Source organism: Nyctibius grandis, chromosome 8 (genome assembly GCF_013368605.1).
Source record: "Nyctibius grandis isolate bNycGra1 chromosome 8, bNycGra1.pri, whole genome shotgun sequence".
Classification (NCBI taxonomy): Eukaryota; Metazoa; Chordata; class Aves; order Nyctibiiformes; family Nyctibiidae; genus Nyctibius; species Nyctibius grandis.
Window position 1 is genome coordinate 1,378,832 of NC_090665.1, and position 110,060 is coordinate 1,488,891.

The window sequence follows — 110,060 nt, forward strand, 5'->3', positions numbered from 1 at the left end:
GGGTGTGATGGGTGGCTTTGAGCGAGGCCAAAACTTTTTGAACTTCACAAAATGAAACGGAATTTGGATTATTGGGGTTTTGTTGTAGATTTGCAAGAAGTTTGTTTACCATTTCAGCGCAGGCTGGTCCTGCAATCCTGCACGCTGCAGCACGGGACCCTCTGTGTCGTGGTGGAGTTGCCCCTGCTTTCGTTCCCTCAGGTAAGGATGCTTAAATTAGTCTCCTAGAGACGCTGTATCAGTTAAGTTACTGATAGGTAACTTAATAGGTGCAGGGCACCTATTTCTGGGGTTGCTGCTCTCGCCCTGTACTGACTTTCTTAAAGGAGTCCTTATTCTTCTCTCTCTCTTGCTTCACCTTAGTCCAGAACTGATTTTTTTAATAGAACAAAAAGCTTTTATCTTAAAACGTTTCTACTGCATTTTGCAGTGAACTCAGCTCCAAAGAAAGGTTTGTAGCTTTGAGGTTGGCTCAGTCGCAGTGTCATTTCCATGACTCTACGTAAAGCTCAGCTCCAGTCCCTTGGGACTCTTCCTCCTCAAATTTAATTTCCCATCGAATTTCACGCATCTCATCAGAGAAGAGACGCCGAGACAAAGTGCTGTGGTTGTCCCGAGGATAACGGCTTCCTTGGGAGCGCAGTGCTGGGATGGGAATTGCATCTCATCTGGGGGGGAGTGGATTATTTCTGGGTCTTTAATTGCCTGAACATGAACTGCAGAAAACTGAACCAGTGCTGTAATTTAATTACTTCATTATAAAATGGAACAGTTTTAACATTTGGGTGAGTTGTCTGGCTGTTGCACCGTCGATTCCTGTATGGTTTTGCTCACGCTGGTGTTGAAGATGGCAGAGGCAGTCCTTACAACGCATAAAAGTCAGACAGGTGAAAAAACCCCCAAACAAACCCACCCCAAAGGCCAATATAAAGCTGCTCGCAGGATTTCTTCCTTTTTAAATGGTTTTTAGGGTGGAAAAAAAGGTGGAAAAATATTCAGGGATAAACCTGAGTTTTGTGGACAGCCTGAGTTTGAATTGTGTGTTAATTAACACAAATGTTAATTAAAGAGAAACACCTTCTGCTCCTTACAGGGTCCGGTGGTGGGTGACAAAGCTGAGGGGCCATGGCTGGGGTGGGCGTGGGGTTGGATCGTCCCTCGTGTGCGTGTCCCCCGGGGTGAGCCCCCGGCCCCGCTGCTCCCCCTCTGCAGAGGAGGGTGTTTGCCAGCCGAGTCGTGCGCACACTTCCCTTAACGAAGGAGAAATAATTCACAGCTGCCATGCATAATTTAGCGTGCTCTGACGTGGGCTGCCACCCGACCGTGGGCGTGCGGGGCCCGTGACCCGGCCACGGCCACCCGAGTCCCCGCACTGTCATTTCCCCCGTGGGAGCCTGCGGTGCCGTGGGGGAGAGGGCAGCTCGGCACGGCTCCCTGCAAGTGAGAGCCCCTGCCCGGGGGGTGCTGGGCTGAGCTCCTGCAGCTCAACTTCAAGAGAGATGTTGAGGTGTTGGAACAAGTGCAGAGGAGGGCGACCAAGCTGGGGAAGGGTCTGGAGGGTCTGACCTGCGAGGAACGGCTGAGGGAGCTGGGGGTGTTTAGCCTGGAGAAGAGGAGGCTCAGAGGTGACCTTAGTGCAGTCTACAACTACCTGAAGGGAGGTTGTAGCGCAGTGGGAGTCGGCCTCTTCTCCCCAGCAACCAGCGATAGGACAAGAGGACACAGCCTCAAGCTTGGCCAGGGGAGGTTCAGGTTGGACATTAGGAAGCATTTCTTCTCAGCAAGGGTCATTAGCCATTGGAAGGGGCTGCCCAGGGAGGTGGTGGAGTCACCATCTCTGGAGGGGTTGAAGAAAAGCCTGGCCATGGCACTTAGTGCCCTGGTCTAGTTGCCATGGTGGTGTCAGGGCAATGGTTGGACTCGATGATCCCAGAGGGCTCTTCCAACCTGATTGATTCTGTGGTGCAGTTTGTGCCGTGTGTTAATTTTGTCATTGTTTGGGCAAGGTGACATGTGACAAGTCACTTACAAGTGCCCAGCTTATCCTTTCATGTCTGATCTTCTCTCTGGGTTTTGTGGAGCGGAGGTGGGATGCTGCTCAGGACATTGGGAATGCAGCAGGAATCAGCAGGTTTTGGGGATTTTTGGCAGGAGGAGCGGGTCTGGGGCGCAGGTGGCAGCTCGATGCCCCATCCCATGGGTTCTCCTTTGGAGCTGGGCTCGCTGCTTCCCCTGACTCTGCTCCTCACCTCCAGGAACCAAACGCTGCCCTGCGAGCACACAGACCTGTCCAGGAAGAGTTTTAGATGCATCCTTGGAGCATTGAGGCTGCTCAGCAGGGAATTCACAGCTCAAAAACTTGTCAGCTAAAGTGGATCAGCCTTTTTGTCTGAAATTTACGCAGAAAAGTGAAGAACGACGTGGGTGGTTCTGCACCTTTTCGTACTGTTTGAAAGCAGATGCTGAACGACCGGGGGATCGTCAGGCTCCAAAGGCTGGTGCACGTGTCCAGGCGTGACCTGCCACTCGCCTCCAGAAAGGTCTGAACATCTGAATTCCCCTTGACCTTGGAAAATCTTCCCCTTTTGGTCATGGGTTTCTTGATCACTAGTTGCTCTTGAGCGAACCCAGACCAGCTGCCTGTCGGTGATCTGCCAGAGGCACAAGTCACTACATTTAAGTGCTGTCAGAGCTGGGTGAACCACTTAAACCCAATTAAGTACCCTAATGAATCTTTCCCTGATGGAGTTTCAATTACCCTAAGTAGAAGATGGTTTGGAGCAGGAGTGCTGTTAGCCTGCAGGCTGTCGTTTAGGCTCTTGCTAATTGGATCATGCATTTGAAAATTACTGTGCTCCCATGGGATGAAATCTGTGTGTTTACGTAGATATCACGGATACTTTCCAACCCTGTACCTGCAGAAGACTTGCATTTTTCTGCTTAAAAACCTCTTAGTAGGACCTTCCAGGTGATTAACTGCTGCTGGTTTATCCCGCTTGAGATGAGCTGTGTTGGTGTATGCAAACAGATTTTAGATATGTGTATATACAGGAGAAAAAATTTGGGGAGCACTTGTTCAGAGGCCAGTGTGGAATCTGAGGAGCTGGGGTGGATTTTAAGACCAATTTAAAAGAGGATGAATTTTAAATGAGTTTTAGTAGAATTGCTGGATGGGGATTTGCATCCTGTGTTTCTTCAGTTTCGAATGAGGCAAAATAAATTTGTTGTGAAGAAAATCAGGACAGAATTTCCAAGTGTAACGTTGGGAGGCCCTTGTTGAGCAGATTTAACAGAAATGCACATGCTGGTAGAAAAGTGCTTGAGAGATTATAGAAAAAACTTTAAAAAACTGTGAATTGTACTAATTCATCGTGGGAACCTAAGGCTTTTCTGAGCAGGAAACGTCTACGGGAGATTTTTAGAAACGCTTCTCTTATTTCACAGAATCAATGAGGTTGGAAGAGCCCTCTGGGATCATCGAGTCCAACCATTGCCCTGACACCACCATGTCAACTAGACCAGGGCACTAAGTGCCATGTCCAGGCTTTTCTTCAACCCCTCCAGAGATGGTGACTCCACCACCTCCCTGGGCAGCCCCTTCCAATGGCTAATGACCCTTGCTGAGAAGAAATGCTTCCTAATGTCCAACCTGACCCTCCCCTATTTACCTCTGAAAAACAGGAGGTTTGACTCAGTGTCTGGGCCAGAGGACGATGTGTTAAACGCGTGTTGTGCTCCTGGAGGTGGCGAGGCCGCGTGTTACGGGAACGTTCTGCTTTAAAGCTGGTGACACCAAGGATATTGTGTGGTTTTTAATGGCTGTTCTGTACCTCTCTCGACTTTGTCATTGCTGTAACCTCCCTCCCTTCCAGCCCGCTCGGGATTGTGCCCTTAATACAGATAAGTGCAGGGCTTTACGCTCGGCAGCGGGAGATTAACCCACCCGCGTGGGCCAGGCTTGGCCTAACGCTCTTCACGAGTGGGATGTTGGGCTGTTGGTACCAATGTGGGAGAGGGTTGTGGGGTGGGTGCTGCGGGGGGCTGCTGAGGTGCTCGTGGGGCAGGGGCTCACCCCCCCAGGAGCTGCCCCAGGGCTGCCCACAGCCCCACTGGGAGCCAGCCTGGAGGTCCTGGCTGCCCCAGCCCAGCATCATCTGCTGAGGAAGCCGAGTATTTCAATATTTAATTATATCAATATTTAAAGGCAGCTGGGCAGCTCTGCTCTCAGGAAAGCAATCTTTGTGCATTTTTTATAAGGCCAGCCAGGGTCTCCTTACCTGCGGGACATATAATCATCCAGGAGACACTATCCGATAGCGTCACGTTATGGGAGCATCACCCTGCACAATAGCCTGCTGTACGACCAACAATGCCCCATTTAGAGAGGAACAAAGTGTCAGCATCTGCTTTTAATTTAATTTACTTTTAAGGTGACTGATATCTTTTAAGGGCTTTGGGAGCAACAGGGTGTTTCTGTGGTTAAGGAAATGATCAACACGGAAGGCTGAGTAAGCACAATGTGCCTTTTATCCAGCTGTCCAAGAACTGTATTTTGCTTTTGGTGAAGTGAAAGAACTTGAAGAATCTTATAAGGCTTGAGACTGCGTGTCTGTAAAATCAGAATGTATTCCCTCTGCTGCTCAGGGTTGGTTTAAAGGCTTCTGGAGCTGCTGGAAACCTTTTCCTTTTTGGGAAGTGCTAGAAAGCTTAATGACAAAGGAGGGAATATTTTAGAACAGGCACAGAACTAGAATCTGGCAACAGCTCAAATTTTGAGTCATTTTTCTAGAGTTTTGCAAAATTTGCAGAGAACGTTTTAGCGCCGTCTCTGCTAAATAGGTTGGATAACGTCATTTTCTGTGGCAGGTAAATTTTATAGGACTTCTTCCAAAGGGGAATGGAACTGCTTTCTGAAAAAGCACCTAAAAAGAGCTTTTTTTTTTTTTTATGGAGTGGTGGCGAGAGCCGGACTGGTCCCGGCTGGCCCAGAGGGGACCCAGCAGCAGCCCGGGGGTGCCTGGAGCAGGGGTAGGAAGGTGGTGGATCCAGGCTCTCCTGGGGGGTGGCAGGTGGTGAGGCAGGGGACACCGGCCACAGCTTGGGAGCTTCAGGCTGGATGTTGGGAAGAGCTTTTTCAGGAGAGGGTGTTGCAGCGGGGGAAGAGGCTGCCTGGAGGGCTGGGGGGTCTCCAGCCCCGGGGGTCTGCAAGGCTTGGGTGGGAAAACTCATCTGGGGCTGGTGACAGAGCTGCTGTGAGCGGGACGCTGCGCCAGGGCCCTCCAGAGCTGCCTTGTCCCTGGTCCCTGGAGCCCTTCATCCAGCCCCGGCCCCTCTGTGGCCGCTGGCAGGTCACTGTTCCCCGTGAGACCCCCGCACCCGCCGCGCAGGGCACGCGAGGGCCATCAGCCTTCGTTTCGACGCAATGGCTTTAAAATCCTGCCTGTCTTTAGAGGGCTTTTTTCCTCTTTGCCGGCCTCTCTCTCCCAGCAAGGGTACGTGTGTGCTCCTAAAGTGGCTGCTGTGATTAGTGCTGTAATCTCCGTATCGGCTTTTACGTTTCAAACCAGGAGGGAAATTAATTCAGCTCTAGTGTCTGCTCCTTTCCGACCTTTTCCCAAAACACCGTTTGCTCAGCAAACGAATGGATCAGGAAAAGCCATGACGTCGTTCTCGTCTTAGGGGCGATCAAACCCCTGAATTCCTGCGGGTCCCGTGGAGGATGGGGGTTCCTACCCGCGGTGCTGGACCACCGTGCGTGGGAGGAGGAGGAGGAGGGCTGGGGCGGCCAGCTGAGCTCCAGCGTGACCAGGCTGGTGAAGATATCGATGCTCTGAGGCCGCATCAGCAGGAACCACGCTGCAGCTTGCTCGGGCCAGCCCACCTGGCCGTGGGTTTGCCGTCGAGGGGAGCACACGCGTGACTTCACCCGCGCTGGCTGGAGCCCTCCCATGCTGACAGCTGCAGCGAGCTGGACCTTTTTTTCCCCACCACTATCCACCTACACACCTTGTTTTGTACGAGGCCAGTCTGGGTGCGCTGCTGTGCGCGTGGCTGCGTGTTGTTTTTTAAGACCCATCCTTATCTGTTGCAAAACGGAGCCCACTGGCCGGCGGGGAGCTGCTGCAGATGTTTCCATGAGAAGGTTGCGGCTCTTCTTTCTGGTTAAGCTCCGCAGACACGTCTCTAATTACAGCTTTGTGGCCGGCGTGAGGTTATAGAGGGAGGGAAGCGCGTGCTGAAAATCAGTTTACAGGATTTGAGTGCTGGGGGTGCTGCCTTCGCCCCGGGGCAGGACGCAACATGCTGGCGGCACGCACCGGCACCGTGGGCGGCAAGAACGTCGAGGAAGCCCTGAAGCTGAGGAAGCAGTCGGTGCTTTCCCTGGGGAGCAGGGAGAGAGCCCTGAAGAGCTCCTCGGAGAGCGGCAAGGAGGGCCGGGGCCGCGGTGGGCAGCCGCAGCAGCGTGCCCGGCGCCTGGCGCTGCTGCGGGAGCTCGAGATGAACTGGTACCTGCGGCTCTGCGAGCTCTCCCACGAGTACACCATCGCCTACACCACCGGCATGCCCCACAGGTACCCACACGGCTGTCCAGGCAGCAGCAATTTGCTCTCTAATGATGATAGTAATGATGATGATAGTAATGATGATGATAATAGAAAGTTTTTGGCTTTACAAGTCTGACTTCTTTGATTATTCGAGGTTTTTTTCCTGCACTATGATGGATGTGTATTACAGAGCTGAAAATTCTGCAAACTTGTTTCTTAGTTTCTCTTTAGAATCTCTTTAGAATCTCTTTAGAATCCCTTTAGAATCCCTTTAGAATCCCTTTAGAATCCCTTTAGGATCCCTTTAGGATCCCTTTAGAATCCCTTTAGAATCCCTTTAGAATCCCTTTAGAATCCCTTTAGAATCCCTTTAGAATCCCTTTAGAATCCCTTTAGAATCCCTTTAGAATCCCTTTAGAATCCCTTTAGAATCCCTTTAGAATCCCTTTAGAATCCCTTTAGAATCCCTTTAGAATCCCTTTAGAATCTCTTATAGTTTCTCTTAGTTTCTCTTAGTTTCTCTTAGTTTCTCTTAGTTTCTCTTAGTTTCTCTTAGTTTCTCTTAGTTTCTCTTAGTTTCTCTTAGTTTCTCTTAGTTTCTCTTAGTTTCTCTTAGTTTCTCTTAGTTTCTCTTAGTTTCTCTTAGTTTCTTGGTTTTGTAACTTCTTCTGCACAAACTGCCTGTGGTTCTGTGGCCTTATTTCTCACGAGCTCTTTTGTCCAAGTGCCTGTAATTTCGTTTGAATTTAGTTGAAAAGCTGCTGCTGTCGTGCAGGGACTCTGTGGGTGACAGGAGAAAACGGCAGAAAAACCTCTGCTGGGTGCTGCTGGCCCCGGGTCCACGACTCCCCCTTCCCTCCCCGGCCCCGGGCAGCAGCGAACAAGCCGCTCAGGAGGGGAAACCTAATTTCTAATTCCGTTGATCTTAAATGTCGCAGCCTCCAGAATCTGATCTTACTCCTTTAAAAAAATATAAGGGGATCTTGGTATTAGTGGAAATTAGATGTGCGACACTCTAATCTCCTGCGCCGAGTAAGACCCTTAATGAAATAGGAACCTGAATAGGAGTTGCCTGGTGTCATTCTCTCAGTCCCGCTGTCCCCAACAGCAGCATGGTGGGGACGGGCTGGCAGAGGGAGGACGGGGGCTTCCATCATTTTCTAATGATGCTGAGCTACACAAGCCCCTAAAACTCTGAACCAGTGAAACTCGTGTCGAAAAAATTCAGAGCTTGTGGAAATATTTCTTTGCTGTTGGTTCACCTTGAGTTATAGATGAGGAGAGAGCTGGATCTGACAGGGGGTAAAACAAAAGGGGGGTTTATTTTAGGTGATACGGAGTGTGGATAAAGGGAGAAGTCAGGAGTACCCCCGTGGAGCTGGGGGGCTTGGGGCAGCAGGGCAGGACCCCCGCACCACCCCAGCCTGGGGGTCGGGGACACTGAGGTCCACCAGTGCCCTGACACAACAGTCGCAGAGAAAGAATAACCGGGTAATCCGAATGTCCCTGCCAAAGTCCCCTCTGTGACATTGAATGATAATCTTTTAAAATATGTTCTGGGTTTGGGATCAGTCTTTTTTTTTATCTGCTTTGAAAGATTTAAGGATTAGTTGAGTTCATGATACATCCATCGCTTGATTATTTAACTTATTTTTCCAACGTATTTGGGGTTGAAATGACAGAAAATGGGTTGAGTTTTTAAAACAGAAGGGCCTCAGAAGTCTGCCTCCATGGTGTGTATCAGACTGGTTCACTGTGGGCTGGTGTTGGCCAGGAAAGGTAACCGTGGTCCTCCTGGATGTTGTCTTGACCAGAGGGTGCTTGGATGCCCCTGGGCGCTCGCTTTGGTGATGCCACAAAACCTGTGCTGTTTGTCCCATCACCCCTCAGGGACGAAGACCCCGAGAACCAGAGACTTTTTGTTTGCTATTTAGCAGTGACAAAATAACTGTTTGCTGGTTTGGTACGTTTATGTTTAGGCCAAGAGCTCAGACGTGTGCCTGCTGCCCCATGCTGAGAGGTAGCCGGTTCTGTGGGGATGGAGGTTTTGTAGCGGTGGTGGCATCTCAGGGGCTTTGTCGGCTCCTCTCCCACAGCCCGTCTCCATCTACGCATGGGCTCCTGTGGGGGCATGCAGCCTCCCAAAAGCTAGGGCTTGTTCCCTGCCCTGGCTCCAGTGCCCGTAGCTCGTTCCTTCCTTAAGTATTTCCCTCGTCTGTTTGTTGTTATGTTATTTTTCTTCTTCTTGGTGTTTGACTGCTCCGTAACCTTTGTTTTGGCCTTGGATTGAATCCCAAACAAATATTTCTCATTATCTAAATATAAGACCTGGGAAACAGGGTCGGTGCTCTATTCCCGTTGGCAGTCCTTATCCCTTGGAGTACTTGACCATTATAGGTTTCAGCAGATGAACAAGATTGCTGATCTTGGCCAGAATCCTTCCTGGGCATCAAAGTGAGCCAGTTGCAATAATATAAAGAATGTCTGGGAGAAAAATACAGCTCCATAGTCCTGCGGTCGTCTTGGGCAGTACAACCCAGCCCATACCGTCTTGTACTGGGGGGGGAGCGTGATGGCACTGGGCTCTCCTCTCAGCAGAGCGTATGGTGGAAGCTCCTGAGGACCCCGCGCTCCAGCATCTGCTGGGCGTCGAGGATCTCCGCAACTCCGCGTGAGGACCATGCATTTGTACAAGCCCTCCTGTGCGGATATCCCACCCCCCAAGCCCAGCCTGCAGAAGCCGAGCGAAGCGTTCCTGAAAGGCAGGAAGGCGAGCGCGGTTCCCAGAGCCTGCCCTCCCACCGCGGGCTGGCCGGCGAGGCTGAGCCAGGCCACCGAGCTGAAGCAGCTGGAGAAGTTCCTACACCTGCATGGGCTGTCGCTGCAGGAGACCGTGCGAGCCGAGACGGGCATGAAGTACAGGTACTTCTGTGTGTCCCTTGCTGGGGTGGCTGTTTGGTGGCAAACAGCTGGAACTACGGGAACCTTGTCCAAGGAACCACCTGACACGGTGGCCAGTCTGTGCCGTAGGTCTGTGCACACCTCCAGGCAGGCTCACAGGATCTGAAGGTGTCATCTCCTTTAGTAGCTTCTCTTTAAGTTTTCTGAGCACTGTAGGAATCAGCACGGTTTTGAGCAATGGTGACCTGGTCTCTTAAAACTGTGAATTTGATTTTTCTCTTCTCACATTAGTTGTTTGTGTCTGTCTACTGAACTGCCTCTTCCAAATTTGGGTAGAAGTACTTACTCTTTCTGATGTTCTGATGAGAACTCATTAGATGATCATTAGGTCATTAGATGATCTTTAAGGTCCCTTCCAACCCAAACCATTCTATGATTCTATGTGCATTAGAAGGATAAGGGCTGAACAGTGAAGCACAAACCATGGAGAATAGGGGTGTTGTGACTGAGGCTGGTGCTTCCATGTAATGTCTGGCCCTGCTCTGCCATAAAACTGGAGCAATCGGGCTGAAAGCCTGAGAACTGGAGTGTGGCTGGGTTCAGGCAGTGACATATGTGGCTTGTGAGCGTCCAAGGGAGAGGGCCTCGTCCGTGCAGGGAGCTGGGACAGCCTCTGGGGCGATGGGTGAAGGCATCGCTGTGCTTTGCCTGTTGGTTGACATTTTGGTTTGTTTCAAAAGCGAGTCATTTAGAAGGACGACATCCCGTATGGAGAGCAGATAGATTCTCTGTGCTTTTAATAAAAGAAAATTCTCTTCAAAACGCTTGTTTTCTATCAAAATTGGCTTTTGCCCATGGCTGGTCTGAGCTTAACTCTGAAAGAAGACATCATCTTCACTGTTTTATGGAAACAGCACCGTTGTGTCGCAGCGTTAGCTGCTGGCTGGGGAGGTTTGTTGTGGTTTGGAGACACTGTCCAGGGAGGATGGAGAAAACTTCTGTCGGGATGGATGCCCCATCCCCAAACCTGCTGGAGACTGAGTTTTTAAGTCACAGAAAAATGTAATTAATGAGATATTCTGGGGCTGCCCTGTGCTCCAGGGGTGCTTGGTGTCAGCCTCGAGGCTTTACCCAGTGCCAAGGGCTGTGGTTGCACACTCAGCTCTAGCACAGGCTCCATGTGAAGAGCTCCGTACACCCTCTGGTTTAGGCTTATAAAATGGAATTGGTTCATTTATAGGATGATTAGTTCTTAGTTTGTTTGACAACAATAGTATTTCTCTCAGACGAAATGCCATTTGCAAAGCCAATTTGGTGTCTTATTATCCAACGAGGTGTTCGTTGCACGGCTTCCTTCCATCCACACTTTGCTGGGGTTTGAGCTCTTAAAGACCAGACTATGTGGGCTGGGTCTGTCCTCCCGGCTGGGGAGCGGTGACTGTAAAACTTCTCACTGTTCTGCTCGTGCATGGTTAAAATAGTGTCTCAGCTGCAGTTTGAGACCCCGGAGGTGAAATGTTATACGTGTATGTCTGCAAAAGCACCCAGGCAACTTTTGCAGAACATGCTGTTGGCAAATGTTATATGTGGAAAGTATTTATGGAGGTCACGGGCTCCCGAGGCGCTGCTGGATTAACCCACGCAGCAGCCTTTGGAGACGGGGACAGAGTTTTCTATTCGTATTTGATCTGTTTTGTATTTAGTTGAGGTTTTGTTCAGGGAGGGTGAATTCTTGCTGCAGCACACAAGCCCCCAGCAAACTCACTTCGCTTGGAGCAAGCCCCCACCAGGCTGTCCTGCGGGAAACCGTGAGGAGTTCCTGCACGCTGAGAAGCCCTGGGATGCTCTGCCTGGGTTGTGTTGCTTTTGTTGGTTCAGCTGATTAAGAAGTTGAAATTTAGGCTTGTCCTGCTGAATCACAGAATCAATGAGGTTGGAAGAGCCCTCTGGGCTCATCGAGTCCAACCATTGCCCTCACACCACCATGGCAACTAGACCAGGGCACTAAGTGCCGTGTCCAGGCTTTTCTTAAACCCCTCCAGAGATGGTGACTCCACCACCTCCCTGGGCAGCCCCTTCCCATGGCTAATGACCCTTGCTGAGAAGAAATGCTTCCTAATGTCCAACCTGAACCTCCCCTGGCCAAGCTTGAGGCTGTGTCCTCTTGTCCTATCGCTGGTTGCCTGGGAGAAGAGGCCGACTCCCACAGCGCTACAACCTCCCTTCAGGTAGTTGTAGACTGCACTAAGGTCACCTCTGAGCCTCCTCTTCTCCAGGCTAAACACCCCCAGCTCCCTCAGCCGTTCCTCGGAGGTCAGACCCTCCAGACCCTTCCCCAGCTTGGTCGCCCTCCTCTGCACTTGCTCCAACACCTCAACATCTCTCTTGAAGTGCAGGGCCCAGAACTGGACACAGGATTCAAGGTGCGGCCTCACCAGTGCCGAGTACAGAGGGACGATCCCTTCCCCAGACCGGCTGGCTACACAGCGTGGGCCATCCCGTTTCAGACAGATACAGTGAGCTGGGCTACGGAAGGTGGAAGGCTCTGAGCGACGGGATTGTCCCTGCACCGGGTGATTAAACAGGCTTTTAGCTCAGGAAAAAAAAATGAGTGACGGGGATTACAGCAGATGGGTTTACAATCAGGAGCAGCCTGTAGCCAGTAGCTCTCTGCCCCCCCTAAGGCAGGAACTGGGGGAATGCAAGTGGAAGTTGTGGACAGCAGGTCTGGATCCCAGGAAACGCTTTCCCTGCATCGTGTGATGATGGTGGGAGCTCGCTGTCTACAGTGGGGCTACTACAGAGAGGGCGATTTGGGAACGATCGCTTTGCCATAGCTGCCTTTCCAGGCTCCCTTGATCAGGCTCATTTCATGCATCAAAGCTTTAAAATATCTAATCTTTAGATGGCAAAATATATGAGAGCGCTTGATGTGCTCCTATAATCCTGCGCTGTAATCCCATCCTAATCCCACTTCAGGGCACGGTTGCATTATATTGATGGGGATACAGCTCACAGCGTTGCTTGTTTCCCTATTTCTTGTGCAGACTGATCTCTAGAGCTGCATCCAGCTGTGTCCTGTCTGTAACAGCCAGCGTCAATTTTCATAAGTGGTTTTTTTTTCCTTTTTTTTAGTCTGTCAAACTCTATGCCTTGCTATCTAGTGCGATGGCGATGGCAGACATTCCCACGTCTACCCTTTTTCCAAATGATTTCAGTTGCCACTTGTTTTTTGTGTTATTTTTGTAGGGTTCTTGCCCACACCACGCACGAATGGGGGAGGAAGGGATGAAAACAGGGGATGTGTGTGGGTGAGGATGTGGACAGGGCATCTGCGTGTGTGTACGGTGTTTGTAGCGTGGTATTTCCTCCTTGGAGTAAGAAATCCCGTTTTACACCTTCAGGAGAATGGTGTGTGTAGCCTGCGTGCAGCGTGAGCCCCATCTCCCCCGCTGGGTTTCAGCAGGAGGAGCTCTTCAGCTGCTCCTACGCTGCTGCTCCCTCATCCTGCTGCCTTCTGCTTGCTGTCATCGCCAGCGAGAAACACGTGTGTGTGTCTGCACACGCGTGTACGCACACACGCGTGCACACACGCTTCCTTCTGTGGTACAAAAACCCTCCCCGAAGCTGTGTAACAGCTCGGGCTCAGCCTGCTGGTGCTGCCAGGGTCACTCGGCCCCTCTGGGGGAAGCTGCCCGTGCCGTGGGCGCTTGGCTCGTGGGGAAGGCAAAGCAGATTGGCTGCATCCCCATCCAGCGCCGCGCCGGGGGGCTGGCTGGGAAGTCTGGCGTGTTTATGGGTATATTTAGACACGGGTTTGGAGTCTGCAGTCTGTGTGCGCCCTGGGATGGAGCTCAGCCTGCGTGGTCTTGGTTAAAATAGGTTTTTTTTTCTGGGAGTCTTTGGGCTGACTTTGGGATCTGCTGAGACCGAGTCCTCGCCGTACGCTGACACAAACTGCCGAGGGCTGAGGTTAGCAAAATCCCAGCTAAAGCTCCTCTGGCAGCTGTCAGGCTGGTGGTTTGTTTCAAGGCTCCATCCTTCAGGAAACTACCATAAAGCGGGTACCTGACTCGCCAGCCGTGGGGTGTGCTCCACAGCGCCAGCTCTGCGCTTGGCATCGCAGGGGCTGCGGCTCAGGTGGGGTAAAAATGGATTTTCGTCTTCAATACAAAGCCGACTCTGATGCAATCCCAGCTCTTTTGCTTTGCTTAATTGAAGTAAATAACTAAACGCGATGGCAGCTGCTCTTCCGACATCTTCCTCCCGCCCCGCAGTTACTCCTCCTGCCCATCCCCATCCCTCCCATTGCAGGTCTCCCAGGTTGAGCAGAAAATTACAGAATCACAGAACCAACCAGGTTGGAAGAGCCCTCTGGGGTCATCGAGTCCAACCATTGCCCTGACACCACCATGGCAACTAGACCAGGGCACTAAGTGCCATGTCCAGGCTTTTCTTAAACCCCTCCAGAGATGGTGACTCCACCACCTCCCTGGGCAGCCCCTTCCAATGGCTAATGACCCTTGCTGAGAAGAAATGCCCCTTTTCAGCCTTGGCAGTGCAGGTCTATGGCCCAGTCTGTGCTTTGCAAAGGCAAAACATTGTGGATAAAAAGTGCCTTTCTGGGACCTGGGGGTATCGGGAAGAATTTAGCAGAATCAAAGAGTGTCTGAGAGGAGGCAAAGCTGCAGTGAGATTCCAATCCAGCTTAATTTTAACCTGGATCTGTCGGGCACAGGGACCCCTCATTGTCGGGCTGCAGTTTTCTCCTCTTCCTCAGAATTCCTCCAGCATCAGGAGACAGTTGCCAGGCCGGGGAAGGGGGTGGAGATTTAGGTTACGGTTGACGCCAGCCCTGGAGGAGGGCGTGCAGGCTCCTGGGGTGCCGCGGCAGGGCTGCCCCTTACACTTAGTGTACACCTTACACTAGGTGTAACCACAGTAGTTCAGGGTGCTGCTTCAAGCAATAACTCTCCTCTGGGCGCTGGTGCAAGTACCACTGGGTCAGGCGTGCACCCAGCAAGCGATGGAGCTCAGCAGGGTGACTCTTTGCACCAGACTTTGAATCAGAAGTTGCTTTTTTTTACAGCTTAAGCAAGCCAAAATGATCAACTGAGAGGTATTTTTTATTTTTCTGTGTTTTTCCCCATGCTGAGGTGACCACCTCTCTAGTTCTGCCTCTCCCCATCAGGCAGAGGCCCCCGCGGGTGGGACTGCAGGCTCCCCATCTACGCTGTGTGCTGCTTCCCAGGGGGGCTGGCTTGAAAGGCGGCTTTCTCCATGACTAAACTCCTGCTGCAGACCTGCCACTGCCTGATAAGCTTTTTTTTCTTGTTTTCATAGTTGCTTGGCTTCATCCCCGTGCCAGAAAGACTCCAGAAGACAACAGAGCGTTTCCATAATTCCGGTAGCACGGTGGCTGTTTTCTCAGAGCAAGAGGACACAGCCTCAAGCTTGGCCAGGGGAGGTTCAGGTTGGACATTAGGAAGCATTTCTTCTCAGCAAGGGTCATTAGCCATTGGAAGGGGCTGCCCAGGGACGTGGTGGAGTCACCATCTCTGGAGGGGTTTAAGAAAAGATGTGACATGGCACTTAGTGCCCTGGTCTAGTTGCCATGGTGGTGTCAGGGCAATGGTTGGACTCGATGATCCCAGAGGGCTCTTCCAACCTGACTGATTCTGTGATTCTGTGTTTGTGAAGTACATGGAGGTCCTTAGTGTGTCCAAACAGGAATGATGGGGCTGTTTAGGGGAGCTGCTTACAGCCGTGCAGCCGTAGGTGGGGTGAGCAGGTCCCCCCGCCAGCCCTCCATCGCCCGTCGCAGCTGGGGTGATGAAATGCACATTTTTCGCTGCAGAAAAAGACACCCCGTAGCCTGCAAGAGTAATTATTCTTTCCCCCTGAGGACCTAATGAGCGGTTATGCATTTGGCAATAAGTAACGATGCTCTTACAAATCCTTTTGTTAATTAAAAGGGCGCCGTTCCAGTATGAAAGTGGTTCTACGGTGCCGTTTGGGATGCACTCGGAGATCACAGAATCAACCGGGTTGGAAGAGCCCTCTGGGATAATCGAGTCCAACCATTGCCCTGACACCACCATGGCAACTAGACCATGGCACTAGGTGCCATGTCCAGGCTTTTCTTGAACACCTCCAGAGATGGTGACTCCACCACCTCCCTGGGCAGCCCCTTCCAATGGCTAATGACCCTTGCTGAGCAGGGTCTGCTTGCCTGGCCAGCACTGGCCCTGGGAAGTACAGCAGATCCTTGGCTTGGAGGTGCTTGGCAGTACTTGGAGATCCCCTGAAGACTTGACGGGCCTTGCATTTAATTTACTAAAATGCCATTACGCTGCTCTGAGGTACGTCGTGCTCCTGCCTTGGGTGCAAAACAAAAGAAAAAAGTTAAAAAGCCTTTGCAGAGAGCTCTGGAAGTGAAAAGAGCAATATTTTTCCCCCTTAGTCCAAAGGGAGTGGAAGGAAAATTAGGGAGCTAAAGGCTTCCTGGAACCCCTGGCTTTTACCCAGGGGGAGAATCGCCCTGTTCAGGTAAAAAGCAGATTCCAGAAGTCCTGAAATGATGATTTTTTTTAACCAGCGATGTAGGCTAGTGAGGAAGTCGTGGAGGAAGTGCTGACGCAGCGTTTTTTGCTGGATTGCTTTCCCCGAAGAGGGAGTGTGGAAGGGCAGCGATGACATTAATTGGGCTGCAGATCGTTTCGTAGCAATCTGCTGCATTTCAGCAAACGGCGTCGTTCTGCCTGATGGGATAGTTCTCCTCAGTGAGTCATTCCAGCAGATGCCTCGCGTTATTTCGGGAGCACTGGTCAATGGGAAGAGTTTCCTCTCCGAGGAAAAAAAAACCCTCTTGTACTGTGCAACGGAGCTTCACGCAGCTCTGGGTGTTTTAATCGTGTTTAATCCTGTTCAGTGTATTACAAGACATTAAAATAATGGTCTGGAGCCCATCTTGTGAGCCGCTGGCTTTCAGTCAGCTGAGAAATGAAGCAGATAACATGGGAAAATTGAATTGCCTGCTTTGGAGAGGGGTGGTAGAGCTGAGAGGTGATGGGTGTTTGCCAGCGCGGGGATAAGCGACTGATTAATGGGACTGGGCGCTGGAACTTCCCTCCTCTTTGCAAGAGCTCTGGGTCTCACTTTCAGTATTGATCCTTTCACATTTTATTAAGTGACAATTGATTTAATACTGCGTGGCTCTGGCTGACCGTTGAGAAGCGGCTCCCTCGGTGCCCGGGGGCTGTGGGCTCTCAGCGGGTGCTCCTGCCGAGGGGGTGCCTTGGACACCCGGGGGATTGAAAACTAGATGGGAGTTTGTTCATTAATCCCTCATGAGCAGATCTCTGTGGTGGACGGATCGTGAAAGAAGAATGGGGGGGCTCTGAAGGTGGGTGGGTTGTTTGGAAAAGGCGCTGCCCACGGGGAAGTTGCCTCACACATTTATCACCCTGCTGGCATCCCGCTCAATTCTAATTAGGATTAAGCAAAGCTAGTGTATTTTTCATGCCGGTTTTGATTTGCTTATCACTTCATCACACCCTGAAGGATCTGTAGCGTGAACGTGGGGATGGTCCCTGCGGAAGAGCGGGGCAGCACTGACAGCGTCGCACAGCATCCCTCCCCGGGGCTGCATCCTTCTAGACTGGCTGCCCGGGGCTTGGCTGGGTGGACTCTTCGATGGGTTAAAAACTGGCTGGATGGCTGAGCCCAGAGAGTGGTGGGGAATGGGGCAAAGTCCAACTGGCAGCCGGTCACTAGCGGTGTTCCCCAGGGCTCAGTTCTGGGGCCGGTGCTGTTCAATACCTTTACAGATGATCTAGACGTAGGGATCAAGTGCACCCTCAGCAAATTTGCAGATGACGCCAAGCTGGGTCGGAGCGTCGATCTGCTGGAGGGTAGGAAGGGTCTGCAGAGGGATCTGGACAGGTTGGGTAGATGGGCCGAGACCAACGGCATGAGGTTCAACAAGAACAAGTGCCGGGTCTTACACTTGGGCCACAACAACCCCCTGCAGCGCTACAGGCTGGGGGAAGAGTGGTTAGAAAGAGCCCTGGGGGTGCTGATGGACAGCCGGCTAAACGTGAGCCAGCAGTGTGCCCAGGTGGCCAAGAAGGCCAGTGGCATCCTGGGCTCTATTAGGAATAGTGCAGCCAGCCGGTCTGGGGAAGGGATCGTCCCTCTGGACTCGGCACTGGTGAGGCCGCACCTTGAATCCTGTGTCCAGTTCTGGGCCCTGCACTTCAAGAGAGATGTTGAGGTGTTGGAGCGAGTCCAGAGGAGGGTGACCAAGCTGGTGAAGGGTCTGGAGGGTCTGACCTCCGAGGAACGGCTGAGGGAGCTGGGGGTGTTTAGCCTGGAGAAGAGGAGGCTCAGAGGTGACCTTAGTGCAGTCTACAACTACCTGAAGGGAGGTTGTAGCGCAGTGGGAGTCAGCCTCTTCTCCCAGGCAACCAGCGATAGGACAAGAGGACACATGCTTCCTAATGCGAAGCTTGAGGCTTTCTTCTCAGCAAGGGTCATTAGCCATTGGAAGGGGCTGCCCAGGGAGGTGGTGGAGTCACCGTCTCTGGAGGGGTTTAAGAAAAGCCTGGACATGGCACTTAGTGCCCTGGTCTAGTTGCCATGGTGGTGTCAGGGCAATGGTTGGACTCGATGATCCCACAGGGCTCTTCCAACCTCATTGATTCTGTGATTCACGCCCCGGCCTTAACACATGGCACGTGTCCCCAGGGCCAGCAGCCAGGCTCTGTTTGCCCATGCTGTCGTGCTCCTGGTTTTGGTCCCTTCTGGGAGGACGGAGCCCTCGGAGCCCGGCGGCGGGCACAGGGCTGGAGCTGGTAACAGGTCTCGGGTGCTCTCAGAGGCAGCCCGGGCTGGGCACTGGCTGAAAACCTGCCAGAGCGATGCGTTTTAACTAAAACATTTAATGAGAATTTTGATCAGTCTTCCTCAAGCACAATTACAAATGCAAATTAAGTTTTTCATGTGGAACCAGTGAAAATACGATGACTGTTTGCTAGGCAAGCACAGCGCTTTTGTTCCGCAGCGTGTTTCCTTGCCAAGCTGCCAGTGCTGTTATCAAAAATAAACGTTCCTCACGGGTTTAGATATGCCCCGAAAGAGCTACAAATGTCTCACCAGTGCCCGTGTCAGCCCAGTTTATGGAGATGTAACGGAACTTCTGCCATCATAAGTAATTAGCCCAGCAGGAAACCAATTGGCAAACAGCTCTTGAGGTGGAGTGAACTGGCCGAGAGATGCGCACGGGCTGAATTTATCATCAGAGCTTTTATGGCCCAATGAAACTTTTATTGGGACATAACACAGAATTTATTGTAGAATCACAGACTGGTTTGGGTTGGAAGGGACCTTAAAGCCCATCCAGTTCCACCCCCCTGCCACGGGCAGGGACACCTTCCACCAGACCAGGTTGCTCCCAGCCCCATCCAACCTGGCCTTGAACACTGCCAGGGAGGGGGCAGCCACAGCTGCTCTGGGCAACCTGGGCCAGTGTCTCACCACCCTCACAGCAAAGAATTTCCCTGGGTGCATCCTGCTGAGCTGCAGAATTATCGTGTGGAAGCCTGAAAACCAAGGATTTGTGAGAGTGTATTAAGATAATTCTCGTGAAGGCCAGTCTTGGAGACTGCTGCCCAAAACGTCCGTGCTGGATTTTGGAAAGGCAGCTGCGGTGGCTGCAGCGAGGTCTGGGCTGTTAGATAGAATAAAGCAGGGCATTTTTCGTGTGGAAGAGCTCCAAGGGCAGAACTCTGCATTCCCCAGGCCCCACTCGGGAGCAGGATCCTGCTGTTGCTGCATTTTTAGTGCTTCCCTGCAGCTTGCTGAAGTTTGGCTGCTGCATTAGGTTGCTGTCTGCTCTCGACATTGAAGGATTTCAGTTAAAGACCTTAAAGCGGCTGAGATGGCACCATTAGTGGTGACCTGGGTTGCAGGTTGGCATGCAGGGATGGGGGCTCATGGAACGGGCTGCTGGGCTTGGTGTCCAGCCCTCCTCCGTATCGCAACCTGCAGCCCAACACCACGGTGTGTCCTCCACGGTGCATAAACCTCTGACTGAGATAAGGTGCAAATGTACCCTGATTACGTTGTGATTCATTGAGAACATCCCGGGGTCAACCAATCAATCAATGAGGATGGAAGAGCCCTCTGGGATCATCGAGTCCAACCATTGCCCTGACACCACCATGTCAACTAGACCAGGGCACTAAGTCTTGTCTTAAACCCCTCCGGAGATGGTGACTCCCCCACCTCCCTGGGCAGCCCCTTCCAATGGCTAATGACCCTTGCTGAGAAGAAATGCTTCCTCATGTCCAACCTGACCCTCCCCTGGCCAAGCTTGAGGCTGTGTCCTCTTGTCCTAGCGCTGGTTGCCTGGGAGAAGAGGCCGACTCCCACTGCACTACAACCTCCCTTCAGGTAGTTGTAGACTGCACTAAGGTCACCTCTGAGCCTCCTCTCCTCCAGGCTAAACAACCCCCTGGTAGCCCGCACATGTCCTTGCAGATGTGCCAATCCCACCTCCCTTACCAAGCAAAAATGGGTTATTTGGGTTAAAGAGGAGCTGGGCAGGTGCCAAGGTGCCTGCAGCGGTGAGGGGTGCTGCAGAGGGTATGGGGGCAGCCTTCTGGGGCGCCCACCCATCTAGGGAGATAACTGGGATGGATTCATTTTATCAGCACGCAAAATTTAGAAGACAATTTTGTAAGAAATTAAGGTTAAGATTGAGAAACACTCAGGTTATTTATGTAAAAAATGAGATTTCATATAAGACCTGCTGTCTTAAAAGATTGACAGAACCTGCCAGAATTTAAATGTAGCATATTGGTATTACCGAAAATACAGGTTTAGCTGGCAATCAGCTTAAATTTAATGAAATGAGTAAGATGCTAATTGGTGTGTGTCCAGTGGGATGCTGTGCTTTGGTAGAACAGCGCGGTGGAGTAATTAGTGTAAATAGCCTGTGACTGCAGCCATCGAGAAGCAAAGGCTCAAGCCACACTTGGCAATAATTTTTTAAAGTTACTTCAGTGTAAGGTGAAATTTAAAATAAAATAAAAGAAAAGAATAAGTGGCGTGTTCAGCTTGAGCCGTGCCAGGGGACTGGGGCTGCACCACCTGGAGATGTTTCATCCACCCCAGACCGAAGGGCCTCCAAGCTGGTGAAGGGTCTGGAGGGTCTGACCTCCGAGGAACGGCTGAGGGAGCTGGGGGTGTTTAGCCTGGAGAAGAGGAGGCTCAGAGGTGGCACTGGGGTGGCACGGAGAGCCTGGCCAGAGGCTCGGGGCTGAGCCTGAGCTGCCACCGCACCCCAGCATCGTCCCCTGATGAGGCTGTCACATACTGCTTGTATTACAAGCTCAGGATTTTCGTGACACAAACTTATGTCATTTTAACATTTTAGTCTAGAAGTGATTATCTTGTTCAGGGAAATGAAATAAATCCTGTGTTTAAATACATATTTCTTTGGCAGAGACTGTAACCCCTCTGCAATTAAGCAGCTTGAGTTAATATGCTCTGTGGGACGTGCCGGCAGAACGTGACTGTCCCTTTCTGTCCCCTCCTTGGCACATGAGGGCACGGGCAGCCATGGCAGCAGGGATGGTGACCAGGGCCTGGATGACAGTGACCTGGGCACGTCCCCAGGACCAAGTCACACCGTTGGGCAGTGCTGGCTGCAGTGGGAACTCGCCAGACACGTATAGAGCAAGACGCAACAATACATCTGTGCCCAGCAAGAGGATGCTGCATGTCCCTCAGAGAGGAATAATCCCGGCTTTGTCAGTCTTGCTTTGGGCTCTGAAAGCCGAGTGGGTGCTCAGCCTGCGTCGGGCTGGCTGCACCACCGAGGCAAATCCCCGTGGGTGCCACCACCAGCCGCATCCCCCAGTCCCGTGGAGACACGGAGGATGTCCTGGACGAGGCCCCACTGCGGGGCACCGTGGTGGCTGCGACCCCGTGGCTTGTGCCCCCAGGTGACACACTCTTTTCTGGGTATTTAACAGCATTTATTTGGGATCTGTAACACTAACTCACTGATGACCTGCCTGGAAATTCTCGAAGCTGAATTTTGTGTCTGAGATGGAGCCTTGCAGGGGTTAGTTCAGCTCGTTATTACTTGGCTTTCTCCCTTCCACCCCACAGACCAGCCCTCCCTCCCTCCCTCCAAACCTCGTGCCGGGGGGTCCATCTGCCCTGAACCCGCTCCGAGGGTGAGCCCAAGGGGGCCACGCATGGCTGGGAGTGTGTGGGTCTGCTGTGTGATTCACTGTTCATCATCTTCTGGAAAATATCATAAAGGAGCTTTCTTTACTCTGCTGTGATGCTTTCCATCCCCACAGAAACGTGCTGTGTGAGCGTTAACGAGCCCTTAGGCAAACAAACCGCAAAGAGGTGGTCAGGAGCTGTTCCCCTATCACCCTGGGCGTGGGGGGTGGCCTTGGCTGGCTGCCACCTGCCCACCCAGCCGCTCTCGCACCCAGCAGGATGGGTGAGGGGGAGAAAACCGTGGTGTGTCCCTGCTGCAGGGGGGGAAATCAAAGCTTTGTCACCCTGGGTTCAAAACAGGTCGTCGTGGCCATACCAGCACCTCTGGCTGCTCTCTTCTTGCCACCGCTCCTGCCCCACCTTCGCCTGGAGCAGGAGGGGGCCTGGCAGTCACCGGAGAGGCTGCGGGGCTCCAGCCTCGGGGCTACGCGCACCCAAGGGGTGGGGTGCTGGGCGAGGGGGGCTCTGGAGGTGCCCCCACCCACACCCAGCCCTCCTGGGAGGAACTGGACATTGGAAGGGGCTGCCCAGGGAGGTGGTGGAGTCACCATCTCTGGAGGGGTTTAAGAAAAGCCTGGACATGGCACTTAGTGCCCTGGTCTAGTTGCCATGGTGGTGTCAGGGCAATGGTTGGACTCGAGGATCCCAGAGGGCTCTTCCAACCTCATTGATTCTGTGATCCTGTGATTCTGTGGGAGCCTGGGGGCAGATTTAGGAGCGGGGTGTGGGAACCCCCCTGTCCCATTTCCCACTGGCCTGGGCAGGGCTGGGGCAGGGACCGCTCTGCGCTGCCACCCACGCACACCCCATGGGCACCCGGGGTGGGCACCGGCGGGCTCGGAGCTGCGCTCCCCGCTGCAGCGAGGGGATGGGGATGGGGATGGTTCGCCTCAAAGGCTTTGCACTGCGGCTCGTCGGGCTGGCGATGCGGGGGGAGAAGGGATTAACCCCGGCGCTGCTGCGCCGGGCCAGAAGCACGGGATTAACGCGTTAACTCGCCCGCACGCTGTCGCACAGCGATATCTCTCCCCCTCCGCCTTATTTATTTTTTTTTCCCGTTTTCCCATCGAATTATCCCCCGCTATAAGAGCTCCTCTCCTCGCCCAGCGCTGCCGGCAGCTATTTTTACCGGCAGCATCTGCCTGCCTCCCCCCTGAGCACAAAGGCGGCGGGTTCCCACGCTCCCGCAGCCCCCGACGGGCCGTCCCGGCCCCGCTGCGGAGCCGGCATGGGTGGGAGGCAGCGGGGGCTGCGGCTGGGCGAGCCGGGGGAGGCTGCGGGGCCAGCGGAGGGTCGCTGAGCGGCGGGGCTGCCTGCTCAGCACTTTGCGGGCCAGCGGGCGCTCGCAGCATGCCCGCATCGGTGTGAAACCGCATCCAGAGCAAGGCTGCGGCGAGGCAGAGCGGCGGCTGCGGGCGGCTCGGCATGAAGGAGCGGCTTTATGGCTCTGAAAGCGCCTGACTGGATGGATGCTTTTGTCTGAGCAGCGGCAAACGCTGCACGGGGAGAGCGGAGAGCGAGCTGAGAGCGAGCTGAGACCTGCTGCTGCGGTTGCTTTGTCGGGTCGGGGGCTCCTCTCCCCCTGGCATCGCAGGGACGCAGCCCGGAGCCCGCCGCCTCTGTGAGCCCGAGGTGGGCACCTTTCCTGGGCTGCCTCGGTGAGCCCGAGGTGGGCACCTTCCCTGGGCAGCGTTTGGGAGCGACCCCCGAGGTGGGCACCTTCCCTGGGCAGCGTTTGGACCGAGCCCCGCGGTGCCAGGCAGCCCGGGGGCTCCGGCCGCCACCCGGACGGTGACCAAAGGGGTACGGAGGGCGCGATGCAAGTGTCCATCGCCTGCACAGAGCACAACCTGAAGAGCCGGAATGGTGAAGACAGACTCATCAGCAAGCAGAACACCACGACCCCCAACGTGGTGAATGCAGCCCGGGCGAGGTTCCGGACAGTGGCTATCATCGCTCGCAGCCTGGGGACCTTTACCCCTCAGCACCACATTTCCTTAAAAGAATCCACCGCCAAGCAAACGGGCATGAAATATAGGTATGGTCATGGGCTCAGTCTTTGTTACGTTGCAGTGTAATAGCTCTTTACTTTGCCTGCCTGCAGCTGATTTTGCAGAGGAGCTCTCTGCTGAGGTTGTTAATAGATTTTTAAACTTGTCCTTAACTAAAGAGCGTTTGGGTGTTAATGTTTTTGCAGGCATATGTATTTGTGATTTTATACAAAAAAAACCACTTGCCTTGGGTAGATTATGCACAACATTGTGAATTTACGACAGTGGTGGTAAGATGGTTTCTACTAAGTGCTCAATATAACTTATATTGGCAGTAACGACCAGAAAAATCAATTAGCAAAGCACGTTCGAGGCTGGCCAGGAAAAGTTCATCTGCAGCATGTTATATGGGGCGAAAAGAAGCGTGTGCCTTGGGTACCATTTCAGGGATCACTTCATGACTTTTCGCCTGGTTCACTGGGTGACGATGAGATCAAACCCGGTTTTAGGTGAAATGCAGAAGAAAAATGCAGGGGAATTCTTATAAAACGCCTCGTGTGTCTTACAGATGTTTATTCTTGTGAGCCTAGGAAGGAAAAATAGCGACTGGCCGTGACTTCAGTGTGGGGTGCTCCGTGTGGGCAGCTGATAAGCATCTCTGTCACACCTCCAGCCGAGCAGGAGAAGGGTTTCCGTGACTTTGGTGTTGGGTTTTGCCTGTTCGGGATGTCCCTTTCAGCAGCTAAGGGGTGATGTTGTTGGGACCTGGGGAAGGGATGCTCTGCCCCCCTTGCCTGCCTCCCTGCGCCAAGCAGGGTCCCTCTGGTGCGAGGGGGTCTCGGTGGGCAGGGCGTGGGGAGCATGGCGAGGGGCACAGGGCTCCTTCCCAGCCCATGGGGTAATGGCCAGCTCCTGCGAGGACGCGGGGCTGCAGTCACACTGGTTTTACCATCCTGGGGATGGATGCAAAGCCAAGGGGGCTTCAGCACCGTTACATGAGATCCAAGCGTGGGGGCTGGTGTAGGCAGTTCTGTGGCTGTGAAAATGTCAGTATTGACCCTCCAGGAACAGCGTGGACAGGGTGCATGGAACAGAGTGAGTTGGGTGCTCAGCTGTGATTTGCCAGGACTTGCTTGGATGGTTGGTAAATAACACGGCAGCTTTGCCCGAGTGGAAGCCCAGCCTGTCTGTCTGCCCGCTCCCAGGGCTCGGCCAGGACCAGCTTTCAGCAGGAGCATCGCACACTCCTGCCGCTCACTCCGGTGTCGTGGGGAGCCTGTGGCCAGGGCTGAAATGCTGGTTAATATCTCCTGGAGCCAGCTCCCAGCCGGCCGGGTGCTGGGGGTGGCGTGGAAGGGCAGGATCAGTGCTCCGGGGGGTCCCAGGGGGTTGGTAGTCCCAGCTCCTGAGCGCTGGCCCCAGCTGTGGCGAGGGCAGTGTTTGGGGATGGTGGCAGGTCCTGCCTGAAGAGGCAACTCTCAAAAATCAGTATAACTTGTCCTTTAATGAGGTGCCCGCAGCCTCCAGGCAGAGCGGTGCCAACCAGGAGCTCCCCGGGACCCCTCTCCCCTCCTGCAGCCCTGTCCAAGCCATTGCACCTCCCTGCCTCAGTTTCCCCTGTAAGAACATCTGTGGGAGACGTGTCTTTGATCACGTCGCTCAGAGACATGGTCTGGTACCAAGTTGTGGCTTCTGCTCGTTAGGCTTAAGGACACCACGTACTAATTGTCAGCCGTTATCTCCGCTGATTCCCACAGGCTCCCAGCGCCATCAGTGGACCAACACGCTGGGTCATTGCGATTCTTTGCTGCCCACATGACACAGCCTCCAACGCTGGGCCTGTGTAAATCCTTTCTGGCTTATTTCCAGCTCGGGGGTCAGTGTGGAGGGCTGAATTCTGCCGCTGGTGCTCAGCACAGCCCCGACGCTCCCTCGGCGTTGGCTGCCCGAGGCCTGGGGAGCTGCAGCAGGAGTAGCAGCTCGGTGGAGACAAGGCTGAGGTTTTATCTTCATGACTAATCCCTGTTTCTGCTCCCAAATCTCTCCGTATCTCGAGCTGGTTTCTCCCCCAAGAGCAGCGGAGGGGAATGTGGAGGAAGAGCTGACGAAACCTCCAGGCTCAGCTGCGATGCTGCTGAATCGAGATAACCTTTAGGTAGGGAAGCCGCCTCCCAGCAGCGATGGAGCTGATGGTTTGTGTCCATCCCTGGGCCTGGTGCCTCAGTCCGAGGGAAATCCAGCACCTGGAGAAGCCAGAGGCTTTTCCCAGCGCTGCAGCAATAACCCTGTGAAGTCCTCAGCTCCTTCCATTTGAAGCTGAAGCCCTTCCCGGTTCATTTTCTGCTTGAATTATGTCCCTGATGCTAAGCTACACAAGATGTGCTCCTTAAAAATGACACGCCAGCTGAGCTGCCCCTTGTTCTACACTAAAACCACCCACACCCGCTGCCCCCTTAGCCCCCAAGCCCCCCCCGGCTCCGGGACCAAATTGGAATATAAAAGACAAAGTTTATGGGCATAAATACGGGAACACCTGCAAACATTAGAAACTCAGGTGCATTCCTGTGAGCAAACCTCTGCCTTGCGCTCACTAAATCTCATTTTGCTGCTGGATCGTGGCATCAGCCAGCTGGGACCCCCCCAGCCATCCCCTCTGCTCGGGGACAGCCCCAGCTGCCTCTGCTGGCAGAAGGCACCCAGGGAGAGGGGCCATGCCCTTTTGTCCTTGGTAATGCTCCACGTCAGTCCCACCAGGGAGCCTGCCCAGGTGCTCGGGCAGAATATTTGGGATCACTTCAAGGCTTTCCCTGAGAACGATGCAGCTGCAGTGCTCGGCTTGGACCATTGCAATCTGCCGTGCCGCTGCTGAGGACAACGGAGGTGTTTGTGCATCCCTCCGATGGGCGGCGTGGGAGGAGGGCTGGCAGGCCGGGGGTTCACCTGCTTGGGACCATCAGAAGGCCACAGCCTGGGTTCTTCTCACAGAGTCAATCAGGTTGGAAGAGCCCTCTGGGCTCATCGAGTCCAACCATTGCCCTGACACCACCATGGCAACTAGACCAGGGCACTAAGTGCCATGTCCAGTCTTTTCTTAAACCCCTCCAGAGATGGTGACTCCACCACCTCCCTGGGCAGCCCCTTCCAATGGCTAATGACCCTTGCTGAGAAGAAATGCTTCCTAATGTCCAACCTGAACCTCCCCTGGCCAAGCTTGAGGCTGTGTCCTCTTGTCCTAGCGCTGGTTGCCTGGGAGAAGAGGCCGACTCCCACTGCGCTACAACCTCCCTTCAGGTAGTTGTAGACTGCACTAAGGTCACCTCTGAGCCTCCTCTTCTCCAGGCTAAACACCCCCAGCTCCCTCAGCCGTTCCTCGCAGGTCAGACCCTCCAGACCCTTCACCAGCTCGGTCACCCTCCTCTGGACTTGCAAACTGAGCCTTGTACCAGTCTCCCCATGCCCATTCTGGCTCCCCGCCAGCCTGCTCCGGGCTAGGGAGTTCAGCGCACGGGCTCGGGGCTCAGCGCCGGCTCCAGCCGCTGCGCTGCCGGTTTGGAGCTGTCAGCAGTTCAGAAATAGCCCTTTGTGAGAGCTCTGCACACACACGGGCACGAGGGACCCGATTTACAGCGCGCAGCTCTCTGTTTGTGCTCATAAATAATTGATGGCGGCAGCTTTGACCATTAACTCCAGTGAGAGCCTAAACAAAAAAACCTTTTAACCACAAAGGCACATGGTGGAGTCGGTATCTGTGCTCACCCTGCGGCCACACAGAGCCTGGGGCAGGGTGAGGAGAGGTCGGGCACTGGGATACCCACCCCTCCTGCCCGGTGTGGGATGCCCAGCCCTGTCTCATGATCCACTCCTGGCCACTGTGGCTGTGGTGGCTAGCAGGGCTGTGAGGAGGCAGCCTGGGAACCTCGTCCCACTCGCCCAGAGCTGCATGGGGACCTGCTGCTGCCGCCTGCCCGCTCCCTTCTCCTGGAGCAACGCGAAATCGTGGTGCCCGTGCTCACAGAGAGCCCCGTGCAGGGTGGCCTGGTCAATCCTTTTCTTACGTGGGATTTTTTCTGGCTCGCTGCCTGGCTGCTGCAGGCTCTGGGACCTGCCAGCGTCCCGGTGGCCCCGAGGCGGTGCCCTGGCCACCCTCCAGCTGAGGCCATCACATCCTGATGGCTAAAAATGCCTCTGCAGCTTGAAGGAGCTGGGGGTGTTTAGCCTGGAGAAGAGGAGGCTCAGAGGTGACCTTAGTGCAGTCTACAACTACCTGAAGGGAGGTTGTAGCGCAGTGGGAGTCGGCCTCTTCTCCCAGGCAACCAGCGATAGGACAAGAGGACACAGTCTCAAGCTTGGCCAGGGGAGGTTCAGGTTGGACATTAGGAAGCATTTCTTCTCAGCAAGGGTCATTAGCCATTGGAAGGGGCTGCCCAGGGAGGTGGTGGAGTCACCATCTCTGGAGGGGTTTAAGAAAAGTCTGGCCATGGCACTTAGTGCCCTGGTCTAGTTGCCATGGTGGTGTCAGGGCAATGGTTGGACTCGATGAGCCCAGAGGGCTCTTCCAACCTGGTTCATTCTGTGATTCTTCACTGTGTGTCTGAAACTGTGGGTTCTTGTTGAAGTGTGTTAATAAGAAGCTGCTAACACGTGTGTCTCCGGGGGCTCTGGTGGGATGTCCCTCTTCCCCCTCCTGGCAAGGCATCCCCGTGCTCAACTAACCCAGGGTCAGGGCCGTGCTCCATTGGCTCCGTGCACCAATTACAGATGTTAAACAGCACAGTAAAAATACTACAGCACAAAGAAGTCCTCATCCCACATTTCTGCCTCAATAAATATCCACTGTCAAACATAACTAAGGTATGTAAGAAGTGTAAACCTCTCAATCCTCTGGTGAACTCACCCCTAACCATAATAACCACCTCATCTATTTAGGAATCCATGGTCTGTTTAAGTATTGCTGCAATTATGAGTAGTTTTAACCACTCACATGCAAATGGCACAATTATTTTGGTATGAAATTACGTATTATTTCAGTAGCTCTCCACATCAGGTGGGTTTTTATGGCTCATCATCTGATCTTCATTTTATTGCTGTAAATTAAGACCGATCCAGGGAACGGGATGGATTTACCCTGAATTCACAATGCATTTTCCCCCAGGACTGTAGCTTGTAAGGGCTACAAAGAAGGGAGGAATAGCACAAAGGAGGAGAAACAGGAACCAGCTGAGTAAACAAGATCTGTGCTGCTTTGTGCTGCTCCCCAGGAGTTTGTAGCCTCTAAGCAAGGCTGTGGCTTCGGTGTGGGCTGGATTTTTCCCGTCTCATCACATTGATGCAAAAGCCGTGTTTGACACTGCAATGTGAACACCAACGGTTTGCCGTGCAAACTCTAAGCACAGGGTAGTGTGTGGAGTTGGTTGAGGGTGTTCTTGCTCCTGGCTTTCGTGCCTGCAGTAAACAGAGACTCTGCAGAGGTCTGGGCTGAGGGTGAGCACTGGAGATGGATCTCCTCTTCCAGGTTCCAGACAGAGCAAGAACCTCCTACACTGACTTTAGTTAATCGATAAATGGATTTTTAGTGTTATTTCCAAGTATTCTCCTCATCCCAAACCGTTCCCTGCAGCCTGATATTTCCCATTTAAAATCTGCATGACAACGTTAATCTAATGCTTAAATGGATGGAAGAAGAGAGGTAGTGCAGAAACACCGCTAATTTAATTACGTGTGAAGCGCACAGTTTAAGATATTTAAAATGTATTATTTTAGCATGGCTGCTTTGGCAAACCCCACTTTGAATGTTGAGCACGCTTATTTTTACCTTGGACTAACATTATAAACCGCCATCTGTAGAATATATTCGTTAAGAAATTAATTCTCAGTAAGGAAAAGAAAATGTTCTGTGTGAGACTGTGTGTGAGCCCAGGGGTTAAAGCTGGGTGACATTGTTCCTGGGGTGACATTCCCCTTTGCCTGGGGTCCAGCTGAGCTCTGTGGCAGGGGAGGGATGGCTCCATGGAGCTCTTTCTGCAGCTCCTGCTCCAGCACAACTGCCCGACATTTCAGTATTTGGATAATATCCAACAAACCAAAGTCTGGTGGCTCTTAGTGGTGGGTAGAGACCTGGTGTAAAGTCAGTGGATGGATCTTGCTGATGCAGAGGCACCGCACTGAAGAGTTTCGGGAGCTATTTTCTGGCAAAGCTCTGCTCGGAGAACAAAACAGACATAATCAATGGGACGTGAAGCTTGAGAAGCAGGACAAGCAGTGAGCTTATTGAAAAATACAGTCCTGAAGCTCCTGGAGGCCCCTTGTACGTGACACCCACAGAATCACAGAATCAACCAGGTTGGAAGAGCCCTCTGGGATCATCGAGTCCAACCATTGCCCTGACACCACCATGTCAACTAGACCAGGGCACTAAGTGTCCAGTGTTTGCCCAGGGCTGCTCAGGCTCCAGCCCCTTCGTTAGTCTCGTGATTTGCCACAATTAGCCTCTGCTGCCTGTGGAGGGAATACGTGTTTTCCAGTTCCAGCTGATTCAACCCCTTCAGCTCAGTGACTAATACTTTCCAAGGTGGGTCAGTGGGTGGGGAAGGAAAAACCAGTGACGGGGGTTTACATTTTTGATTTTGCCTCTTTCAGTCTGAAGTAGCACTGAAATGAGAGAAAGAGGCATCTATTATTTACAGCCCTCTGGGATTGTTGGCCAGTGACGGCACAGGCAGCACCCTACGCGTAGGTGTGATTTGCTTGCTGATTTCCTACGTGGGTAAAGCGGGATTGCCCTGGGCACTGTACCAGGGTTAGGCACACGGTCCAGGTTTGTGGGTCTTCTTGGGCCCCGCACTTCAAGAAAGATGTTGAGGTGTTGGAGCGAGTCCAGAGGAGGGCGACCAAGGTGGTGAAGGGTCTGGAGGGTCTGACCTACGAGGAACGGCTGAGGGAGCTGGGGGTGTTTAGCCTGGAGAAGAGGAGGCTCAGAGGTGACCTTAGTGCAGTCTACAACTAACTGAAGGGAGGTTGTAGCACAGTGGCAGTCGGCCTCTTCTCCCAGGCAACTAGCGATAGGACAAGAGGACACAGCCTCAAGCTTGGCCAGGGGAGGTTCAGGTTGGACATTAGGAAGCATTTCTTCTCAGCAAGGGTCATTAGCCATTGGAAGGGGCTGCCCAGGGAGGTGGTGGAGTCACCATCTCTGGAGGGGTTGAAGAAAAGCCTGGACATGGCACGTAGTGCCCTGGTCTAGTTGCCATGGTGGTGTCAGGGCAATGGTTGGACTCGATGATCCCAGAGGGCTCTTCCAACCTCATTGATTCTGTGATTCTTTCTCCAGCCCTCCAAGATCTGCAGCACCGTGGGGCTGGCACCGCTGCGGGGCCATGGGGAAGCTGGGGGTTAACCCGTGCACAGGTGTGATGGAGAGCTCCCTCGTCCTCGCTTGTTTCTGGAAATAACTTGGTTCATTCAAATCTTTTAGGAACCGCTCCAGTGCCGTACCCAAGCCCGGCAGAGTGCCTCTCAGCCAGGCGTGCTGGGTGGGAGGGAAAGGGTGGGCAGGAACGTCGCGTGCAGGAGCCTCCTCCATGGCACGGGTGGGCGCGGGGAGGCTGAGCACGCCAGCTCGTCTGCCGGGACCACGCACCGCAGCCCCCATGCTTGGCCAGGCCCATCGCTTTGGCCTTAGCTACATTTTAATGCGTCATCCGCAACTTTTCTGAGGATGCAGCCAAAAAAAAATCCTGGGGAATTTCAGCTGAAGCGAGCACCTACGCAGCCCATGGCCCTGCGAGGCTGGGAGATGAGTTGGGAAGCGTGGAGAGAGCCAAGAAACAGGGGCCAGATGCCACTTAGGCACCTGCCTGTCCCCTCGTGCCACCCGCACCCGGGCTGGCTGCCCCTCCTGCTGCCCAGCTGGGGTTTGCGTTGCCCGGGACCCACCTCCTGGCTTCGCTGCTGCTGTTTTTCAGCCTATCGATCCTGTTTTGCCTCTGCAGCTATTCCACTAGCAGCAGGTTTTCTTTCTGACTAAACCAAGTGTTACTACCCAACATCACTGCTGCAGCGGTGGGGATGGTCACCAACGCCCCCAAACCCTGTTTTACTGTGGCGGGGACCGCTGGGCAGGGTGGCTGTTCAACTGTGACTAAAGTGAAACAATTTCCATTTAGAAATGGGGAATATTTCTGAGGGACGAGCAGGAAGGCAGTTTGCATTAGAGTGAGGAAAGATACAGACTGGTTTGGGTTGAAGGGACCTTAAAGCCCATCCAGTTCCCACCCCCCCGCCACGGGCAGGGACACCTTCCACCAGACCAGGTTGCTCCAAGCCCCATCCAACCTGGCCTTGAACACTGCCAGGGAGGGGGCAGCCACAGCTTCTCTGGGCAACCTGGGCCAGTGTCTCACCACCCTCACAGCAAAGAATTTCTTCCTAATATCTCATCTAAATCTCCCCTCTTGCAGTTTAAAACTGTTCCCCCTCGTCCTATCACTCCATGCCCTTGTCAAAAGCCCCTCTCCCGCTTTCCTGTAGCCCCTTCAGGTACTGGAAGGTGCTAGAAGGTCTCCCCAAACTGACGCGGGGTGTCTGGACCCCCCAGCTCGCTGAGGGTGTGCAGGTGGCCCAGCGGCACATGGACCTTCCTCGCTTTGTTACCTCTGAGCAAGTAAATGGGTTTAAAATACGTAAAACAGTGGAAAGCTGCCGTTCTGCATCCCTGCAATTACTGCTCGTGCGGGCTGTAATTTAGTGGAAGCCGCTGTGCGTGTTGTGAAGTGTTTTGTTTGCAAAATGGGAGACAGAAACCATTATTTTCCTCTCTTCCCACCCACACCACTTAGAGACAACCTCCTGCCATCGGAGCGTGCTGAGGGGCAGCTACTGCTTGTGGAAAACCTGCGGGTCCTTCTGAGCTGGTGAGGCGCAAGGAAATCCAGCCTTAAAAGCAGGAAACCACTCAAGTTAATTAAAGAAGAGAATTATCACCTCCGTGTTGCCTCACCCTCGGTGCACAGCAGGGCTGAGCCGCGCTGGGGGCTGCTGCAGCCCCATGGATCGGCTGAGGGAGCTGGGGGTGTTCAGCCTGGAGAAGAGGAGGCTCAGAGGTGACCTTAGTGCAGTCTACAACTACCTGAAGGGAGGTTGTAGCGCAGTGGGAGTCGGCCTCTTCTCCCAGGCAACCAGCGCTAGGACAAGAGGACACAGCCTCAAGCTTGGCCAGGGGAGGTTCAGGTTGGCCATTAGGAAGCATTTCTTCTCAGCAAGGGTCATTAGCCATTGGAAGGGGCTGCCCAGGGAGGTGGTGGAGTCACCATCTCTGGAGGGGTTTAAGAAAAGCCTGGACATGGCACTTAGTGCCCTGGTCTAGTTGCCATGGTGGTGTCAGGGCAATGGTTGGACTCGATGATCCCAGAGGGCTCTTCCAACCTGACTGATCCTGGGATTCTGTGACACGTGTTCCCCACTCTGCAGGTCAGAGGCGGGGGACGTTGGGTGCGCTGCAGTGGGAGAGGGCAATTGGAAAGGGCCTTGACTTTCATCAGGTTTTTGTTGTTACTTGAAGCAGCCTCTTTTTTCCAGGGAACAAATTACACATTTTATTCAGTTTCTGTTCAGAAAGGAGCAGTTCTGGAGCACTAATGGGGATGTTTCTAAGCAACGTTGTTTTCCCACCGCCAGCTTCGGGAACAGTGACTTTTTTTTTTTAGATTTTTGTAGCAATAAGCTAAACTCTCTGCAGTTTGCATGCAGGAAAACCTTGTCGTGGTTTTCCTGCCACCCGGGCTGCTTCGTAGGACCAACCCGCGCAGGATCCATCCTCTTGGTTTTGCGTTTCTGGTAGAGGTTGGGTTCTGTGGGCAAAACCACCGACACAGGGCAATTAAACTAGGGCTGGAACAAGCAAAAAACCAGCATTATCTGGTTTCTGTAGAGCTCTTCTGAGCCTGATGACTCTTCTGTGGGTGTGGAGTGGAAAATGTTTTAGTCATTGTATGTGTTATTGCAGAGATTTTTATTTAAAACTGATGTTTTTCCTTAGAAAAACCTGTCACTCTCTCTTTCATTCCTGATGGATAGACAGACAGATGGATGGGTGGATAGACAGGCAGGTGGATGGTTGTCCTGATCCCATTGTACAGCTGGGAATACTGGGAGCAGATAAGCCTAAAGCAGGGTTTGCTCAGCACACCTCAGGCTGAAGCAGAGCAGCCCAACCATCACTTACTGCTTTAAAACCTGAAACTCTTTGGTTTTAGCCTCCACCAAACACGAGGCTGTTTTGGAGACATCTCCAGGCTGGCTGGATGAAGGGTGGGGGGAACTGTCAGTGCCAGGAGCTGATCCCAACTGGGAACTTGACTGGGACCAGCAGCAAAGCAACTCTCCCACCTGGATAACCAGGATGGGTTTTCTTATAATTGCTTTGTCCCTTAGCAACAGGGGGAACCACTTGCAGGTTAATGAGTTGATTAAGCAGCGCAGGTGGCTCAGCCCATAAATCCCTGCCCCGAGGGTGCTGGTTCAGTCCTTGTGCAGGGCTTTGTGGTGGGTCTTGAGCTGCTGCTCTTCCAGCCATGGGTGATGGGAAGCATCTGGTACCCTTGATGCAGAGATTAATGGTAGGTTGTCTGGAAGAAGGGTGCTACTCTTTGTGCTGCTTCTTGAAGTGGGTTTGCTCTGCACCAGGGCTGGGTGCTGGGGTAGGTGCTCTCACCCATTGGGGCACCTGGGTCTGTGTGGTTTTGGGGGCCTCCCCCTTGCTGGATGTGGCTCTGGAGGGGTGGGGGAAGCACCTGCCAGTGGTGACTGAGGGGTGCTTGGTGCTGCCTGGGCACGGGGACTGTGCTTGATGGCTGCTTGTGGTTCCCTGCAGCCTGGTGTCACATCTGCCTCCAGCACTGCAGAGTTTGCTGCCATTGATGGGCTCTTTTACTGATTCCCCTAAACCAGAATTAATTAAAAGTGAATAATTACAACTGTTTTCTGCCCTGTGCCACAGGAGACAAATACTATCCCTGCCATATGGCATGGGCTGCTTTGTAGATGTGTTTTCTCCCCCGCTTTCTCCCCCTTTTCTTTTAATTAACGAGACTGTCAGCTCTTAAAATCCCCCAGACCTGACCAGGTGCCAGTGTCCCACACTCTGGCTGTCCCCGTGCCTGCTCCTCCTGGGAGCTCCATCACCATCCCGGCTGCTGTACTGTGTTGGACGAGGCTCAGGCAGGTGCTAGACCAGGTTTCAGGTGAGGGCTCTGGGCTTCTCACCTACACACGGTTTCACTTGAAAAGGTTTTTCTCAGCTTGGGGGAGGCGAGAGCTTAATGACTATGGGATTATAATTGGCCACCCCCCCATGTACCCTGTCAGTTAATGGGGACAGCAGCAGCACAGGGGAGGGCAGGTTCTTCAGCAAGAAAGGGGTTAGTGTTCTTAAAAGGCTGGCTCAGGCAGAGGAGGTCTGGGGGAGGCTTGTGAGTAGCTCTTCAGTGGAAAGGCTTTTCTAGCAGCGTAACGGGGTGGGACTGAGGAAATAAAATCTTTGGTTAAATACTACAGAAATTTCCTCGTGGGATGGTACAACGGAGCGTGTCTGCACGGCAGAGCTGGTGCCCTGAGCTGGGTGACCACTGCGAGGTGGTGGAGTCACCATCTCTGGAGGGGTTTAGGAAAAGCCTGGACATGGCACTTAGTGCCCTGGTCTAGTTGCCATGGTGGTGTCAGGGCAATGGTTGGACTCGGTGATCCCAGAGGGCTCTTCCAACCTGACTGATTCTGTGATTCTGTATTATGCTGTTATAGGCAGATTTATGATAACAAAAAATGAGTTTAAGTAATTTCTAGTGATACCCGGGGTGCTGCTGCCATGTGGGGGGGTGAGGAAGGTTGGAGGGTAGCTTGAATTAAGTCTTTTAAAAGGAAAACTGGCAACTAGGGGAAAACTTCCCAACTGACTTGTAACTTGTCTTTCTTAGTCATTACAGGAATGATTTCAGACTTGCAGGTAGCCAGCAATGCTATAGGATGTTATTCCCTCAAATATCTTCCCTGAGAAGGAGTTAAATGGGCTTAGAATTGCTGCACAGTCAAATTATTCTCGCTTTTCATTGCCAAATATTCATCTCTATTTTAAACCTCGAGTTCTTGTCTCTTTAACCAAAATTAACATTTCAAACACAATCTAATCTTTCTATATAGCTGCATTACAAGGAAAAATCCCCTGGGAATGGATTTCATCCTCCTTTGTTCCCGAGACTCTTGAAAAACTCATTTTTTCCCCCACATTCTTACCATCAGGCTCCATCCCAGATGCCTCTTGTTGCCCTCGTCACCCCTCTGTGTTTCTGCAGAGCACGTTACTCCTCTCTTTTCCTTTTCTGTCGCTTTTTGACTCCTTGATGCTGAACCAAAGAGCTCTTGAAGTCAAAAGTTGTTGCCTCGGCTCTTCCCATGCGTGTCAAACCCTGGCTCCTCAGACACGTAACGAGCTCTTCTACCCCATCGCACAGATCTGCTCATCTCTTTATCCACTATTTTCCTCGGGTTTCCCTGTAACTCTGCTCACAGCAAAGTGGCTAACAAGGAAAATGCTTTTTTCCCCCCCAGCTTTTGCAGCCCTGAGCGTGTAGGCAGGGCTGGATCCAGGCTGTGCCTTGCCACGGCTGCTCTCTGTGTCCCTGGTGTCACCCCGTGAGCATCCCTCTCATTTACCCGCTTGTTTCCAGCAAAATAATTAACTTGGGCCTAATTAGCATCGCAGCAGGTCCAGAAGCAAGGTATCTTTTCTGAGTATAATTTCTTCTGTGTTTAAAAACTAAGCTGTGTGGTGGGGGTTTGGTTGTGGCTTGTCTCTAGCTGTGCTGGGATGTGGGGAGCCGTGCTCGGTCCCCAGCTGTGGCTCCTGTGTCCCAGCACAGCTGTTCATTTATTGATGGATAAGGAGCACTGTGTCTGCTGGAAACAAGGGAGATGGGAATGGGAATCTGAGAAGGCTTCACGGGACCCGATAACTGCTGCCCAGGCAGAGGCTCTGCTCTTTGCTGCGGGCTGGGAAGAGGCGCACGCAGCCCAGCAAGGAGTTTCCAGGTCTCTGTGGCAGCTGAAATAACCCTTTCACCTGCGGACCTGATGCCTACCAGGCAGAAACCCCAAGCTTATCCTGGGCAAAACCCCTACAGCACTGGGGATTGCAGCTTGGAGGATGGATGGATGGAGGAGGATGGATGGATGGAGGAGGATGGATGGATGGAGGAGGAGGATGGATGGAGGAGGAGGATGGATGGAGGAGGAGGATGGATGGAGGAGGAGGATGGATGGAGGAGGAGGATGGATGGAGGAGGAGGATGGATGGAGGAGGAGGATGGATGGAGGAGGAGGATGGATGGAGGAGGAGGATGGATGGAGGAGGAGGATGGATGGAGGAGGAGGATGATGGAGGCACAGTGTAAGTGCAACTCTCCACTAGCAAGAGAAACTGAGAACTTGATTCTTCCTGGTGAAGCCCTGCCAAGCGTGAGGGATCAGTCACCAGCCCCATGGCTGTGCCTCCCGTGGTGGGTCCCGCTGCTCGCTCACCCCTTCCCAGCAGGAAGGTGCCGTTCCTCCTTCCAGGCTTCCCCTGCCGGGGCTGTCAGCGTGTGCTGTGCCCAGTTGTTGGCGTGGGGTTGGCTGGTGTTTAGCAGCTGTCGCTACATGGATGCTGCTGATGGCATCTCAGCGCAGCCGAGGACCTGCGTGTCCTTGGGCGATGATGTGCCCTCTGCTTGGAAAAGCCTAGTCAAGGGAAATGCCTTCCCTCCCGGCATGCTCTTTTGGTACCTCGGTGTATTTTTAACAACATCCCTGAGCCGCAAGCTGTGTTTTCGATGAATCAGGCATCAATCCCCTGCGCTCGTTAACCCAGCGCAATCTGGTGGAGCCGCCGGTGCTGCGGGGATGGTTGTGTCAGCTCGAGCTCCCGGCTGTGCAGCAGGGAAAACGTCACCTTTGGTTTGCTGGGGAGAGGAGAGCTGTGTTGAACCAGCGTGCGAGGCTGGGCTCTCGGGGGCTTTGTGTCCCCACGCCATCCGCTGCCCCAGGCACTGGGACAGGGCAGCGTGGCCGTGGTACGCTCGCCTGCCCCAGTCCTGCTCCCTGGAGAAGGAGACTGGAAAGATTTAAAATTAAACTTAAAATACATCTTTTAGAGCTACAAAGAGCAGAAGCAGCGTGGTGCATCCCTTCCCTTCGCAAAATGTTAGTGCCCTCGCGTCTTCCAGGTGTTGAGTGTGGCTGTAAATGTCCTTTATTAAAGGTTTTGGTGAGCTGGGTGCTTTCAGTGAGGTTTGCGTGGCTCCTGCCATGGCACCGAGTGGGGCTGCCCACAAAAATCCACATCCTTCGTGCAGAGATAAATCTAAATAAAATAAACCCCACGCAGCGGGTCGGGCAGTGATGTGTGGGGAGCGGCGCGGCTGCTCCAGTTCTGCAAAGTGCAAGGGAAGCGGAATATCAGCGAGGGGAGAAGCAGGGCAGCTGTGCTAATGGGAAAACAAAAGCATGTACGAGAGAACTGATTTTTAATCAGCTGCTTCTAGGTTAGGCAAAGCGATCCGGAGAGACTTGAGGTTCCTGTGATGTCCTCTTTATGCTTCGTTCCTCAGCAGCGCTGACTGCCAGGGTGGAAAGAGCTTTTTTTTTCCACTCCTGAAAGTGAATAAATAGCGTCAGCACAAGCCCCTGGGAGCGGTGGCGGTGCCAGGTCCGTGGGAGGTCGGGGCTTGGAGGGGGGGTGGCACGCTGGGGACTTTAACAGCAGCGGTGCTGGGGGCAGTATGTGGGCAGCCCCGTCTCCTCTCTGCCTGGCATCAGCAAGTGCCGAATGAAGCTGGGTGACCAGGGTGATAATGCTGATGGATAATTACTAACAAATACACACACAACAGCCCCACATTCCCTTCTCCTCCAGGCAGCCCTGGAACCCAGTGCCACAGTGGGACATGGCTCTGCCTGGTCAGTGTGTCCCAGAAAGCCTCGCTGGCCCGGGCGGGCAGTGGGTGAGATGGCCCTCGGGGTGTGGGGGCAATGGGGTCTGCATGGCACCGGGCAGGTGCTTCAGCATCCCCCAGAGAAGCACATGAGTGTCAGCTCCGTGCCAGTTTGTACAATTGTTTTGTATAAAGATAATTTCTGGCCTTGAAAATATTGTGAGAGCTTCCACCGCCAGCCCTGAACACCCCAGCTGCCCACGACCGCTCAGGAGGGTGATGGCTGATCCCTCCCATCCCACACGTCCCTCCAGAGCCCCCACCCTGTGCCAGGGGGTTCCCTGGGGAAGGGAACTGCAGCCGTTCGGTGATGCTCTGCCCCGGTACCCATGGGCACTCCAGCAGCTCTGCCCAGGGAGGATGCTCAGCCCATGCATGACCAGAGCATCTAGTAACAACTGGGCACCTCCAGCTGCGGCAGGGCTCGCTTGTCCTGCTGTCCCAGTTGCTATCCCAGGGCAGCCATCCCCAGGGGGACGGGGGCTGCTGCCGGGTCAGCTGCTGGGGAATGTTTAGGTTGGAGATCAGAAACAATTTCTTTCCCCGAAAAGGTTGTCAAGCACTGGCACAGGCTGCCCGGGGCAGTGGTGGAGTCCCCATCCCTGGAGGGATTTAAGAGCCGTGTAGATGTGGTGCTGAGGGACATGGGTTAGTGGTCTTGGAAGCTGCAAAATAGGTGTAAATGTATACACATAGTTGTTTTTACTTGGTGGGGTTTTTTTTGGCTTTTTAGGGGGGTAGAGGGTTGCTCAGGCAACCCCCTCCCGAGCAGCTCCTGAGTTTGTTTTGTAAGAGGGGCTTTGCACTGCAAGCTCTTGGCATGTGCACTGTTGGCTTTGAATATAGACATAAAATTTTCCAAGTACTCGGGTCACGTGTGCGCTAAGTAAATGGCAAAGACAGCTTTGGAAATTCAAACACAGTGTTCCTGTCCAGGTTTGTTACGGGATTCAAGAAAGATGTTGAGGTGTTGCAGCGAGTCCAGAGGAGGGCGACCAAGCTGGGGAAGGGTCTGGAGGGTCTGACCTACGAGGAACGGCTGAGGGAGCTGGGGGTGTTTAGCCTGGAGAAGAGGAGGCTCAGAGGTGACCTTAGTGCAGTCTACAACTACCTGAAGGGAGGTTGTAGCGCAGTGGGAGTCGGCCTCTTCTCCCAGGCAACTGTTGATAGGACAAGAGGACACAGCCTCAAGCTTGGCCAGGGAAGGGTCAGGTTGGACATTAGGAAGCATTTCTTCTCAGCAAGGGTCATTAGCCATTGGAAGGGGCTGCCCAGGGAGGTGGTGGAGTCACCATCTCTGGATGTGTTTAAGAAAAGCCTGGACATGGCACTTAGTGCCCTGGTCTAGTTGCCATGGTGGTGTCAGGGCAATGGTTGGACTCGATGATCCCGGAGGGCTCTTCCAACCTGGTTGATTCTGTGATTCTGTGGATCAGACTTTGCAAAGAGCTGGTTATCGTTGTAGACGTTCTCAGGGTTATGCTTTGTGCTGGTGAGCAGGGGAGGGTTGGCATCGTCATGCTATTCTGTGCACGGATGGGTTTTGTTACGCAGGGGTCCTGCTGTGCTTTCACTCAAAAAAAAAAAAATGATGAAAAAGAAAAAAAAGACTAGAAAAGGAAAATAAAATCAGGTCAGTGCCTGCCCCAGCTGCGCTGTGAGCCTGAGGGGTCGTGGTGCTGGAAAGGCAGCTGCAGTGCTTCAAAGAGCTCCTCCAGGACAAATTCCTGTCTCATTCCCAAAATGTTAAATTCCCATCAGCAGCTCTAAATTTTGGGTACAGTAGTGGTGTTGGGGGGCCCTGGGGATGCCTTCGGTCACTCTCCCACGTGGGAACTTGTGCTATATGAAAACTACCTACAATGGTCATGAAATCACACATAAAAAGGGAGAGCTGAGAGAGCAGGGCACGACCTGTGCTCGTGTCGGGTGTTTTGTCCGACCCGTTTCACCATGAGGAGGGAGTTTTTTATTATTATTATTATTTGGCTTTAAACAATTCATTAGGAGCAGCAAAAATGATTGCTCACAGCACTCTGCAGTGGAAGGTGGATAGATGGTCCTCGAGTTATACCTTGATCTGGCAAAAAAAATTGCAGAGATCCAGCTGTAACAGAAAGGATGAAGCAGGGGGGTGTAATTAAAAGGGTATTTTGTGCTGCAGCGATTGGTTTAATTTAGGGTAGGGCTTCAATGCATGGCACATTTCATGGCCTCGGGGCTAATTATCTTGTCTCCAGCCTGGCTCTGGGAGGTGGGGAGAAGGGAAATCGCTTCATCTCGCTTACGCTGGAGAGCAGCTGGGGTGAGGGATGGAGCTGGGGTGAGGGATGGAGCTGGGGTGAGGGATGGAGCCGGGGTGAGGGATGGAGCAGCTGGCTCCCCCGGGCTGGGAGATGCCAGGGTGTTTCATTCTTGGGGAATCCATGAGCCCGGGAGCCCCAGTGGTACCCAGACTGGGGGTCTACTGCGATGGGTGTGGATGTTCTGATGAGTGGGAGAGTGAATAAAGCGAATTCTCTAATTGGTGTTACTACAACGAACACCAAACGATGATGAAAGAGAAGGGAATGTATGTGCCTGATTCATGGGAGCCCATATGACATGAGATGTGAGATACAGCTGAATGTGTGTGGGTTTGTTCCCAGCCCCACGAGTGCCCACAGCTTCTCGCACAGCCTGGTGAGGCACAGGGTGGAGTCACCATCTCTGGAGGGGTTTAAGAAAAGCCTGGACATGGCACTTAGTGCCCTGGTCTAGTTGCCAGGGTGGTGTCAGGGCAATGGTTGGACTCGATGAGCCCAGAGGGCTCTTCCAACCTCATTGATTCTGTGATCTTCTCTGGCTGCTGCTTTCCCACCAGGCTATTTAAGTTGTGTGTCCCTTAGAGGGCTTAACAATATTTCCTAACTATTTTCTTTTCCTTCTAGAAACCTTGGGAAGTCTGGACTGCGAGTCTCGTGCCTGGGCCTGGGTGAGTAACCTTTGCTGCAGCCCCGGGGCGATGGGGGCTGCTCCTGGAGCCCAGCCTGAGCGGGCAGCTCATGGCACAGGCTCTGCCCTGGGTCAGTAACAGCTCTGTGCGTCAGCCCGCGGCGGGAGGCGATGTGGAACTGTATGAAGGGTTACGGCATAAAATCCTACTAATGTGACCCGATCCCCACGGGGGACAGCCCGCAGAGAGCATGTCTGAATGTCCCCAAGAGCTTTAATATCAGAGCTCCAGCCTTGGGGGACGACAATCTGCCTGGGCTGGGGGCAGATTTTTGCTTTATCCAGCATGTGTGCCGTGTTATTTCTGTTCCATAGGGATCTGAAAACAAAAGAATGTCTTCTCCAGAATCATCAACATCAATATAAAGAATATTTTACATTATCAGTGTTTTACCATCTCTAAGCACTGCGGCACACGTGTGCTGGCCCTGCAGTGATGCTCTGGTGATGCTGCTGGGCAGGAGCGTGTGCGATGGAGCAGACAGCTCCTGATGGCTTTACTCATGCGAGTAATTTCTTTTATGGCAGCTGAACCGCTCACACGAAGAATGCTTAAAAGGACATATACGTATATATATATATATTTAAAAAAACTCCAAACACTGTAGAAAGGAGGAGGATGTTTTTCTCCCAGCAAGCGCTCTCCCGCGGTGCAAGGCTGGGGCATGAGGAGCGTGCAGCCCCCGGGGATGGATGCCCAGCTCTGCCAGGACCCCTCCAGCCCTGGGTTAAGGGGGGTCCTCATTCCCACGGGGCTCAGAGGTGCTGGCATGTGGAGGTGGAGGCACCAGTGCATCTTTAGGAGAGTGACTGGGTGTGCTGGGCTCCTGTGCCGCAGCCTCGGGGGCAGATGGGCGAGGACCTGGACTCTGCCTGCATTTGCCCGCTGTGGCCATGGGCACCCCTTCCAGCTCCCTGCTCTGTCCCATCCTCGTGCTGGTTGTGCTCATGGGGCAGGTGCCCCGTGACAACTACCTGAAGGGAAGTTGTAGCGCAGTGGGAGTCGGCCTCTTCTCCCAGGCAACCAGCGATAGGACAAGAGGACACAGCCTCAAGCTTGGCCAGGGGAGGTTCAGGTTGGACATTAGGAAGCATTTCTTCTCAGCAAGGGTCATTAGCCATTGGAAGGGGCTGCCCAGGGAGGTGGTGGAGTCACCATCTCTGGAGGGGTTTAAGAAAAGACTGGACATGGCACTTAGTGCCCTGGTCTAGTTGCCATGGTGGTGTCAGGGCAATGGTTGGACTCGATGATCCCAGAGGGCTCTTCCAACCTCATTGATTCTGTGATTCTGTGGGTCAGCTCATTTTTTCCAACATGCTTTGAGATTTGATTTTAAAATAGAGTGAAATGTGAAAGTCACCCTGTATCACAAGTCATGTAAATAAGGCCCGTTCTGACAAGAGCAGCTCTTGTGGTTAAAATAGATCCAGGCTTTGAAAGGAGTTGTCTTATCTGGTGCAGAGATTTTATTTTTTTACCCTTACAGTTCACCAAGAACTAATGTTTTTGTGGTGGAGAAAAGCAATGGGAAGGACACAGCAGCAGGAAAAAAATGTTTTGCAGAGCTTTTCTTTAATTTCAAGCATGTGGAACTGCAGCCGCATCTAAATATATTGAGCTTTTGTGAGCGCAGCTGCCAGGGATAAGTGGGGGATGAGGAAGGAGCCAGTGGCTGCTCTGGGCAAGGCTCGGGGAGAGTGGCTGGGCATCTCGGCCAGTTCCACCAGCAGTGAGCCCTGCAGGAACTGGGGACAGGGGACCTGGGAAGCCCGGAATCCAGTTGCCACCTTCTCTTGAAGGGACAGGTATTGCAGTCTACAGCTACCTGAAGGGAGGTTGTAGTGGAGTGGGAGTCGGCCTCTTCTCCCAGGCAACCAGTGCTAGGACAAGAGGACACAGCCTCAAGCTTGGCCAGGGGAGGTTCAGCTTGGACATTAGGAAGCATTTCTTCTCAGCAAGGGTCATTAGCCATTGGAAGGGGCTGCCCAGGGAGGTGGTGGAGTCACCATCTCTGGAGGGGTTTAAGAAAAGCCTGGACATGGCACTTAGTGCCCTGGTCTAGTTGCCATGGTGGTGTCAGGGCAATGGTTGGACTCGATGATCCCAGAGGGCTCTTCCAACCTGATTGATTCTGTGATTCTTTGTGATATTTCTGTGGGGCAGCTCGTCCTCCCCCTGCTGCAGAGCCATCGGGTGCCTGCCTCGGGTGCTGCTTGTATGACTCTCCTAAGCAGCTTCTCTTTCGCAGTTCCCTAAAAGATAAATGTCTTTCCCCAAATTCTCTGCAGCATGAAAATCTAATTTAAGGTGTACTACAGTTTCTGAAGGCTCAGCAACCCTCCCTAAAAGCCTTCCCAAACCTCATGAGGTGGGAGGGTTCTTCATCCCGCGGGATAGAAAAGCGAGCAGGGAAAGACAGGCAGCAGGATGGAAATCAACGTGTGCCCTTTAATTACATCACTGTCCAATTAATTCATTTGCTGGGTGCCGATTGCAGTGTGTAAAGCGTGGTCAGAGGGTGTGTTAGCAGTGGGCGTTGCAAGGAAAGGCGTTTGGGAAGGGTGGCTGTGACAGCGTGAGCGTCGCTGCCAGACCCCCCGCTGGGGCCGGGACCATCCTGCTGGGCTGAGCCCCCCTGGGACCCAGCACCCTGGTGCTGAGCCCTGCTCTGTCTGGGCCTTCCCCTCCTCCTCTGGGCGAGCCAACACCAGGCCAGGTTTTAATTGAGGAATTTTAGTAGTCAAAGCCTGGGCAGAGGCACGGGCTGGCGTGAGGCCCTTTCCGTGCTGCTGGCGCTGAAATGTGGCTGCAATGCTGGGGGAAAAAAACAAGGTCACGTTTTTCTTGTAGTTAATTCAGAGCAAATCCTGCCTGTGGAGGCTGCCTGTTGGCTTTTAGAAAATATTGAGACAGCCTCCAACGAGGTGATTAGCCCCGACTCCAAGGAAACGAGCAGCAGGGGGAAACCAGCCATCCCAAAACCCAATTTGATGTACAAAAGCACAGAATAAACCTTCCAAAACGAGCGGCCACCAGCAGCATACCCCGAGCTCACAATCGGGTACGAAAATAGATGTTTTCTGCTGTTGCCCCTCGGTCGCTTTGCTCTGGGGAAAAGCTTTTGCAAATCTGGCAGGTAAGAGAAACGTAAGCCCAGAGGTCCGTGGTCCCAGGACGGTGGTGAAGGGGTCCGGTCTGGCTGGTGGCTCGAGCGCCAGCCCAGCCCCACGAGCCAGGTCTCCCCGTGGCATCGTCCTTGCTGGGAGCAAGCCAGGATAAAGCTGTGCTGGCAGGAGGTGAAGCGGTGGCTCTTGGCCAGGAACCCTTTGTTTCCTGCAGAGGTGACACATCTGCTGGCAGGGCCATCACTGAGCGGTGGATTTTGCATCAGCAAATAACCCAGCAGTAATTACACCTTGCCAGGCTCTGGGGTGTGATGGAAATGGAGCCAAATCTGGTGTTAATACAGAAATTCCCCCGTTGAAGGTGGGGATATCCAGCTGGGAAATGGCTTTCCAGTGCGAGGGAACAACGTGGCAGGTGAGGAGCAGGAGCAGGAGGTGTCCTGTTGTGGGCCCCGCACTTCAAGAAAGATGTTGAGGTGTTGGAGCGAGTCCAGAGGAGGGCGACCAAGCTGGTGAAGGGTCTGGAGGGTCTGACCTCCGAGGAACGGCTGAGGGAGCTGGGGGTGTTTAGCCTGGAGAAGAGGAGGCTCAGAGGTGACCTTAGTGCAGTCTACAACTACCTGAAGGGAGGTTGTAGCAGAGTGGGAGTCGGGCTCTTCTCCCAGGCAACCAGCGATAGGACAAGAGGACACAGCCTCAAGCTTGGCCAGGGGAGGTTCAGGTTGGACATTAGGAAGCATTTCTTCTCAGCAAAGGTCATTAGCCACTGGAAGGGGCTGCCCAGGGAGGTGGTGGAGTCACCATCTCTGGAGGGGTTTAAGAAAAGCCTGGACATGGCACTTAGTGCCCTGGTCTAGTTGCCATGGTGGTGTCAGGGCAATGGTTGGACTCGATGATCCCAGAGGGCTCTTCCCACCTGGTTGATTCTGTGAAATACTTCAGATTTTTTTTTCTAGTTTTGACTAGAAGGAGTTTCGTTCCCCAAATGACTCGTTTCTGCAGCATCACAAATTTTTTTTCTAATTTGTCAAATTGAAGCTTTGGAAAACAAACTCAGTTTTGGGAAGAGCTTCAGATTTCAACAAATCGATGCATTTTGGCAGTGGAGGATCTTACTGGCGCTCCCCTGCACGGGTTCATGTGCCAGCCCTGGGGCCACCTGGGCCAGCTAACCCTGTTTTTAACCCTTTTAATCCCAAGGAGCTTGAATTTTGGTAGAGCAAATTTTTTGTTGGGAAAACCCTCTCGTAGTAACGGATTATTTTGTTCTTTCTAGGGACATGGGTCACTTTTGGAGGTCAAATCTCAGACGAGGTAAGTAATGCTCGGTGTAAGTATAACACATGAAATAAAAACCGATGTGAGATATTTTTAAAGGAAACCATGGCTACTGAAATCAGAGGAGCCTGTTCCTCTTGAGGAAATGGCAGAGAGTTACTACGCAAAGCTTGTGCTTCTGCCACATGAGCCTTAATGAATCTGACATTTCCAGAGACCAACTTTAATGAAATCCCCCCCATCTATCCCATAATGCGATCCCCTTTTCCACGCAGATTGGAGTGATATTTCCTCCTTCCCTTTGGCAGTGGCACCGTCCCTGGAGCAGAAATTGGAAACTACTTTTGCATCATGTGCGTAGTCACCACAGTCACCAACACAAGGTCCCAGCTTACCAGGAGCTGCCTGGTGATTTTTTTTACCTAATAAGATGAAACAAACTAAAACGAGCTTGGGTTTCCTACACACTCTTGTCCATACCAGATGGCTTTTAATTTTTGGTTAATGACCCTCCTGAGTGCAGGGCAGCAGGTGGGTTTCCTTCTGCATTGGGTCCACTGTGGATGCTGGTCATCAAAGGGAGAGCACCCTCCTGCTGTCTTTCCCAGAAACCCCAAAATAACTTTTGCAGAAGGGAAGCGGCCCAGGAGTCTGAATTCAAAGGTTTTTTTTCTTTTTTAAGTCCCTTGATCTTTGGTGGCATTTCTCCTGCTGCTGGAAGACTGCTGAGTTCGTGCCTGTTCCCTGGTGGTGCAGGCTGGCTTGGAACAAGGCGGCTGGTTAAACTCTTACCATGGAAATATCCTTTCTGTATTAAACCCCACATGTTTGCAGAGTATCTTGTATAACCCTAATTAAATCCTTGGCCGCTTTCCTATTGGAAAGCCCAGGACTTTCCTATGAGAAGAGATTAATTCCTCTCAGGATCCAAGGGAAGTTGATGTAAATCTGTGCTTTGGCGCTTCTTGGGCCAGCGCAGGAACCCCTGGGTGCGCTACCAGAGGGTCTCACCCCCGGGCAGGGGATGCCAACACCCCTCCCAGCCCTGCTGAAGCCCCTTTGCTGCACCTTCAGGGGCTTTTCCCAGTGTGGGAAAGTGTTTTCCCACCCCTCACCTCTCCATCTCTGCTTCCCCGAGGTGGCCGAGCAGCTGATGACCATCGCCTACGAGAGCGGCGTCAACCTCTTCGACACGGCCGAGGTGTACGCGGCCGGCAAGTGAGTGCCCAGCATCCTGCCCTGGGGTCCCTGCGCCTGGCTCTGCTCCTCCCCGTGTCACAGTCACGATGTGCAGAGCTGGGGTGGTGCTTGGGAATCCTCCTGCTCCATGAGGGGCACAGAAAAATGGAAGCCAAAGCCCTTTGCACCCAGCCGGAGCCTGAAATGTGTCACTCGTGCCACTTGCTGTTGGCACAGGGAGAAAAATGTCCTGAATAAATGAGCAGTCGGCGTGCATTTAATGGTGACGGATGGCCCGTGCCAGGGACAGCTCCCGGCGCGGGGAACCGCTCTGGCTGCAGCAGAGCTGCTGCTCTTAGTGCTGCTGCAGGACTGGGAAAAGGAGTATCCAGCCGTAATATGTTGGACCTGATTGATACGGCTTTGTTACCTTGGTGTAAAAGGTGGGTAGGGACGTGGCATCCCTGGCGTGGGGACAACGCGGCTGTGCTTCCCAGAGCAGGTCAAGCAGGCGCAGGGCATGGGGGTGCAGGTCCGTCCCCATGGCAGCGGGTGGACGAGGTGCTTTGTACTGATGGAGGGGACCCATCCCAGGTGGTGCTGGGTCACCCAGGGAGGGGAGAGCAGCACGGGGTGGCTGTGCCTGGGGACCCGGGGCGGGTGGCAGCCACGATGGTGGTACCCGGTGATGAGCATCCTCCTGCTCTCTCTCTCACAGGGCTGAGGTCATCCTGGGGAACATCCTGAAGAAGAAGGGCTGGAGGTACGGTACCGCCGGCTGGAGCTCCCCGCCACCCCCAAACCTGTGGGACCCCCAGGAGGGTCCTACTGGGCTTTATAAATGATGCTGGACCAGGAGTGAGTCCTGCTCTTCCAGGCAGGGCCGGGAGGTCGCACATGTGATGAGCAGCCAGACCTTTCAGGTGCCAAATAAAAACGCTCTCCTGGGTTTTTGGGAGCACACACCAGCTTCATGCAGCTGTGACCACCAGCCTGTGGTGCTGCCTCAACTGTGGCACGAGACATCGTCTCTGTGCGTGGCACAGCTCACATGGCTCCTGGCCGATCCCCCATCGTTGCCACGCGCAGCGTGTCCAGACGGGTGATGTGTGCCTTGGTGTCCTTATCTGCATGTGTTAAAGATGCAAAGCTGTGATGGGTCTTCATCTCAGGTAGCCTGGTAGGAGATGATACCTAATTTAAATGATGCACATTAGCATATGTCGAGTAGTTTTTAAGAGCATTTACATAATCTTTAAAGACCTCCCATGAGTGTCACATCCAGCCTTCAACTGAAGAATGGGTTCTTGTAGTGCTCTCTCCAAAACCAGTATCCCCTGTGTTAGGGGGTGGGTAGTCAGGAAGAAATGTTCTGGGTACTGTGGAAGAAAAAAATTGAGTCATGTCTAGCAAAAGCTGGAGAAATTGTGTTGTACACGTACAGTTCTGCAGTGAGGTAGTTTGCAGATGATAAATCTTTGATTTAATGTAGCGATAGGACAAGAGGACACAGCCTCAAGCTTGGCCAGGGGAGGTTCAGGTTGGACATTAGGAAGCATTTCTTCTCAGCAAGGGTCATTAGCCATTGGAAGGGGCTGCCCAGGGAGGTGGTGGAGTCACCATCTCTGGAGGGGTTTAAGAAAAGCCTGGACATGGCACTTAGTGCCCTGGTCTAGTTGCCATGGTGGTGTCAGGGCAATGGTTGGACTCGATGATCCCAGAGGGCTCTTCCAACCTCATTGGTTCTGTGATTCCCTTACCTGGGTTGTAATTTTTTTGGTAATAATAATTTCTCTGTTGTGTTTGCAGGAGGTCCAGTCTGGTCATAACCACAAAACTGTACTGGGGTGGCAAGTAAGTCTCACGGTTCCGCGTAACGGGGTTTGCTGCTGCGTGTGTGTCCCATGATGGCACCTGGGAGGGGTGGTTGGTTGCTGTCATTTTCCTTCTCACTTTGCCCAGTGTTTTAAGGAGTTGGAGCCTGGCAGAGGTGGCACCCCACAGACACTGGTGAAGCTTTTTCCACCATGTTTCAGAAAAGCTTCAGGACTGAAACAGAACACATTTCAAATGGAAAGATCAAAGTTATCTTGTTCCATCCCAGAACACACAAAGTTAAAGAAATTAACTTTAAAGAAATTAACTTCCCTGGGAAGAGGCCCCAGGAGCTGTAACCAGCTGTGTGAAGGCTGCTGGCTCTGAAATCACAGACGATGTCAACGCAGCCCCGGTGCTGGGCTGTTTAAACCACGACACAAACCCAGCTCTCCCCCCCTGTCAGCACCTCAGCCCCCTGACAGCCGTGCTCCTGTTTTCCCTTTGCAGAGCTGAAACGGAGAGAGGGCTTTCGAGGAAACACATCATCGAAGGTACGTGTTGCATAGGGCAGGGGCCCGGCTGTGCCCGAGTGCCCCAGTGTGGGCACAGGGGGATGCAGCCAGCCAGATCCTGGGGCAAACGCTTTCCTGTGAGCCAGGTCTGCTGGACCACACCTTGAAACCTGTGTCCAGTTCTGGGCCCTGCACTTCAAGAAAGATGTTGAGGTGTTGGAGCGAGTGCAGAGGAGGGCGACCAAGCTGGGGAAGGGTCTGGAGGGTCTGACCTCTGAGGAACGGCTGAGGGAGCTGGGGGTGTTTAGCCTGGAGAAGAGGAGGCTCAGAGGTGACCTTAGTGCAGTCTACAACTACCTGAAGGGAGGTTGGAGCGCAGTGGGAGTCGGCCTCTTCTCCCAGGCAACCAGCGACAGGACAAGAGGACACAGCCTCAAGCTTTGCCAGGGGAGGGTCAGGTTGGACATTAGGAAGCATTTCTTCTCAGCAAGGGTCATTAGCCATTGGAAGGGGCTGCCCAGGGAGGTGGTGGAGTCACCATCTCTGGAGGGGTTTAAGAAAAGCCTGGCCATGGCACTTAGTGCCCTGGTCTAGTCGACATGGTGGTGTCAGGGCAATGGTTGGACTCGATGAGCCCAGAGGGCTCTTCCAACCTCATTGATTGAGTTTGGTGGTACAGGGGGGACCAGCCTGTATGCTTTGGTCCTGGCTTGTCAGAAGGCATCGTCTGTCTGCAAAACATCAGGTTTGCCCCCCCAGAAATGGCAGCTTTGACTTGCATTTGGCCATTCCCCAAAAGGACTGTCAAGTGCTGGCACAGGCTACCCAGGGCAGTGGTGGAGTCCCCATCCCTGGAGGGATTCAAAAGCCGTGTAGATGTGGTGCTGAGGGACACGGGTTAGTGGTAGGCTTGGCAGTGCTGGGTTAATGGTTGGACTCGATGATCTCAAAGGTCCTTTCCAACCCAAATGATTCTGTGATTTGCGTGTTTTATCACCAGAATCTGCACCGGCCCATTTGTCACAACTCACAACTTTCAGCAACCTCCATTTGTTCTGTATACGTTAGAACATAGACTATACAGAAAATACTACTACTGTATTGCCCTCCCTGGGGTGTGGGTTTGGCCATCCTCCATCTCAGAGCAGCTATTTCGCAGTCCCAGGGAGCATCACCACAGCATGGGCAGTTTTGCCTCATAGTAACCAGCTCGTGCGTCTGGGATTGTCCTGGCAAGTTCTCATTAATTAGTATTTACAGAATTCAGCTATGTGGGGATATGACTTTTTCATTAAGGTAATGCTGGAGAAAGTTTTCTAGCAACATTTTATTGAACTTTCGTTTGAATAGTGTGTGTGGTGGTGGTGTCATGAGGTGGTTTCCTGGCTGCTGGTGGCACTAGACCCAGAAGTGCTCACGGGCCATCCAAACCCATCCATTTTCCATTTTTTGTGGAGCTATTTCATGAAATGATAAAAAAATGCTGGCAGCAGTTGAAATAACTTCACAGAACACACATCAAATAATGTTAAGGTCAATGTTAGCTATTTTCTATAAATACATTTGGCAAAAATGGCCTTTTTTCATCCCAAAACTCAGCGAATGTTTTCCGACTGCTCTATTTTGGCTCATTCTTCATGAACACTCATAAAAACGTTTTGCTCCTGGGGGGATTCATAGAAAATAAGTGTTTGAAATCCTCTCCTCTCTCTCACACACACACACGTAGGCTTTTGATGCCATCTCCCATCAGCTCCTCGCAGAGAAGCTGGTGAAGCCTGGGCAGTCCTGGACTGCAGCTGCGAAGCAGAACCATGTCTTGCTCTGCCAACCCAACGAGTTGGTGGGCACGGCTTGGTGACCCTGCAGAGAGGGCAAAGCCCTCTGTGGGGCTGTACCTGCTCCTCGTGGCACATCTAACCATGTGCCACCATCCTCCCATCCAGGACTGCGTTTCTGGAAGGTCCCCCTGGGGCTTCGTTAGGTGGGACAGGACCGAGGCGACGTGCCCTGGGACATAATTCAGATTAAATTACCTCCAAAGCGGAGCGCTGAGGTCAATCCCTGGCAGCTGCCTCCTGATGGGCTGACCATGGGCACGCTTGGTAACCAGTATCTGTTCCAATCCCAATCTCAGCGTAATTGGAAAATAAACCCAATTCTTGTGGAGGGGGGACTCTGCATGTGGCCATACTGGTGTTTTCTTCTTATGGAGCATCCTTCTTGTATGCTCTACGGCTGTGTACGTAGGTGCTATGTATACAAGCACACCGAGCTCTGGTTTAGCCCTAATGTTGGCTCTGGTTTGTATGGTTGAGCTCCATGCCACCACACCCCTACCTCCCTCTGACCATCCAGGCTCTTGTCTCTGCTTTGCCGTTCCCAGGGCTAAAGGCTTCTCTCCAGAGGCTGCAGCTGGAGTACGTGGATGTCGTCTTCGCCAATCGGCCAGACAATAACACCCCCATGGAAGGTTAGTGGAAGCTCACATTAAAGGTTTTAACGTGACTGATCCTGGCTTGCAGGCTTAGACTGATGATGGTAGGAAATGAAAACAAATTTTTATTAAATATTCATGTGGGGCAGCTTAAATATGAAATATGTCATTTGTGATATCCTGGAGCTCTATATATTTACACTTCAGTGCAATGAATTTGTACCTCTTGGGAGGATGCTGAGGTGTTGGAGAGAGTCCAGAGGAGGGTGACCAAGCTGATGAAGGGTCTGGAGGGTCTGACCTACGAGGAACGGCTGAGGGAGCTGGGGGTGTTTAGCCTGGAGAAGAGGAGGCTCAGAGGTGACCTTAGTGCAGTCTACAACTACCTGAAGGGAGGTTGTAGTGGAGAGGGAGTTGGCCTCTTCTCCCAGGCAACTAGTGATAGGACAAGAGGACACAGCCATTCGCACTGTGGCAACAGATTAGCTTCACAGCTAAACAAGAACCAGCAAGAAGACAGACTTGCAGGCTGCAGAAGCTGTCATAGATGTGTACACCTAAATCAAACCAACCTGGAGCTTGACAGGCCCCTCTGAAGCTCTTGGCTTGACTTTCAGTGGTTGTGACACCAGTTTTCCTAAGGAATGTGGGGCTGTGTGACCCAGCACCAACCCTGGATGGATGGAGGATGGATGGAGGATGGATGGAGGATGGATGGAGGATGGATGGAGGATGGATGGATGGTGGTACCACTGCCCCAGCTGACCAGCGCTGGCAGCTCTGGGCTCAGGGAACTGGCCTGGGATCTAGGACCAGTGCAGATTTTGCAGTAGCTGATGAGGTTGAGGAAGGTGCCACGTTGTATCCCAGAGGGAGAGGTGACCTCTCTGCTCAGTCGGTTGTCACCTAACGAGGCAGTGCAGGATGTATTTCGCGTGGCACAGCTGATCTTGGGCATTTACAGCTTTTAGGATGCTGCAGATAGTGCCAGCAGCGCTGGAGCTTGGCAGCGAGGTACAAACTGTGGTGCTTGGTGAGATCTTGAGCAGGGTAAAAATAGGGCTGTTTTTGTTATGAATGGGGTGGCGCTGACTCTTTCCGTGTACTTCATGCTTTTTTTATGGTTCACCTACTAAGCCACTTCTACCCCAGAGCATCTGCTGAACCATCTGCCGGTTCTGTGCTCTCTGGCACGCACAGTAAGTGCTGAGCTCCCTCCCCAAGCCGCACAATCCCCGCTCCCCCCCCGATGTGCTTGTGCTTTTCCCATGAACAAATAGCTGCTGCGGATGGAGAGCGATCCGTGGGTAACCTTAGAGTGTTCCCTGCTTGTGCTACTCATGCCAGCACGTGAGGGTCCTGCTCGAGGGAGTAAAGTGGTTGTATGCTGTGAGGTACAACCAAATAAAGGATGAACCTTGAATGTCCATTTGGCTTGTGGTGGGAGGCAGGTGAGGCAGCTCTGATGTCCCCCAGATGCCACGATGGGTGGCTGGGTGTCAGCAGGCGATGGAGAAACCCTCCCCCAGGCTGGGCACGGGCTGCCTGGGGACGTGTGGGTAACGGAGGGTGGAGAAGAGATGAGTTTAATACAGATTTCTTTGTTGTAGGTGGCCCTGGTCCCCAAAGCGGCAAGCAAGCAGGGAGGGGAGGTGGCACGGTTCCCATCAGGGAACTTTGAGCTACTGGAAAATTATTATTATGCTGCTTGAGGCTGTTTTCTGCATTTTGAAACATTCATTTATATTGAAAAAAAATCTCCCCTTCTTAAGTGATGCCATTTGTGCCGCCCAGCTGGCAGAGCGAGCGGTCTGGGCACACACTCTCACAAACCATCCCATTGCCACAGCCATGGGAGTGGGCTCTGGTGAACAAGGAGAGAGAGATATCTCTCTCTATATATATATATTATTTTTTTTCTGAGTTGACTTTAGTTTTTCCTGAAAGGAAAAGGTGGGAGAAATTAGAACAACCATGGACTGAAGTGTGTGAGAGGTGTATGATGAAATGCTTATCAAAACAAAAAGAAAAAGCAAACAATATCTGGCATTTGAACTCTAAACCCCTCAAGCCAACATTTCCCTGGAGAGGACATCCCCTGTTCAGGGGGCAGGCGGTGTCTCTGGTACAGCCCTTGGGGGTTATAAATGGAGACGTCACCATCTTTAGCTGCTTGTTGCTGCCTGCAGAGGAAATCTCACAATTCCAGCAAGATTGGCAGTGTAATCTCTGCTCTGCCAAGCTCCTTTTTTCTTTTTCCATAAATAGGATGAGAATCCTTATGATATAAAGGCTCTTGATGTTGAGACAGCGATGCCTGGATTGGTTGTCCAAGGCACACACCAAGGGATGCAATAAACACCCAGGGCCCCTCCGCGCAGCCCTGCCACCCACCAGAGCCCTTCACCGTGGTTCGGTGGCTCAGGAGCTCACGTGTGGGCACAGGCTGCTGGGCCCCTGCCCCTTCCCAAGGGGAGGGTGCACTGAGATGGGAGGTGGTAGCAGAGTGGGAGTTGGCCTCTTCTCCCAGGCAACCAGCGCTAGGACAAGAGGACACAGCCTCAAGCTTGGCCAGGGGAGGTTCAGGTTGGACATTAGGAAGCATTTCTTCTCAGCAAGGGTCATTAGCCATTGGAAGGGGCTGCCCAGGGAGGTGGTGGAGTCACCATCCTAATGTTCCTGGTGAAAAGAAGCAGGACCAGATACATGCTTTTAGTAAACAAATTTTAGAATAAATGTAATTTATCTTTTAGTTGATTTTTCCAACTGTGCTGCCCTCTTGTGTTAAATTTTAGAAGAAATACTGTCATAAGGCGGTGGGAGGCAACAGCCAGTTGGTAAAAGCAGTTTTTAAAAAACTGCAGGTCAGAAGTCTTTACATTCACACTGTTAATGCTCTTTCATCCGTGCTTGAGCACGAGAACACACCAGAAATAGTGTTCAATGCGAAGCTGCTCAGGCTTGTCAGCGTCCTTGGCATTTATAAGTGTCTTTGGGAGGATTCAGTGCTGAAAAATTGGCCTCTGTGCAGTTCTCATACTTTTTTCTCAGCAAGGGTCATTAGCCATTGGAAGGGGCTGCCCAGGGAGGTGGTGGAGTCACCATCTCTGGAGGGGTTTAAGAAAAGCCTGGACATGGCACTTAGTGCCCTGGTCTAGTTGCCATGGTGGTGTCAGGGCAATGGTTGGACTCGATGATCCCAGAGGGCTCTTCCAACCTCATTGACTGATTCTTTTCTCCTCCTTTAGAAATTGTCCGAGCGATGACCCATGTGATAAACCAGGGCATGGCGATGTACTGGGGGACGTCGCGCTGGAGCGCTATGGAGATCATGGTAAAGGGGGTTTTAAGGAACACGGTGACACTCAGCAATTCTGCTGAAAGCCACGCTGGGGGCTGAGCCACAAGCGTGTGTCTGGGCTGGGGACGTTTGTGTTTTACTCCATCCAGCATCTGTTCACCCAAAATAATTTTAAAACCTGTTCTGTAATGAGCCTGATGTTGATTAGGAGAAGATGGGCTGATCTAGTGGTTTGGGTGTCTTGGCTCGTTTAATGGGGGTTGTTTCATTTGGGTCTTATTTGGCTCATTTCAAGACTTCCAGTGAAGTGCCCGTGGCCACTGATGCCCTGTTTAAGACATGGCTCCCAGTAGCAGCTCCGTGACCCATGGGACTGTTGGAGCTGCTGCGGTGGGGACAGTCCCTGCGCAGGGAAGAAGCCCCCCGGGTGGCACCGCTCTGTGCGTGTCCCATCCAGGGGTGCAGATGGGAAACAGCCCTGCTTGGCCACGGGGACCTCGTGACGGCTTTACCTGAAAAACCCCAGACTGGGGGACCAGCGTCCTCACAGCTTGTCCTTGACGCTTTGTCAGAACCATTTGTTGTTGCCCAGAGAGGTGGTAGATGCCCCATCCCTGGAAACGTTCAAGGTCAGGTTGGACGGGGCTTTGAGCAACCTGGTCTAGTTGAAGATGTCCCTGCACATTGCAGGGGGTTGGACGAGGTGACCTGTGTGGCCTTGCTAAGGGACAGCAAAACTTCATTGGCACTCAAGGAGCGTTGGCTGGTAGGTTATGGCCCGCGAGATGCTTTTACTCAATGAATTATTTCATCTACTGCTTTCTCTTCTCCAGGAAGCCTACTCGGTAGCCAGGCAGTTCAACATGATACCACCCGTGTGCGAACAAGCTGAATACCACCTTTTCCAGAGAGAGAAAGTGGAGGTTCAGCTGCCAGAATTATATCACAAAATCGGTGAGTTTGTGGCTGCTGTGCTGTTTGTAGAGAGAAACACGGAGCAGGGTGACCTGGGGCTCGAGATGGAACCAGTGCTCTCCTCCCCTGGCTCTGAAGGGCACAGACAAGTATCTATCTAATGACCTTAATGAAACAAGGGCTTACCCTGCCTCTGATCAAAATGGGTGTTAATTGCCGTGGCTGCTTCTTAACCCTTTGAGACCCACGTGGACCATGTGGGTGCCACCTCTCCCCTGCACCAGTAGACACTGGTGCCTCCTCGTGCATCTCCTGCCGTGGTGTCCAGAGCAGCTGTGCTGAGGACCAGGCTGAGAGGGGCTGGGTGAGAGCTGGTGCCCCTGTCCAGCAGGGCCAGCACCAGGAGAAAGTGGTGCTGTAAGGGTGGGTGTAGGAGATACCTGGGCAGGAGTTCAGTAGTGACAGGACGAGGGGGAACGGTTTTAAACTGAAAGAGGGGAGATTTCGATTAGATCTTAGGAAGAAATTCTTTGCTGTGAGGGTGGTGAGACCCTGGCCCAGGTTGCCCAGAGAAGCTGTGGCTGCCCCCTCCCTGGCAGTGTTCAAGGCCAGGTTGGATGGGGCTGGGAGCAACCTGGGCTGGTGGAAGGTGTCCCTGCCCGTGGCAGGGGGTTGGAACTGGATGGTCTTTAAGGTCCCTTCCAACCCAAACCAGTCTGTGATTCTATACTTCGCTGCAGCAGGAGCCAGGATGGGGGGGTCTTGCAAGAAGGTTTTGGATGAATAAGCTGGCTGGGGTCTTCCAGGAAGATGCCGACTGAACATCACTGCCAGCGGCAACAGAAACAAGCAGCAATTGTTTAGCTTTTATTTTTTTTTAACCAAAAGTCTTATTTTTGATACAACTCTGATTTCTCCCAGTCCCCTAAAATCTCCGTCTCTGTCTTCTCTGCAGGGGTCGGAGCAATGACGTGGTCTCCACTAGCCTGTGGGATCATCTCAGGGAAATACGGCAACGGGGTCCCTGAAAGCTCGAGGGCTGCACTAAAGGTATTTTTTTGTTGCATGTTTGAGAAGTAGATGTGCTGCTTTTGTGAGGGCACTTGCCTCCTCCCACCATTATCCTGATTTTATTCTTACTGGGGGTTATGGGGTCTCCTCCCGTATCGTGCCTGTGGCAGATGTTATTTAATGGTTTGAAAAACAGCAGAGCATTAAAACATCATGGATTTGGGGGAAAAAACCCAACTAAAACAGTATTTAAGGTTCTGTATCAGCTGACAGGCAAATTCAATGCCTCCTGACAAGTGCCAGCAGACTGACATACGTCCCCGTGCTGGTTTTTGCTCTGCTTGGTGCTTTTTTAAAGGAAAGACACAGTCTACGCTGACTTCCTTACAAAGGGCAGTGTTTTCAAGCGGGTATTTCATTGCATTCGTGATTTTTTTTTTTCCAAAATAAAATATATTATTAATATTTGGTAAAAGCAGGTAGCGTTGCAGAGAGGGAGCCCAATTAAACTGATGAGAGTGAAGCAGAATCAAGTTTCAAATCTGGAGCTGGGAGAAGTGAAATCTCAGCTTTGTTTAATTAATTTTCTAATCTTGAATGGTAATAGTAAAGTATCTGAACCAAGATCAGATATTCTTGATTTTTTTTTTTTTTTTTGTGGGGTGGGGCGTCAAAATCCTCTAAAGTTGACGAATAGTTCACTTTTTTCCCACTTTGCAATGGGATCCAGTGGCCCAAAAATCACAGAATCACAGAATCAATCAGGTTGGAAGAGCCCTCTGGGATCATCGAGTCCAACCATTGCCCTGACACCACCATGGCAACTAGACCAGGGCACTAAGTGCCATGTCCAGTCTTGTCTTAAACCCCTCCAGAGATGGTGACTCCACCACCTCCCTGGGCAGCCCCTTCCAATGGCTAATGACCCTTGCTGAGAAGAAATGCTTCCTAATGTCCAACCTGAACCTCCCCTGGCCAAGCTTGAGGCTGTGTCCTCTTGTCCTGTCGCTGGTTGCCTGGGAGAAGAGGCCGACTCCCACTCCACTACAACCTCCCTAATAAAATAAAATGGAGGAGGTTCCAGGTTGCAGACCGAGTCCACCAGTTGCCTAAAGCCGGTGAGATACAGATGTAGGGTCTCCCAGGAGACACCCTGGTCCTGCCATGACTGCTTCAGGTAGCAAAGTGTTGTGTTACTCAGCCTCCGTTACCTCCTGCGTTGGGTCTGGCTTTTTAAGAGCTGTTAATTATTGCCTTAAAGCTAACAGTCAATCCCAATGTCGTTCACCTCCAGTGCTACCAGTGGCTGAAAGAGAAGATCGTAAGCGAGGAAGGCAGGAAGCAGCAGGTGAAGCTGAAGGACCTGTCGCCCATCGCCGAGCGCCTCGGGTGCACGCTGCCCCAGCTGGCCGTGGGTAGGTGATGGGATGGGGACGGACGTCACTGCAGACAAAGTTTGTGCCTTATGGGTTGTGGAGAGATGAGTGCAGGCAAAACCTTGTACAAACCCCTACAGCTACAGGTACTCTGTTGGTGCTGCCATCATTTAAGTGTCTGTGATGGTTGGGTAAATGGTAACGTGGAAAAAGATGCATCGACTTTCAAATAGGACAAAGTTTGGCCTTGTCTTTGTAGTATCTACAGATCTATTTTTTATTTAAAACATTTAAACAATGATTTACTATCAGGAGTTAAGGAACAAAATGCCCAAGACATGGAAAGGCTCAAGATGGGCAATGCAACACCCCGTTAGGAGAAGGCTAACGCATTTCGAGGAGCACAGCAGAAGAGCAAAACACAACACGCTGTAGGATATCGAAATGCTTGTGAGGTAACCCCTGGTCCGTTAGCCTCACACAAAATACTTTTTTTTTTTGAGGAGTAAAGTTAAAAATGACTTAAAATAATATTGTTTCCAGCATCATCACCAGGCTTTGACTGTCAAGAGGGCTGGTGTATCGTGGGCCACCCATGCGGGTCCAACCCCGACCTGCCTGTTCCTCTGAAGGGTCCCTCCCCGAGTGGAAGCCACTGGTTGTTCAGCGTGCTGGGCTGACAGACATAAGAGAATGCTACTTTTTAAGAGGAGTTGCTTTATTTTGGGTTTTTTGGGGTTTTTTTTTTTTTTAAAACAATTATCTTTGTGTTGCTGAGAGCCAAGGCTGGAAAGTCCCACCCACGTCTGTTAGAAAAACGATCCCCAGTTCAAACAGCCAAGAGGTGAATCCCTGTGATTAGTGATAGGTAAAAACCAAACCCTGCAATTAACTGCTGGACCAGGGGCCAGGCTCGAAGGGGATGCTGGAAGACCTGCTGTATGGTTTATCTGACCCACACATCTCCTTCCTGGTAGTGCCAGAGGAGTCAAGTGAAGGTTGAGACAAATAATGTTGATGTTGTTTTTCAAATAGAGACAGAAGCTCTGACAGATATTAGGATCTGGAGTAACGCCGTGTCATGAAGCCCACGTTCCTGACCATCTTGTGCCTTTATTCCCAGCATGGTGCCTGAGAAATGAGGGGGTGAGCTCCGTTCTCCTCGGATCCTCCAACCCAGAGCAGCTGATCGAGAACCTGGGAGCCATACAGGCAAGTGCAGGCGGTGGTGGCATCTCCCCAGAGGCGGGGGGTCAGCTACTGCCCAGCTCCCCGTGGGGGTAACACCAGCACACCTTGAGACTGGCACCCTCCTTCTCTTAATGTAGTTGTAATAGTTGGCATTTTGTTTCAGGCATCTTCCAGTTGTAATTACACGCGTTAATTAAGCAAACTATGGTGCATCACCATAACTTACAGCCATTTGTGGTAGTTATAGAGGTATCCAGCAACAAGAGGGTGGCATCAGCAGGTTTAACGTAACTGGAAAAGAAAGTGACACGATTCCAGGACGCCTTGTGATATATTCTGTGCCAAATCTCCCACGGGGCACATGTCACTTGCATCCACCTTAATTATTTGCTGTTGCTTTTCACAAGAGCTGCCTCTGATGTTCTTGCCACCAGCTTGCTTCCCACTGCAGCCGAGCAAGATGAAGTTTAGGAGCACTTCTGTGATTCTCTCATAAGATAAAGATACTACAGTAGTTTTTCCTTTAAGGGAGAAAGGTATTAGATGAATGTTTAAATATCTGTCACAAAAAACCCAGGGGAAACATTATTTGATAAAATCTAGATTTAAATTTAGAAAAATCATTAATGGAAGCGTGATTAAACATCAGTTTTCTTCTACCCCTAGGTCCTTCCAAAGATGACATCCCATATTGTAAACGAAATAGATAATATTTTGGGAAACAAGCCCTACAGCAAGAAGGACTACAGATCATAATGCAATGCATGAATTCCCTGGACTGCATGGTCTGACAAGTGCTCTGTACAGAAGTACAGCCCCGAATCAATATCCAGTCATGAGAATCATTCAGCAGCTTGCTGCTCGGTGTCTACTGCCACTGGATCCTTCGAGATGTGTGCTGTTGCTACCAACCTGCAGTGAAATTTAAAAGCACAGTTGATCTCTCTTCTAACCAAGAATAACCTTGTATTTTCTTACCTTCGACTGAATTACTTTTACTTTACTCTTAGCACCTCATGCTTGTGCTGTGAAAAACACTTGTAAAGCAAAAAATAACTTATAACCTTCAGGTACTTGGTAATTAAAAGAAGGATGTACAGATCTATTTTTTCAATGAAGAAAAGCCAGATACAACTTAAGGTTTTAATAAAACCACATCTGGGAAATCTCAACTATAAACTTTCTTCAGGTTAACAGATAGAAGGGGCAAGCTCAAATTTTCTGTTTTCTTTTGTATGCTGAATATATGCTTTAGATTTCGTTTGTAGTTGAATAAAGGATGTGAGACAGAGAATTAGTTAGAAATTAGATAGCTCAACTCCTAACTATACAACTATTTCAGCTGTGGAGTGCTCCTGGGAGGTATTTCTGAGTACAGGCCAGAAGAGCACCCTTAGAAAACCCCAACACGCATGTCAGGTTAATACAAACAACGGCTGTCTGCAAAACTCTACACAAACCTTAAACCAAGAAAGCCATAAAATTATTGGGTTTTGCACCTATAGAAACCTGCCTCTACTTCTGCCTGCTTGTAGCCATAGCTATTGCAGATTTCAGTACTTATGAGCTTTTAAGGATATAAATACTTGCATATAACATATAGCTGCTGACAAATAGCAGAAAAAATCAGGTACGTACTTTGGAAGGTCACGTTTGCTTTAACTCGTTCTGGAATCGGGCATAAGTAAATGAATAGTATTTTTAAGACACATTTTGAACAGGTAGGGGTTTTTTTGTGAGCATTTCATCCCTCTCCAGGAGTTGATAGTAAGTATTTAGGTATTAATTTGCCCATCTCAAGAACCACGTCATATTTTACCATGAGTTTGCTTTGTAAATGATTTCAGTGAGTATTTCTCACCCGTACTGAATCACATACTTTGGGCATATACATACTTCCTAGGGCTACAGCTCTGTACAGTATTTGTAGGACCCTTGTATTCTAGTCCCCTTAACCCCAGGGTATCTGCAGAGAGTGCAGTGGGCCACGTGAACAGATACCAATACTCGAGTTGTCTTCTCCTGTATTTAATCCTGAGCTATGGTATGTGTGAATGAACTTAGCTGCTGTATATCCAGAAATGCAGTCTGACTTGGACTTCTGCTTGGACACAATAAAAGCATTTTGTGCATCTGATTTTATACTTCAGAGCCTTGTTACTAACAGCGAGACTGATTTTGGAACAGCAGTGGTTTATGTTGAAAATGGGTATGTGTCATTCCACAGGGAACCACTAACCTTCAGCTGTACCCAGGTCAGGTGAGGGACAATGACCTTGGGCCAGAGGAGTGGGTACAGCCAGGGAGCGAGGGGCTGGTCTGGCTGCACATCTTGGAGCAGGTACTTCTAGAAGTTAGTCTCCTGAGGCAGACATCAGTTGTATTGGAAGGGGCTGCCCAGGGAGGTGGTGGAGTCACCATCTCTGGAGGGGTTTAAGAAAAGCCTGGACATGGCACTTAGTGCCCTGGTCTAGTTGACAGGGTGGTGTCAGGGCAATGGTTGGACTCGATGATCCCAGAGGGCTCTTCCAACCTGATTGATCCTGTGATTATACTGAAGAAACTCGGGTGCAGCTTGTAGTGGGGATTGCAAGAGAAAAACCAACCAACCTCAGAAGCAAACAAAAATTAAAAACAGAAACAAAAAAAACCCCAGCACTTTTCTGTGAAGTCATCCACAGAAAAGACGAGGCTTTCTGTAGAAAACAACCCACCCACCCACCTGCTTTTGTTTCAGGCTGCCAGTGCTGCAAAGTTCTCTCTGTCCAGAAAAATTCTGACACGCACTACGCTCCAGGCCTCGGCAACTGTCAATACCAAAAAACTAAGGTAAGATGAAAAGCTGTTAATAAAAAGACTCAGTGAAGTGATAGTAATAGCAGAAGAAAGTGCTGCTTCACATCACTTTTTGCTAGATGGCAGATTTCCTGGAAAATATGCCTGCCACCTTCCAAAGCACCTGACAGGGCAGTCTTACCCCTACCACTGCTGACAGGTAAAATGAGTGTATTGGCATTGTCTGCTCACGTGCCTGAATTTAAGTACTGTGTACTTTTAGTAGGAACTGAGCCAATCAGCACTGACCAGCAAAACAGCAACGGGCAAGTCCTGCTGCTTACAGAGCAATCAACTCATCCCAAAGGATGCTAGAAGTGTTGTAAGTCAGCAGGCACTGGGTAATGAGGTAATAGTTTCTTGAGACTGTCCTGGTTGCAATTGTCAGAAAGAGATGTTACACTTCAGCATGCTCTGAGGCAAGCCAGATGTTCTGTCTCCTGCACTTCAGGATCTTCATTTTACTATATTTTACATGAATACAAATCTTATTGAAGTAAAGATTAGCAAAGTAACTGCTACATTAAATCTGATGATAAGCTCTCTTTCTGCCCTGTTTAGGATTCCAAGTCTGCAATGGCAGTATCTGTAACTTCTACAATGGCATTCCATTAACAGTAGTAGAGTTTAGCAATTAACTTAACAGCTGCTTTACTGACAGCATGAAAAAAAGGAAAAGGATTGTCTGATAAACCCATTATAAAAAGCCTGCTAAAGCATTTTTGTTAAGCTGTGCCAGGAAAACTGCCAGGGTTTTTTAATTATTTATGACTTTAAAGATTAATGGGGGGGTATATTCAAACCACTTCAAAAGCTCTTGTCTAAGAGGTTTAGGTTTTATCCTGACTCCAAGTTACTTAAAAAAACAGTATTTCCAATGAAAACAGTACATGTGGTGACTTGTAGAAAACTCCTCTCTTCTGGAAACAGAGTTGACAAACCTACACATGCTGCTTGCCCATGGAAATACCTATTTTTTAAAAAATTAAGAATGGAAATACAAGGCATTAAATGACAAAAAAAGCCTTTTTATTAAAACTTTTCAAGTTACAATGACAAATGGTGGCTTGTCACTTTTTATGATCAGTGAGTTTGGCTCTTACACCAGTCACCAAACTTACAGGGGAATGCTGCTACAGGTTGTAAGGACTTTGTACAGGTTTGTGCTGCTGTGTAGCAGCCCCTCACGGTGTACTTGTCTGACAGTGTCTAGTATCACACGTAGGCAGTGTCTCAGAAAGGTTATGTCTGGTAACTGCTCACCCACCACTTCCTTTCATTGCTTAGTACAAAAATTCATTAATGCAGTTATTGAGTAATACCATGTAAAGATACCAAAAGTAAATATAATTCAGTTTGGATTCAAACCCTCCCCCCCCATACCCTCAAGCAGTCATGCCATAAAAAAAATGTATTCCTATTCCACCCTTAAACTTTTGTATGGCAGTTGAACCCTCTCACAGAAATAAATTGGTGTGGGGTATTTTTTTGTCTACTTGGATCCTGTAGATAGCAGAGCAATCAGTCCAGATGAAGCACTTATAGAAAGAATATAGTTTCTGCAGGAAAAAGGTTAAGGACATATACTTGTAAAGATACCACTTTTGTACAGAACACTTAGTAGACAAGGAGTTAAATGGCCTTTCTCTGTAGGAGTTTTAAAATTGCAACATCATAACCTGAAACACAGCTTAAAATCAAAGTGTTAGCAGGACACTGGAATGTACTTAACCTCAAAATTCAGACACCCATAAAGTTTAGCCTGTTCTCTTAAAAGTAGTTATAAATACTGTTAAAGACCACAGATCTTCAACTAATATATGCTGCCCTGATTGGCAGTACTTAGTTACTTAAGTAACAAAAAATTTTACTTGTGAAGTTACTGAAACTGAACAATCCTGTAACGTAAGAGCACAGTGTTTCTGTAAGAACACAATTTCTGCCTCCTCATCCCACAATTACAATGGAAATGGCAAAGCCATAATAATTTCTGTGTATTGTCCAACTGATATCCTTAAAACATGTCGTGTCAGATGTTAAACTTTTATGTGAGTGGGAGTGGTTTGTTAATTTTTTTGTATTCTCTACTTTTATGTTGAAGTGTTTCTCAGCTGAGTTACTACAATGAACTGAACCTATCAACAATCTCACAACCCACACAACAAATACAGCTACTAATGACAAGCAGGAATGGGAGTCTGGTTGTTTCAAGTGCGGTAATAAAGGATACACAGTGGGGTTGAAATTCTTCAGCACAAAAAACGAAGCAATGATGACCAAGACGAGAAAGAGAGTATTGTTGTAGAAGATGGAAAAAGTTGTTGCTTCATAGTCTGCAACTTCATTTTTCTTCCACAGAATTCTAGGACCAAGTAGAGACGTTATTTCAGGCATATTTAAATCAATGCATATACTGGCACACCCACTGTTACGAAGTGATCAACACCCAGAGTGTAGTAAACCACATAGTGCTGCTCTTGTTATAGCCAGCTTCTAAAAGACAGAGAGCAGCAAGAACTACCAGTCACCTCATGAGTTAAAGACACTATGTACTATGCACTTAGAAGTGTCTTACGCTTGTTTTCCTACCAGGCACATCAAACCTGGCCCTTTGTAATCACACTTTTGGTGAGGTTCCAGCTGTTAGATGCTACCAGCGTGCCTGGCAAGCAGAAGGGAAGATCCAGATTTTGGCTACAAAGAGTTGACAGTTCATGTCCTTGTATTACAACAAAGGAGAGAAAGAAGAAAACAAAGAGGATTACCTTTCATCCTTCTCCTTACGAGACATCTTCCTATTGTCTGCCTCAGACAGCTTGCGAGTAACTTCTTTGGAAACAGCATCTTCTCTTTTCTGTGCTACTCTGTAGGAAACAGCACTTATGTTAAAGTTGAAAAAGGGGAAAAAAAAACCAACCCTGGGATTATAGGAAGTTGTATTTGCAGTGAAGAATAATACTTTGCCAAGACACTGAACAGTTTTGCCAAGTTGAAGGGACAAGTAATAATTAAATTACTAAAAGTATTAGTTAAACACAGTTTGTAGCAACATCCACTGAGAATGAAGGTACTTTTGCTACTTCACCATACTCTTAGCTGACAAGACCAGTCTACTCCACAATTACAAGAGAGATGACAAAACCAATTAGGAGATACTTCTATGTAAAATAGTTTTTGGTGTAACATTTCAGACGTTCTTATTCATAAGAAAATAGTTGTAAATGCTGGTTGTGTTAAACTATTAATAATAAAGCCTACTTCAAATAGCCACCAAACTTACTTGTGTTTGAGAACAAACTTGACATTCTTATACGCAAAAGCGACAAGATAGGTACTGATAAGGGTCATCACACTATACAGGACTGCAGACTGAACAAGATCCATATGCCATATCCTCCAGTAAAGCCCTTGAAGAAAAAAAAAAAAGACATTTTGAGTGGTTTCTGTCTCCAAAAAAAATGCCCCCGCAGGAGCCCTACGCAGCTTACTAGCTCTGTAACTGGGCACTGGCTCTGCCAGACCCAAGCCAGTTCCTGCAGAATTACCTGGGGGTCTCCGAACTGCATTAAAAAATACTTTCGAACAGAAATCTCTGCTTTGCTTTTAGCTGAAAGGGCCCTTATGAGACTATGTCCAAGCCGCTGAGCAGCAGTGCAGCCGGCCGGCAGCTGCAGGCAGCCCTCACGCTGACACGTCAGTGCTCCACCGGCAGCCCGTCCATCTTTACAAACCACACACCAACCACCCGCCCGCCGCTCCAAGCACGACCGGCTTCGAAGCTGGATCTAACACGGCACAGAGACACCCAAGTTAATCCCGCCTGGGGTCGGCTCGAAGCCAGCTAAGCCCGGGGCAAGGCGGGACGCAGCAGCGAGGGGACCCGCACCCGGCAGCGGGCCAGGAGCCCGAGGCGGGCTGCGGGGAGCCCCTGCTCCTCCTCGAGGCCTGCTGCTCCCCCTCGGGCCTACCGCTCCCCTCGAGGCCTGCTGCTCCCCTCGAGGCCTGCTGCTCCCCTCGAGGCCTGCTGCTCCCCCTCGGGCCTGCCGCTCCCCCCGCCTCAGAGCCCCCCCACCGCCTCCCCGGGCCGCCCCCGCCGCTCACAGATGGGGATGGCAGAGACGATGAAGGCGTTGCCGAAGAAGAGCGCGGAGGACTTGGCGGAGAGGTTGCGGCTGAAGTCCTGCAGGAGCAGATCCTCCTCCGACTGCTGCCGCCCGCCCGGGCCGCCCTTGGGAGCCATGGCGGAGCGCGGGCCCTGCCGCCGTCCGCGCGCCGCGACTGCTTCCGGGTCAGGCCGCCAGCGGGGCGGGGGCGGGCCCGGCGCGGGGCACTTCCGGGGCGCGGGGGCGCGAGCGCGGGCGGCGGGAAGGCGGCGGGAAGGCGGCGGGAAGGCGCCGCGCTCCCGGGCCCTCACGGCCGCTATGGCCGGTACAGCCGCTATGGCCGTTCCCCGGCCGCCCGCTGCAGAGGCCCTGAGGCGGCCGCTCTGTCTGTCGCCCGCCCCAATACGGCGGCACGGAGCCCCCGGCCGGCCGGCGCCGCGGCGCAGCCACGGGAGGCCGCCGGGTCGCGGTGCCTGAGGCGAGTGAGTACGGCTCGGGGGCGACCGGGAGCGGGTTGACTCGGGGCGGGAGCGAAGCAGTACCGGGAACCGGCGCGTTTCCCCGGCGTTTCGCTTACCCGGGACAAACCAGCTCCGTCTCCCGCGGGGCTGGTACAGCCGTCGGCCTGCGTTTGTGTTGTGCTTTTTTAACGCGTTCGGGTCTACCTGCACTTTTAAAAAGCATTTTTTAATTGTTTTAACTTCTACAAGTGTTCCCTCATCTCTCCTCCTGCCCACATGCCCCCGGGAAGCCACAGAAAGCGTCCCCGCAGCTTTATTTACCATCTGCAGTTTGTGGTAACAGCACGTAGGAGCCCTATTTTCCGCAATTACTAATATTGTTTCTTTATAAGAAAAGGTATGAGGTGCACACGATGAGGAAATGCTGGCTGGAAATGAAGTTATATGATCAAAAATGATTATGATAGAGATTTATAAAATGTTTAAGTGCAGAAGGACTCTGCTGTTTGACCGCGTAATAAATTTCCAAGGCCAAACGGAGAGTGGATTTTCGTGATTCAAAGTGGATTAAACATAGCGTGATAACAGAATGATATCACTAATGTCATATTATTTACAGGCAACTCTGGGAGTTACACTTCAGCTAGTGAGACCTTCCTCCTTGGCTTGGGAGTACGGGATCCCACATCAGCCGATCAGATGAAGCGCAGGAGCTCTGAGTCCCAGCAGAAACAGCCGTGAGTACCCAGCCGGGGCCGTGCACGGAAGGAAAAATTATGATTTTTTTTTTTTAATAAGGAATTCTAACTTTTAAAATGAAAAATTGTTTTCTCTGCAGAAATTATTGAAGTCATCAGCAAGGTTTTAGTGGATTGTTACTTCGGGGTCTTAAAGCACCTAAAGATGTGTGCATGTATTTCACTGGACTTGCAAGCGTGCCTGACTTTCATGGATTTATTTATTCTTGATGAGTATCTATGAGTTTCTCCTACAGGAAAGCTGGAGAGGGGCTTTTTACAAGGGCAAGTAGTGACAGAACGAGGGGGAATGGTTTTAAACTGAAAGAGGGGAGACTGAGATGAGATTTTAGGAAGAAATTCTTTGCTGTGAGGGTGGTGAGACCCTGGCCCAGGCTGCCCAGAGAAGCTGTGGCTGCCCCCTCCCTGGCAGTGTTCAAGGCCAGGTTGGATGGGGCTGGGAGCAACCTGGGCTGGTGGAAGGTGTCCCTGCCCGTGGCGGGGGGTTGGAACTGGATGGGCTTTAAGGTCCCTTCCAACCCAAACCAGTCTGTGAGTCTGTGATTTATTGTATGAAACACACGGATAGCTCTGAAAACCTTCCTTCTAATGTCTCTTTTCCTTATGCCCTGCATCTCTGGGTTACATTAACCTGTTCTGAAATGGCTTCAGCCATTTCTGGCTTCCACTGGCAGGGAATGCAGTCTGCCCATTAGACAGCACTCTGAAATCTCTTCTGAGGGTGGTACTCCAGCAGGCGTGGAGATCAGGCCTGGTTTCTTTGTAAGACACGTTAAAACTAAATGCGTAGTAGGTAACATCACTATTTGATCAATGTTACCAATGATAAGAATTTTCTTATTAAAGAACATTGTTAGAGTTGTATAAAGTAGTTGGAAACCGTGGGAAAGATGAAGTTTAAGCTTGTTTCCAGATTCAGATGTAATCATTGACTCTGTTCTTGCACAGATTTCTTCCTTCCACTCCTCTGGGTAAACTCATTTTGTGTTGTGTGGTGGAATGTAATTAAACCTAACATTTTGTTCTTGGTTTGAGTTCACATGGGCAGGGTGCTGTCGTTTTGGCACAAAATCTGCCTGGTGACCATCTCTCCGTTAAGATCAAGTATGACAGTGTTTTATGCAGTGAAATAATGAAAAAACAAATGAGCACTTTGCTTTTTTAAAAATCCTGGCACTGGCGAACTGTAGCTTTAAGCAGCCACGCTGTGTACAATGAAACTGTCACCAAAGCTTCATGTTCACTTTAAGTGTGTCGTAGTTGCTTCCCCACAAGTAAATTGAGCCACCAATTTCTGTCAAAACAATTCAAGTTCTTGTTTAAGTGCCTAAATCTGCATTGTGCTGACTGCGTCTTGTCTGAATCCTCATTCAGAAGCCGTTGGGAACATGAGGCATCAAAATCAGAGGAACAATGGCTCCATGACCCAAAAGCAAAGTTCTTCTGAGAACAGAAATATTAATGCTGTTATCTTTGTAACTTATGAAGTATGTTTCTTACCAAATTGCTTTCTAAAACAGAGAAGCAGTGATAAATATTCTGGAAATACACAGATTATCCTTTCTGCTCTTGCTTTTTTTCTAAATCTCTAAGCTGGACCAAGCTTAAAATTTTACATGAGGGCAGTGGCATCCAGCAGGATTTGTTTTGTCTGTTTTCTCATTGCCACTTACCTGTGTGAAGTACAGACTCCAAAGCACATTTGTGTCAGATTGAAAAGCAGAATCTCCAAAGCAGGTGAGCAACCTCAGGTGGGTCGAGAACAGAACCAGGAAGCTGCTGTGGTGGCTCTTTCAGGAATAGGTGCCCCAGGACTGAAGAGCCATGAGTCCTTGTCGCTCCAGTAGCAAACAGCAGTGCAGGGATACGGGGTTGTTCTGGCCCCATAATGGTGCCTTGTCTCCTGCATGTCTCCAGCAGGTCAGTGCAGGAATACCTAGGGTATAACTGATGTGTGGGGTGGGAGGAGCTGACCATTTTTGCTGTCATCTAGTGTTAATATTGGGACATCCCAGTAATTTTTATGGCGAAGTGAATTGCTCTGTCGTTAGTTACCGTGGTAGCTGACATCTTATTTAACAGAAGAATTAAAAAAGTTCAGGTAGAAATGTCTTTTTCAGGATCACTATCACATTCCAACGTTAACAGTTGCATCAAAAAGAAATACTGACGGGCAAGAAACCTCCCTGAGTCCCACAGAAGATAATATTTGTGATTAAAATACATATCACCCCAGTGGTGATGACAGCTGATCTCTGTGGTGGTGTACAATTCACGTTCATAAAGTAATGTAGAACATCATGTGCTGTGTGGAATTACAATGCACACCCTTAATCTCTCTATAACAAAACAAATGTCCTCAACGTGGGCTTTGATACACCCTCTCTATTCTTTGCTTTTATAACATTAGTTTGTCAGAGTAAATCTTCAGGGATACATTTAAGAGAGACCTGATGTTTTAAAAGTGTTTATTTCAGCCAGTTATGGAATGTAACACAGCAATGAGTCCAGCTGTCTGTCAGAAAAGGAGGGTCTCATTTCTTTGATGTTGTCTCCAGATGCTTGCATGTGTTTTTTTCAATAGTACCAGTGGTGATACTCTGTTATACTTGGGGGTGAGTGTGTTTTCCTCTTTTTAAGTTAGGCTAAAAGGCCTTTGGCCTCATGTTTACCCTGGATTTGATGTTTTACTGTGGAAATGAAGCATCTATGCAGTGTCTTGCATCTTTCTCAGTCCATTATATATATGCTAGTACTATATGAATTTTAGTTTAAATCATACCACAGCCAGAGGAATGATCCCACTCATGTGAAAACACCTTTTTATTTTCCATATGCAACTACATTTTGAACCTACATTCAAAGTTAAAGCATAAACTTGGCCGACCTCACAACCATTAATTTTGCTGCCTACTTACCACCCATTCTGGTTTTGTTTGCTTCTCTAAAAGGGTTTTTGTTAAGCACAGAAACAATATCTATTATTTGCTTTCAGGAGCCATTTCATTGCCAGGTCCTCTGGGAGTGATGACTTCCTTTTGCCCTTATTTAATTGTTCTAGCTGAACATTTCATTTCTGTTCTAGCTGAACCATTTCACTTCACATATGTGGAAGACCTCTGTCTACTCTGCTGTTTTAACCTAAGTAATTCACTGAAATAGAGAACGTTTCCTAGCAGTGTGGATACAGCCTAAAAAGTTTGTGACTGAGACTTAACCTTGCAGCTGTCTATTATAATTCTCGGGGGAAATTGTGTATTCTCCTCATTCTGGCTAGAAGAAATCTGGACAGATTTCTTTCCATGTTTCCTCTTACATCCCTCCGTCCTCCCCAACACTTGTTAGGTGGGAAATAAATTCCATAGTTTTGAAAACTGCTAGGTTTTCACATTCACATCTGAATCTAAATTCAAACTAACTTTCTCAACGGCATTTGTTCCAGAGTCAGTGGAGTAAACTATGTCCAAGAATTAAATCAGAGCAGAGCAAAAGCTTCACTATAGTTAAGATTGAAAAACCCCTCATTGTTCAAAATCACACTCTTGTAATAGTCTGAAATCCTGGTGTTTACTTGGGTGTATTGAAATTTGTCATGCAGTGAGGGATTAGCTGAGTTTTGGATCAGCTGATTGGGGACTGTTGAAATAGGAAAGAAAAACCTTCTTTGAATAAACACGCGTGACGCTCATAAACTAAGTGTCGTCTTCTGTCTTTGTGTGAGCGAGGTGGATGAGCAGCTTCCCAGTTGTGTGCTGTGCTTTTTTTGAAGCATTCTGTGGTGTCTGAGGTTTTAAATTGAAGACATAATCTGGCTGTATGATTTTTCAGCCAAATCAGTTCCTCGATGTGGTTTAGAAGTAGCCCCCAGAAGAGCACAGTCTGGGGGTTGGTAAGGAGTGGCACTGTCTTGAACCAGCGTTGTTTCCAGACAGTTTTGAGAGGACAGCTTGCTTGTCTGGATATGAATTTGGGAAGAATCTGTGATGCTGTAAGGGCAGGAGAATATCTGAGCTATCCTCTGTGTTAGGAAAAGGGAAGATAGTTGCAATAATCATTGAGGCAAACAAAGCAGAGTACGTTATCCAGTGCTGTTGCTTCGTGAGTTCTCTCTTACCTTGTGAGAACACCACATTGAAATACTGTGAAACACCCTTCTGGAATGCTGAATTCAGCAACACACGGATTTCTGAATTCCAGAAGTAAAGCATTTACAGTGTACTCCCACACAATAATTCTTCTGTAAAGAAATAATCTTTCAAATGCATATTCTCCTTCTCAAACATCGAGCAGAGCATCTCTCCTACTCATAGTCACTTAAGGCTATTTCAGCTGATCTGGAACTGTGCCTAGCCCATTGGATGCACATGATATGTTTGTGAATAATTTTATTATTGCCATTTTCAGGAGTTAAGTTTGAAGATTTGAACATTAACAGTTATTTCTCAAGCTTCAGATTTTTGTTCTTCATCTCCTGCATCTTGGAAGAAAAATGTTTTGTTGAATTTAGTGTTAACTTCTTCCATTCATTTATTTTATTTTTAATGTAAGATGTGAATGCTGCTGTTTTCCTCCTTGCTGTTTGAATCATGCAGAGCTTGGCAGAGCAGTTAAATTTATACTACTTCTCCCTTTTATATTTTAAGGATTGACCTTTTCAAGGGATGTCTAGAGATCTTCATTCACACTCAGCTCTTCAAGGGTCTTACAAGTCTTTGTCGAATCAGTGTTTTACTGGGTAACTAAAGCTCTAATGAAGGTTTGCTGTAGTGAGCAGCTCTTAGCTGGCTTTTCAGATGTAAAATACTACGGTACTGTTACCTGCCAGGTGTCCCTTTATGATTTGTTGGAAATTTTGGTTGAAGAATGGACATTATTTACATGTAGATAGTACTACCTGTGTGTGTGTGTTAGAACTAGCTGTATAAATTTTAGTTGGTTGACACTGCATTATATAAATATATTCTCATTGTGTTTAGTTTAAATAGGAGCAGCCTACAGGAGAAAAAACAAAGCCCTGCCACCCACACATCACTGCTCACCGTGTGGCAGAATCCATGTGCTCCAGAACCACCAGCGATTTAGAATGAACCTTCAAAACATGTCAGAGTTACATGGTATTCTATCAGTCGGTTTGTGTAGCTCATATTAGTTAAGGATGGGTGGTCAGCGTTGCCTTGGCCTTCACTAAATTGACACGGCTTATGCTGATGGAAGAGACTTCCACGAGAGGGTGCACCAGTGCAGCAAAACCCTTTATAAACCAAATGAGCATGTCCTCGTTCTGGGCATATTTTATGTCATTTTCTGTGTTAACTCATGTATCTAAATGAACTTCAAAATTGGCTGGATGCTTTAATGTCCCAGAGCATCCCTCTGGTCTGTAGCAGATGGACACACGATGCTTTGCGGGTGAGTAAGTCAGGAAGTTTAGTTTTGAGCAAGAGGCACTGTTTGCAGAGGTCCTGCTCACACTGATGAAAGGCTGTCTTCAGCCTCCAGTCACAAAATGCTCATTTTGGCTTTTTTTTTTAGTTTTGAAGTATCATTAATTTTCCTCACAAACTGGTACAACAGTGGATAGTACAGCTGCAGGAGAAAACTCCATCTAGAAAGATGACTTCTCGAAAGACTGCTGACTTGAGTATGACTGATATAATTTTTTTTCTGTTTCTATTTTGTGATAAAATCATTTCTTGTTTCATAAGATAGACGAGAACTCTTTGTAACGCTTCAGCTTAAGCTGTGTAATCACAGAATCACAGAATCAACCAGGTTGGAAGAGCCCTCTGGGATCATCGAGTCCAACCGTTGCCCTGACACCACCATGTCAACTAGACCATGGCACTAAGTGCCATGTCCAGTCTTGTCTTAAACCCCTCCAGAGATGGTGACTCCACCACCTCCCTGGGCAGCCCCTTCCAATGGCTAATGACCCTTGCTGAGAAGAAATGCTTCCTAATGTCCAACCTGAACCTCCCCTGGTGAAGCTTGAGGCTGTGTCCTCTTGTCCTATTGCTAGTTGCCCGGGAGAAGACGCTGACTCCCATTCCACTACAACCTCCCTTCAGGTAGTTGTAGACTGCACTAAGGTCACCTCTGAGCCTCCTCTTCTCCAGGCTAAACACCCCCAGCTCCCTCAGCCGTTCCTCGTAGGTCAGACCCTCCAGACCCTTCCCCAGCTTGGTCGCCCTCCTCTGCACTCGCTCCAACACCTCAACATCTCTCTTGAAGTGCGGGGCCCAGAACTGGACACAGGATTCAAGGTGCAGCCTCACCAGTGCCAAAATGGCACCGTACTGATATGCTAAAAGCATTCAAGTGTTCTGCTGCATGTGTAGGCCAAAGCTCTAGGTCCATTCCTCTAAGGCTGCAGCCCTAGGATAGTGAGGGATCTCTGCAGAAATGATTAACAGATTTTCCAGGAAAAGGGCCTGCTTTTGAATCATGCATTCCCTGTCCGAATACATGAATCATAAATCACTTACAGAGATAAGATTATCTGATAGTCAGCAAAATAACTACAAGTATGGTGATATTCGTATGTGTACCATACAATCATTTTTTTTCTGAGAAATGCTGTTTTCACCAAACTTTCAGGTTTTATTAAATAAGAGAAACAGAATGGTGTGCTTTTAAAACTTTTAATTTACAGTAGAAGATTTAATTTACAGTACAAGATATTAAAAGCAGGTGAATTTGAGACCAAGGAAATTACTGGGGTTTGTTACTGCTAGCTGCAAATGTTGGGTCTGGATTCAAAAAGTTTCATTTACTAATAGTGATGAATTGGAACTACTCTACTTGAGTACTTGATACTTTTGAGCAGGGTAAAAGGGAAGAATACGAGGTTTTACTAAAAAATTACCACCACACAGTGAATATGTCATTTAACTAGCAAGAAGATTTTTGTTTTGAAGACTATAAACTAGCCACCTTCTTCCATTTACACCAGTTCTAGATGATCATGTGTAAGCAGATGAGGGTTTGTTTTTTTTACGTGCTTGTGGGTAGTGCCAGGAGAATAATCTGTGTTTATCTTTTTCTTAAAAACACTGTGCTTTTAGGTCATTGTCTTCCAAAGAGCCAAATGCATCTCCCAGTCAGGCAGGCAATACTGCTTAATCATCTGAGGTTCCTCGCTGTATCTGATAGCAGTAGGGCACAAGGAGGAATAGTAATTACTGTAGTTATTTGCTTACTGATCCTCTTGCTCTGAATGTAATGGCATTTTCAGCAGCAATTCTTCATTCTGACAGTGGCTGGAAATCAGCCATTAGATACACAACACAGATGCCCCCCAGCAAAGTAGGGTCCCACCTTTTCTAGGCTCTGACATGAAGCATTTGCCACTCCCCGGAGGTCCTTCTTCTGACCTGAAGTTATATGTACCAGCCTGGGCAAAGTTCAGTCAATGTTGAGTGTTTCCAGTGGAGGGAGACTTTAATTGATAGAAAATTTCATCTCCACATGCTTGGACCTTGAAATTTCTGCCCTCCTCATCTTCAGGAGAGGCCAAAGCGAGACGTAGCTCACTAGGTGTCACTCCAGAAGAGGCTACCGGCATGTGGGTGCTGTATAAGCCTTTGCTGCCCTCCTCTCTCTTCATTAGTGAAAACTGGCTGGCATTATTTTACCTTCATATAAACACAACAAGCACTTTTTCACTTTTAAAAAAACCAATTAAAATTACCACTCTTGGTATTAAGAGGGAGTTAACTGGACTATTGCAGAAGTCTAGTAGCTATGGAAGAGTCAGCACATCTCGGTAACAGGGTGAACTGAGCAGAGATTTTCTTTTCCCATCTGTTAACTTGTAAAAACTGTCTGCACCACTGACATTTCTTTCCTCTTGGTACTCACCGATCCTGACTTGCTGGCACATGTCTGTGTCAGAACAAGGGTAGGGCTTGAAACGTTATTTGAAAGTGATTAACATTTGTCATCAAGCATTGGTGTGGAAAAGAGCCATCTCTTTGGTTAATTTTAAAGCATTACTGTAAAAATCAGCTACATCATAGATGAATTCCTGAGTTTGATATTGATTTCTGTAATAAATGTACATGAATAGATTGTTTTTCCACTGCTAAATCAAAGTCAGTTTAGTATTTTTATTAAAATAAAGGTGGTATAACTTTGTAGTCTGTTTCCTACTGCAAATAATAATTCAGTAGCTTAAGAATAACAACTTTCATTTCTTATTTTCAGCATTCATGTGTGCTGCTACATAGCAGAGAGAGAGGCATATACTTCATATGTTCTCTTTGACTTTGAAGTGCTAAATGGTTGATCCGGTGTGTCAGGTGTAATCTCAAAATAAGTTCAGTTCCAACCAATAAAACTTTCTGTAAGCATGAGTTTGTCATGCAACTTCTGCGTTGAGTAGCAAGATCTTGGAATGATAGCAGTGGTTTTGTGATTTATCATGCTATCAGTTAAATGAATCACCATAGTATCAAAGAAAAGTAGTCCTGCAGTACTGATGGCTTTGCATGATGACCTTGAATCACTTTTTCTGGAAAGGCTGCCTTAGATAGCAGGGAAAGGTGTGTGCCATGTACCACCACATAACATCCTGGTGTTTCTTTTCAGCAGTTTCAATGTTCACCTGCTCCGTAACTGAGAAAACGAAAATGTAACCATGTTAAAGGTCTTAGCTGACTGAACTAGGCAGTGCAGTTTAGAAAGATATCCTGAAGGTGGGGAGGTATTTTAACTTCATTAACTTCTTTTCCTGGTGACAAAGAATCAGGAAAAAAAGGTTTTAAAACATGTTGGTCTATATCCTGCATTGGTTTTGCTCCCAAAAATGTGTTCGCAGGGATTCTTAATCTTTAATGAGAGGGCTTCCCCACACCCACTGCTAGCCACCGCCAACAGTTTTTCCCTCTGATTCAATGGCAGAAGATCACAGAATCACACAGACTGGTTAAGGGTTGGAAGGCACCTCTGGAGATCATCCAGCCCAACCCCCTGCCCAAGCAGGGTCACCCAGAGCACGTTGCACAGGGTCGCGTCCAGGCGGGTTTTGAATATCTCCAGAGAAGGAGACTCCCCCCCTCCCTGGGCAGCCTGTGCCAGGGCTCTGGCACCCTCACAGTAAAGAAGTTCCTCCTCATATTCAGATGGAACTTCCCATGTTTCAGCTTGTGCCCATTGCCCCTTGTCCTGTCACTGGGCACCACTGAGAAGAGTCTGGCCCCATCCCCTTGACACCCACCCCTAAGGTATCTGTAAGTGTTGATAAGATCCCCCTCAGTCTGCTCTTCTCCAGCTGAACAGCCCCAGCTCCCTCAGTCTCTCCTCACAGCAGAGATGCTCCAGCCCTCTGACCATCTCCGTACCCTCCGCTGGACTCTCTCCAGTAATTCCTTGTCTTTCCTGAACTGGGGGGCCCAGAACTGCACACAGTTACTCCAGATGTGGCCTCAGCAGGGCCGTGTAGAGGGGCAGAAATACACTGGGCTAAAATAAGAGCTTGGGGCAGTGACTGTTCCTTTTCCTTCTTGCTGGAAATGCTGAGAGTGAGAGTCTGTGCAGGACAGACTTGGGCTGTAACGGCTTTGGAGACCGCCTTGTTCCCCAGCATCCTTCCAGTCCCCACCAGCATTTGCTGACTTCCCTTCATGTAACACATCAGAAAAGGACAGTTAACCTTCCTGTGATGGGATGTGTTCATGGTGCAAGTATTGAGGTAGAAAAAGAGGTATTGCTTCTGTCACTGGAAAAAAATATGTTGGAGCCAGAGAACTTTTTTTCTGAGCATGAGCATTCAAGTCAAAGCCATTTCCCTTCTTCCATCAGCAAGTGAAGTGTGCATACTGATTACTGCCTTATTTGCAAGTCAGAATTGTAGATTGCACTCGCTCTGATGCAGTTTACCATCTGCAAGAAATAATTAAAGCTTGCTTTCTCTTGCTTAAGATTTAACCGTGTATTTAAAAATGAGATCATGCTTTCATGGTGGTCATATTTTCTTTATATATTTGTGTGGGGTAGCCTCAGAAATGGGTGTATGACCTGCTGGCGTGCTGTGATGGATTTCCTTTAATTATACATCTGTTTTGAGAAAGCTGGTTATTCCAGGCATCCATCTTTCCCCAGTTACATCCTTACAGTCCCACTGCAGCGGGAGCCGTGCATACCTTAGCGTGTAGTTCAGCCATATGTGCTACTTATTTATATCTCCTGCATGAAATAAGCTATTCCAAACAGATCATTTCTGTTCTGGTAATAGAAGATGAACGCAAGTGTGTGTACGGTTCTTCCTCACTGAATGAGGATGTGACACATTGCCAGTCACCGTGCTTGGGAAAGCTCTTGGTTTGTCGAGGCCAGACAGAGCAGGGCTGCGCCTGTCTGATGTTTCAGACACTCGAGTTCAATTAATTTACAGATGATAATTTGTTTTCAGCTCCTGTAGATGTGGATGCCTTCTTCGCTCGGCCTCTCTTGTGTCATTCTATAAGAAGGCAGCTCAATTTTTGTAATTTGTTTGTAGAAATGGCATTTTCTCCCTGCATTATAAACGCAGCTGTGCAGCGTTTGCAAAACGCTCCGTAAAGCTTGTGCCATCTCAAAATGACAGTTTCTTTCCAGATGCCTGTATTTCTGTATACAAAATTTCATAAAATCACCGCACAGAAGGAATGAAAGACTGGTTTTATTTAGAAAGGAAACAATAACACATGTAATAGGTGTTCCATCAACATAAATTTCACCTTCTGAAGTTATTTACCTCTTTATAAGTTATCTGGCCAAGTTAGTGATGCAGATGCGCTGAATTCTGGTGGTGTTGAGTCCGTGTGACTTGCTGGCCATGTCCTACGGAAACTTACTACAGAAACACGAGCGTGTGATTCACCAGGGAGGCATCCCAGGCTGTCACACCAGCAGCTGAGCTGCCCCACCGTGCTCTCACACACGCACAGCGTGCAGCCAAGAGATGACAGCACGCCAATGGCTTTGGGACAAAAGAAACCATGCTCTTAACGAATTCAACCTATAAAATACGCCTTGTAAATAAATAGGAACTTACTGTAATTGATTATATGTGCTGTACTTGATGCTTTCTTTTTCAGAGTGTGTCACAGGGCCCAAATCCTGGCAGCCCCGTGCGAGAAGGGGGCTGAGCTCACCCCGTGGAGGTACAGAAAATGAGTCACGGTGACTTTTGTTCCAGGATGGGCTTCTGGTTTACTTCTTAGTCATTAATTACTGTTCTTTGAGCAACGTACACCGTGAAATTCAGTCCTGTTTGGAAGTCGAGCGTGCTATCTTTGGCTTTAGCAAGGGCTGTTTATTCCAGCGCGCTGCGTGACTGGTAAGCTGCGGGAGCTGACGAACTCGCGTGTTCCCAGGCGCAGCTCGCTCCTTGCGTGCGAGCACACCCGCACGCACGCCTCGCCCCGCCATCGCCCTGCTGCGGGTTATTTTTTGCCTGAGGAAATCCTCCTTACAGCCCCGTGTCGGTGCGGCGTTGGGGCTCACAAGGGGGAGGGAGGTGAAACTAAACGCTTAAAGCGTGGTCAATGAAACGCGAAGGCATCTGTTACCCCTTCGCTGTTGGGAAGGACCCAGTCAGGGCGCTTTGTTTTCTCTGGTGTCACTGGTTACAGTGCGGGGGCTTCACACACGCCAAAGTCACGCTGCAGCCCGGCCGCCTTTGTCTCCATTCCGGAGCCCCGGGGGTCGGGGGAGGCGGAGGGGGCGGGCCGGCTTCCCGGCACCGGCGGCGGGGAGCAGCCGCACCGCCCCGGCCGCCTCGGAGAGCTCCGCCCCGGGCCGCGCAGCCGCCTGCCCAGCGCGCTCGGGAAGCGATACTTAAAACTGGGAGGGGAAGATGTGAGGGGCAGAGGGAGCTGCGGGGCGGGACGGGCGGTGTGGGCGCAGCTCTGGGCGGGCAGGGCTGCCGTGAGCCCCGCCGCACTCCCCCGGGGCCCGGCTCCGGCCTCCCCCCGCCGCGCTCCCCCCGGGGCCCGGCTCCGGCCTCCCCCCGCCGCGCTCCCCCCGGGCCCGGCTCCGGCCTCCCCCCGGGCCCCGGCTCCGGCCTCCCCCCGCCGCCGTCTCCCGGTAACCCCGAAGGCGAGTGGCGAACCAGCCCGGGACTCCCGGCCCGAGCCGCAGCCGTTCCTGCGCTGTGGCCGTGCAGACACGGACGTGCTGGCGCCCGGCTGCAGCAGCCCGTGCGTTTATTTCCTTCCCCCCCGCCCGCCCCAGCAGGCTGATGCGGTGTTGGAGGTGTCCTTAAACCGGGGCAACCCGCAGGAATCCCACGGGAGGGGAGCAGAAGCCGGTAGGTCTCAGCGGGGGAGCGGTGCTGGGGAGGGGGGGACCTGCGGGAAGTTGCGAGGAGGTTTGTCTGCTTGCTCTTGTTGTTAGGTGTTGTGTTTGAGCTGTCGCTTTTATTTTTCCTTCTTTTAAAATTTATTTTAGGGTCACTAGACTTTCTTTCGTGAAGGAAAGGGAGGTGTGGTTCGCGTGAGACTTAGGGGCTGAAATCTCCCACCAAGAGCTTCCTCTGTTGAAATACATTGTGCAAATACAGCGTTGCTCGTGGGGATTGTTAGTGTTGTTTCTAAATAATAGCGACTGGTTTGGGGTGTTAAAATGCTGAATTAGAAATGCCAACAAATTCTGATGTTCTTTATTCCTACTTTGTTGGGGGATTCAGCTCTATATAGTAAGGCAGTTCCTTAAGAATAGCAGCAAAACTTAAATTATACTCAAGGAAGCAATACCAGTGTTGAAGTAGCGTTAAAGATAGGGCTGAAAAATGACCATAAGTCACTTGTTTGGCTCCTCGGCACAGCAGGACTCCTTGAACCCTGGGAGATCCTCTCACATACCGCAGGGGCACGATGAAGTGAAGCATCTGATTCCTTTCCGAGTTGAGGATTCTTAAACCTTGGAAGTATTTGAAGGTTTAAGGTACACTTGGTGTTTTAGAAAGAAAATTGCCTGCTATGTCTGTGGAAGAATAACAGAGACACCAATAATTTTGGAGTTTGTTTTAACTGGCAAGCAGATATACCGTTTGCTTTAAATTTAATCAAAAAATGGGAAACTGGAGAGGTACAACTATTTTTTTTTCTTTTTCCTGGCGATCCTGACGTGCTGTTTCCCAGGGTAATGCAAAAGGCTTATGAACGAATGTTCCAAAATAAGGAAGACTCTGTGAGAAATTTTCTGGAGCAAATTGTCAGCAGTAAGAAATTACTGCCAGATTTTATCTGTTTTCTGGCGTTTTGTTTTGTCATGAGAAGTTACTTTGCTCGGAACGCATTTATCCAGGAAGCAATCGTTAATGTGCTCTGCTCTAAGCTTTGAGGCTGCGTGCCAGGAGATTGAAGAGGGTTTAATTAAGCGTAATCAAACATTACAGGATTCCTGATTAAAAGGTATAGAGCTTGCTTTCTGGTGACGTACGAGACGTACTATTTATTTGCACTTTAGAAAAAAATTTTTTTCATGTTGCAAGTAAATTTTTCTCTGCTCCTGAGTAACCAGCACCCCTTTGTTTTCTTCGCTGCCCGGTTTTAATTCGTGTTGACTGTTGCGGGAGGCAGAGGAGCTCGGTGTGTCACGGCAGGGTGACGGAGTGCAGCCAGCGCGACTGAGTCAGTGCGAGAGTGTGTGGGCATGTGAGCGTGGCTGCGTGTGAAGTGGGAGGGCCAGGACGTGTAGGGGACTGTCAGTGTCGGATGTGCAGCGGGAGGAACAGGGTGTCAGCACTTGAATTCCCGTGTCTGAAAAGCCAAGGATTAAATCCTGGCCCCTGCTGAAGTCGGTGTGAAGTTTGCCGTTCGTTGAAGCGGAGCCAGCGGTTCTCTGAGGATGCGGCTGGGTGGGTGGGTGAGATTGTGCGAGGGAAGATGTATGTGAATGGAAGGGGGATGTGTACGTCTGCCTGCTTATCTGGTGGGAGAAGAAATGCTTTGTGAGTGATTAAAGTGTGGTGGGAACGTATGTCTGCTGATGCGTCTGTTCTCCGGTCCGTGTGTGATTGAGGCATAAAAATGAACAATGCAGCGTTCGCTTTTGTGGAATATAATGAACTAAAGTGCTGTTTATTATTAAACATCATCGCAAGGAGGAGGACAGCAGACCATCCCCCTTTCCTGCCCCCCCTCTGGGGATCGTGTGTGCGTGCCTGAGTGTCTCTGAGATTTCGTGTGTGAGAAGACGATGAGTGTGTGTTTGGGATTAATTAGCCTGAGTTTAGCTGGTTTCATGCTTTACGTGCCTAGGGGCTACCCACAGTCACAGAGAAGGGAGGAGTTTGCTGTTGCTGGCTCGAAATCCTCTCCAGGGGTGATCTTGTTCGTGTCAACCATGAGCAATTAGAGAGATTAACTGTCTTGTTTTCCTTTCTGCCCTAGATTGATTCTTGTGAGGCTCTGGGACGTTTGAAAGTGATTTGGAGAGAGCAAAGTCTGTGTCTGATGGACGCCGAACCAAAGCCAGCGTGTGTTGTGCAGCAGACTCACTGCCCAGGAATGAAGTGCCCTCCTGCAGAGGACTTTCCTCCTCAGGTCAGACTGTCTGAAAAGATACCACCAGTGAAGCCTTGCTTCAAGAAGAAGCAGCAAGTGCAGAAGAGGCTGGACACAGAAACTCTCCGGGCTTTGCGGCCAATCTTCACCAGTTTGCTGGGAGCTGGGACCTTGGATAGGGTCTTTGTGCCCCGAGGCCAAGGTGGCGGTCATAGTGATTTATGTGAACCTGCTGTGAAAAAGACTCTGGACCTCGGTACTTCTTGCCCCCAACCACAAAGTAACGTGACTGTGCTGATGCCAACAGCTCCAGATGTGCAGAGTCAATTGCCAGTAGCTCATCCTTCTTCTGGGCATCCTGAGCAAGATGTCCAGTCAGGAGAGCAAGGCTTCTCACCAGAAACTACTCCTGGAACGGCTGCTGATAATAGTAGTGAATCATTCCAGGATCATCCTTTGCACCCAACTTCCAGTGATGGTGCAGCTTGTCCTTTGTTTCCAGACAAGATTCTGGAAAGCTACACATCTGGTTTGTTCCAAGAGAACAGCTGTCCAATGCAATACAATTTGAGCCCAAGCAATAAATTCAGTGCTGGGATATTCCAGGATAAAAGCGAAGAAGCTTCTCTTGATCTGGTATTTGAGCTCTTGAACCAACTGCAATATCACACCCATCAGGAAGACGGAATAGAAATCTGTGTGGATTTCCTCCAGGGCACTTGTGTTTATGGCAGTGATTGTCCCAAACATCACACGGTCTTGCCTTATCATTGGCAAGTGAGAAGGACAGCAACGCAGAGCTGGCAAAGTGTGACCAATGATTCCCAGGAGCATCTGGAGAGACTCTACTGCAACCCTGACAACGATAGGATCAAAGTGAAGTATCGGTAGGTAACTGAATTTACTCCCTTGCTAGCAAAGCCATGGGTGCTTAACTGAGCAGCAGTGCAGAAATACAACTGCAGAAATACAATCTGTGTTCTTTTTTCCTGATGTTTTGTGTACAAATGTTTCATGAACCCTGTGGTGATGTTACCTGAATAATATCTAACAAGTTTGCCACGATAGAAAATTCTTGCACATCTATTAAAACTGCTGTTTATGGTCTGGAAAGTATTCTTTGAAGCTGAAGGACTTGAAGTGCGTGAAATAAGAAAACTTCAGTTCTGTAGAAGTTGAGAGAGTTGACAGAGACTGTTGTGTAACATTGTGCTTGTTCCTGACATTCCTAATTAGTCCTGTCTCTGAGTTAGAAAAAGTGGCAGCACGCATGAGCCTTGCAGCGGTTGAAACAGGAGTACAGCAGTTGCTTTCTGCCCGTGTGAATCCAGAGTGACTGTATGCACTCCAAGTGCAGTTTTCATAGTTGCATTCCAAGCAACTAAAATCAGCTGGATGCTCTGTTAAGTCCTTTGACTGGAAATTTCATATAGTTGCTAATAGATGTTTCAGCTAATTCACTATGAACAACCTGAGCAATCCCTTCAGAAATGCTGATCATCTGTTTAAGTTGTCATCTAAAAATGTTAAACCACTTATTGGAAGTTACTGTTTCCTCTATACAGTTTTTATCTACTCACTTCCTGAAATTAGAAAACAGTGTTTAAGTTTCCCTGGTTGTGTTACCAATTCAGGCTTGATCCAGCACCCTGAGATCTAAACTAAAACTTCTCCAACTTTTATAATGCAGGTTGTGTTCTGAACAGCAGTGGGGAGTGCTGATGTTTACAAGTTTGTCAGATCTCTATACTCTGTGTTCTCGTGAGTGCAGGGTGTAGACTGCTCTTTTTTTCTTCTGGAGGAAACATACAGTGCAGATTTCTCCTATCTTATCTGCCCTGCCATAATCTGTGAGCCTGGTGTAACTCATCTACTCGTGGTCAGTTCAAAGCAGCGCTTCCGTAGTTGTGTGGTAAAACCTTCACGTTGCCTTTGCCATCTGAGTCCTTGTGGGTTTGTTCTCGCTGCCTCTTCCTCCTTCCAATTCCTGAAGAAGTATTTCCCTTCTACCTTAACGTTTTAATTTGAATTTACTGTGCTGAGGTTTCTCATTAGGCACCAGAGACCCAATCTAATGCTTAAAGTCAATGTGAGACTTTCCTTTCACCTAACTGGACATTGGATTAGGCACTCAGGCTCCATCAGCCTATGGATTCATCCTTTTTAGTGAAGACAATACCAGAATATTGATACCCCACGCTGAAAATGAAAGTGAAGTAGGAAATAAGAATTATATGTAATAGGGAATAATCATATTTTATAGAATTGTCTTGAAAAAATATGCCAGTCTGTTTAAAAAAAATTAAAACCCTTGTAACTGCATAGTAGATAAAATTTGCTGTATTTTACAACAGAGAAATTTCCATATTTTCAAAGTATTTTAAATGATTTCTGAAAACAAAACAGCAAATGTAGAAATGAGACAAGCCCATGCAAGCAATTTAAATTGGAGCTCTGTGCAAACGAGCAAGTTTTCTTTTTGAAGCCTGTATCGCAGAACCCATCGCTACACACATGATCTACGTGTTCGAAATGATGGAGTTAAGACTGATTAATTTTAAAAGAAACAATGCTTCATAATTGCTTAGTCATCTCCAGCCTGTAAAGTTGGCTGAATAGCATTGTCCGCCTTTACACTTACTGTGCAGGTTTCCAGTCTGGTGAGTATTTTGGTCTCTTGGTACACAGAGTTTCTGTCTGTCTGAACCGGTCGAGAAGAAACTTATCGGGTGCGTTGCCAGACACGTGACATTCTGTTACCCTGAGTGAAGTCAGAGGAGCAGCGTGAGCTCAGAAAACCCGGGTGTGCTGGGTCAGAGCTCCACTGTGGGTCCTGCAGTTGGCCTGAAACTGCTGTCAATGTGGAGGCAGGTTCTTTGAATACAAACTAGGCTTCATCACGTTGAGTTGAACTGGCTACCCAGTGAGGTAAAAGCAGTCTACTCAGCCTAAAATCATTTTAAGCAGCAGTATTTTCTAACTAAATTCTGTTTCAAGCTGCTAATTAGCCTGGAGAAGAGGAGGCTCAGAGGTGACCTTAGTGCAGTCTACAACTACCTGAAGGGAGGTTGTAGCGCAGTGGGAGTCGGCCTCTTCTCCCGGGCAACCAGCGCTAGGACAAGAGGACACAGCCTCAAGCTTGGCCAGGGGAGGTTCAGGTTGGACATTAGGAAGCATTTCTTCTCAGCAAGGGTCATTAGCCATTGGAAGGGGCTGCCCAGGGAGGTGGTGGAGTCACCATCTCTGGAGGGGTTTAAGCAAAGCCTGGCCATGGCACTTAGTGCCCTGGTCTAGTTGCCATGGTGGTGTCAGGGCAATGGTTGGACTCGATGATCCCAGAGGGCTCTTCCAACCTGGTTGATTCTGTGATATTTCTATAGCCTCTACTCTTGTTCTCTTGAAAGATGTTGTGAAGATCTTTGCTTCAGTCAGTGCTACAAAATCATGCCCCAGTGCAAGGTTGGATGACTGTTGTAAATTTACAATACCTGCTTACTGCGGAATGACATACTGGTGGTTTCTGTAACTCTTGTATTTATTTCATCCCTTGGAAGAGCTTCATGTTTGGAGATAAGTGTCAGTGAGAACCTAGGAGCGAAACTTTAAGGCTAGAGCTTCTCATTTCAAACATTGAATGTGATACACATCAAAACTTAGACTTAACATGGTTTTCAATTAGATTTTGAAGTGGGGGATAAATGTTTTACTACGTATTGTCACCAGTTTCTTCGTGTGCAACATCATCTTGTATCAGAAGAACCCACTAAACCTTTCGCTGTGGACTGCTTGGACTCGGAGTGACTCTCCATGGAGTTCACTGGTGGTCACTGCAACCTGCCTTCCCTTATGTTCCTGGGCGATGTTGTGTCTCCTGGCAACAAGATGCAGATAGCAGCGTGCTGAACCTTGCCGAGAGGCTCGCAAACATGCTAGAACAGCTCACGGTTCACATGGTTACCGCATTATTTGGCTAAAGCTATTAATCTCTTGTGGTCAGACTAGCTTTGCAGGCCTATCTATACAGATTGCATACAACGAGGAAGTGTCTCTTCAGCAGTTTGCATGTCCAAGAAAGGCCGTGCAGAAGCCACCCTGACAACCAGTGGGTGGTAGTTGTTTATTTTCCTTTGTTTTAAACACAGTTTATGTGGCGTAGTAAGTAATCATTACAGCCTGCGTGCGTAACGTTGCAGTTGTGTGCTGCTCCAAGAAAGCTGGGCTGTTTGAGAAAGTCTTGGGCTATTGGCTCAAGTAGAGAATAAGCTCTAAATTCAAATATGATGTTCTTCAAGTAGCTATTTATATAGATCTTTCTTTGTCTCAATGTTATTGAGATGAGTAATGTAAAATACACATTCAGTTGTCGTCTTTCACCTAAGGGAACGTGATCTTGAAGTAGGAGAAGTGGTAAACCTTGTGTAGTTACTTTGTAATACGACTGCCTCAGATACTCATTGCAGTTTGGCCTCAAACTGAATATAAAACTTTATCATAAGTTGTTTATATTTTTGCTTTAAATCTATCAAGTATTTAGAGCTGAATACCAAGCTCTCTAAACAAATGGGGGAATAGGAGCTTAAGCAGGTTAAAATACTTCGAAGCACTCGGTTTTCTTCATACATGTGAGGAGAGGCCCTGGAGGAGTTCCAGCCTGCAGCTAAGTATTTGAGAGAACAATGCCAAGTCCTGCTTTCCAGCAAGAGAGTACCCAAGCTGGGATATTTTAAGATGCTCTTTAGTCAGGGGAAATACTTGGCTGCGGAGCTGAGCAGGCTTTCCCCACACGCACACCTGTCCAGTCATGCATATGTTGCTTTTCAAAATAAGCAACATCCTTACTGATTACACCAGGATTTGTTTAAAACAGCTCTGCAGCTCCTGACCCACCAGTTTCCCCTCTTTAGCTGAAAATTCCACCTCTCCTCTTGGCACAGAGACAGCCCCGTGTGCCATGGGAACTGCAGCGTCTGCTCAACTGCGTGTGCCCTGGCGTAGCCTAACTCAGGTGAAACAACACCTTCTCATAGTTGTTTTGATTTTTTTTTTTTCCCTGTAATTTCTGTAAGTTTTATGAACTGGCTCCTCCTAGCTAGAAGAGGAAGGCCAGAATGCATGGCTCCAGTTGGGGAAAGGCAGGCAGACCTTCAGTGGTGCACATTCTGCCTGGGAGCAGTTGAGTAGTTACTCAGTAGACTTGCACACTGCTTAGACGAAGTCACAGTAGAGTGTGTGTTCCCCAGTGGGGTTATCACTGCGCATGGAGAGGCACCTGGGACGGAAAGGGCAAAAATAAATGTAAAGGAAACTAGTTTTCCTTTGTGCGTGTGTTCGTGGGATAACTTGTTTCCCTGGTGCTGTTAGAATATGTCTGTACGATCGTATAGAGCACAGCAGAAGCGTTTCAGTCTTTCAGGGACTTCTGCATGTCTGACCAATTCAGTAGTTAAATTTAGGAAGTTATCTTTCTGATCTGCACAGCTGCCACAGTGTGTGAGGGAACTCATGTGTTATTGATAACACCGGAGATGAGAAAACAGCTGAAATTCACTGTGCCTGGCGATTTGGTGTGTGGTGTTGCTTGAATGTACACAGCTGAATGGTTTTGAACTTCTTTTAATTCCTTGCTAGAAGGAATGCGAGGCAGAGACTCTAAATGAAAAGCATGTGAAGTGATTTTAGAAGTGTTTGCCTTGTGCTTTATAATAGTACGCTCCAATGAATTCCTGTTCGCTCCACTTTATAGTATCATTTCCATATGAAATAAAAACCTAATTAGCTTCTAGCTGTACAAATGCAGGGAAGTTACAAGTGTTACGTTGAGCTGCCTCAGGAATCAGCAATCACCCGTAGATCCCTTTTCTTGTTTCACGTCAATAAACAGATTATGGTTTTGGAAACAGCTGTCACCTGGCTTCAGGTTGAGGTCAGGCTGTTCCCTGCGTACTTATGGTAATAAACCAGCCCTTTCTGAAACAAAGATTTATAAGTGGTGAAACAGATTGCTCAGAAGAGCTGCTGACAGGTGATCCAGGAGGCCCAGCGTGGTGGCATTGTCTGCCTGCCCGTTTGGGTAAGGATGAGGAACAGAAAGAGTCTGTTACAATTATTTGCTCAGCAAGGGCAGTGATTGTGAAGTTCCTTCCTAGTTGGTGCATGTATTTGTTGAAATCGGTGGGGCTTTGAGCTGAGTAATAATTGCAAAATTTGGCACTTGAAGTCCAGTGTATAAAGGAGCCCTTTTTTGGGAGCTGCACGTGGAGGGTGTGATGTGAAACGCTGGGTGGAACATTCAGAAACTGAAACATCCAGAGCTGGTGGTCACTGGTGTTAGCCTTGTATAAGAGCGTATGATGGAAAGCATTGATGAAATTGATGCAGTTTCATTATTTATCATGTCTCAGAGGTGTTTTAAGTCCTGAAAGTGGATAGAATTCTTAAAAAAACAAAAAAGCAGCAGGCATGTCTGTGCAGAACATTTTTGAAAAATGGGACTTTAGACTCCATCCAAGTGCTTTAGAAAGTGTTTGTGTTGCAGCTTTGTGAAAGCAAATGCCTCTCTCGTGATGTGAAAACCCTGTCCTGCCTCAGCTCTCTTGCCACTCAGAGCTGTGCTTGTGCTGTCTCTGGAGCATGAAGTGATATGAAAATTAAAACTAACAAACAAAACTCTCTGCAGAACATAGCCTCATCCGGTGTGGGGAGGAGACCTTTGAAACCAGCAATCTGCCTACAAGGACATCCATGTTTATCCTCTACTGCAAATAGGAGGTGTAACTTGGGTTTGAATTATGAAATATGGTGCATGCAGTAATCCTTGGGAGGTCTGAACGTGTTTGACATCCTCATTCCTGCAGACTTCTAGAACTTGACAGCGCTGCACACCAAAGGACCACTTTAACCCAGTGCCTCATGTTCAGAAGTGGCCAACAGCGGGTTCCTTGGGAAGAGCAGAACAGCACAAACCTTCTCAGTACAGTCTCTTACCTTCCAGCAGTCGTGCCTCCACGGCTGCCTGATCCAGAGATGGTATCTGTGTGTGTGAGACAGCTTCTCCCCACCCATGCCAGAAGAGCTCTGCGGCCAGACTTTCATCTAAGCTGTATCTCTATCTGGACCAATATCCTAACAGTTACATCAGATTTACAAATAGGTGAGTCAGGCTAGACCCTCTCACTGTGAAAATTACAGAATGTTACTTTTCAAGCACCCCCAGTCACTGTAAAGGCAGGAAAACCTTTGCCCTGGTGCAGAGTGTTGCTTCGGTGAGGGCAGGTTCCTGTTTTCCTTCCACGCTCCTTATATATAACTGGGATTTGGCAACATTTTTATTGCTGTATTGTGAAGAGCTGTTTGAAGACTGTCCCTTCGGGAGCGTCACCTGGGCCCTTCCTTACTGTTACTTCCTACAGAATCTGTGTTGGTTTTGATGGGAGCAAACCTTGGCTGCTGTTGTCCAAGATCTGATGTTCCTATTTGAAACTGCCAGTGCCTCTGCTTAAAAAGGAAGATCTGAAGAGGATGTACTTCAAGTGAAGTTGGGTTTCATACAGTGGAGTTCAAACACGTGGTCCCTCGCCCAAAGCTGGACTGCAGCCTGCAACTTCAAACAACTGTTTGCTACAAATAAGATGAAATACTGACGATTTGGGGTCACCAGAAAGTGCAAATGCCTGACTTGCACCTCCTACAGTTGCTGCGTTCGGTTTGACTAATCTTTCAGCCTTGAGTACAAAAGGTTTGCGTACCTGTTTGGATCTTTTAAGCTCGTTTGTTCCCCTGAGCAGCTTTCAGGTTGTTGCCATCGCAGAGAGGAACTGGGTTAGTCATAGAGAGAAAATCAACAGTTTCATCGTCTAAGTGGTGTTTGACTCTCAGCCTTGCTTTGTACCACAGCTGTTCTGATGGGAACCGAGTTTCATTTCCTGTACAGACCTTTGTTGATCGCCAGGTTTCTTTTTTTTTCTGAACCCTGTTTGCGGTAAGACTCATGACTTATAACTGAACTCAGGAGGAGTTCGAAACCACATGCGTTTTCAGAGCACTTACTTACAAAATATTTCTCCTAGTCATCTATTTGTACATAACATCTAGCAAACATTTGTCTTACTGAAAGGGAAGAGCACAGAAGATTCACACTTTAGACTGAAGTTCTTCAGAAGAATGCAAGGAAGAGTGAGCCCAGATAGCCTTATTTTAGCAGGCTACAGTCCTCTGAAGAAAGACTTCAGTGTTGTAACTTGCTAGTAGAGGTACCTGCTCAGTTCAGTGTCCTGAAGGGATTATGCCTTTGTGTTATTTTTTGTAGTTAGGGTACAGACAATGCAGCTTCCTCGGGGAACCAGTCTCTGCTGTTGGGAGCACTGGTGGAGTTTTATTTTGAACCGTGCTGTTGTACACCACCAAATTTGGGTTTGTGTGCTGTACTCTTAAGAGGGTTCAATGCACTTGTTCTTTCAGTGCAAATAATCCCATTGAACTGCTTTATTTTGCAAATAGAGACCCTAATTTGGTTAGTGGGTGAAGAGCAGTTCTTAAGAAGCCTCTGTTCCCACCTCTGTGGCAGATTGTCTGGGGGACATGGGAGAAGCTATTTTAGTCTCTCCCTGTGTCTGTCTTTTCCAGGGGAAAGTGAGGATAGTCATTTTCTACCTCAGAAGCAAGACGAGGCAAAGTTTTGTGGTGTTGGCAGAGAGCTGTAATAAATTTTTCTGTAGAAAAAGTGTTGTTGCTGTTACTGGTTTCAGGCTGTACCGGAGGCTGTTCCTGCTGCGTGATGTGCAGTGGGAGTAGCACTTTGCCCCACCAAGGTATTTGAATACATTTCCTGCTTTCCCAAACGTCTGACAGACTTTAGCCTTCATCATCTCCTTCCCACTCTTCTCCTGACTGATATTTCCAGATAGAGACTTCAAAGTCCATGAATAACAACACTAGATTTTTTTTTTTAATTGCATTAACTACAAAATTGTCCTTTTCTTTAACACAACCTGCCCAAGGAAAGGACCAAGAGCGATGGACCCTGTTCATGGAGCTCGCCTTTCGGAGGTGGTGCAGGGGAAGTGTTGGGGTGGGTCTGTTTCACCCCAGCACACAAGAAAGGAATTTAATTGCAGGTTTTGTGTGTATTTGTTCTGCCTCTGTCGTCGTAGTAGCGAGGGTTTCGTGGCCGTTGCACGTGAGCCTCTCCTGCAGGTGCAGCTGGCCGTGCAGTCACGTACCCGTGGTGTGTTACGTGTTCTCTCGTGCTCACTGCAGGGCACAGACAGGGCGATGTGTGCCTTGCTGGTTTGTCCTTGGTTTTTCCCTCTCCTAATCTATATGTCAGCCTTAATCTATATGTTATGGAGGGTACCCTTTACTTTAGATAGTGTACACTGTACCTCAGGAGTAGTAAATCATTATACTGTGTGAAGATAAAGTGAGTGTCGATCTGCTGGAGGGTAGGAAGGCCCAACGGAGGGATCTGGACAGGTTGGATAGATGGGCCGAGACCAACGGCATGAGGTTCAACAAGAACAAGTGCTGGGTCTTACACTTGGGCCACAACAACCCCCTGCAGCGCTACAGGCTGGGGGAAGAGTGGTTAGAAAGCGGCCTGGTGGAAAGAGACCTGGGGGTGCTGATGGACAGCCAGCTGAACATGAGCCAGCAGTGTGCCCAGGTGGCCAAGAAGGCCAATGGCATCCTGGCCTCTCTTAGGACTAGTGTAGCCAGCCGGTCTGGGGAAGAGATCGTCCCTCTGTACTGGGCACTGGTGAGGCCGCACCTTGAATCCTGTGTCCAGTTCTGGGCCCTGCACTTCAAGAGAGATGTTGAGGTGTTGGAGCGAGTCCAGAGGAGGGCGACCAAGCTGGTGAAGGGTCTGGAGGGTCTGACCTCTGAGGAACTGATGAGGGAGCTGGGGGTGTTCAACCTGGAGAAGAGGAGGCTCAGAGGTGACCTTAGTGCAGTCTACAACTACCTGAAGGGAGGTTGTAGCGCAGTGGGAGTCGGCCTCTTCTCCCAGGCAACCAGCGCTAGGACAAGAGGACACAGCCTCAAGCTTGGCCAGGGGAGGTTCAGGTTGGACATGAGGAAGCATTTCTTCTCAGCAAGGGTCATTAGCCATTGGAAGGGGCTGCCCAGGGAGGTGGTGGAGTCACCATCTCTGGAGGGGTTTAAGACAAGACTGGACATGGCACTTAGTGCCCTGGTCTAGTTGCCATGGTGGTGTCAGGGCAATGGTTGGACTCGATGATCCCAGAGGGCTCTTCCAACCTCATTGATTCTGTGGTTCTGTGATGTGATGCTAAAGAACACATCAGCCATAACCTTGAGCATCTCATGTTCTTTCTGTTCTTGAACCCTAAATTTGGGGTCTTTCACCTATATTTAGGCCTCGGGCAGTTGGGAGGTACAGTTGTCACCTTTGCTTTCATCACTGGTGTCTTGAAGCTGAAGGCAGGAATGTAATCACTCAATTACTTGCTCTAATCACAATTCATTTTTTCTCATGGCTTGGCCTTATGTAAGCTGGTAATAGGCTTTTTGATACCAGCAGAAGTGCTTTAACTGAAGAGCTGTTATTAAACAAGTTTGCTAAATATATTTTAGGATTTCAATGCTTAAATGCCAGTAAATGTTATAATTTGGAAAAGTTGATATTTATGAATAGATAAATACTCAGTTAAAGAATATAAATAAGCATTGGAGTAATATATATTTTATGTGACTCAAGGTTTTTGGGGAATTAGTATCTTTCCTTATTCCCAAAGTTATAATTAGGGGAAAAAAAAAATGAAGCAGGTAGGCTTTTGGGCACATAGTGTGTTTTTCAGACGCAGTTGCTTAAATAAAAGCATTTGGCTAAAATTCTCAGCTGTATAAAATAACACAGTGTTATTCCAGGTGATTTATTGTTAGGTAGAAAACGTGTGTGGAATTTAAAAGTTTTCAGTTGGAGTATTCAGGGGAAAAATGAAACACTTGTGTAGTTTTTGGGGTGTTTAGATATTTTGGTCACTTAATTTTCTGTTTAAATTAATGGGAAGTAGCATTCTAAACACTTTACCAACTTCAGAAATAAAAATACCATTTTTAAAGCATCCCTAATTTAACAGAAGTTTGAGTTTCAGGAAAATTCTGCTGTGTTACACCTGAAACTGCTGAACCTTTCCCTGTTCACAGCTAAGGGGAATGGATAGAGGATGCCATGCCAAGAAACATCTCGACCATGTTTTTTCTTCAAGAAATAATTTCAGAGAGCTTTTGGGGGTTCTGAGCTGAGAGAAACTGTAAGTAAACCCAGGTAGCAAGTGCACAGAGCTGGTGTCCCCAGCGTTAGCTGGAGAGGGGTGGATTTGGATTAAGTGAGGTGAAGGCCAGTGCTGGGTGTGCGGGAGCAGGGGAGCTGAGCTCTGCTCTTCTCTGCTCTTCTCTGCTCTGCTCTCCGGCACGGGCACGCACCGAATGCCGTGACCTTTGCAGTCAGGCAGACCGAGCAGTTCTCTTTGGGAATGGGAAACAAGAACACTCTGTGTTGTGTCATACCCAGGCTTTCAAGTAGGATGTTTGCAGGGGTGGGTGGTAAATCAGCTGTTTTGGGGCTTGATGCCTTGGTCCTTGTTGCGGCGATTTGTCAGCGTGAGTCAACGAGCGATGATCATCCTGTCCTCAGTTGCTTCCAGGGGAGGGGAGTCTGGTAAAGAAGAGGCAGAAGCAGCGAGCTACAACAATGTAAAACATCCCAAACAGCAGACAAGCATTACATTTTTCAGTACTGAGAAATAATTTGGCACGATCTATACAGGTTTCGCAGAAAAACGTTTCGCTTTCAGAGAAGCTATTTTCTGTAAGCTGCATTCACAGATGCACGGTCAACCCGGAGTTTTAGGAGTTCATCCCGAAGACCTGCTTGCTCTGCAATAAAAGCATGAGGAAAAGCAGTCTCATGCTGTGTTCATCTCGAAAAATATTTTTCCTCCCACAGGGCCCCCCGTTGCATTGCTGTGATTCCGCTTGCTTTGCACAGAGCCCTGCGTGGCTGTTGGAGACTGTTCTAACACAGGTGGGCCCGTATCAGAAATGCCCAGGTCACGTGTGTAAGAGTGGTTAGAAAGAGCCCTGGGGGTGCTGATCGCCAGCCGGCTGAACATGAGCCAGCAGTGTGCCCAGGTGGCCAAGAAGGCCAATGGCATCCTGGCCTCTGTTAGGAATAGTGTGGCCAGCCGGTCTGGGGAAGGGATCGTCCCTCTGTACTCGGCACTGGTGAGGCCGCATCTTGAATCCTGTGTCCAGTTGTGGGCCCCGCACTTCAAGAGAGATGTTGAGGTGTTGGAGCGAGTCCAGAGGAGGGCGACCAAGCTGGTGAAGGGTCTGGAGGGTCTGACCTATGAGGAACGGCTGAGGGAGCTGGGGGTGTTTAGCCTGGAGAAGAGGAGGCTCAGAGGTGACCTTAGTGCAGTCTACAACTACCTGAAGGGAGGGTGTAGTGCAGTGGGAGTCGGCCTCTTCTCCCAGGCAACCAGCGATAGGACAAGAGGACACAGCCTCAAGCTTGGCCAGGGGAGGGTCAGGTTGGACATTAGGAAGCATTTCTTCTCAGCAAGGGTCATTAGCCATTGGAAGGGGCTGCCCAGGGAGGTGGTGGAGTCACCATCTCTGGAGGGGTTTAAGAAAAGCCTGGACATGGCACTTAGTGCCCTGGTCTAGTTGCCATGGTGGTGTCAGGGTGATGGTTGGACTCAGTGATCCCAGAGGGCTCTTCCAACCTGTTTGATTCTGTATCGGAAGCCAGCCATGTTTCAAGTGCCTGTGGAATTTGTTTTCCAGTCTTCAAAATTTTACAGACCTTTAACTTTTTAGGGTATTAACCTGTACATGATTGCTTTTAAGAGAGCTCACTGTGCCAGTGGATAATCTTTATCGTGTTTAGAGTGTGTGTTGATTTTCAGGTTCTCTTTGCTTTGCACTGCTTTAGCATAGAAACATTTTTTCATTATCAGTTTTCACTATAACACATGCAACATACAAAGTGATAATAAAATTAAAAAATCCTCTGGGTTTTACCACCTTCAAAATAATTTGCTCATAAAGAAAAGGTTTTCCAGTTCTTTGCACTTTCTTGGGGGTCGCAGATCTTTGGAGTAGGGAGAACTGTGTTACGGAATTAACTTGAAGAGAGATCAAAGTGAGAATGAATGTTCAAATTGTGAGGTTTTGTACTGAGAAATATGTTTCTGGGTCTTTGTTTCATAGCATACGCAGCACACTATCTGGAGTCTTGATTCAGGACTTGGATTTGGAGGTGCAACGTAACCCCAAAACAGCGAGTCCAACTCCTCACTCCAGAAGGACAATATAAACATCAATCACTAAACACGCTTTCCTCAAAAATGATGGCTTTATTAGCACTGAAATTCAGAATTGTAAGGTAATTTTGATAAGAAAAAGCACACGTCCCTAAAGCAGCATTAATAATATATTCATGAAGAAATTAACTCAAAAAATTATCCTTATGGTGCTGCCTGCAAGTCGTATAAACAATAACACAGCTTGGTGTTTCAGAGAGATGCTTTCCTCATGATTTCACACATTGTTTTCAAATAAAGTAGATTGTAGCTCGTTGTTATGGAACAAAATGAATACATACCAGGAAGGTGGGGTGATCTGATACTAGTTTTTTCACTCCAGAAAGCATGTCTATTTTTTTTAAGCCCTACATTTACTTTCAGTCCCTTCGTACTGGTCATTTATTTTGCTCAGTGCTGGTTTTCCTTCTGCCTAGATGTGTCTCCTATCACTTGTAGCTGACGTTTCTCTTTGTGAGCCGCGGGGGCAGCTTGGATGGGAAGACCCGGGTTGTTAGGATACACCTCCTACGCAGAAGAGCTGGTTTCCTCCTGTACTCTTATTCCAACCATAATGATTTTGACGCAAGTAGGGAACACACTGTTAAACCTTCTATGGATTTGGGGCGATAGTGTCGTCCTGACAAAGTTTACATCTTAATTATTGTGGTTCTACGACAGTTTTTAGAGAACCACGTGCAGGGAACTGGGAAGATGTTCCTTTTCGGTAGTAAGTTCTCGGTGTAAAGGGGAAGAAAGCTGGCTGGAGCCGACCCTGCTGCCGGCAGGTCTGTGGTGGCAGGGACAGCTGCCCATGGTGAATGTCCCAAAGTGAATGGGACAAAGCTCGTGCTGGCTGGGGCTTGGTCTGGGGGTGCTGGTGGAGTTGCAAAAAATGATTGTTGTGTCCAAAGAATTTTAAAAAGTAGCTCATGGAGTTGCATTTTTAAGGCATTTGATTTGATCTACAACTACCTGAAAGGAGGTTGTAGCGGGGTGGGAGTCGGCCTCTTCTCCCAGGCAACCAGCGATAGGACAAGAGGACACAGCCTCAAGCTTGGCCAGGGGAGGTTCAGGTTGGCCATTAGGAAGCATTTCTTCTCAGCAAGGGTCGTTAGCCATTGGAAGGGGCTGCCCAGGGAGGTGGTGGAGTCACCATCTCTGGAGGGGTTTAAGAAAAGCCTGGACATGGCCCTTAGTGCCCTGGTCTAGTTGCCATGGTGGTGTCAGGGCAACGGTTGGACTCGATGATCCCAGAGGGCTCTTCCAACCTGGTTGATTCTGTGATTTCAAGTATCAGCTTGATTTATGTTTACTGTGAAGAATTCAAAGAAAATATTTTACAGAGTCTCAAAAGCTGCCTTTCCGGTTGCCAAAGCTTAGTAACTGTTAATGAATAGGAGTAAGCTGACAACTTGTAAAGAGATTATAAAAGTAGAAAACTAATTATGTAAACAGCATTATTTTGGAAATATGTTAATCCAAGTTCTAAAAGTTGCTTCCATAGGGAATGCCTATGACTGTCATTTCTTTCAGTTTCTATGCGTTTCTTAAGATTGCCAATAAACGAGTGATTGTCTAATGCTCAGCTGAGCTTTAGAACTCCGTGCTTTACTTGAGGATTTTCTTTAATTGGATGTCTCTCTCTTAATACTAATGAAGCAGCGTCAGAAGCTGTTTGCTGAGGCATTCCCCAGCACACAGAATCCCAGAATCAATCAGGTTGGAAGAGCCCTCTGGGCTCATCGAGTCCAACCATTGCCCTGACACCACCATGGCAGCTAGACCATGGCACTAAGTGCCATGTCCAGTCTTTTCTTGAACCCCTCCAGAGATGGTGACTCCACCACCTCCCTGGGCAGCCCCTTCCAATGGCTAATGACCCTTGCTGAGAAGAAATGCTTCCTAATGTCCAACCTGACCCTCCCCTGGCCAAGCTTGAGGCTGTGTCCTCTTGTTCTATCGCTAGTTGCCTGGGAGAAGAGGCCGACTCCCACTCCACTACAATAAGCGTGACTTTGGAAGTGTAGAGGATCTGCACTTTGATGTCCTCCTTTAGATGAAGTGCATGCTCTGGTTCTTACGCCGTAGCCCTCTGTTGTTGTTAGGCCCTTTGGAAAGCGCCAGCCCCTTTACATGCAGTTGCATATTAGTGTTGATTGTTGCAGCAGCAACAGAGCTCCTCAAAAAAGGCCAGTATTCCTCAGCGTAGGCTCCAAAATTGTGAGATCATGTTTCCTTTTCATATTATGCTGGTTCTCTTCTGCTGCACGTGATGAAAGATACTCGAACTCTCCGGGGGATTGGCAGCAGATGCTCCTCATCTGGAGCCATTAATGTTTTCTTTTCTTCCCTGAAGCACTGACTTTCACAAGAATAACCTTTGAATAGTATGTGGCTGCTTCATCAAATATGGTTGTGGGACGTATTTGCTTAGTATGCTCAAAATGTCAAGGATGTGTATATTGATTTTGGTACCGTTCATGCACACTGAACAAATACCAGTGCACTGGGAAGGCTGCTGGGTTGGGGTTTTTTGTCCTTCTGTGCTGAAGACCATGTTTTTCGTCCCTCTGTACTGGGCACTGGTGAGGCCGCACCTTGAATCCTGTGTCCAGTTCTGGGCCCCACACTGCAAGAGAGATGTTGAGGTGTTGGAGCGAGTGCAGAGGAGGGCGACCAAGCTGGTGAAGGGTCTGGAGGGTCTGACCTACAAGGAACGGCTGAGGGAGCTGGGGATGTTTAACCTGGACAAGAGGAGGCTCAGAGGTGACCTTAGTGCAGTCTACAACTACCTGAAGGGAGGTTGTAGCGCAGTGGGAGTCGGTCTCTTCTCCCAGGCAACCAGCGATAGGACAAGAGGACACAGTCTCAAGCTTGGCCAGGGGAGGTTCAGGTTGGACATTAGGAAGCATTTCTTCTCAGCAAGGGTCATTAGCCATTGGAAGGGGCTGCCCAGGGAGGTGGTGGAGTCACCATCTCTGGAGGGGTTTAAGACAAGACTGGACATGGCCCTTAGTGCCCTGGTCTAGTTGCCATGGTGGTGTCAGGGCAATGGTTGGACTCGATGATCCCAGAGGGCTCTTCCAACCTCATTGATTGTGAGATTCTATGTTTTTTCCACCATTGTCGACAGAGACTTTTGGAGAGTTCATTTGCCCTCACAGCACTTGTCTCTGTGTTGTGCCCACCTCAAGCTCATGGGACATCCTTGTGTTCATGGGGTTGTGTGACATGAGCACAGCCACACCGAGGGTATCTCCAAGGAGGAGCATGCTGGCTGTAGCTCTGACTGCTTTGTTGTCTCTCAGTGAGCTTTTTAATGGATTACAAAAGATGAGAATTCTTTGTTCTTCTTGTTCTTTGCAGGGGACATGAGTTTTGGGTGGATTTAAACGTCATGAAATTATATGAAACTGTTGAGTTTGACCAAATGCGGCGGCTGTCCACACCTTCCTGCCCCAGCTCCAGCTCCAACTACTACACGGTCTGGAAATACTTCTGCAGGGACCACTTTGGCTGGAGGGAATACTCGGAGGTATCTAACACGTTCCAGAATCCTGCTTTGGGGTAACCCAAAAGTGTGTGTACAGCATGTACAATAAATGAGATATACATTTTTAGTCTGTTTGCTTTTTGAACATTCCGGAAAGTTTTGTAGAGTTACTGTTGAGGAAGATAATGAAGAAGGTCAGTGTTGGACTGAAAAAGCAATGAAAGGACAGCTCTCCTGGTTGGACTGCACCTTGAATTGTCCCTGACAACATCAGGCACGGAGGCTGACCAAAATGTCAAATTTGAGAGCAAAATGACCCATGTCAGTACCAAAAAAGTCCTTTTTAATCCCTAGAAATCAGGTTTTGAGACACGGGAGACAGCTTTCCGCAGCCTTTTTACCACCACGGCCATTTAGCTTTGCAGTTTTTATTTGCCTGTCCCCAAAACCATCACAAGGCAGGGTGTGAGCCTCTGGAGTCACTGGATCCAGCCCTTTGGAGACACTGGATCCAGCCCTTTGCTCTCTCGTAGGCTGCACCTGCACTGCTCAGTTGGGTGGTCCCACGGCTGCCAGCCCCCCTCCTTAGGGACCTTCTCCTAAATGTCCAGTTTAAATCTGTTCACTAATGATTTATGCAGCACAAATAATAAGAAGTTTAGGGTGTTCCCTGAGAGGAGGAGTTAAAAGAACTGAGTTTCTCTAGTGTAGAAAATAAAATATGAAAATATGTTAGTATAGAAGATTGTTCTACAGCAGACTTCTGCTTTTCACATTCAGCAAGCAAAGACAACAAGTAAGTAATTTGTGGCAAGGGAGTTTGAGCTTAGATATTGGGAATAACATTTGACATGTGAAAATACAACAGCACCAGCACCAATTCCGTAGGGGGGTTGTGAAACCTGCCTTGTTGACAGATCTTACAAACAGGTGACGGAACATTTTTCAGTGTACTTGTGCCTCAGAGCAGGGGAAGGGAGTAGAGAGAGGGATTCTTTGAGGGCTCTGGCCAAAATATTAATTTTTAAGCGTGTAATTTATTATGTGTGTGGTTTTGTTTTCATTTTCTTGAAACAGCCTGTTGTAAGGTTGATAGAAGAAGCCAGCTGCTGGGGCCTGAAGGAGGTTCGGTTTGTCACCTGGCATAACCAGTATATCTTAAACATCAAGGATGGGTTCCAGCAGAACGCGTGTTTCAGAAGAGAAATCAAGAGGAGACCCCTTCTGCGCTCCTGCGTTGTGCTGATGCCGTTCTTACAGTACGTATCCCAGCAAAATGGAAACTTTGCATTTGTTCTCCACGTTGGTCTGTCCATGAGAAGTGTATTCCTTAAGGCAAGGAAATAGGCATCACTGGGTAGCAAAATCAGAAGAAATACTACAAAAATTCAAGAAAGATGTTGAGGTGTTGGAGCGAGTCCAGAGGAGGGCGACCAAGCTGGTGAAGGGTCTGGAGGGTCTGACCTACGAGGAACGGCTGAGGGAGCTGGGGGTGTTTAGGCTGGAGAAGAGGAGGCTCAGAGGTGACCTTAGTGCAGTCTACAACTACCTGAAGGGAGGTTGTAGCGCAGTGGGAGTCGGCCTCTTCTCCCAGGCAACCAGCAATAGGACAAGAGGACACAGCCTCAAGCTTGGCCAGGGGAGGTTCAGGTTGGACATTAGGAAGCATTTCTTCTCAGCAAGGGTCATTAGCCATTGGAAGGGGCTGCCCAGGGAGGTGGTGGAGTCACCATCTCTGGAGGGGTTTAAGAAAAGCCTGGACATGGCACTTAGTGCCCTGGTCTAGTTGCCATGGTGGTGTCAGGGCAACGGTTGGACTTGATGATCCCAGAGGGCTCTTCCAACCTGGTTGATTCTGTGATTCTGTGAAAAATCTCGGTCATATTGGCAGCTCTTGCTTGTCATTTTTCAAGATAAATATCTGAGGAGGTCCTTACTGCTGGGCTCTGTTATGTAAAGGTTGTTATGTACCTTGTGGATCTCGGAACATCAGAAGCACAGATGTACTTGAGGTTTGCCCAAGTATTTGCAGTGTTCAAGGCCAGGTTGGATGGGGCATGGAGCAACCTGGTCTGGTGGAAGGTGTTCCTGCCCATGGCAGGGGGTTGGGACTAGATGGGCTTTAAGGTCCCTTCCAACCCAAACCAGTCTGTGATTATCCAGCTTTTTTTAGTCCCATAAAATTGAGCATTGACAAACATGTTCTAATTCTCAAGCACAAGTGGAACACGCCTTGTTTTTATTGTCATCTCAACTGGGGGCGAGCACGCTTGCCCATCAAAGGCAGGGTGAGGAAAGTGTTGCACTGCAGTAATTTTTGATTACAACTCATAAAAATGCCGTTTTTGTGATTTCACCAGCACAGCTGGAAACACTATTGTCAGAGTTCAGTGGTTGGGAACATATTGTCCTGTGAGCAAAGGCGTGGAAGTCGTTAGTCTGGCTGGCAGCGTGGCACGTGGGGCCAATCAGGGGAGCTTTAACTGCGGCAGTAGGTGAGAATGCTCATTAGCTTGCAGAGTCGTTACTGCGTCTAATTGCGAGGTGAACCTGAGTTTGGTCAGGGCCTCAAAACAGGGTTGTTAGAAATGTTTTTAGATATGGTTTTACAGGAAGGACACGACAAATTATTAAAGAGATACTGGGAGGATGTGGGTCTACAACTACCTGAAGGGAGGTTGTAGTGAAGTGGGAGTTGGCCTCTTCTCCCAGGCAACCAGCGACAGGACAAGAGGACACAGCCTCAAGCTTTGCCAGGGGAGGTTCAGGTTGGACATTAGGAAGCATTTCTTCTCAGCAAGGGTCATTAGCCATTGGAAGGGGCTGCCCAGGGAGGTGGTGGAGTCACCATCTCTGGAGGGGTTTAAGACAAGACTGGAGATGGCACTTAGTGCCCTGGTCTAGTTGCCATGGTGGTGTCAGGGCAATGGTTGGACTCGATGATCCCAGAGGGCTCTTCCAACCTGATTGATTCTGTGATTCTCTGTGGGTAAAAAGACCAAGTGTGGACTTTGTGGTTACAGCAATTCTGATTCCCATCTTAATGAAAAATAAGGATTTGGGGTATTCTCCTGATGTTCTGCTACCATTTTACTGCAGTGTAAGTCTACAATTTTGAGATATGCTAAAATCATGCAATTCCCACTAAAATTAGTGGGAATTTAGAACCAATTTAGAACCAATTTAGAACCAATTTAGAACCTTGAGGGTTCTACGCTCACGCGGCCTTGAGCATAACTATTCATGCCAGCTACCAAACCTATAAGCTCTGAAATTTCTGTTGTTCTGCAGTAAACCTCATTCTTATTTTCTTTATCTAAAGACCTTGTAACACTGACTTAAAAATCTACCAATTCTTAGCAAGGAATAAAAGAGCATGTTAAATATTTATGGGAGCTGTCCTGAAGAAGTCGGTATTTACCTCCACTTCCCACACAACGCTACCTGAGATTTGTTTATTTCCCTCTCCTCCTACCTGCTTAAATCTGTTATAAAGTTGGGAAAGAACTCGAATAGGAACTGTGGGAAGTGGGTGATAGTGGTTCACAAACATTGACTTTTTAATGGCTTCCCTTATATAATAAACGCTTACAAATAATTCACACTAGTCAGAAGAAACAAACAAAGTACACCGAGGGATTGCAGTGTTTTTATTGTGTCTGATGTCTTACTCTTTAATCCATAACTTACTGTTAATCTGTGCTTGGTCTTCCAAGCATTAGGAAGAGTGTGGCCAACAGGCCAAGGGAGGTTCTCCTGCCCGTCTACACAGCCCTGCTGAGGCCACATCTGGAGTAACTGTGGGCAGTTCTGGGCCCCCCAGTTCAAGAAAGACAAGGAATTACTGGAGAGAGTCCAGTGGAGGGGTACAAAGATGGTCAGAGGACTGGAGCATCTCTCTTATGAGGAGAGGCTGAGGGAGCTGGGGCTGTTCAGCTGGAGAAGAGCAGACTGAGGGGGATCTTATCAACACTTACAGATACCTTAGGGGTGGGTGTCAAGGGGATGGGGCCAGACTCTTTGCAGTGGTGCCCAGTGACAGGACAAGGGGCAATGGGCACAAGCTGAAACATGGGAAGTTCCATCTGAACATGAGGAGGAACTTCTTTACTGTGAGGGTGGCAGAGCCCTGGCACAGGCTGCCCAGGGAGGGGGGGAGTCTCCTTCTCTGGAGATATTCAAACCCACCTGGACACGACCCTGTGCAGCGTGCTCTGGGTGACCCTGCTTGGGCAGGGGTTGGGCTGGATGATCTCCAGAGGGCCCTTCCAACCCTTAACCATTCTGTGTGATCTTCTGTGATTCCAGTCCAAGTGTGGGTGAATGAGGTTCTGCAGGGATATATTTTACCCACTGCCTTTAGGAGGAAAAAAAAAACCAAATGCACACTGTAATATGGCAGAATCATTCTTAGAAAAATCCGTCTTCTGGGTTTCTGTTAAACTATTAATAACCAGTGAGAAGAACTGTGAGCTGAGTCAAATCCATGCAAATCAAGTGAGGTCTCCTTTTAGCTTTGAACAGCAGGGCAAAGCCACGTGAACACTTCTTAAAGAGTATGTCTGCTCTGAGGTGTGAGTGGTACAGTTCACTGTCTCGGATCCAAATCGAATGTATCAATTTTAAAATAGACCTTTTTTTCCCCCCCAAGTTTTTTCCTAGACCTGAAAAGCTCAGCCTGCAATCAGAAAATCATGTTAAATTATTTCTGGGTCACACAAAAAATCACCCACAGTCCGTTCAGGCTCATATATCCCTGGCATTAAATATTCTGAAAGCCAACCTGAATTCACATTTCTGTAGGTGAGATGTGAAGGGCAGCAGAATTCTTCCTTAGCTGGGTGATTATGTTGGCTCTGCAGAGAGGAGCAGGCAGACAGAATCACAGAGAATCACAGAATCAATGAGGTTGGAAGAGCCCTCTGGGCTCATTGAGTCCAACCGTTGCCCTGACACCCCCATGGCAACTAGACCAGGGCACTAAGTGCCATGTCCAGTCTTCTCTTAAACCCCTCCAGAGATGGTGACTCCACCACCTCCCTGGGCAGCCCCTTCCAATGGCTAATGACCCTTGCTGAGAAGAAATGCTTCCTAATGTCCAACCTGAACCTCCCCTGGCCAAGCTTGAGGCTGTGTCCTCTTGTCCTATGGCTGGTTGGCTGGGACAGTCCGCAGCGGCTCTGGGTTTCGGTGTGCCTGGAGAACAGGTCGGCTGGGAGCAGAAGTCGCAGTTATGCAGTTGCGTGTCTGCAGGGAGGCAGGATCTGGCCTTGCGTGGTGTCAAACCTTGGCCTACCCAAGACAAACACACAAAGGATTCACTTGTCCCATTTCTGCCTAGCCAGAACAGGTTTTCTCCTTGTGCTTTGGCAGTGATGTGTTCTCAGAACACAAGTGACCTGAGAAATTTCATGAACTTTAAAGTTTAATGAACATTAGTTTAATGAAGTTTAATTTAAGGTCGTCTGTGAGGTTCAGAGACAACATTTACCTTGGGTCTTTCGAGCCAGGCAGTGGGTACCCCTGGCTTCGTAGCTCTTCCTGACAAGAGCTGCCTACTTCGGAGTTTGCATTCATTGCTGGTTGGTCCTGGAGCCACGAGCAGCTTCTCCTATAAAAATACTTGGGTAAAATCCTCACCTGGTGAAATTTTGAGGTAGTTCTTGCAGCTGAAAGGCAACCTCAGCAGCTTGCAGGAGCTGAAGAGCTGTGTGCTTAGGGTGTGAAAACCAGAGCCTGAACCTGCAAGCTGTACGTGTTCAAAGCATCGGCCTTGACGTAAGAGGGGAGAACCACCAGTAAGGACCATTCAGCCCAGCAAGGCTGGTTTGTGCAGATGATAATCAGGTGAGCAGAAGCCACAAATGCCACACTCTTCATCTAAATTTAGCAGCTTCAAGAGTGTGAAAAGTTGCACAGAGGTGCAGGTATTTGTTAAGAGCAAAGTCTTGCCACACCGCAGCTGGTGTCCTTAACTGGATTTTACTGGTGTCTGCTCTTTTCCTGGCGTCCGTGCCGCTCTCCTGCCAGGCAGCAGCTCCCCTCCTTCGCCCCTGGCAGCATTCCCCAGAGGAGGGGCTGCTCTGTCGCATGGAAATCAGCAACTGTAAATGCAAATCTACATCTGGCCTGTGCAAATGAAAGGGAGAGCGCCTTCCTCAGCGGGATGCGGGCTGGTACTGAGAACGCAGCGTCTCCTCTTCTGCAGAACGCAGTGGAACAGCGGCAGGTTTTGCCTGTAAAATGTTATTAGTTGGGGTTATTCATTATTCATACTGCACAAGCCAGTGGATGTTTCCACTCCTTGTATTCTAAGGAAATTAGGTTAAACGTTGCCACATTATTCATCTTATTCTGCATGTTAAAATCACTCCTAGTTTATAGCCAACATACAAAATAATTCTAGTGTTCTGCCTGTCTGCAGTGTATAACCCCACCCCAAACACCACCGAGCAGGAAGATTTCCTGACGTGGAACAGCGTCCCTGGAAGTCAAGATTTTGTCACTCGTTTGTGAGGATGGGGGAGTTATTAAAGCAGCAGAAATAGCTGGTGTGTTTGTTGCAAACAAGCAGTAGAGATGTGAATTGTTACAGAAGTGAAGAGCAGCAACTGGGGTTGTTTAACCTGGAGAAGAGGAGGCTCAGAGGTGACCTTAGTGCAGTCTACAACTACCTGAAGGGAGGTTGTAGTAAAGTGGGAGTCGGCCTCTTCTCCCAGGCAACCAGCGATAGGACAAGAGGACACAGCCTCAAGCTTGGCCAGGGGAGGGTCAGGTTGGACATTAGGAAGCATTTCTTCTCAGCAAGGGTCATTAGCCATTGGAAGGGGCTGCCCAGGGAGGTGGTGGAGTCACCATCTCTGGAGGGGTTTAAGAAGAGACTGGACATGGCACTTAGTGCCCTGGTCTAGTTGCCATGGTGGTGTCAGGGCAATGGTTGGACTCGATGATCCCAGAGGGCTCTTCCAACCTGGTTGATTCTGTGATTCTGTGATTGCTTAACACGTTGGTGATGAAATCAACGTGATTCGAAGCTCTTGTTTGTGACTGTTAAAGCACAGACTTCTTCTCCTTCCCCAACCAGGACCTTGGGTGGCAGCTCTCCAGTACCCTCTGCATCAGCTGGACCAGCTTCCTCCCACGTCTTATCTCCGACGGCCGTTACCTCTCCAAACTTCTATCCTGAAACCTGGATCAGTATGGATCCAGCTCAGGACTTCATCCAAGTGCCTGTTCTGAAGGAAGATAAAAGCTACAGAACCATTTATAACCTGTTTCACAAGACTGTGCCAGAGACCAAATATAAAATATTGAAAATTCTGAGAGTGCAGAATCAGTTTCTTTGGGAGAAATATAAAAGGTAAGATAACACAAATACTGTTCCTTTACAATAGTGGAAAAATACCTTAAAATGTGTAATTTGGGCTGCAAAATAGATATTGATCATTAAGTAGAACACATAAGCTCCAGATTTTCTGAAGGAACATCTTCAGTTGAACAACTTTATCTGGAAAGTATCCTGAAATTTCCTGTTTGAGAGGTTTAATATGTAACTTCACAGAAACTTGGAAATAAGTCTAGGATATCTGCTTGAAAAACCTTTGAGTTCCCTTTCAAGCCCAGTCAGGAGGCATTGCTTTCATCCCACGATCTCTCCGTTGAAGGTAGCCACTAGTGAGCACTTGGGAACTGAGAGGAAAGGAGATCTGTGGATTTTCCCTTCCCAAGAAATGCAGAATCTCAGGAGAAGTCGAGGGACGACTCCAAGTCTCTGTGTGAGCACAGGCTGACTTGCTGACAGTGTTCACGCTGGTCTAGAGCATCTTCGCCCACCCTTTGTCTCAGGAATTCCTCTCTGTGGCCTCTTCTGAAGCTGTAGCAGGATTTAGTTCTTGCACAGCCCGTGTTTTCACCATGAGGAGGATTTCCTTCCGTGTCCAGGGTGAAACACAGGCAAAGATAAGTGGACACTTCTCAAGCTGCTTTGCCTTGCCGCTGTGCAGGTGGAGAGCTCTGCCTCCAGCAGTACCAGCTCAGGACCTTTCAAAAATATACTTCACACAAGAGCTTTATTTGAAAGTGAAATCCATACAGAGATGTTTTCATATCTCCTCTTCAGCTCTGCTCTGCCAGAGGACAATGCTGATACTCCAAGAGCAGTGAAAGCTGCATTCCCTTGCAGGTCTGCACTGAATAACTCACCTTCACTTTCCGTTTTCTCTTCCAGGAAAAAGGAATATATGTCCAAAAAAATGACTGGGCTCGACAGGATCATGAACGAAAGGCATTTGTTCCACGGCACCTCCCAGGACGTGGTGGACGGGATCTGCAAGCACAACTTCGACCCGCGCGTCTGCGGGAAGCACGCCACCATGTTCGGGCAGGGCAGTTACTTCGCCAGGAAGGCCAGCTACTCCCATAACTTCTCCAAAAGGTCACCCAGGGGGGTGCATTACATGTTCCTGGCCAAAGTGCTGACGGGCAGGTACACGGTGGGCAACCACACCATGAGGAGACCGCCGCCGGTGAACCCCGGCAGCATCACCAGCGACCTCTACGACTCCTGTGTGGACAACTACTTCGAGCCTCAGATATTTGTCATTTTTAATGATGATCAGAGCTACCCGTATTTTATTATCCAATATGAAGAAGTTAGCAACACCGTCTCCATTTGAAAACCTGTGCTGCTAAATTATTCATTCTGATAAACGCTCTAACCTGGCGTTGGCAGCAGTTTTTGTGGAAAAAAAAACAACGTGGACGTTGCAGAAGTGATTAAATTACTTGCTTGGAAGGAACTAAATCTCAAAGTGTAGAAAAGAAGATCTGAAGTGACCAATCGTGCACTTGCTGTTTGATGATGTATGTGCAAATTGTAAATATTTTTCCATTGTTTATAGTTGGAAATCTGTGCCTTTTGTTATAAAACACTGTTTATTTATGTTAGTAAATATTCATGGTTAAAAACGTGTGTGTGTGTGTAATTTTGGTTGTGTTCTGTGTATGTTAGAGGGGCTAGAAAAGTGCTTGTGCCCTGATCTCTGGCCGTTCCTAGATAATCAGAACCAGATCGTTTTCATCCCGAGTATATTAAATAAGAGATTCTCCCAACTGTGTTTTATTACTGTATTTCAGAAAGATTGGGAGAGATTACAGAGCTAACGTCCTGCTCCTACTTTGGATTATTAAACAGGACAATGCAAATAAATCCATCGTGTTCTAAAATCAGCCCTAAGTCAAATTAGGAGGAGGTTAGTGTGGTTTAAACCTGGGTGGCCTCCCAGCAGCTCCTGGGACACCCAGTTTATCATATTTGCCGCTGTGGTGGGGATGGGAAGGTCACCAGGGCCGCTGCCGAGAGCCAGCAGGTCTGTGCCATCGACCCCGTGCGCAGCCGGGCACGTGCCACCAGCCCCGTCGCTGCCAAGACAACCCTGTTAGAGGAGAAGGGATTTCTGGGAAAAGAAACCCCAAACCTGGTTTTGATGAGGTTTTAAATTTGATCAAGGATGAAAATTTGTGTTAATGTCACTTAATGAGGCTGATATTAAATGAATTTAAAACTTCTTGCTCCATTAAAATAATTGTCAACACAATCCTCATTTAATCTGGGTATTTTGGGGTTTTTTTTCCAGATGGCTGTGCTGGACTCAGGGCTCTTCAGTGCCTTTAGTGTGGAAAAGAAAGTAGTGGCTGATGTTTGCAGCTGGCTTGGGGTGGGTGGTGGCACTGGCGGGTCCCTGCCACCTCCCCGCAGCTGTGACAGGCTGGCCAGCGTGACAAGCTCTGAGTTATGTGACATAGTGCATAGCCCAGTGAGATCAACTGTGATGCTTTAGCATTGTCCCCCTCAAGCAGCCCAAGGTAGATGTACCCGAGATGCCCCGTCCTCGTTAGGGTCCTCACAAAGCGTTCCCACCTCACTATAACAGCGCAGGGGTGGCCCGGGAGCGCTGGCCCAGGACAGGAGCAGCTCTGGTGGGTCTCTGGGGTGGGAAGGGACCTTCAGCCTCGGTGCTCTGCGGCTCAGCTGAGCCTGGAGCTGCGCTTTTGTGGGAACCTGCTTGGCCTCCACTTTCTGGGACCTAATAAAAATGCGTTTTGCCATGGGAGAGATTTACTCCCACCAACACCCCTGCTTGTTTCTGTGCCACTGGCTCCTCGTCACCTGTGGTAGATGGAACCAGCTGGTAGGTGAGAGGAGGGGAAGATCTGAGCAGCTGGTTCCAGTTAACTCCCAGTCTCCTCTGGGGCTCTTGGCAGCGCAGGGGAGAGCTCAGATCTGAGGGGGCTGGTGTTGGAGGAGGAGATGTTGGTATGGTGGGATGGGAGCTGCCAGCTGGGACGTGCATCACCGAGGAGCTGGGCCTGGCTGTAGGTTGCCTCCCCAAGAGACGGCTTTGGAAAGGTACGGTGGGCTGTGGAGGGAGGGGTTGGGGCTGGTGCTGAAGTGGAGCTGGGTTTGTCTCCTTCTAAAAGCTGCTTAATCTCCTGCCTTGCCTCGGGTCCATCCCGAGGGTCTTCGGGTCTTTACGCTGGGCTCTGGAGTTCCTGCAGAACTGAGGCTTGAGATTTACTTCAGAGACAAAGGTTTTGAGTAAGGGTCAATGTTCTGGTGGCTTTTGTGTTCAGTAGTTCCCCCATCAAAGGCCTCTGGCCAGTTTGGGACTCGGATGAAGAGGGTTGGTGGGG

General features: G+C 49.4%; 3 protein-coding genes across 5 annotated transcripts; 2 read left to right on the forward strand and 1 right to left on the reverse strand.

The window, feature by feature from the left end:
- Nucleotides 1-9,075: 9,075 nt before the first annotated feature.
- KCNAB1 (potassium voltage-gated channel subfamily A regulatory beta subunit 1) lies at nt 9,076-61,997 on the forward strand. Of its 2 annotated transcripts, none has more exons than XM_068405893.1 (14): nt 9,076-9,467; nt 41,688-41,731; nt 46,154-46,191; nt 47,294-47,373; nt 48,053-48,097; nt 49,144-49,188; nt 49,660-49,703; nt 52,051-52,137; nt 55,350-55,435; nt 56,236-56,356; nt 57,273-57,367; nt 58,623-58,743; nt 59,828-59,916; nt 60,562-61,997. In XM_068405893.1, the coding sequence occupies exons 1-14, from the start codon at nt 9,226-9,228 to the stop codon at nt 60,649-60,651; spliced, it is 1,227 nt and encodes a 408-aa protein (XP_068261994.1). In that variant the 5' UTR covers nt 9,076-9,225; the 3' UTR covers nt 60,652-61,997. The 2 variants fall into 2 exon arrangements, with proteins under 2 accessions (XP_068261994.1, XP_068261995.1); XM_068405894.1 differs by lacking the exon at nt 9,076-9,467 and adding an exon at nt 23,475-23,787.
- Nucleotides 61,998-63,737: 1,740 nt separating this feature from the next.
- Nucleotides 63,738-67,019, reverse strand: SSR3 (signal sequence receptor subunit 3). The gene is made up of 5 exons (XM_068405761.1): nt 66,832-67,019; nt 66,011-66,137; nt 65,496-65,594; nt 64,961-65,092; nt 63,738-64,289 (listed from the first exon to the last, which is right to left on the reverse strand). Exons 1-5 carry the CDS (start codon nt 66,968-66,970, stop codon nt 64,223-64,225), a joined length of 564 nt encoding a protein of 187 aa, XP_068261862.1. The 5' UTR covers nt 66,971-67,019; the 3' UTR covers nt 63,738-64,222.
- A 139-nt stretch (nt 67,020-67,158) lies between these two features.
- TIPARP (TCDD inducible poly(ADP-ribose) polymerase) lies at nt 67,159-108,335 on the forward strand. 2 transcript variants are annotated; one of them, XM_068406556.1, is made up of 7 exons: nt 67,159-67,315; nt 67,914-68,031; nt 82,431-83,431; nt 99,242-99,410; nt 100,446-100,627; nt 106,453-106,728; nt 107,596-108,335. In XM_068406556.1, exons 3-7 carry the CDS (start codon nt 82,494-82,496, stop codon nt 108,041-108,043), a joined length of 2,013 nt encoding a protein of 670 aa, XP_068262657.1. In that variant the 5' UTR covers nt 67,159-67,315; nt 67,914-68,031; nt 82,431-82,493; the 3' UTR covers nt 108,044-108,335. The 2 variants fall into 2 exon arrangements, with proteins under 2 accessions (XP_068262657.1, XP_068262656.1); XM_068406555.1 differs by lacking the exons at nt 67,159-67,315; nt 67,914-68,031 and adding an exon at nt 80,058-80,344.
- Nucleotides 108,336-110,060: the final 1,725 nt, after the last annotated feature.

Coding starts and splice junctions, on each gene's coding strand:
- KCNAB1 (XM_068405893.1), top strand. CDS start 9,226: ATGCATTTGTACAAGCCCTCCTGTGCGGATATCCCACCCCCCAAGCCC. Junction 46,192..47,293: donor GAGGTCAAATCTCAGACGAG/GTAAGTAATGCT, acceptor TGCTTCCCCGAG/GTGGCCGAGCAGCTGATGAC. Junction 59,917..60,561: donor AGAACCTGGGAGCCATACAG/GCAAGTGCAGGC, acceptor TTCTACCCCTAG/GTCCTTCCAAAGATGACATC.
- SSR3 (XM_068405761.1), bottom strand. CDS start 66,970: ATGGCTCCCAAGGGCGGCCCGGGCGGGCGGCAGCAGTCGGAGGAGGAT. Junction 66,138..66,831: donor CGTCTCTGCCATCCCCATCT/GTGAGCGGCGGG, acceptor TTTTTCTTCAAG/GGCTTTACTGGAGGATATGG. Junction 64,290..64,960: donor AAGAATTTCAACCCCACTGT/GTATCCTTTATT, acceptor TTTTTCCTGCAG/AAACTATATTCTTTCTATAA.
- TIPARP (XM_068406556.1), top strand. CDS start 82,494: ATGGACGCCGAACCAAAGCCAGCGTGTGTTGTGCAGCAGACTCACTGC. Junction 99,411..100,445: donor GCTGGAGGGAATACTCGGAG/GTATCTAACACG, acceptor TTCTTGAAACAG/CCTGTTGTAAGGTTGATAGA. Junction 100,628..106,452: donor GTGCTGATGCCGTTCTTACA/GTACGTATCCCA, acceptor TTCCCCAACCAG/GACCTTGGGTGGCAGCTCTC.